At 42.3% G+C, this 118,635-nt stretch overlaps 1 protein-coding gene and 1 long non-coding RNA gene across 2 annotated transcripts; both read left to right on the forward strand.

Moving 5' to 3' along the window:
- The first annotated feature begins 21,346 nt into the window (after positions 1-21,346).
- LOC134643109 (polymeric immunoglobulin receptor-like) lies at positions 21,347-67,298 on the forward strand. The gene is made up of 11 exons (XM_063495337.1): positions 21,347-21,558; positions 21,639-21,755; positions 22,632-22,973; positions 50,507-50,848; positions 50,975-51,307; positions 51,480-51,806; positions 52,073-52,405; positions 53,660-53,983; positions 54,064-54,405; positions 63,368-63,440; positions 67,065-67,298. The coding sequence occupies exons 1-11, from the start codon at positions 21,354-21,356 to the stop codon at positions 67,072-67,074; spliced, it is 2,748 nt and encodes a 915-aa protein (XP_063351407.1). The 5' UTR covers positions 21,347-21,353; the 3' UTR covers positions 67,075-67,298.
- A 25,909-nt stretch (positions 67,299-93,207) lies between these two features.
- Positions 93,208-95,126, forward strand: LOC134643115 (uncharacterized). Its single transcript, XR_010096346.1, has 3 exons — positions 93,208-93,298; positions 93,637-93,713; positions 94,981-95,126. It is a non-coding gene; the product is annotated as an uncharacterized LOC134643115 (long non-coding RNA).
- The last annotated feature ends 23,509 nt before the right edge of the window (positions 95,127-118,635 follow it).

The raw sequence follows: 118,635 nt of genomic DNA on the forward strand, positions 1-118,635 counted from the left end.
ATGTCAGTGTTCTGACCTCTGACCCTCAGAGAGCTCTCAGGAGACTTTGCACCCTGATCAGTAGAACACGAGTAGAGACCTTCATCAGACTGCTGGACCTTAGTGATGATGTGCTCTGGTTTAGTTTCTTTAGGTCGAGGCCCTTTAATGAAGAAATAAGCTGCTGTGGCACCATTCCTCTGCCTGCAGCGCAGAATGACATCACTTCCTGTCCTCACAGGAAGTGCAGGGATCTCCAGGATGACACCTTTATCTGACCAGCAGAGACAAACAGAGTTAATGAGAGCAGAGTCACACAGAGACAGAGACACCGCTGGAACATCTCACCTGTAGTGTCTGATTGGACACTGAAGGAGACGTTGTCACTCTGCTGTCCAGAGGAGTCCTCACACCAGAAAGTTTCACTGGGAGCAGAAAGATCCACAACACAGTAGGAACCAAGAAGCCTCCCAAAGCCTGGAGCTGCTCCACAGTCCTCAGTGAGTCCTCCTCTGGTCCTCTTCACTGTCCATCCATCAGCTGTCTGTCCATCATCAACACAACTCAGATACACTGAAGATCCACTGAAGACCTGCTGAAGGTTTGGACTGACAGACAAAGACACTGGAGGACACACACACACACACACACACACACACACACACACACACACACACACACACACACACACACACACACAGAGTCAATGTATTTGAGTTCTTGTTGTCCCACTGATTGTTTTCACTTCATCGACTCACCTGCAGAAACAGTCGGTGCAAACAGCAGCAGCACACACACACCTGCAACAGGAGGACAGACGTCACTAAAGGTCACAGGTCACAAACAGGCAGACCACAGTCCAGACCCAGACCCTGTCACATCCAAACCAAAAACCAAATCAGATTTTCAAACCTGCAATCAGCTGATGTGACTAACGTGGTCCTTAAAGAGCAGTTTGTAAGAAGTGACCTTCCACTTTTCCACTGAGACGAGTTTCTCAGCTATGACTCTGAGCTTCATCACCATGTTTGGCTCCACACACTAAAGTCAGGCACTTTTCTCCACAGTCAACATCATCACAACTAAATATGGTTCCCAGCTGATCAGTGAGCTCCTCCACATGTGTGTGAGGATGGCTCTGACTCCACTCAGCCCAGGGTTAAAGTTCCCTCGCTTGTTTTTCTTCCTTTCAGCTGATTGGTCAATGTCATTTGGGTATCTATCTATCTATCTATCTATCTATCTATCTATCTATCTATCTATCTATCTATCTATCTATCTATCTATCTATCTATCTATCTATCTATCTGAGCCATAGATAGATAGCCAGCTACCAACACTAGGTGAAGTACCCTCAGAAGATCTACGAGATATGATAGACAGACGAGACGATACCTACTGCAACCATTACAAAGACTAACCAGCTCATCTACACCACGGCAGGAGAGATTTGTGAGATGCTTGGCTACAGGGAGCAGTGCCCTCCATGGCTAAGGAGACTACAGGCCAAGGTCAAAGTGTCATGGAGGGAGGTTGAAGTGGTCTTTAGCAGCAGTTCTCCAGGGTTTATGATCAGCATTTAAGTTTTTTCTTTCAACATATTTGGTTGTTTTCTCACTGTTTTTCAGTTGAGTGGAAGTCAGCAGGAAGTCACATATAGTTAGTAGGATTAACATCATACTCAGAATAGGGTGTTTTCTATGGCCTGTGCTGTGCTCTTTAAGGTGGATGGAAGGGCCAGCACTGAAAATCCACCCACACACAGACCTGTAACTACCCCCATCACTCTCAAGACAAATGGGTTGAAAGGGGAGTGAAAAGAGGCAGCAGTAATACTTTTTCACATATTTGCCTTAATATTCCTATTTTCCCTTAAATGAAATCCCCTCCAGGAAGGCTGTAGTCTTATCTGTGAAATGGTGACATTTGTTCTAAAGACCAATCACATACATAACAGTGGCACAGTCAGGCTACCACGCTTAATTTAGTCAAAGGGATGTTTTATGGTTTGATCACCAGGCGTTGTGATTTACATACACCTTTTCATGTACACAAAGACCTAGACCACCGAAATCAGTATTTTAAAATGCTTTTCCAGCTTGTTTAATCATAATTATTAGCTTGTAGTCACTCTGGTGTACTGGGAAATTATTAATGTGTATAAAAGTCCTATGTTTTTATTTAAATTCGTGACCTGGGGCCCGTTCTTCGTACCTCGCTTACTACATCCAAGATCAAATGACTCATCCAAGATCAAATCATCGCGCTAACTTTGAGCTCGCTAATCCGGTTCTCCGAACACACCTGTTGTTGACGATTAGTATAGCTGGATGAAGTAATCTGAGATCACTGGGTGGCCTAAAAGGGGCTACGCATCGATAGTAGAAACATTGATCGGCAACCCTGTGATTGGTCGGCGAAGATGTCGAAGGAGCGCGCTCAGTATTTCACGGCAGCAGACCAAGAACTCTTTATTGAGGGATATCAGGAGTTTCAGAGTTTAATTAAAACGCAGGGGAACACTGCAAAGGCTGCAAAAGCAAGGAGAGAGGGCTGGCAGAAAGTTGCTGACAAATTAAACTCGTAAGTGATCCATGATATTACATTATATCATGTGATATTATATTATACCACATTATATTATATTACATCATATCCTCTTTCACATTAGAGCCACAACAGGACCCACTAGAACATGGGAAAAAGTAAAAGTGAAATATAAGAATATTCCACAGAATGGTAATATTTATCACTTATATTGCTTTTAGTCTATGACAAGAGACCCTGGAATAATCTGTTTGTTTGTTTATAACAGCAACCAAGAAAAGGGCAGAGCACATAAAGACAGGTGGTGGTCCTGCACCCCCTCGTCACACCCCTTTTTGTACTGTGACATTTATTGACATTGTGGGTTTTTTTGTGTGTAGTTTGACACTCCATCACTTTTACCTGTTCCCATGCAAGGGGTGACTGAAGCATGCACAGCAAGTCGGGAGTAAGTATATACAGTACAGTAAGTATATATATATATATATATATATATATATATATATATATATATATATATATATATATATATATATGTATAGAGGGAGAGAGAGAGAGAGAGAAAGGGGGAGGAAGAAAATAAATAATACCCTCACGGGAGAATCGATATCTCTCTATGAGCACACCGTCGCGCTGAGCTAAAGGATCCCGTCTATCCCGCAATATACGCTAAATTCTGTAAACTCTCCTTATCACTCTTGCACCTTCCTTGCTCGCGTACAAACGGACAGGACATGGCTGCAACAGACTTCCCAAATCCACCTTCGCTTTTATAGTCGTGGTCTGTCATCTTGATTGCACGTAGTAATTTACTATTACTACTCTAAAATATGAATTACATCTGACATGATCTACTACATGTAATAGAATGATTAATAGTACATTTCCCTTTTTTTCGGAAATGACCTGTATGTATCTGTATGAAATCAATAAAAGAATCAAATACTGCATTATCTTTAGTTACATTGATAATATTTATTTATGGTAAAACAGTGACGAAATATCGCTGTTGCTTTCATATAACTGCAGCGGACATACCTGAGTGGCCGCGATCTAATCCTGTTTACATAAAGTAAACTTGCTCCCGAGCAGGTTTACGCTTACGGGTCTGTTGCTATGACAGCAAGTCCCAGATGAGCTTCGGAGAACCGAACGATCCAAGATCACGCGAAATCGTCAACATTCAAATCCGGCTAACTTACTTAGCGAGGTACGAAGAACGGACCCCTGATGGTATTATTTTTGTAAACTGTCCTTAAACCATGTTAAATGGTAAATTCTGGAAATGAACGCCAATTAAGTGAATATAATAACTAATAACCTAAAACACTTACAGCAATTTAAGTGACAGTTACAGAGTTTTTCAAGCTACCTCTATAAAAAGTGAACAAAGAAAGCATCATGGCCTTTTCATCAAACATATTAATTCTATATCAGCCAACACAGTAAAATACTGAGCATGCTGAACTGCCAGCTGTAAAGCTTTTCTGTATTTATAAAACAAACTGTAACTTCACAGCTCACACAGCACTCCATTTATTATTCTAAACACTGAGGCCAGGTTAACTAACTAACAATGTGTCAGGGTTCCTGCACTGTAAAATCTCATATTGTGTTTAATTAAAAATATTAAGTAGACTGAACTCACTTTTTATTAGAACTCATGGTGTTCTCATAAGTAAATATAATAATTTCTTATTTTGTAAAAAGTTTTCTGATTGTCATTTTATTTTGAAGATTTTATTTTGGAGCTAATAGGTGACTTCACTTCCTGTTCCGAAGGGTGCAAAGCACGAACTGCTAAAGAATGTATGCCCCCCCCCCTCTGGTGTTGCTGTTAATAAAAAAAAAAGGGAAAAGTAAGCAGCAAACCAAGTGTGTGCATCATTGAAAGAACATGGGCGAAGACATGGTAAATTGTAAATGGCCTGTATCTATATTTCCGATTACAAGGCGAACTCCCAACTCTTGAGCCACGATCGCCCCCAGAAGAAAGAAGAAGAAAACTCTTCGAGCTCAACATACCAGTACTTTTTATTCTGTCTTAAATTAGAAAAACTAAGTCTGGCACACTTTGCTCCCCCTCCCTCCTCTTGTGTTTAGATGTTGTGCTGTCACGTGACGTAACTTAGACGCTTTGGGGGTTGTTAAGTTGTTTACATATTCACATATTTTCACCAGTTGTTTTTGTTGTTGAGAATTGTGTGAGATTATTATATTATCTTATGCCATGTTATACCCCTAATTAAAGATTGTGAAATCATTATGTAGTTTTAGTTTGCATTATTCTCCTGAATTAGAAGGTGATAACTATTACATTTATTTGCATAGTAAAAGCGCTATACAAAACTGTCACGGCTGGGGCAGCAGTCGTGTTGAGGAAAGGAGGACCCAAAATGCAGGCAGCCGACTGATGATATGAGTGAGTTTATTTACACAGTGGCAGGGTGACAAAACGGGCAATAAAGTATGAGCAGCTACTGAAGCAGACCTAAACTGGGATAAACTAAGAGCAAACCTGAAGTAATACGAAACGGAGAATGCAGATGAACGCAGAGGTACACAGATGAACGCAGAGGAACGCAGACAAATGCAGAGGAACGCAGACAAATGCAGACGAGCCGACAACAGGCACAGACTGACACCCACTATATATACACACACACACACACACAAACAAGGAGACCAGGTAATGACATACAGGTGGGAGCACAGCTGATTCTAATACACAAGACGACCTGAGGAGACAAGCTGAACACGATGACAACAGACACCGACCTTCAGAATAAGACAGGAAATCCAGAACACGAACAGGGCACAAGGGGAGGATACAGAATACCAAAATAGAATAACTAGAACAGAGGAAGGTAATCACAATAAACACAAAACGCTGGGTCAACGACCCAGGACCATGACAAAAACAGGCCATTTACCATTTACCATTTGTTAAACTGATTTGTATTACATTAGACTGCCGATTTATTGTGAATGAATGATATTGTTTTATGATGCATTATACTGCGGAATTATAATAAATACTTTTTTCAGAGAGTCATGATCTTATTCGTCTGATTAGAAGAGAACAGAGCATACCAGAGAGGTTTTCTGCCCCATCTCATCAGGAGGAAACAAAACAGGAAGCCAAGGCCGTCACTTAGGCGCCGTAAGAGAGAAAGAATGTGAATGTTTAGGTTTTTACGACTAGGTGGGGGCCAACAGAGGCTATAAGAGTTTGAGTAACCCTCCACCAGTTTGAGATTTGCTGTGACCCTCTGCATGCATGTCTCCCCATCAGGATGGGGAGTAATTGTTGATTGAGCATTTATACATTGTGTATTGTCCTTCCTTCAGCCGAAAGATCGAAAGAATTGGGAGGATTTAACAATTGTAATTTTTGTATTATAGTTTCTCAACAGTACTTGTTTTATTTTGTTTACTGGTTTGCGTGCATTATTTTACATTAAAAAAAAAAAAAAAAAAAAATACATAACTATACCACCATGGCAGACCCGATGGCATTTTCATGCTTCACAGCGATACTGGCCCGTATTTACTTGGTATCAGTTTGATACCAAAATAAGAAGTATCGCACACCACTAGCAGCTACTAGATGAGAGCCCAGTGTTAGGGGGCGGGGCTTGTTTTCAACCAGCTTTTATAACATATGAACTGCATATTTGTAACCTCAGTATTGATTTTAATTCTTTGTGGCAGCTTTTCACATTATATCAAACTAACTATATTAGTAATTGTCAGTGACATTTATATTAATCAGGCTGAACTTTAATCATACTTTAGATCAACCCGTTTTACTTATTGTTTCCCTTGTGCTTTGGTTTCCTGTCTTCTGTTATTAGACTTGAGATGTGACTGCACTATGCTGTTGCTGTGACTCCAGTTAATTCTACAAGACATGCTGTGTAAGTAAACAAACAACAACAGTTAGGTCTGCATTTCTTCAAAGATTATATCCCACAGACTTAGTTTAGAGGGTATACACTGTCTACACTGTATATAGTGAAGTCTGCAAGTTTTGAACAGTGGAATTTGTTTTGTTTTGAACAAATTATTCTGCAGATCATCAGAATGAAAGTTGTTGTATCATAGGAATGAAAAGTTATTGGCCATGTTTGCATAGCCCTTTTTTAAAATATGCATTTGTGTTGTTAATTATTCTTTTTGAATCATATTTGCAAAACAGTGTTATATTAATATAATTTACTAAAAGTTGTTTTTTTTTAATTTAGCAGAACTTGGCATGTTTGTTAGTGGATGAATAAACAGTATGCACAGTCAGAAACATCAAGTTATTGTTAGAACTGTATACTTGAAAGAATAATTTGTCTTAATATAGTCATCTTAAGTAAGCTTTACTTTGTTTTTTTGAGGCAACAAGTTTTATTAGTTTTTTTTAGTTCTGGGAACTAATTAGATTTTATAGTGTGGATTTAGTCTCTGTGTCTCCCTCTGTCCTGCATCACAATTTCCCACATTTCCCGCTGTGTGTAGTAAAATGGTTCCATTCAGTTTAATGATGATTAATAAATAAGCGTAGCAGCTCTGAGCTTGACTCACCGAGGGGCAGAGAGACACACAGAGTCTTCATCGTGTCTGGATGATGACTGAACATCAGTCTGAGCAGCAGGGAGACAGCTTCAGCTTCATCACTTCCTCTTTAACACATGAAGTGTTTCACTGGCTGAACTCCATGTGGCCACACTGTGTGGTTGGTGAGGGTGGGGCTTACTTTACTGCGCCACAGCCAGTAGTTATCATGTACCAAGCTAAAATTCATCATACTACGATATCATCTGTCACATCTGCTGCTACAGGTGCTAATGGCATTTCTATCTACATGTCCATGCATTTTCTTAACCATTTATCCATTTCAGGACTGCACAAGCAGCTGCAGCCTGTACAAGCAGGACAAGAGGTGTGGTGCACCTGTAGAGGTTGGCGGTCCACCTTCACAAGCTTCACTTTCTGTGCAGAAAGTTGCCTCCACATTTCCAGTGATGTGATTGGCTCAGGTTGAAGAAGACTTTAACACTATTAACTTGCTAACAGTGAAAATTTTTTTAGCAGCAGTGAACTCTGTCTCGTTTCTGTTTGTGATCAGCAGCATGAGCTCCATCCTAAGGTTCTGCTCATATTTCACAGATAGATAAATATTTGTTTACATCATCTATGAAACACATCCATATTTGTCTTCATCCATAAATGCTAAAAGAAAAGAGCAGCTGATGAAAAGCTGTAACATTGCAAGCTCACCTATTTTAATGTCATTTTGTTTTTTTAAATGTTTCATATCAAAAGCCATAGAAATACATCTGAAACATCTAACAAGTGACCCTGCTCTGTAAAGAAAAAAGGAGGAAGCTCCACAACATAAATAGACACAGGTTACTGAGAAAGGAAACAATCATTTTTTTCACTTCTACATTCTCATACATCATTACTGTTTCTGTTCTGTGATGAGCTCTGAAAACTGACTGAAACTCTTCAAATAAGCCATTCCTCTGTTTGACAACTACTCTTTCAAGGATGTTTGATATGAAAGGAAGGTTGGAGATTGGCCTATAGTTAGCTAAGACTGCTGGGTCTAGAAATGGCTTTTTGAGTAAAGGTTGATCATATTTAAGATTGAAGCATTAAGTAATGGCAGGTCTTCTTTGAGCAGTTTTGTAGGAATGGGCTCTAAAAGACCGGAGGGCTTTCTTATAAAGCAGCAAACTATTTCTCCAGGCTAAATGATGATCCTCTAAATTTGTGACACGCCATTTCCTCTCCAGCTTACGAGTTATCTGCTTTAGGCTACGTGTTTGAGAATTATACCACGGAGTCAGGTACTTCGGATTTGAGGCCTTAGTTTCCACAGGAGCTACAGTATCCAGAGTCGTACGTAGTGAGGAGGTAAAATTATTAACAAGATAATCGACCTCTGTTGGAGTAGTGTTCAGATAGCTGCTCTGCTCTATGTTGGTACAGGGCATTAAAGATGATAACAGTGGGTGGATTATATTCTTAAACTTAGTTACAGCACTGTCAGAAAAACAGAGAGGACAGATGGTTTGAAAGAGGAGTGAAAGAAGCCACCTATGTCCACTGTGAACGACCATCTTTGAACAGAGACGGTGGTTTAGGAGACCAACTGTCTGCCATCTATAACCCAGTTCTGCGATCCCTTCTGTCACAGTCTGGCGGAGGCAGACTGTATGGAGTTACAAAGAGGACCCAAAATGCAGACACTAAAGGAACTTGGAACCAAAACTCAGGTATTAACAAAAGGAGAGCTGTTTAATGAGGCTGGTAAAAAGGGGACAAACAAAGGGCAAGGCAAACTGAAGCAAAACTAACATTAACCTAAACTGGGTGAACTAAACAAACGACAAGAAAAACCTGGACATGAAACTTGGAAACATGGCGTGGAGACCATGACGTGAACAACAGACAACCTGAAAAAGAATGAACAGAAACACACAGACTAAATAGGGCTTTGGAGCATGATGTCACGGGAGGCCATGCCCCCTCCCGCCATGACAGTAGGCCAGACAAAGCACTCGGAAGCGTCAGCTATGGTTCGTACGTGCTGTGTTGTCGGTTGCAACAGTAGATCACACGATAGGGAAGGCAAGAAGCTGGAAAATGGGCTCTCTTTTCATCGTTTCCCCTCCTGGATGCAACGGGAGGGATCTCATGTGTCTGATAATACTAAACGAAGATGTCAGGCTTGGATTGCAGCAGACAGATGAGCGGATATCGAGTTCTCTGCCATCCCCAAACGAGAGCTGAACCACCTGAGAATTCATGTTGAGCGAGTAATAGGTTTGCATAACAAATTCAAAGTGCTACACACTACAGTGTCAATCCTGTGAGGGTCCAATCATGTGAGGATGAAGACACAACACTGCTTGATAAGATTGTTAAGGTGTGCTGTGTTTTGGTGAACATGTGCCCCAGTGTGTTTGTCAAACCAGGGCCAAATGAAACTTGCTCTTGTTGAATATTCATAAAACTGCTGTGTTGCATGTACAGTTCATTGTAAATAATTGTACTTTCTCTAAAGTGGTTTCAATAAAACAGAAAAAAGTATGTGTATTTGTTTTTTTATTCAAGATCTGTTCACATGTACTTAGCAAGTACATACACATGAAAAGCAAACTATTTAAATGGCAACGCACAGCTGGCATCAATCGTGAATCGTTCATCTAGAGCAATTTTTGGGGCAGGTGCTGAGGAGAAGTCAATGTTATGTGCAACCTCTGGCTGTATCTTGGTCATATGGTCAACGTACTCACAACGTGGAGGCTTAAAAACGGCCAAATATTGTACCCAACTGTTTGTGAATCAGATGTGCGCCTCCAGGAATTTATAATTGTGAAAATGATTTCCACTATGCGCTGACTCCACAGACAAGGTACGCGAAGATATCGGGATAGGACAACGGCGGTAGGCTGTCTGGGTTTCCACTCCACTGCGTTATTTCATACGGGTCCACATTACCGCTGCACGCTATTTTTTCCAAGTACCATCTCTTCACTTCTGGGTGCAATCGGTCGCGATACAGCCCTTTGTCTTTTGCGCTGATTTTAAGCATGGTTCTGGCAGTCCTGCTTCCAACACAGTGTGTTTGTTTTGATTTGTTGCCTTCTGACATGGCGCCGCGATCCCACAATGCACTGCGGCGTGACGTCAACTCCAAAGCCCTATACACACAAGGGTGATTAGGGGAAATGGAAACACATGGGGAAACAGCTGACACTAGTCTGACATAATGAGACAAAGGAAGCAAAGCTGACTAAACTGACATAGGACACAGACCTTCAAAATAAAACAGTAAAACAAAGACGCAGACAAGACAATATAAACTTGACAACATAAGACATGCAGGATGAAACACAAAGGTTGAAGGAAACTTAAATACAGGGGAAGAAAACATAAGGAGCCTAATAACCAAATGAACTTTGCAAATCTAATGAACTTAAAGATAAACAACATCCAAATAAAGTAAAACTTAAAACGCTGGGTCAGCAGACCCAGGAACATGACACCTTCCCAGACGCCCTAACGCCCACTCACATCCTGGGCCATCTGACCTCAGGAAATCACATGGTAGGGTGGGGTTAGGTTTCACAATGAGCTCACTCGAAACCTTGGTTGGTTGTGACCTACACCCGTTTTCGCACCTCAGCTCGTGTGATTAGGTAGATCAGGGGTGTCAAACTCACTTTAGCTCAGGAGCCACATGGAGGAAAATCTATTCCCAAGTGGACCGGACCGGTAGAATGATCACATATATAGCTTAAAAACAACAATTTTAGATTGTTTTCTTTGTTTTAATACGATCCACATAAAAATAAAGCCGGAGCCTGAGGACAGTGAGTTTGAAATAGTACAAGCACATCATCGCTATTAATAATGAAACGTCTCAAGTTTATTTTAACATTCTGAGGACAAAGAACACACAGAGATTCACAGAACTATATCAGGGTGTCTCATGCATAGTTTATTTGACTCCTGATACTGGCCATCTTTTAGCGTTCATCATCAATATCAGGCATCACATCCTGAGCAGCAGCCAACTTCAGGATGTGATTCAGGTTCTTGTGCGTGAGCCTTGAGCGCAGCTTTGCTTTATTTATGCTCATTACAGAGAAAACTTGCTCACAAAGATATGTTTCCGAACATGCACAACAGTTTTGCAGCGAGGGCTGTCAAGTTGGGGTAATCTGGCAAGAGATTCTGATAGAATGTATTCAAACCAGCTGCGGCAAATTTGCCCTTCAAATCCGAGTCACACTGCAAGTCTATTATTTCAAGTTGGATCCTGACGAGCAATTCAGAGGGATTCATGGTGAACGTCGAACAAAAAACTTTGAAGTCTTTCTCCAGTGCACCGAAAATCTGAAATCGTTGCTCGAACTCTAGTAACAGTGACGTAATTTTATCTTTGAACCGCTTCAGGCGAGAAATTTGGGTGTAGTGATGGATGCAGACCTAAACTTAGAAAAACACATTAAGACAATAACAAAATCAGCTTACTATCACCTCAAGAATATTTCAAGGATAAAAGATCTGATGTCTCAACAGGACCTGGAAAAACTAGTCCATGCATTCATCTTTAGTAGGCTTGATTACTGTAACAGCATCTTTACAGGTCTACCTAAAAAATCAGTCAGACAACTACAGCTCATTCAGAACTCTGCTGCTAGAGTCCTCACTAAGACCAAAAAAGTGGACCACATCAGTCCAGCTCTGAGGTCTTTACACTGGCTGCCTGTCCGTCAGAGGATAGACTTTAAAGTTCTGATGCTGGTCTATAAAGCTCTGAATGGTTTAGGACCAAAATACATCAGTGACCTCCTGACCCAGTATGAACCTTCCAGATCCCTCAGGTCATCTGGATCCATTTTTTTTATCAGTCCCCAGAGTCAGAACCAGACACGGAGAAGCTGCATTCAGCTTTTATGCTCCTTATATCTGGAACAAACTCCCAGAAAGCCTCAGATCAGCTGAAACACTCAGTTTATTTAAATCCAGGTTGAAGACTCACCTGTTCTCAGCTGCTTTTGAATAAATCACCAAATCCACACTTTTAAGCTTAAATTCCAAAACTTACATTTTAACTACTGATTTTATCTATTTATGACACATTTAATTAATTATGCATTAAATGTGTCAATAATTAATTAAAATGTAAAATAAATAATTAATGAATTACATGTGTCATAAATATGTGTTTAATTAATTAATTACAATTGTTATTAATTTCACGATGTATTTATTTAATTCATTTTGGCATTTCTGGCCCAGTAACTTTGTTTTGTACTTACATTACTTATATAATCAAAATAAAATGTATTTGTTGTTCTGTCACAAGTGCAGTCTCTAATTTAAACAACACATTTGTTTTTCATTCCAACACATGAGCTGGAATGTTGTATTATTATTTTAAGGATGCTTGTTTCCAGTCCAGGCATTACTGCCTGAATGACTGTCATGGATTTAGCTGATCCAAATGTAGGTGCAGAAGAAAGTCTTTAACTTCCCTTCAGTACAGTGGCAGTGGATGTGGGTTGGAGATCCAATGACCTTTGACCTGCAGGTGACCATCTTCACTGACCACACCATCTGTGACGGAGGACTCATCTCTCCTGGTGTCCTGCAAGCAAACAATCAGATTCTTTAGAACAACAACTTATTTGCTTTCTTAAAACATGTTTTTCTGCATTTGCTATTGAACAGAGCCCACTTTAGACAATCTCAGATATAATCTTTGAAGAAATGCAGACCTAACTGTTGTTGTTTGTTTACTTACACAGCATGTCTTGTAGAATTAACTGGAGTCACAGCAACAGCATAGTGCAGTCACATCTCAAGTCTAATAACAGAAGACAGGAAACCAAAGCACAAGGGAAACAATAAGTAAAACGGGTTGATCTAAAGTATGATTAAAGTTCAGCCTGATTAATATAAATGTTACTGACAATTACTAATATAGTGTGGTAAGTATACTGTAACCAAAATCGTTCCCACTCAGTTGATGTCTTTGTGTCCAACAGCTCCTTTTCAAGACTTGTAAGAGTTTGATATAATGTGTGGAGTGCTGGTCCCGAGCCTCAAAGACAGGAAGAAGCAAGCAGAGGGAGAAAAACCTTTGATCCTAATGGCTGTGCAGCCGTTATAACTTAGAACACAGAAGGTCAATGTAAACCTCATACAATCAAATTAGACTAACACATATAGTATTAAAAACACCATCTACTGCTGTGTCTGAATGTTTGGTATTGTCAGTTTAGGCCTACAGAGATATGTGTTTAAAAAAGCACCGCCTAATTTAAATATAATCATTACGCGCTTGTTAAAAGCTAACTTCCAATATATAAAGATTCTAATAAGCAAAATGACCAGATAAAACATATGGCAGGGTTTATATGTAACATAGGCAACCCCAAAATAATTCTCATGATTCAACTGTGGAATTTAACTTCATTCTTTATTAGGACAAGCTACATTACTTTATTTCCAACTATAAAGCCAACCTGGACTTCAACCATTTAATAAGCCACTAATCTGGTTTATGGCTTTAGATTTTCACAACAAAACTCGTGTCTAAACTCATCTTTTAACAAAACAAATATTATTATTATTATTATTATTATTATTATTATTATTATTGTTGTTGTTGTTGTTGTTGTTGTTGTTGTTGTTATTATCATTTAAAATGGAATAAAACAGTAATGTTTGTTAAATGCAAAAACAGCTTATGCTGCTAAAGAAAGGCCTAGATATGAGATGCCACACATGTTCAAAAGCTGCCACAAAGAATTAAAATAAATACAGAGGTTAAGAATATACAGTTCATATGTTATAAAAGCTGGTTGAACATAAGCCCCGCCCCCTAACAGCTGGGCTCTTATCTAGTATCTGCTCACTTTTCTATTTCATATTTCATATTCCAGAAAAAAATGTGGCCTCCATGAACATGAGGACTGATCTGTGAGAGGAGGAGGAAGGTAGTGACGTGGCACTTTCAAACCATATCATCAAAATTTCCAGCTTACTTAGTATTTCTAAGTTAAGATAACTCAAATAAACTGAGTTGATCAGCTTTTTGAATAAAAAGTACTGCGAACTTACTTAATAACAAATTGATAAAATTGATAAAAATTGAGTTCAGTCTTCCTAATATTTTTAATTAAACTCAATATTAGATTTTACAATGATACAGAAATATCAGACCTAATAAAATAGCTGCTTTTTGCTCCTGCCTCCTCAGGTCTTTGACTTCTGTGATGAAGCTTATGTGTAGGTTCAATGAGGAGATTTGTAATCACTGCTTCATTTTTCTTTTTTTTACATCAGACCACTTTCTGACATTGTTGACATTTTGTTGACATTTTCTGACATATTCTGACATTTCTGACTCAGTGCTGACATCATAACTCTAATCCAATCATCTTCTTACCTGCCTTTGTTGAGCCAATCACTGTCCACCCTGCATGCATTAAATTTGCTCTCCGTGACTTTCCCTTTCAGAGCTCCATTGAAGCCTCCATCTTTTCTTCACCACCAGTTTCTTGAATGTATTATTGTAGGGTCTAACTTACAATAAAGCACTTTGAGGCCACTGTTGTTGTGATTTGGCGATGTATAAATAAAATTGAATTGAAATTGAACCCAGGGATTGCTGTCCTACATCTGATCATCACTGGGATTCTGTTCTGCCATGATTCATCAGAGTGTAACAGCCCAATACATTAATACATGTTCTAGGTTCTCTTCCTCCGAAACAACTCTGTAGAACTCAGACTCCCTGCCTGCCTTCACATAAGCTCTGCTTCCCCTCTTATCACAGTTCTCATGGCTCAGTGCATCCGTTCTCCTACTGTTTGGACCTTCTGACATTTTAATGTAATTTTGACCTTATTGTCAGTCACCTGTCCTGCACCTGTCTCCTTCAGTTCACCTGTCCTTAGTGTGGTTTGTAGCTACACTGTAGGAAGAGATAAGTGCATAAAATAGATTATTTCTATCATTGTGGTAAAACGCATTATTGAGGTTAAAGTATGTATAATGTGCTTTATTAGTACACCGTGTACTTCAGACTGTTTATTACAGGGTGTGCAGTTGTATCTGTGCCACAGCAACACGTTCTCACTCCCTAACCGTAATATTTTACGCTATGTCACAAATCGTCAACATTTTACGCTTTCGGTTACCCAAGACGTTCCTAAATGAGGAGATCGGAAAAATGAGAAAACATGAGAACCGTTTGGACTCAATCGACACAAGTTTCTTCATTTTCTTAAAATCGCTCTGGAAAACACTATTTTACGTCATTTCACTGCTGGTTAAGGTTAGCAATAGGGTTATGGATACGTTATGGTTAGGGATAAGGTTAGGTTTAGGGCTGGAATACATGGCTGGAACGTCTATTACCGCGGGACCGTCACTCCACTGGAAATCATCCATAACGCGGCGAGGACCATAAGAACGCGGAAGGTCCTCAGGAACGCCGCGGGACGTGACAAATCGTCCCGGGAGTGATAACAGGCTCGCCACAGACTCCGGTGTGTGGGCTCAGTTCACAGGAGGAGGAGGAGGAGGAGCAGCAGACGTGTTTCACTCCTTTCTCTTTTTAATGATATTCTTTTATTGGAGCATCTTTAACCTTCACGCAGTCTGTGAGTGTTACAGCTGACCTGCACATCACTCTTTATTTCTCCCATCTTTTCCTTTTATCTTGTTTTCGACACTATAAGGAGCTTTAAGTGTAAAGTTTATCGGGGAGGAGACTTCCGGGGGAATCGAAACTTTTCTTTTTGCGGGTCTGTGTCTGAGAACGGTCGGTGGTTCCAGCTGTCGGTGGTTCGGTGAGGGTCAGCTGTAACGGGACTGTTACCGAGGATGAAGATGATGATCGTGCTCCTCTTACTCAGTAAGAAAAGCACACACACACACACACACACACACACAGAGAGAGAGGTGGGTGTGGCTTCATACGTAGCGTGTAGCGGGTCCGCTGCTGTTATAATCGCTCACGTTCCTTATTCTGTCATCGAGCTCGTTCATGTGAGCTCGTCTCCGCGTCCTCCATGCAGAGCGGATCCCGAACTTTCAGCTGGTTTTGTCACACACACCTATCACGTGTGTGTGTTTGAACATGTGTATAGTACAGACAGGGCACGGCCTGTGACCGTGAGCTTGCTGCTCCACCCGCAGACCCCCTCTCGTTTCTCCCGGGACGTTCTAAAAACAACCCGCGATAGGGGAACTCCCCGAAGGAGCCAGCTTTAGGTTTTACAGTTATTATAGATGTTTGAAGGCTGTAAAAGCCCTCACTACACAGTTTATACACTTTTCTCAGAAAGGTTTGAACATTTTCACACTTTTCTCTCTTGTTTAAACACAAAGTTCAAATAAGTCCAGTACTATAGAATGAAACCAAAGACACCCACGGGCAGGAACGGCCGGACTGACATAATGAATTAATTAAATACACCATTACATAAATAATTAAATGTGGCAATAATTAATTAAAATTGGGAATAATTAATTAAATAAATATTTATGACTATGATTTATTTATTTATTTTACATTTTAATTAATTATTTCCACATTTAATGAATTATTTAATGGTGTATTTAATTAATTAATTCAGCCCTCACCATTAAATAATTTTATCTATCAACCTCACCAATCAAACTAAGGGGGTGGGGTTAACGCTGATCAGTCTAAACCAGGGGTCCCCAATCCCAGTCCACAAGGGCCGGTGTCCCTGCAGGTTTTAGCTGTGTCCTTGATCCATCACAGCTGATTTAAATGGATAAATTACCTCCTCAACATGTCTTGAAGTTCTCCAGAGGCCTGGTAATGAACTAATCATGTGATTCAGGTGTGTGGACCCAGGGTGAGATCTAAAACCTGTAGGGACACCGGCCCTCGTGGACTGGGATTGGGGACCCCTGGTCTAAACCATTGCTTTGGTGGCCATTGTTTTTAGAAGGCGTTTCTGCATGTGGAAAAGCTTGTTCGACACTATGAAACACATACAGAGTTCATGATGTTCGGCTAATATTTTTGTTGTGAATATTAATCATGAGGGTAAACGGCCCTGTACACCACGGAGCGAGGTCAGCATGTCCACCATATCTGCAGCTCTGTGAGTTAACCAGAGTTTCCCAGCTGGGTCACATGAAAGTGTCGGCAGTAGTGATGGGATTTCTGACTCTTTTTAGAGAACTGGCTCTTTCGGCTCGACTCACTAAAAAGAGCCGGCTCTTTCGGCTCCGAAACGGCTCTTCAGGTTGTTTTGTTGCTTTAATTAATTTAGTATGAACAATAATATAAAATTATGCAGAAAAGGAATTACTAATGTAAAAAAAAGTGGTTTTATTTATATATGTTTATATATAAATATATGCGGTTGCCCCTAGAGACAAAACACGTACAAACCCTAAAACACATTTCTAGCGTTAACTGAAATTCCAAAACAGAGCTACCTAGATCACTTAAATTACACAGTTGAACGCATATGTGTATTGTTTGTGTAGTTATACACAAGCATTCATATATATTCAAATAATTTAAAAACATGTTCATTTACCTGTTACTACCACACACCAAATCCGGTCGCTGGTACTTGTTGGCTTGTGTAGCCACTAGGTAACAAAACCTCAACACTGCACCTAGCATCCTGGAGCACTTCTGTTGTCTTTTGTACGTGGTTTGAGTTTTTATGTGCTTCAGAGTTTTTACGTGTTTTGGAGTTTGTACGTGCCTTGTCTCTAGGTGTCACCATAAATATACTTTTATTTATTCACTCCACATAAAATGTAATAAATAAATCATATAATACAAAAACCAACTATTCACATTTCAATTTTTAACTATTTAAATTTTCAGCTTTTTCCTTTTAAACAAATTTAAAGTGAAACAACACAAAACACTGCAAACCACAACACAATAAAATATAAATTCAAATATGAAAACAAAAAGAAGATGCATATTCTCTGTCATATTGGCCTGCATGAATAAACTTTCTGAATACTTTATCATCCGCAACTGAAAATAGTTGTGGATGATTACTATACTTTTCTAATGTGACATTGTTGTCCCTGGCTCTCTTTCTCTGTCTCTCCCTCCCGCTCTGTTCCTGTGCTACTGCGACTGTAACTACCGCCCCTCCCCCCTCTTCCCAGGGCAAAGCACAAGGCTCGCGTGCGGAGTGAAGCAGAAAAAAAGAGCAAGAGAGAGGATGAGAGAAAGAAAAAAAAAACCCCACGGCTTGCGATAAGGAGCCGGCTCGCATCGTTCACTTCAAAGAGCCGGCTCTAAGAGCCATTTCGTTCGCGACCGACACATCACTAGTCGGCAGGATCAAACTAATCTAACGGTCATCTATGACATCTCCGAAAACATGGGAGCATTTCTGCTAACATGTTCTATCTTGACCAGCTGGCCAGACATGTGAAGATTAGGCCACTACATTCACGGCTAAAACAATACTAAAAGTGTAGTTGGTGACAGAAAAATGGGGAATTTTAAAACTTTACACCACCACCATTGCTGCCTGTGATTTGAAATGCATTCTGGGATACCTGGCTGCCCCAAGACTGCCCCAGCAATCGATTATCTAGGATCGACGTGTCTTGACTTACTTTGCACAGCAACCAATCAAATGTTAGAGAAGCTGCAGTGGCAGCGTTAACCCCCTGAGTTTGATGGGTGAAGCTGACAGATAAAATTATTTCAGGGTGAGACATGAAGGGGACAATAGTGCCATAATGAATTAAATAAATAAATCATTAAATAATTAATTAAATGTGTCATAAATATTTATTTAATTAATTACTTCCAATTTTAATTAATTATTTAATGGTGTATTTAATAATTCATTATGTCAGTCCTGGTGTTCCACCCACGGGTGTCTTTGACAGTGCAAAACGTTTTGTCAACATTGTTGTGTTTGTTGGGGAAAAAACAACACACAGTACAGCACTTCAGCGTCACACTGATAGCGATCAGAGATTTATGTCAATTAGACAAGCTGAACGCATCCTGTACTGGGCAGGAGACACGGCACCAGATTGATTGACAATGGTCTACAGCCAATCAGGACACAGAACACAATGCGCTGTAAAAAAAAACCCAAAACAACAACAAAAAGTGGCATGCAAAATTCCACAAAAAATATCCGCCAAACATCGAGGCCGCGAACAGTGAACCGCGTTATAGTGAGGGACCACTGTACACTGCATGGCTTTTTCAACACAAGCTTCAGAAAGCTTCGTTTGGCCATCAGTTTTCAGTTTCAGTTTTCAGTTTTATTTGTCATGTGCAAGTTAGCACAGGGTCAACATTGCAATGAAATGTATTTGACAAACAGAAGACAGTCAGCAGAATGGTACAGTAGAAGAAAAAAAAATAATAAAAAATAAATAGAAAAATAGTAAAGAGCAAAATATTAATAAGATGTAGTAAAAGAAAAAAAATAGATTTCCAGCTAACTGACTAAATATATATATGTATATATAAATATATGTACACACTAGTGATTAAATAAAGAAAATCTTAAATAGGAATGTGACGGGGGTGGGGGGGCAGATGGGACATTGCATAGTGGCAGGAATGAGCAGCAGTACAAACTGAACAGTACAAAAGTTTTTGTTTTTTTTGTTTTTTTTGTGGCAGTTGTTACAGTATTGCACTTTTTTTTCAATATAAATATCAATAAAGTGGAGTGACCAGTGTAGATTATACAGAGTACTTGTGAAGCTGCAGGGTAGCTTCTGAGTCCTGTGTTGTGTGTGTTTAAGTGTTGTGGTTGAGGTGTCGTATGGCTTGGTGGTAGAAACTGTGTTTAAGTCTTGTAGTCCAAGCAGACAGACTCCTGTAACGTCTGCCAGATGGTAACAGGGAGAAGAGCTGATGTGCTGGGTGGCTGTGGTCCTTGATGATGCTGTGTGCTTTACGGAGGCATCGCTGAAGATAAATGTCCTGAATAGCAGGAAGCCTCATGCCAGTGATGTGCTCTGCTGCCTTCACCACCCTCTGGTACGGAAGCTGCTTTGCCAGCAGCCGTAAATCACTACAAACTGTGATGCAGCTCGTCAGCAAGCTCTCGATTGCATACCTGTAGAAATTTGAGGTGATGTTGGCGTTCATGCCAAACTTCCTCAGCCTCCTCAGGAAGTAAAGCCGCTGGCGAGCTTTCCTGATAGCAGTGTCTGTGTGAAGGGTCCAGGAGAAGTCCTCGGTGATGTTGACTCCAAGGAATTTGAAGCTGCTGACCCTTTCGACCTTGACACCGTTGATGTGGATGGGCTGGTGTTCTCTGACTGGTCGTTTCCGGTAGTCCACTATCATTTCTCTAGTTTTGCTGATGTTGAGAGTCAGGTTATTTTCCAGACACCACTCGTACAGTTCCATCACCTCCTCTCCATCACTAGCTTTATCCCCACTGTCGGCAGAATCAGGATCTGACAAACTTCCAGAAACACCGTCTTCAGGCGGGGCGGCGATGAGATCCAAAGCTTCACGCAAGGTGAAGTGTTTGGCGTGTCTGGATTTTGGCTGCATAATAGTATGATGTGTAGAAAGTATGTTTTGAGTGTCTGTTATGTATAAACTGTATGTTTCTAAAAAAGCATGTGCAATATTACAAGCGAGAGAGAAAAAAACTTAATTTCCTGGGAAAGTGACGTCACTTCCTGTTGTTGGACGACCGGTCCACGTGATAGGTCACGGTGACAAGTGATGTGAACAGCAGCTCAGATCGACTCTGACTTGTAATTTGTTTTTATTTGTTGGCTTTTCACATGAATTATGTAAACATAATAGAGGAAGGGGACAGCACTCTGGGAAAAGCTGCATGTGTGATATGTAAACACAACTCGTCCAGTTTCACATGCAAAAAAAATTATTGAGTTAGCTTATGTGGTTGGAATTCTACCGGGATTTAAAAATAGTTACGCAAATCGGAGCTTGTCTGCTCCAACCAGGGTCAAAGTTCAACTTTTAATGTTAATCAGCAGCTGAAGAGTGTGGTGTTCATAAACCAGCAGAGACAAAACATCATATCTGTGTGTGTGTGTGTGTGTGTGTGTGTGTGTGTGTGTGTGTGAAAGGTCATGTGACTGTGAATCACAGCTTTGCTTTTGTGTTTCCCTCCTCAGTTTCCCAGCATGCATCAGGGGTGGAGGTGAAGGTGTATGAGGGGGTGGAGTCTGTCCTGCTGCCCTGTCAGGTACCAGATAATGTTTCCAGGAGCTCCACGTCAGCAGTGTGGGATCGTAATGGGTTCAGTAACCCAACAGTTCACATGCGTCTGCGGAGCAGAGATGATCATTCAAAACAAAACCCACGTTACACCAACCGAACGTCAATGAGAGACGATGCTCTGACGACTGGAGACCTCAGCCTCACTCTGAGGAACCCCACAGTCTTTGACAGTGGAACCTACAACTGCACTGCCCTGAATGCTGGACATGCTCAGAACTGGACTGAAGTACAGCTGAAGGTCAAAGGTCAGTGGACAGAAGTGAGATTAATGTGAATTCATATAAACACGTTGATGATGTTCATGTCTCGTGTGTTTGTGTTACAGAAACTCCTCCAGTCTGGCCTAAAGTCCTCTCAGCTGTGCTGGGTACTCTGATCATCCTGGCTGCTGCCTTTGGTCTGTTTGTGTACCGTGCATATAAAAGGATGAAGAACAGAGAAGGTGTGTGTGTGTGTGTGTGTGTGTGTGTGTGACTCAGTAACAGAGAGAGCACTCTGACCGATGTCTGTGACCTTTGACCTCCACACATGAATCTAGCAGCTCCTCACAGATTACTGAAACCAGCTGCTGATGTTTCCAACATGTCTGTAACATCTGGATGCAGTGTTAGCTTCAGCTCCTCCTTCCACAGGTGGAGGCTCCACCCACTGAGAAGGAGTCCTCATGAATGTAAATACCAGATCACATGATACAAACAATCTGAGGAGCGTGGAAACAAAAGCATCAGGGAGCAGAGGGGAGGGACTACCCCACATCCTCCACCCAACACCACAATCTAAAATCCATCTTCAGTCAAAAATAATAATCATTATAATTTTTGTGATATTAGGAACCATTATGAAGACACGGTGCCGTGGCAACAGGAAGTGAATTAGTGAAACGTGTCACAGCAGAGTGGGACGTGGCCCACTCTGTCTTTAGGCTGGTGTGTGAAAGTGTGCTTCCTTCTTGCTGTAAGAAGAGCTGGACAGCAGCTGTATGTGTGTAAATCCAATAGCTGTTGTGTGTTCAGTGTAGAGCAGTGCTGCTTCGTGCACAGCTTTCACTTTTACTCCATCACCTCCACCTTTGGTTGTAGATTTGCTGCTGTTTACATGATGGAGGATCTGACTCACTGACATCTGTGTAACAAACTTTATTATCACTGTCACAGTTATAGTGTCTGACTCTGAGCTAAGGACATAGGCACGACTTAGCTTTGTACAATAACATATATATACATGTGTAATAACACACGTGAGGTCGTCGTATTTTTCAGTGTTTCACATTTAAATACAAGGACACTGATGTCTGTATGTGTTCATGTTCTCCTCTCAGCTCTGCAGCCAGAGGTGGTGGAGGTGCCACAGGGGGAGGAGTCTGTCCTTCTACCCTTTAAAACCACAGCTGACCTTCCTCAGAACGTCACAGTGGAGTGGAGACTCACTGAACCCAACAACATGAAGGTCCACGTGTATGAGAGTGGAAACAATCAGCCAGTCGAAAAGGACCAGGTTTACAGAGGTCGCAGAGAGATGGATGAAGATCCACTGAGAACTAAAGACCTCAGTCTGACCCTGAAAAACCTCCGCCTCACTGACAGTGGAGTCTACACCTGCACCGTCTACAACAAGGATGGACACATGCTGCTACAGAAATCAGTGATTCTCAGTGTCAGAGGTGAGTGTAACAGATCACAGGTCACAGAGAAGCTAAACTGATGATTTAAAAAGACTAATTAATAAGTGATGAGGTGGTTGTGAGCTCGTCCTAAATATTTCAGGTGTGGATTTGTGTTTGTGTCCAACAGCTCAGTGTTTCCTTCACCTTCATTTATAAACTGACACTGAAATGAACACCAGAACAAATACTAACAGATAATAACAGTAATAGTAAAACCTGATGGAGAAGATACATTTTCATCATCGTCATCATCGTTTATTTATATAGCACTTTAAAAACACACCTGGTAGACCAAAGTGCTGTACAATACTAATATGCACATTGTAATAAAAAAAAACATTTTCACATTTCAACACATTTTCACTTATTGTATAAATGATGTCCTGTTAATGCAGAGAGGCTTCATTGTAATCAGATGTTGCTTTGTTCTGTGTGTGTGGAGTGTCCCTGCAAACAGCAGTCACGCTCTCCGAATGTATGAAACACAGAACTGTGGCTCATGTAGAGTCTCTTATTAGAGTAGCAGGGTTAGCATCCTGCTAACAGGAAGTGTTTCATTCACAGCATCATTGAGTCAGCCATGTGAAGGTCAAAGGTCAGGGGTGATGTTTCTCTCCTTTCATTTAGATTCATCTTTGAACCTGGAGTGCCTAAAGTGTCATTTAGTGGGAATTGAACTGGTCAGTATCCCAATAAATTTAGCAGCATAGTTCATGATGTAGGGGCCAAAATAGAGTTTTTTCCATGACTCACATTTTTCACCACAGTGACCTCCCAGCCCAGTGTTCATTCAGTGGGCTGGTTTCAGTCATTGTGTAAATGTACTCTTTATAAGGTTGGTGTCGTGTTTAAAACTTTTCCGAAGGAATCTCAGGACAAAGGTCTGTCATTTAAAAAGATTTAATTTACTTTGGCAGTTGAAATCACAAGTTTCCACAGCGCTGTGGACCTCTGTGTGAACCAGCAGCATGCTTCACAAAAAGGATAACCTTCAAGTGGGCTGTACAACATTATATAGTGAGACAAAAACAAAGATTATAGCAGCTATCTTGCTGCCACACAGACGTGCCAGTCTTGCTGTCTGCTGCAAATCCTCCTCGTATCTCCACGACCTCGTCTGGCTCGGTCCTCTTTAAGAGACAGAAAAGTACAACACCTCTCTATCCAGCCTTGATAATCTAATGCTATTATCCATCGTTCTTCTACTGAGTCTAAGTCTTGGTCCAGAATACCTTGTCCGGGCTCCCGGACCCAAAGAATGATAGAAAACCCATTATCTGTGTGTAAGCTTTACGTTTTACTTTATTTTTATTTATATAGTACATTTAATAACAACAAAATGTTGGCCAACAAAGATAAAACATTACACAGTAACAATTACCCCTCTGCACTCTACGTCATTCTTACAATATATCAGCCTGGATAGTCACCCTGAATGAAGCTTTTGACCTTCAAAAGACTGAGTGCCAACTCATATGAGCACATTTGCAGCGTGTATATGAAACACCTTTATTTTAGTAGAACAATCATAGATTTTCAACCCTAACATTCCCTCTTGTTCACACGTTTTAACATGTGAACAAGAGAGCATGTGTTTCGTTCAGCCTGCTGTCCCACAGGTTCTCCTCCAGTGTGATACTCAGCCTTTCAGCTTTTCCCTCTTAACTGAGGTGGGGTCCTGTGGTCGAGTCAGTGATAAATCAGCTGTTGTCCCCATTCAGACAATTTATGTCTTGGTTCAGTTATGAATCCAGCCCACCTGATTCATCACTGAGCCCAACCGACACTGGCATGTGATAGGGTAGTACTGCATGTTCTTCCCTTAGTGCTGCTGTTTTCAATCTGTTAATTAGAGTCCTCAAACATGGGATAGACAACAATCCACAAAGAGTCAATACAGCTGTGAATAGAATAGAATTTAACTTTATTGTCATTGCACATATCACAAGTACAAGGCAACGAAATGCAGTTTGCATCAATCCAGAAAGTGCTTTAGCAATGATATAGATATATTACAAAATATATATCAGCAATAATATAGATATATAGATACATTACAAAATATGGGTCTATTATAGGTATGTTACAATGTACACGGTATGAAGGGATGTTATGTACATTGTAACATACCTATACTAGACCCATATTTTGTAATATATCTATATAGTGTTGCAAAAAGCAGTTCCACCCCAGTTCGTATATTCGTCAGGCTTCCAGAAAAAACTCCGGGACTCAGCAGTCAATTAACAATATTTTATTAATACACACTTATTGATTACAGCTTCTAGAAGGGAGATGTACAGAACCCCGGACTTCCTCTGCAGATCTCAACTCCTCTGTCTGTTACATGCAGTTTTGTATAAGTGACCCCCCTTCTAACCCCTCTACGAGGTGCCATAAAACTAATCACCATGTTTACATGTTTGTGTGTGTGCGAGCACGCGAATGACTACATGTGCGCGCTCCCACGTACCTACGTGAGTGTTCGTGAGTGACTATGTGCGCATACCTGTGTGTATGTGTGTGCACGTGAGTGAGTGCGCCTGTGGGTGTGGGTGCGTAAATTAAAGCACTGTAGGTGTGTGTCTCAATGTAGTGACTTCCCGGATGTCATAAAAACCCATCTCCGTTCCAGACCACCACTATCAAGTCACAAATGTTGAAACCCCCACCTAAGTATACCCTGAGGAATTTCCACTTAACATCAACTCCTCTTTGTCTTAGTTTCACAACTCAAGTGGGGGAGGGCATCCTAAAATCTACTTCTAAGTTCATGACACAATCAGGCCTTTATTACATTGAGGGCAGTGTCAGTATCTTTACAATAATTCTACATTCTAACTTAACACATTTCTAAACTTCTGAAACAAGCTAAACATTCCTACATATGTAAACTCTAAAATAAGCTAAACATTTCTACAATTCCCCCTTTTTATCTGCCCTATGGCAGATAAACCTAAACTAAATCTTTCACCATAAGGTGTTCATAACATGACTCCCCATTTCCCAAAAGTGGCATCATGGTGTCTGCCTTTGTATCAGATTCTCCCACAGCACGATTGATAAGTCTTACAAGCAAAGCTCTGATACAAGGCACACAACAACACCCACACGTCACTATTATTGCAATAAAAACAGACAAAGAAACCATAATTGACATAATGAAACCTTTCCATTGCCCAAAGACAGAGATCATCCAGGCTTCCAGCGGGTTCTCCAAACCCGAATGCTCATGCATTGTGGTGGACAGTGTTCTCAGGCCTTCCAGCGCTCGGGTCACAGAGCCATCAGGAGCTGTATTATTTGGAATAAAGGTACAACACATATCCCCAAACATCGCGCAAACGCCCCCTCTTTCTCCCAACAACATGTCTAACGCCATCCGATTCTGTACTGCCATTAAAGATGTTGGACCCAACTGTTCAGCAAGCCCTTCAACCGCGTCCCTGGTAAGGTTCGCCAATCTCAGGACATTATAATGCACATAATTAATACGATCCACATTCTTATTTGGAGTTATTGGAAAAAATGCAGAAATTATGGGTAAATTTTCAAATCCTCCCGCAATTTGGTCAGCTAACTTAAATTCATTAGGCACACCCCTAGGCACTCCAATGGCATCTATATATGTTGGTGATCCTACTGTAAGGTCAAACGATCCTAGTGACCGTTTGGCCAACACATGACGTCTCCGCCTGGCTGTCAGTTGAGCGGTGCCGGGCTTACCCAGCCGCACCCCCTTTTCACCTACTAAAACAAGAGGTGCACCTAAACGTACCATGGCACAGAGACCAGAAGTCCCACTAGGAATTCTAACATACAATCTATACCCACCACAATAATAATACAAACCAGCACGTGCCCACAGGCCTATTTCGGTGCCGGTGTCTCTTGATAACTTTCCTCTGGCCAGGTACGTCACAGTGCACCAATCAGCGTTAATCTCCCCGGCCTCATGCTCATGTCTGTCAGGGAAAGACACAGTAAAGTTAAAACACGTGTAATTAGCTCTTCTTGGCGTGAAAGGACCAAGTACAGTATCATTACCTATTGGTGGAAACAAACTTGCTAATGTAGTACAATTACCTTCAGAAACCGCTTCTCTAGTGAGTCTGAGCATACACCCAAATCCCCACTGGTCCTCGGGATGTAAAGGAGCCGGTTCTGTGAAAAGATGAGGGCGGGCCGCTGCGCACGCCACACAATCTGAAACCTTCTGTTCCCTAGCATTTTGAATAAGCCAGTCTAACCATAAATTACTTTCCCGGTAGCCAGTAGCCATGGAAATGAGCTGTTTAGGTTTTAGTCTTGTATAATCTACCTCAATTATTTGTGGGCCCGATTCAGAAAGTGGCAATGGTGGGGGAGGCGTTAATAGCGTTACTACCGCCACATCAGATGCAAAATCTCTAAAGTTAATTTTAACCAAACCGTATGGATCCTTCCCTGAGACATCTGCCCCTATAAATAAATACACCACAGATCGGGCGGGCCACACAGTGTCATACCAACGAGTCAGTGAGAGGGTCAAAGGGTTCTGCCCGGCTGAAAAGTCCCGCTGAAACCCAAGCTTCTGCCATGTGGTGTCCTTATAGGGGCGCCACGTGCCAGAATACTCCACTATGGTAGACCAGTAGTCACACGGGCCCTTCCAATAAGTGTGATAGGGGTACCCAAGCTTCTGATTGTTACACTCTATATCTACCATTGGATTATAACCTACCCAGACATCATATCCCCGCCATGAACTGTTTAAGCCCTTACATTTAATGACAGTACATAGATCGAATGTATACGAGGTAGTGGACCCTTTAACATAGTCCAACTCTATGCCGCCGTAATAATCCAAACACTGATCTGATTTACCTGTTTGACTACGTTTGAGTCGCTTCGCCGTGGCCTGTGATGGTGGAGTCGCCTGCGTGGATTCAGATCTGTCTCTGGGCAATTCACTTGAAAGAAAAATCACAGTTATAATAACAGCAATCATCACTCCTGACACTACCATTGCTCTCCAATTTCCCCATAATCCCATCTTAGTTTTTGTGTTATTTTGTTGTTGTTTTTTTGTGTGTGTTTTTTTTTTAATCTTATCTCTTTTGATTCAATATAGTTTCACTTTCCACTTGTTTTTATGAAACCCCCTTTATCTTCTGAGTCGGGTGATTCTCTGTTGCTCTTCTTTCTTCAACTTCCGGGGTAGACTACCCTTCAGTCGTTGCATGGATCAGGGATTTATTCTGTCCCTGGGCTGGGATCCATGTGGGGGGTCTCAGCCGAGTTCCCCCTCTTTTCTTTTGCCAAAAGCCTCTCCGACCGCTTAGGCTCTTCCGCTACAGCACACTGGCTCCAGTGGTACCAGGTTTCACCTTTCCCCTTCAGCTGAACTGCGTGTGAGGTCCTGGTCCCCACCTCAAACGGACCTGTCCACCTGGGCTCGTTCCACTTCCGTTTGTAGACCTTCAGCCACACCCACTTCGCCTCTGGCACCGTCTGCTCCTGTCCTTGGCCCGCAGTCACCTGGGATGTAAAACTTAAGACAAGAGCTTTTAGTGCCTTAAACTGCTTTAAATGTTCAAATGCATGCATTTCCTGTCTTAAAGCTGGCACCCCTGCAGTGGGTCCAGGAAATTGCCTCCCGGTGAACAGCTCATAAGGAGTGAACCCGGTAGACTGATTTACTGAGCATCTAATGCTCATAAGCGCTATTGGTAACGCCTCAACCCAATCCATTTTAGTCTGTGCACAGATCTTGGCCAACTTATTTTTTAGATTTTGGTTCATTCGCTCAACCTTACCTTGCGACTGTGGATGATAAACGGTCCCAAACCTGTGTTGCAACCCTAGCATGGATTCCACTTCCTGCAGATGTTTATTCTTAAAATGTGTCCCATTATCTGATCTAATTCTCTCTGGGAATCCATGCCAGGGAATGTAATGACTTATCAAACACTTAATGACTGTGGTGCTATCCTCCCTCCGGGCTGGCCACGCCAAGGCCACCCTGTCAAACTATCCACACATACCAGCAGGTATCTGAAACCCCTCGCTGGTGTCACCATATCTGTGTAATCAATCACAATTTCCTGCCCTGGTCTCTGGACCAGGGGAAACTTACCCATCTCTGGTTTCACTGTAGGTTTAGGATTGTGTTGGCCGCAGATAAGGCAGGTTCGCACATGCTCCCTCAACATGTCCTTTAGGAATGGGTGCCACCAATGACAGAGATTCCTCTCCATCTGGGCCACACCCACATGCCCAAGGCCATGAGATTCTCTGACCTTCTTCTCTGCCAAATCTGCCGTCAACACTGGTCTTCCATCTGGGCCCCTCCAGATGTTACTTACCTTTATAGCTCCTCTCTCCTTCCATAGTGACTTTTCTTCTGGAGAGGCCTTCTCCTGTTCTTTTATGATATCTTCACATTCCAGCCCTGGATTTTCTTCCCAATCCATTCCCATACTTACCATTTGTCTGGTCCCCGTGTAGCCAACCACCTTTTTGGCTGCTTCATCCGCTGCTCGATTACCTCGAGCAACCCAGGTGGCCGAATCGTCGTGCCCCTTGCACTTTATTATTGCCACCTCCAGGGGTCCTTCCAGCGCCTCTTCCAGCGCCTTCATCTCCTTCTCATGTTTGATGGGTTGTTGATTAGTAGTAAGGAATCCAGCTCTCTTCCACTGAGCCAGCTCCACATGTGCAGCTCCAAAGGCATAGGCTGAATCAGTGTAAATGTTTATCTTCTTTCCTTGACCATATTTAAGGGCTTCAGTCAGTGCAATCACCTCTGCTCTCTGTGCTGACTGCTGCCCTTCCAACTTTGCTGCTTTGATCACCTCCAGCTGTTCCCCTTTCTTACTTACCACTGCATAGCCTGCCTTGAGCCCCTCCTTCTCATCCCTAAAGCAGCAGCCATCTGTGAAGAGATCCTCCGCTCCTTCTATGACTTCCGCTTTGAGATCTGGTCTTGTCTTCTCTTCTTTCCAGACCGCCTGAACGCAGTCGTGCGGTTCCCCTGACCCCATTTGGTCCGCCATATTTATCCCTTCATGCATAAAAGTCAAATTTGGGGCCTCCAACACTTTGCTAAGCCTCTGTTGCCTAAGTGGGGTCATGGTGAAGGCCTGTGAGTTAACATAAGCCACCACACTGTGTGTTGTTAAAACTCTCAGTGGGTGTCCTCTAACTATATGTGCTACTTTCTGGATGGCCTTTGCCACTCCAGCTACATGCTGAGTGCATGTAGGATGCCTTTTCTCCATGTTATCTAAAGATACACTGATGTACATCAAAACCTGTCTGCCTCCCCCTGTTTTCTGAAACAAAACGCCATTCACCACCCCTTTTGTTTCAGAAACATCTAAGAAGAAGTCCCTGTTGTAATCTGGCACAGCTAAATCTACTGCTCGCGAAAGGTCCTGTTTCAGAGAAATGAAGCATTGTTCAGCTTCAGTAGTCCAGTTCAACTTAGCAGTCAGGTCTCTCATTCCATGCTGCTTCACCAAGTCACGCAAAGGCCTAGTGCGGCCCACATAGTCAGGAATGTACTGCCGGCTGTAGCCTGTGAGACCTAAAAAAGAAAGCATCTCTTTGACAGTCTCTGGCCGCGGGTGAGAGAGAATGGCACTTCTGTGAGCAGCCATCATCCCCACCATATGTTGTTTCACTTCTCTCCCTAAAAAAGTCACCTGTGGCCTCACCAACTGTAATTTGTCTTTACTCACTTTAAAGCCCGCCTCCGCCAGTCTCCTGAGCACGGTCATGGTGGCCTGAAAGCAAGCGTCTGCCGTGGGAGCGGCAATCAGGAGGTCGTCAACATATTGAACCAAAGTGCAGCCAGCCGGCATCACACATGGTTCCAAAATCTGCTTTAACACCTGGTTAAAAATCCCCGGAGACAGAGCAAATCCCTGTGGCAACCGAGTATACCTCAACTGTTGACCCCTGTAAGAAAAAGAAAACACATCACGCAGAGAGTGGTGCAAAGGTAAACAAAAGAAAGCATTTGCCAAGTCAATGCATGTAAACCAGCGCTGATCTGGGGAGAGATTTGTCAATGCAGTAAATGGATTAGGAACTGGCACAGTTTTAGTCTTTAAAATAGCATTAATGGCCCGCAAATCATGAGCCATACGATATTTACCTGTGCCATGCTTCTCTACTGGCAAAATAGGTGTGTTCCATTGAGACGTGGAAGGCTCCAACACCCCCACCTTTAACAGCCCCTCAATAGTCTCTGCAATGCCGTCCTCTGCCTGTGGTGAATGTCGGTACTGCGGACGCCATATTGGAATGTCAGATTTAAGTTCAAAGGTCACAGGCGAACAGGTGGTTAAGCCAACATCCGTCGGCCCCTGTGACCACAGTGTGTGAGGCAACTGTGAGAGGCCTTTAACAGCCTCTGGATGATCTGTCAGTTCCCTACCATGTGTCCTACGTATGTGACGATGTTCCAATATAGTGTCATCTGTGTGAGATGTTGAAATTCTGTAAGTTTTAGTACTTGGAGAGAAGGAGACATCAGGAATCTGTGTGAGTTGCCAATCAATTGCTCGTGAAGCTACACGCATCATGGGACCCAAGTCCTTCGCTTGATGTCCAGAATGAACCGCTAGAGACACATGAGGCACAGATTCATCACCCATTCGGAACCAGCTCTTTTGTTCCTCCGACAAATGGACCAGGGCTGCTACACCCTGCGGTCCAACATAAATATCTCTGGTAGAGACCTGCCATGCCTTCCCCTCCAGGAACTCATGGAACAGATCTTCATACCACTCAGTATTTTCGCGATCATAAAAGAGTGTCACGTGGTATGGGTCAATGGGTGGAGCATACACATCGAGGGCCATGATCCAGGGCCGCCAGAGCTGGAAGTGTGCCAGAATGCCGTTAGAGGTCGTCAGCCGGGCCCAGTAGATTTCTGCTGTACGGTCAATGTCCTCAGACAGCAGCCACTGTCCTCTTGTACTTGTGGCCACACAAGGAAGCTGTGTGCCATCCTTAAGAGTCACTGTTAAACCATCAGGCCCACACATGATCACAGCTCCCAGTTTGATGAGCAGGTCTCGACCCATCAAGTTCACAGGCACCTGCGCTGAAATGACATATGGATGAGCCACTGCTTGCTTTCCAAGTTCAGTCTTTAAAGGAACAGTCACTGGCAATGTCATTGAAACCCCAGAGAAGCCGACCACGCTGACCTCGTCCCCAGATAATTGAGTGTTATCAGGAACTTCTTGGATGGTTGAATAAGTAGCTCCTGTATCAACAAGGAACGGCAGAGTCAGTCCATTCACCGTCAGTGAGAGTAAGGGGTCTGCCTTTCCCCCTTCTCCTCGGCCTCCCTGTGGGGTGTGTCACTGCTGCCAATCCTGGCTGCCCCAGGCGGCCTCCCAGGTCGGCATTTGAGGTCTTGGTCCGGGGATCATGTGTGGGTGTGGAGCCTGATGATATGGACCATCCTGTCCTGCTTGGGGCGGGCCCATTTGCTGCTGTATTTGTGGCTGCTGAGGACAGTCTTTCGCCCAGTGCCCAGGCTGATAACACACCCAACAGACACCTCTAGGCCCACGACCCGCTCCAGACACACCCCTTCCATACCCCGAGGCGCCTCTCACACCCACTGGGCCACCACGGCCTCTTGCCCGTCCTCTACCGGCCCACATATTACCTCCCCAGCTGGTCATGGGTGAACTCTGCAAACCACCATACTGTGTCCAGGGATTCATTGGATAAATATTTGGGTTAAATTCAGGTATATTTGGCTCAGGTGGGCAGTCTTGAGCTACCATCACCTTAGATAAATCAGTTAATTTGTTCTCTTTTTTCTTTTCACTTACCTTCCGTTTCGCTTCTCCCAAGTTAAGCTTAAGCAATTGTTCCTGAATCTCCTCTACCTCCCCTTTTTTCTTATCTTTCTCTTGCTTGTATTTATCTAAGTAATGCACCAGATGTCTCTCCCAGCGATGTGCGTCTGCTCCTTCTAAATCAGGGACATCTAAAATTTTTTCTCTTACCTGTTCTGGTAACCCCTCTAGCACTGCCTGTCTAAACCAAACCTGATGAAGGCCCGGTGCAGAAGGGTTATAACCCGTATTCTGCATCCACTTCTCTTTCACCTGCTCTACATAATCTCTGGGATTTTGATCAGGCTTCCATTCTAACTTTGTAATGGCAGCCGCATTTGGGGTGGGGTATTGTTGACGCACAGCATTCCCAATCTGCTCCTGCACTCTGAAAAAGGGTGTAGAGTCTGGTCTAGTGACGACAGCTGCCAGTACCTGGATTTCCTCCAGCGCAGTAACTGTCATACACCGGCCAGCTATGGCTCGAAAATCCCCCAGGGCGAGCTGTGTGCCTGATGTCACTTTATCAAGTTGTCTCAGCCAACCCGCCCCTCCATCAATGATGGGTGGGAGCATCTGCACTAGGGCTGTAACATCCCCCACTCCATATGGTTTATATCGTCTCTCACCCCCTGCTGTGACCACTAGGGGCATTTCTAATGCATAATTGGAATGTCCCATGACCCCCTTCTGGGGGTTCTCTGCCGCTGTCATTTGACTTCTTCTCAACATTGTATGTTCTCCACGCCTTCCACCACTTTGAAGCCACTGCTCCTCCATCTCCTCTCGTTCTTTTCGAAATCCAAACGCGTGCTGTCTTCTTGAGTCATCTTCATCGCCTCCTGCACTCTGAATGACACTACATTCATCTATATCCTCTTCCAGAGTGCCCTGTATCCATCCATCCCAGGTGTCAACACCTCTTACCTTAGGTAATTGCACCTTGAGATGCACCTTTTTTCTCACATCCGAGGGCGGGGCTGCTCTTCCTTCAGCTACTCCTTTTTGCTTCTTAAATTTTTCAATCAGTTCTTCTTCTTCAAGTCGCTTGCGAAGTATATCCACTAATCTCTCTGCCTCTCCGGCTAATAATTCCGGAGGAGACATAGCTGTTGCTCCTGCTGCACTGGACCGTTCTTCCTCTCCTTCCTCGTCCTCCTCCTCTTTATGATCCACATGGGTCTGGAGGTGAGCAGCAGGTGGCTCTGTCTTTTCAGGTTCTATTGTTATCATTTGTTGCTGCGGCCTTGGGCGGTGCTGCTCCTCATACTCACACTCAGCCTGCCCTCCAGTTAGGCGCAGCACCATGCCATCTTCATTCTCCATGCTGCCATCCTTAATGCTCAACATAGGATAATTACCAAAATATGGAGGAGGACATGCTGAAAAAAGAGGAGCCGTGGGCTGTGGGTGTGGAAGACAATCAGGTCTCAACTTACCTTCCTCTTCCACAGGTTCCCTCATCCAGTGCTCCAATCCTTGGCAGCTGATTCCCCATGCAGCCAGCCTGGCTCGTTTCTCCTCCTCCTCTTTTATTCGGTCCTTAACTCCCCTCTTCGCCAAGATATTTGCTCCATCCAGCTCTCTCCTGAGTTTCTCCTCCTTCTCCTCAGATGCCTTGGCCGCTTCCAACAAAACTTTTGCAAGAGAGCATCGCATATCACCTTTTATTCCAGCTTGATCACACACACTCATTATTTCCTTCCCCATTTCCAGTATTTTACCATTCTTACCTGTTAGGTGTCCTGTCATGGTGATCTGCAATGCTTCCCCTAATTTCTCTTTTTGCTTCTCAACAGTTTTCCATTGCATTTCTCCCTCCGTTGGACTCCTCACTCCTTCTCTAATAATATCCTCTTGTTCAGCCATGATTTTACTCACCTGAAATTCCCTTTACTTACCAACAGATGTCGCCGTAATTTTTCCTCGGACCCCTCTGAGCTCCTCACTGGTACTCCTCCTTCGTCCAAAAAGTGTGTCCGCCCCCTGGGGCTGGCTATCTCACACCTCCTATTTCTCGCAGTCACCTTTACAACTCACTGCAGGACACTTCCTCCTCTGCTAATTTCAGGAGAACGCCCTGGTCAGCACCAAGAGCGGGTGCCGTCCGCTCACACCTCACAAAAATAGGACAATTAGGCTCACAATCGTCAGATCGCACCACATTTGCCTCACGAATTATTCAAGCTGCGCCACGGACTGGGTACCGCAGTTTCTCTTCCCCATAAAAATAAAACCAAATTAGACCCCCCAATTGACTTCACAGTTTGCAACAATTCGCGACACGGCCTCCTGCCGCAATTTCTGCACACCACAAACACACACTTTTAGACCCAAATTATTTTTGTTACTTTAATTGACTCCCGTACTTCAGACGAGACGCCGACTCTAACGGCGCTTTCACACAACTACACAGTCGACACACTGCAGTCAGTGGGACGAGCCAAGCAGTCGTTCTCTCACTAACAAAGCAACTTGCCCCCACTCTCATGCAGGTTATCAACCGTGACTAGGATCCCACACCTAGGCTTTAGTTATTTAAGGCGCCCCCAGTGCCCAGGTCACCACCCCGGCTCCTGTCCCACAGGTCCCAACGCCGCGTCCGAAGATGGGTTGAGTTGCCAAACTCAAAGCACACACGGCCCTCAGCCGGCGACGAGGCCTTAAACCCCGCTTTCTAACTAATAGTAACACGTTTCCTGCTTTAACGCACGGAGGACGGATCACACACCGCCACTTTTTTCCTAATAACTAAGACGGATCACACACCGCCACGGATGAAACACCGATGCTATTAATTACTAACTAAGACGGATCACACACCGCCACTAGAACGGATCACACACCGTTTCTTTAACATACTGAGTGAATTTACACTGAGATACGCTCAACTTAGCGAACAGATAATTTAGACTTTATTCAATATGCACACTTCGATAATAAACAGGTGGTGCTTACCTTATAATGATTGAGCCGGCTCTCTGTTCGCCTCGTTTCACGACCTCAGCTCTGCCAATTCGTCCTCTCTGGGCCTCGAGCGAATCCTGGGTTTCGGCACCAAAACTGTTGCAAAAAGCAGTTCCACCCCAGTTCGTATATTCGTCAGGCTTCCAGAAAAAACTCCGGGACTCAGCAGTCAATTAACAATATTTTATTAATACACACTTATTGATTACAGCTTCTAGAAGGGAGATGTACAGAACCCCGGACTTCCTCTGCAGATCTCAACTCCTCTGTCTGTTACATGCAGTTTTGTATAAGTGACCCCCCTTCTAACCCCTCTACGAGGTGCCATAAAACTAATCACCATGTTTACATGTTTGTGTGTGTGCGAGCACGCGAATGACTACATGTGCGCGCTCCCACGTACCTACGTGAGTGTTCGTGAGTGACTATGTGCGCATACCTGTGTGTATGTGTGTGCACGTGAGTGAGTGCGCCTGTGGGTGTGGGTGCGTAAATTAAAGCACTGTAGGTGTGTGTCTCAATGTAGTGACTTCCCGGATGTCATAAAAACCCATCTCCGTTCCAGACCACCACTATCAAGTCACAAATGTTGAAACCCCCACCTAAGTATACCCTGAGGAATTTCCACTTAACATCAACTCCTCTTTGTCTTAGTTTCACAACTCAAGTGGGGGAGGGCATCCTAAAATCTACTTCTAAGTTCATGACACAATCAGGCCTTTATTACATTGAGGGCAGTGTCAGTATCTTTACAATAATTCTACATTCTAACTTAACACATTTCTAAACTTCTGAAACAAGCTAAACATTCCTACATATGTAAACTCTAAAATAAGCTAAACATTTCTACAATAGCTATATTTTTGCTAATATATATTTTGTAATATATATGTGGCCAATTATCAGTCAGTTACCAATTAACGATAAAATAATCCTCATTTGATAATGTCTGTCTTGCTTCCATGCCCTGGTAACTGGCCCATCTGGAGCTGTATCATTTTAAAATATACGTACAACATGCCAAACTACACCTTGATCACACCAGTCCTTTCTCCGCCAAGAGCATCTCCAACGCCATCCTACTCTGGACTGTCAAAGGTGACTCTAACGCCGACTGTTCTGACAGTCCTGTTTATTGCATTCCCTGGTCAGGTTAGCCAATCTCTGCACATTGGAATGAGCATAATCAACATGGTCAACATTTTATTTGGTGCTTTTTCAAAATATTATAGATTGGAACCCCCAATCCCTATGGGGTTTGGTAAGTTATATTTATCTAGAACTCCTCTCTGTCTCTAAATTCTGGAGAGTTTTGTGTAGGATTAAAGTAGTCTAATGATGACCGTCTATTTCAGCTTTCTGGACTGCTGTATTTTGCATATGACTGGCAGTCTCAAATGCCACTCCTCCTTTTTGAGTCCAAGTCAGTTCAGCTCTAGAGTGTCTGTTGGAAATGGTTAAAATATTCAGTGATGAAATTGTTGCTCCAGCATCAGCCATTAAGCACATCTTCTCACCCTCGATTGTACAGGTTTCCCTTGTCTCTGTCATGGGTGTTGTTCGAGCTGCACATACTCCAGGGTCCCATAGGTATGGATTTTGGTCCAGATCTCAGGGACCACCTCGCTGTCTAGGCTGGGGCATTTGTTGGTAGTTTGGTGCTCTCTCATTATCATAGTCTGGAATTCATTGTTGTGGTCCAGATATTGGTCTCTGGGCCCTCATCTGCTGTGGATATTGGTTTGGGCACTCACTCCTCCAATGTCCTCTTGTTCCACAGGCAATGCAAATGACTCTGTCCATTTGAGGCCCTCTTTGTTGTCTTTCATGCACTTCTGGCTGGTGTTCCCCTCTAAAGCGTCCTCTTCCAGTATTCCACCTTGGTGCAGATCTTGGGCCTGGACCTGGTTGTTGTCTTCGTAGCTGTGGTTTACGCTCAGGCTGTGTTTGTGTAGCTAATGCAGCAGCCACAGATTGTTGTATTTCTACTTTTAAGTCGACAAACACAGCCACCATTTGTTCGGCTTTAAATTTGTTGTTCTTTACCTCTGAGTCCTTTTCTTCCTTCTGATGATTAAGCGGCCTTTGGGTTCATTGTTTTGCTTTTCGCTCTGCTTTCTCTCTTTGCCTCCTGACATAATGTTGCAAGTGCTCTCCGCAATGAATCCGTTATAACACTCAATCCAACCACTCCATCAAGAGAGTCTTGCACAGAACTTGGGAGACCAATTTCACATTGTTTTCTCCACAAGTGTATGGTTACCTCACTCCTATCATGTCGCATTCCTGTGTGATGTTCCCAGAGCTTGGCTACTCGCTCCAGTTATTCAGTCAAGGACTCATTGGCTTCCAACTTCAATCCTTTAAGTGCCCTTAGATATTTCATTCCTGGTTACAGTGTTCTTATACGTCTCCAGAGGGCGTTTTTGAAGAGATCAAAGTGATAACTATCACTGGTTTTAGATCTGTGGAATTCCTTCCAAGAGTCTCTGCGCTCTGTGTATTCATGTTCAAAAAAGCAAGGCACCAATGTCTCCAATGGCAAGTGTCTCTCCTGCTGTGTTCTCTTTAAAAGTCGAAATCCATGCTGGTGCTCTAAAGGTGGTAACGTTCCCACCAGTTCTTCTATATCTTTGAGAAAAATGGTTCTTCTATTGTTGTCATGTGAACTGGCATAGCAAGTTGTTGATGTTTCTTTTTTGCCTCCAGTCTGATCCGGTGGACATGGCTGCCTAAAGTGCTTTGAGGTGACTTTTGTTGTGATTTGGCACTATATGAATAAAAGTGAATTGAATAGATGCAGGTATTTCTCTACAATGAATTTCATCCTCCGTGTTATATTCATGACAAGGGGTTAGGGTTAGGGTTTGTCAGTCTTTGTCTTTGTTATTTGCTTGGTCAGTTTTGATTTTGCCTTGGGCTGATGATATCTCTCAGTTTTCTTGGCACGTTTCTGACTGAGAGCAGCAGTCTCATCCTCATGGACATTGTCGGTGGTTTCTTTTTGATTCTCAGAATCTGAGTCAGTCATCCTCTCCTTTCTTCCAGTCTGCTGTTCTCCTCTTGGTATCTCCTGAGTTGTTATTGGAGGAATTATTGTCGAATCTCCTTGTAGCTTGTCTGGTAGAAGGAAGAGGTTTTAGAAGGGATTATGGGATGAGGAGGAGGAGGAGGAGGAGGAGGGGAGGGGGGGGGTCTCCCTCACACCAGGGCCCCAGCATCCATGTGATTTCCTTGCCTGACATCTGTGCAGTTTGAGTTTGCTTAGCTGGATCCTCTCTGGTAGTCATATCAGACCATTCTCTTGATAGCTTCTCCGTTGCACGCTGTTCACAGCATCCTGCTGTTTTCCTCTCTCTGCATCACATTGTCATTTAGGTGTGACATCCATTATCACTGAATTCAATTTCCTTGGATGACCGGTGTCCCCAGGTGTGCTGTCAGATTTAGATGAACTCAAACAGTCAGGGAGTTCAGGGTGGAGTTTAAGCACAGTAGAAGCACCAGGTACTGTAGTTGGCTGCCCAGTCCTTAGTGATGATGTTTGTAATTTTTGGTTTTCACCTTGTAACTTCAATGTTTCAATTCAATTTTATTTATATAGCGCCAAACAACAACAGCAGTCGCCTCAAGGCGCTTTATATTGTAAGGGAGACCCTACAATAATACATACAGAGAGAACCCAACAATCATATGACCCCCTATGAGCAAGCACTTTGGCGACAGTGGGAAGGAAAAACTCCCTTTTACCCGGAAGAAACCTCTGGCAGAACCAGGCTCAGGGAGGGGCAGGAAGCACAGGCACAGGGGGCGGTGTGGCAGTAATTTTTCACACCAGCCTATCAATTAACGAAAGACCCAGACAGAGTTTTAATTCATTTGAAAGCCTGAGGCTTAACCTTGTCCACCCCAGCTGTGAAACTCAGAAACCAGTCTTACTTGTTATCATCTATCGTCCACCTGGGCCTTACACAGATCTCCAAAAGTTGAATCTGTTCATCTGGACGTAGCGTTTTGTGGGAGAAACTTTTTGTCACTCATCCAAGTGACTTCTTCAGTCTCAGCTGACTGCAAGTTACCACAAACCTTATAAGCAGTACATTTGCATAACGACTGAAACCAGCCCACTGAAGGAACAATGGGCTGTGAGGTCCTTAATCATAATTATGCAAATTCCCATGACCATTGATCAACAATCACTGACCAAAACCCACTGATCAAAGAACACTGATCAATGGCCATGAGTACCATTCACAGAGAGTTGGGGAATGGCTGCAATCACAGCGTTGTAAGATGGCGAAAGATTTACCCCTACATAATTTGCATAATTATGATTAAGGAATTGACCTCACAGCCCATTGTTCCTTCAGTGGGCTGGTTTCAGTCGTTATGCAAATGTACTGTTTATAAGGTTTGGGGTAACCTGCAGTCAGCTGAGACTGAAGAAGTCACTTGGATGAGTGACGAAACGTTTCTCCCACAAAACGCTACGTCCAGATGAACAGATTCAACTTTTGGAGATTTACTTTCCTGGATGATTGAGAATGCATCAAGACGGCCTTACACAGAGTTTCTCTCTGATTTCTCAGACTTTTTATCTGATTTAGTGCTCAGCTCAGAAAAAATAATTATTGAGGGTGATTTTAACATCCATGTAGATGCTAAAAATGGCAGCCTCAACATGGCATTTAATCTGTTATTAGACTCAATTGGTTTCTCTCAAAATGTAAAAGAACCCACCCACCACTTTAATCACACTCTAGATCTTGTTTTAACATATGGCATAGAAACTGAACATTTAACAGTGTTTCCTGAAAACCCTCTGCTGTCTGATCATTTCCTGATAACATTTACATTTACAATAATTGATTACACAGCAGTGGAGAGTAGACTTTATCAAAGTAGATGTCTTTCTGAAAGTGCTGTAACTAAGTTTAAGAATATAATCCACCCACTGTTATCATCTTCAATGCCCTGTACCAACACAGAGCAGAGCAGCCATCTGAACGCTACTCCAACAGAGGTCGATTATCTTGTTAATAATTTTACCTCCTCACTCATTTATTGTAAATGTAAATGTTATCAGGAAATGATCAGACAGTAGAGGGTTTTCAGGAAACACTGTTAAATGTTCAGTTTCTATTCCATATTTTTTTTAAAAAAGATCTAGAGTGTGATTAAAGTGGTGGGTGGGTTCTTTAACATTTTGAGAGAAGCCAATTGAGTCTAATAATAGATTAAATGCCAGGTTGAGGCTGTCATTGTTAGCATCTGGCCTCTGGCCAAAATAACATCACTGATGGACAGAGTCTCCCACCCCTTGCATGTAAATGTTGCTGAAGTCCAGATTTCCTCCAGTGAGAGACTGCTGCATCCTAGATGCATGAAGGAGCGTTTCCGCAGGTCCTTCCTCCCTGCAGCTGTCAGACTGTACAATCAGAACTGCTCCCAACAAACATAGATGTTTACATTGGCGCTGTAACTGCAATAAGTTAATCATCCGATTTGCAACCTGGTTTGCCTCTTATCTGTAGTTATTTTTATTTAATTTAATAACTGTACAGTGCTCTGTTTCTAGTAACCATTGTCCTTAATGTAAATATGTAAGAAAAAATTGTGTGTTTCTGTTCTGTTTGTTTGTATATGTGTCTTTCTGGCTGCTGTTACAACCAAATTTCCCCTTGTGGGACAATTAAAGGATTATTCTATTCTGTTCTATCTACATGGATGTTAAAATCACCCACAATGATTATTTCATCTGAGCTGAGCACTAAATCAGATAAAAAGTCTGAGAAATCTGACAGAAACTCTGTGTAAGGCCCAGGTGGACGATAGATGATAACAAGTAAGACTGGTTTCTGAGTTTTACAGTTGGGGTGGACAAGGCTAAGCATCAGGCTTTCAAATGAATTAAAACTCTGTCTGGGACTTTGGTTGATTAATGGGCGTTGATTGTAGTCTGGATTTTTGAGTCTTATTTGTCTTCCTTTTGCGCTTATCTTCCAGTAGCACATTTCTATGGTTGTCATCATGTGCTCATGTTTTTGTCCATTTCCTTCCTTTTGGAGCCTTCTGATTTCCTCCCTTCTTCCATTCTGAGTGTGCTTGCTCATATTCGTCATTAGCTTGTTTCTCTATTTGGAATATGGTTGCACTAGTGGGCAGTGGCCCCCCAACACAAGATGATACATAGCCTTGCTTTTTGCACTGATCCCATCTCTTGTTCAATTTTTTTCTCCATTGTAGATCTTGCTTTCTTATCTTCTATACCATGCAACATCCATAACATATTTATCTAATTGACCCAAACTCCTAATCATGGTGAAATTGCAATGTCCGCAATTATACTTTTATTCAGATTCTCTTTTTATTGTTTAATTTATGTTAACGTTTCTGTCCCTTTTCCTTTTTAATGTTTTAAGTTTGTTTATCTGTTTTTGTTTTCTTCTAGGAATAAAGACTCCCTTTTTCCAGGTCTTAATTACTATTACATTTCCTTTTATTGTTTGGGACTGAAAATAAATTCAACTTTTCTAATTACTAAGGTTTAGACGATCAACCTCTATTTTGAAACGATGACAGCACAATGCTTTCTTGTCAAGCCTTAAGATCAAATGGAAAGATCAGAACCAAATACAATTGATTCTATAGCTGTCAGTTGATTACTGACTGATAACAAAATTAATTAAATCGACACAGACACTGTGATCTTGTTTAACTTATGGCATAGAAACTGAATTTTTAACACAGACACAAAAAAGAACCAGTACAATTTGTAACTGTTTCATGATATCAGAGATTAATTTAGGGGGGTTAGAATACAGAACCAATTAGCAGTCAACTCTATAGCTCTCAATTGATCACAACTAATGGCAAGATTGATTTATAATGATCAATGTGTAGTGACCAATATATGGAAATACCAGCTAATTCTACAGTTGTTTACTGATATCAGAAATCAGCTCAAAGGAAACTCAAAAACAACACTAATTAGCAGTTAACTCTGCAGCTGTTAACTGATCAGAACTGATATAAAAATCAATGCAATCTGAATGCAAAAATGAACACAAAACAAATACCTGATTACTATAAATTGATAACAGAAAACGACTTAAAGAAAATTCAGAATACAAGGCCAGTTAGGAGATACCTTTATAGGTATTAACTGATGACACCAACAACAAAATCAATTACAATGATCCAAATGCAGAAATTTCAAATCAATTCAATTCAATTTTATTTATACAGCGCCAAATCACAACAGCAGTTGCTTCAAGGCGCTTTATATTGTACAGTAGATCGTACAATAATAGATACAGAGAAAAACCCAACAATCATATGACCCCCTATGAGCAAGCACTTTGACGACAGTGGGAAGGAAAAACTCCCTTTTAACAGGAAGAAACCTCCAGCAGAACCAGGCTCAGGGAGGGGCGGGGCCATCTGCTGCGACCGGTTGGGGTGAAAGAAGAAAAACAGGATAAAGACATGCTGTGGAAGAGAGACAGAGATTAATAACAGATATGATTCAATGCAGAGAGGTCTATTAACACATAGTGAGTGAGAAAGGTGACTGGAAAGGAAAAACTCAATGCATCATGGGAATCACCGGCAGCCTACGTCTATTGCAGCATAACTAAGGGAGGATTCAGGGTCACCTGGTCCAGCCTAACTATATGCTTTAGCAAAAAGGAAAGTTTTAAGCCTAATCTTGAAAGTAGAGATAGTGTCTGTCTCCCGAATCCAAACTCAAAGCTGGTTCCACAGAAGAGGGGCCTGAAAACTGAAGGCTCTCCCTCCCATTCTACTTTTAAATACTCTAGGAACAACAAGTAGGCCTGCAGAGCGAGAGCGAAGTGCTCTAATAGGGTGATATGGCACTACAAGGTCATTAAGATAAGATGGGGCCTGATTATTTAAGACCTTGTATGTGAGAAGCAGGATTTTGAATTCAATTCTGGATTTAACAGGGAGCCAATGAAGGGAAGCCAAAACAGGAGAAATCTGCTCTGCCTTTCTAGTCCCTGTCTGTTGAATAGTTGTGTATTTCTGTAATCTTCCAACACAATAAAAATGTCAAGAATTTTATATATATATATATATATATATATATATATATATATATATATATATATATACATATATATATATAGAAAATCCCCGCTTGCCCCCCCTGTGGACGGTCAATCCTTCAAGCTCAAGTACTCTACCAGAGGCCTGGGAGCTTGAGGTTCCTGCGCATTATCTTAGCTGTTTCTAGGTCTGCGCTCTTCTGGACAGAGATCTCAGATGTTGTTCCTCTTCTCTGAGCCCTTGGTATTTCTCGAGCTTCTCGTGTTCCTTCTTCCTGATGTTGCTGACTTTTGGAACTGCTAGATCGATCACTACGGCCGTCTTCCCTATTTGTCTACCACCACTGTGTCCGGTTGGTTAGCCACCACCATTTTGTCTGTCTGTATCTGGAAGTCCCGCAGGATCTTAGCTCGGTCATTCTCTTTTTAATCTGGAGCCGCCAGTCTCACTCGCCTAACCCTGTGCCTGTTTAGCGCGGGATGTCCCCATAGTGGCCAATCTAAAAAAACTACAACAGAAATGACAAGCCACCCTCTGATTAATGAAATAAGTTAGTATCGGTTCATGGTATCGGTTAACCTTTACGAGGATGAGTACACACACATTTTACAGTATCAGCCCCAATACCCGATACCAGTATCGGTATCGGTGCATCCCTAATATGTATACATATATATATATATATATATATATATATATATATATATATATATATATTGTTAAGGTTCAAATGTTGAGAGAGGAATCCAAAAATAACCACAGATCCGGTCCGGTGTGCAATTAGACGGCATTTTAATGAATACACATGTGTGAGTCCGAACGCTGTGCAGATTTCAGCGTCAAACTAACTACAATCGTCACAACAAAGACTTTATAGGGTTGGCAGTCTTCCTGTTACCAGGCAGACTTAAACAAAGCATACGTCAACTCAAAACCACAATGACTTTTAACATAGTCTAAAACAGAACATCTTCTTCGGGTCGACGCCAGGTGCTTCCTCTCAGCTGTCTTCGCTGTCGCTTATCTTCTGGGACATCTGGTCCACGTTCTGCACAAAATGTCACTCATGCACAACTTTGCAGTCATAAACTCTTACCTACTAAATGAGTCTATCTGTGTGCGTACACGTGCGGGGGCGCGTGCATGCTGTGTACTGCGTACGTGTCGTGACCTCTCACTATTTGTGTCTGTATGTGTATGTCACGTCTGTCTGTGCGTGCAGAGTTTGCATCTGCTTTCTGAACCTTAGTTGACCTCAACTTAGGCAACCAGGCTAAGACCATCCTGTGTGTAATGATCTTAACTTCTATGTAAAATGTATAAAACAACTGTTTCCAACTACTTAAAGCTTAAATCAAAGATAAATGCATAATAAACACCCTACTCTTTGGCTTGCACTCACTCTGCTTTCGGTTTCACTTCTGCAAAAGCATGCCTTGCAGACGTGTTTCCTGTCCCTGCTCTTTGAGTGCTTCACCCACTGAAGACTATGTGTAAGAATATAAAAACATTCAAAAGCCTTTAAAATTATAAATTCAACTCAACAGTTTGAAGTGGTTATACTGAACCTGTAATAAAGACTAATATGATACCAATATATTTGAACATCTGAATGCATCTAAATACAACATCACTATTAACATGAAATGGTAATGATGATTATAAAAATAGCAGCAAATAATATCTTTCTCTTCCTGACAATATATATATATATATATATATATATATATATATATATAAACACCCAGCACGCCCCTATGGGCGGTTTATCCTTCAAGCTCGGGTCCTCTACCAGAGGCCTGGGAGCTTGAGGGTCCTGCACAGTATCTTAGCTGTTCCCAGGACTGCGCTCTTCTGGACAGAGATCTCCGATGTTGTTCCCGGGATCTGCTGGAGCCACTCGCCTAGCTTGGGAGTCACCGCACCTAGTGCTCCGATTACCACGGGGACCACTGTTACCTACACCCTCCACATCCTCTCGAGCTGTTCTCTGAGCCCTTGGTATTTCTCCAGCTTCTCGTGTTCCTTCTTCCTGATATTGCTGTCATTCGGAACCGCTACATCGATCACTACGGCCGTCTTCTTCTGTTTGTCTACCACCACTATGTCCGGTTGGTTAGCCACCACCATTTTGTCCGTCTGTATCTGGAAGTCCCACAGGATCTTAGCTCGGTCATTCTCCATCACCCTTGGGGGCATCTCCCATTTTGACCTCGGGACTTCCAGGTTATACTCGGCACAGATGTTCCTGTACACTATGCCGGCCATAGTGGTTATGGCGTTCCATGTATGCCTTGCCTGCTAGCATCTTGCACCCTGCTGTTATGTGCTGGATTGTCTCTGGGGCATCTTTACACTGCCTGCACCTGGGGTCTTGCCTGGTGTGATAGACCCCAGCCTCTATGGATCTTGTACTCAGAGCTTGTTCTTGTGCTGCCATGATTAGTGCCTCTGTGCTGTCTTTCAGTCCAGCTTTGTCCAGCCACTGGTAGGATTTCTGGATATCAGCCACCTCTCCTATCTGCCGGTGGTACATACCGTGCAGGGGCCTGTCCTTCCATGATGGTTCCTCACCTTCCTCCTCTTTCTTGGGTTTCTGCTGCCTGAGGTATTCACTGAGCACGCTGTCAGTTGGGGCCATCTTCGTGATGTATTCGTGGATGTTTCTTGTCTCATCCTGGACTGTGGTGCTGACACTCACCAGTCCCCGGCTCCCTTCCTTCCGCTTAGCGTACAGCCTCAGGGTGCTGGACTTGGGGTGAAACCCTCCATGCATGGTCAGGAGCTTTCTTGTCTTTATGTCAGTGGCTTCTATCTCCTCCTTTGGCCAGCCTATTACCCCAGCAGGGTACCTGATCACAGGCAGGGCGTAGGTGTTGATAGCCCGGCTCTTGTTCTTACCGTTCAGCTGACTCCTCAGGACTTGCCTGACCCTCTGCAGGTACTTGGTGGTTGCAGCTTTCTTAGCGGCCTCTTCATGGTTCCCATTTACTTGCGGGATCCCCAGGTACTTGTAACTGTCCTCTATGTCTGCAATGTTGCCTTCTGGTAGTTCAATCCCCTCAGTTCTGACGACCTTCCCTCTCTTTTTGTTACCATCCGACTACACTTCTCCAGTCCGAACGACATTCCAATGTCATTGCTGTATATCCTGGTAGTGTGGATCAGTGAATCGATGTCTCGTTCACTCTTGGCATACAGCTTGATGTCATCCATGTACAGGAGGTGGCTGACAACCACTCCGTTTCGTAGTCGGTATCCGTAGCCAGTCTTGTTAATGATCTCACTGAGGGGGTTCAGGCCTATGCAGAACAGCAGTGGGGACAGAGCATCCCCTTGGTAGATCCCACACTTGATGGTGACTTGTGCTATGGGCTTGGAGTTGGCCTCTAGTGTTGTACGCCACATCCCCATTGAGTTCCTGATGAAGGCTCTTAGGGTCCTGTTGATCTTGTACAATTCTAGGCATTCCAGTATCCAGCTGTGGGGCACTGAGTCATAGGCCTTCTTGTAATCAATCCAGGCTGTGCACAGGTTGGTCAGTCTGGTCTTGCAGTCTCGGCTGACTGTCCTGTCTACCAGTAGCTGGTGTTTTGCACCTCTGGTATTCTTGCCAATCCCTTTCTGTGCCCCGCTCATGTATTGACCCATGTGCCTGTTCATCTTAGCCGATATGATGCCTGACAGGAGCTTCCATGTAGTACTGAGGCAGGTTATTGGTCGGTAGTTGGATGGGACCGGTCCCTTCTTGGGGTCCTTGGGGATCAGGACCGTCCAACCTTCGGTTAGCCATTCCGGGTGACTCTCGTTAACTAGCAGCTGGTTCATTTGTGCTGCCAGACGCTCGTGGAGTGCAGTCAGCTTCTTATATATATATGTATATATATATACATATATTGTGCGATCTATTGTACAATATAAAGCGCCTTGAGGCAACTTTTGTTGTGATTTGGCGCTATATAAATAAAATTGAATTGAATTGAATTGAATATATATATATATATATATATATATATATATATATATATATATATATATATACATATATATACATATATACATACATACATACTGTATCACATAACCTTTCTTCTATAACAGAAGATAAAAAAGGAGAGACCTGGAATTATTTACTCTCTACATGTATGTACATCAAATTGAAACCTTAAAATAATTACATTACACTACACAACTTGATATCCTGAGTAACCATCATAATATCCCCGAGTCCACACTTGTTCATAACACAATTATTGTATGTCACGGATGACATCCTCTCTTAAGTTAACTAGAGCAGCACATATTCTCAGTATCTTGTCTACTTTAGGAGCCATGCTTATAGAAACAATTTGTGAAAGTATTTTGTAGACTTTCAAGCGTCTGATTGCTCTTTCAACATCGATTCTTACATTTGCAATCTGACGTGTGTATGTTACCTGTTCCTCAGTTAGCTGTCCATGTTTTTTTTTTGTGAAAGAGGGTATTATTACTCAAACTTTTCTCTCAAAGAGCAAGTCTGTTATTGTAAAACCTCTATCAGCAGTGACTTCATCACCAGGTTTTAGGTATGTTAATATTCCAGAGTCCATTGTGATAAATTTGTCACTACATCGGCCGCCATATGCCGCAGACACAAACATGATTAGTCCACATGGTGCAACAGCAACCAAATATTTGACTGTGTTTTCTGAATAATAATGGATGTATGATTCCCCTCTTGTGCCCAGATTTCTGTGTAAAAGGGTCTCACTGCAGTCTATAATGCATGTAGCATTTGAAAAGTTCTTCTTGAAGGCTTCAGGCATAGTTGCTTGAATAGTTTCTTTTGGCAGCCATGGAATAAATGGTCGGAGAACTTCCTCCAGTTTGTCTAACAAGTGTGAGATGATCTTGTTGGCCATGCTTTGCGATATATGAAACTGGCGGCTTAGGTCACCTGTTACACAGTTGATCTTTAATTTCATAAGTGTCATGAGGACTTGATCTCATACAGGCACTGTAAATTCATTGTTGTCATATCCTCCCAGTGTCGACACAAGCGTGTTAAATGTTTCTAAGGCTATCCCAGTGTACAACAATGCGTCTGCATCATTTTGAAGAAGTGTCACTTAGCCTATTATATTTTTGAGGGAAATTTCTCATTCTAGATTCTTTCACACAAATGCAAAATCATAAATGTCAACATAAAATGTTCCTAAATCTCCTAAAAATTTGTCACATTTTTTTTCAATTATTGTGATTAGATTTTATTTGTCATTCTAGAAAAAGTCACAAATGTTGGTACTTTTGCAAAGGTTGCATTTAATGTTTTTACTTGAGTTTTCATAAAGTTGCAGTCGCTTTAAATGAATGATAAAATAACTGCCTCTAATAACTCTGTTAGCATGTTCTTTATAAACACAAACCTGAGACTTTTACAGCCCTTGGAGCTAATCTCTCTTCGACAATTAAATGAAGCCATATATAGCTTTGGCAGCATCGGCTGGCGTTAATTACTAACCACGAGCTTAAGCTTTCTCTAAAATTGAGACTTTGCTGCTAATACCCAGCTAGTGCTAATACTAATGCCATTCACCACAGGCTATTTAGTAAAAGTAAAGAATTGCATGATTAATATGTAAAACGGTGGCAAACCACATTTACACTTTCACTTACCGTGTACAAATTCTGTGTTTTTGTTCGTGTTACTGGAAGCTCTCACACTCAAAGTGGTCTGATTGAGCTTTCTTCTTTTCTTTGGTGGGGGTCGGTCATAGCCCAGATAAAGCTCCGGGTCGGGGTGTAGCTCTGTGGGCTTTTTATCAATAAAATGAAAGGAGCAAACATAAACTCTCTTTGGAGGGTGTTGGAGTCTTAAAGCTGCCAGCCACGCTAGTTTCCGATCCTCCTTCCGCGGCAGAGTGCAGTGCATAGGGCGGTGGGCACGGACAGGTCTTTCTAAGTTGTTGATGCTCAAGGCAAAAGGTTTGCTTGAATTATTGTGGCAGCCGACAACAGCACACGTTGAACCCAAGCTCATTCTCAAACAGGTAAAGCCGCTAATTACAAAACGCATGACGCCTTCTATGGCCTGGCCTGCTTTAACAATGTGCTGACCTTATTTACAATTAATGTTGTATGGATGTAATAACAAAGTAACTGATTTTGTTGGTAGCAGCGACTGAACGTTGGCTCTCGCTTTGAGTAATCGGACGTATAAAACCGGACAGTAGTGGTCTGTCATGGCAGCCTACATACGCTCTTACAGAAATCTGTGGACAATTAAACAGAATATTTGTGTTTTACCTGGACCTATGATGAAGGTTATGTGTGGTGCTGTGTCCTGGAGCAGACTGATATCATCACCTGCTTCTCTCTCACATCATCTGAGGCTGGATAAATGTCAGCAACTCACATTGAGTCTGTTCGGTCCACCTCAGACAGCAGTGTGTGTGTGTGTGTGGGGGGGTGCACGTGATCAGGTCACTGCTGTCCAAAGCAGTGATCTTTGATTCATTATTTTGAAGTCCAAAATAGCCTCTAAATAAAACAGGAAACACTGAAAACAGGATGAAGATCTACTGGTTACACAACAGAGGACGTGATGGAGAATCACACTCACTGATGTCTGTCTGTCTGTACACTTTATGTTGTGCCTGTCAGTTCCTCAGCCAGAGGTGGTGGAGGTGCCAAAGTGGCAGAAGTCTGTCCTGCTGCCCTTTAAAACCACAGCTGTCCTTCCTCAGGACGTCACAGTGGAGTGGAGACTCACTGAACCCAAGCACATGAAGGTCCACGTGTATGAGAGTGGAAACAATCAGCCAGATAAACAGGACCAGGATTACAGAGGTCGCACAGAGATGGATGAAGATCCACTGAGAACTAAAGACCTCAGTCTGACCCTGAAACACCTCCACCCTACTGACAGTGGAGTCTACACCTGCAACATCTACAACACATACAGAGCCATCCTGCTACAGAAATCAGTGATTCTCAGTGTCAGAGGTGAGTGTAACAGCTGTTTGTCCACAGTGACTGAAAACAAGATGAAGAGCTGCTGGTTATGATGGAGGATGAACCTCACTCATGTCTGTCTGTCTGTGTTCATGCTGTACTCTGGTTTCTTCTCAGTCAACAAAGTGGAGGCAGTGGAGGTGACAAATGGGGAGGAGTCTGTCCTGCTTCCTTTTAAATTCCCAGCTGACCTTCCTCAGGACGTCACAGTGGAGTGGACACACAACAACATGAAGGTCCACGTGTATGAGACTGGAAACAATCAGCCAGATAAACAGGACCAGGGTTACAGAGGTCGCACAGAGATGAATGAAGATCCACGGAGAACTAAAGACTTCAGTCTGACCTTGAAACACCTCCACCTCACTGACAGTGGAGTCTACACCTGCACCGTCTACAACAAGGATGGAAACAAGCTGCTACAGAAATCAGTGATTCTCAGTGTCAGAGGTGACTGTAACAGCTGTTTGTCCAAAGTCTGAATCAGACTTGTATAATCTTGTGTGTCCAGCTGTTTTCAGCTGTGTGAGAATAAATGTGTGAGAGTAATAAAGCAGCTGTTTGTGCAGCCTCATACTTGAACACACTGATATCTGATTGACATCTCATGTTCTCCTCTCAGAGTATGAGAAGGCGATGGTGACGGAGGGGACAGAGTCTGTCCAGCTGCCCTTTAGGATCACAGCTGACCTTCGTCGGGACGTCAAAGTGGAGTGGAATTACGAAAAAATGAAGGTCCACGTTTATAAGAGCGGAAAAAATCAGCTAGGTAAACAGCATCAGGGTTACATCGGACGCACAGAGATGAATGAAGATGCACTGAGAACTAAAGACCTCAGTCTGACCCTGAAATATCCCCACCTCACTGACAGTGGAGTCTACACCTGCACCGTCTATGGCAAGGATGGACACACTCTGCTAAAGAAATCAGTGGCTCTCTGTGTCACAGGTGAGTGTAAAAGCTATTTGTCCACAGTGTGAATCCCAGATGTGTAAACCTGTGAGAGTGTCCAGCTCTTTCCAGCTGTGTGAGAATAAAAGCAGCACAGCTGTTTGTGCAGCCTCACACATCAACACACAACAGTTCAGCTCCAAGTCAGACAAACACTGAGAACAGGAGCTGCTGGTTACACAGCAGAGGACAGGATGAAGGATCAACCTCACTGATGTCTGTAAATCTCATGTTCTCCTGTGTTCTCCTCTCTGATTACCCAGTGGAGAAGCACATTGTGACACAGGGGGAGGAGTCTGTCCTGCTGCCCTTTAAAACCACAGCTGACCTTCCTCAGGATGTCACAGTGGAGTGGAGACTCCCTGAACCCAAGCACATGGAGGTCCACGTGTATGAGACTGGAAACAATCAGCCAGATAAACAGGACCAGGTTTACAGAGGTCGCACAGAGATGAATGAAGATCCACTGAGAACTAAAGACCTCAGTCTGACCCTGAAACACCTCCACCTCACTGACAGTGGAGTCTACACCTGCACCGTCTACAACAAGGATGGACACACTCTGCTCCAGAAATCAGTGATTCTCAGTGTCAGAGGTGAGTGTAATAGCTGTTTGTCCACGATGTCAGTAAGAATTCAGTCAAACAGCTGCTAATGCACCATGGAAATGTGATGTATTTTGATTTGATATACCTTTATTAGTCCCACAAGGAGAAATTTCATAAGGCTGCCGACCTATTGCACACAATGGCGGCGCCATCTTACCCTCCGACCATACATACATTATACAAAAACATCACATGGGGAAGACAGGTCAGAGAGGTATAACAATGGAAAATGCACCACATGAGGAAAGATAAGGAGAAAAAAATAACTCCCCCCAGACTGAGCTCCAACAGGGAGATCAGTTTGAGAACAGAAAAAAACACCTCTGCACATAGCACATGAAAAAACTCTTAATACACCAAAGAAACACATGACAAGCAACAGGGATGGGTAAAGGGTGAGAGACAGCCGATGTAGACAGTACATCCGGGCCTGCAGCCTATGCGCTGGTCTCCATGATCCACCGTCAGCATCGGAGGGGAATAAGCGTCGAAGGCGTTTGGAGGGGAAGGGGGGATGAGTGTACATCTGCATGTGTATATATGTCTGTGTGTGTGTGTGTCCAGAGTTCAGCTGAGACAGTGACCTTCGCCCTGCCAGGCTAAGTAAACAGTCTTCCAGCCAACCCAGGTGGCCTTGCATGGAATGGGAAGAACAGACAAAACACAGTCGTTATCAGGGTGTTGTTGTTCAGCTCCAGCCTTGAGCCCACAGGTGGCGCCGAAGAGGTATCCGCATGAAGTGATGGTGGTTTTTACTTTAGTGCGAACAACTCATATGATTTCAAAGCTGTTCTAACAGTCCAACACTGGTCTCTCAATCTCCCGTTGGAGAGCCGTGAGCTTTCTACAATGTTATCCAAACTTACGTTCCGTGATGTTGTCATTCTTGTGGTCAAAGAGCAGGTTCTGAGAACTCACGACCGCAGTGAGCTTCTCCAAGATGTAATCCAATTTGCACTCAGAGGTGTTATTCCGAGCGAGCCCCTCCAGATGTAATCCAGTTTGTACTCAGAGGTCTTGTTCTGAGTATTCACGGCAGCCGTGCAGTTCTCCAAGATCTTATCCGTGCTGCACTCAATGCTGCACAGCTGTTTGTGCAGACTCACACATCAACACACAACAGTTCAGCTCCACGTCAGACAAACACTGACAACAGGAGCTGCTGGTTACATGGCCGAGTACATTTTTTTGGATCAACCTCACACATGTCTGTCTGTCTGTACTCTGAAATTCTGCTTTCAGATGTTGGGATGGAGATGGTTGTTACACAAGGGCTAAAGTTTGTAATGCTGCCCTTTATAATACCACATGACCTTCCTCGGGGTACCACAGTGAAGTGGAGACACAACAATGTGACAGTCTACAGGTGCATACATGTAAATGTTAACTCACAGTACCAGGATTACAGAGGTCGCACAGAGATGAATAATGGCGCCCTGACAACTGGAGACCTCAGTCTGACACTGAAAGACCTCCACCTCACTGACAGTGGAGTCTACACCTGCACCGTCTACAACAAGGATGGACACATGCTGCTACAAAAATCAGTGAGACTCAGTGTCAGAGGTGAGTGTAACAGCTGTTTGTACACAGTAAGTAAAAGAAAAGTGAATGACGTGATATGTTCTGCTCTGGTCTCTTGTCAGATAATGAAGTGAACATGGTGGAGGTGACCCAGGCGAAGGAGACAGTCCTTCTGCCCTTTAAAACAACAGCTGACCTTCCCCAGGACGTCACAGTGGAGTGGACACGCTCAGGCTCCAAACACGCCAAAGTCTTCGTGTTTCAGAAAAGCCAAAGCCAGGTAGAAGAACAGGACCAGGTTTACAGAGGTCGCACAGAGATGAAGGAAGATCCACTGAGAACTAAAGACCTCAGTCTGACCCTGAAAGACCTCCGCCTCACTGACAGTGGAGTCTACACCTGTAACATCTACAACAAGGATGGACACATGCTGCTACAGAAATCAGTGACTCTCACAGTCACAGGTGAGTGACTAGATCAGACTAATAAATCATTTCATGTATGAAGAGATATGCCCGAATCCAAACTGGAAGCTGGTTCCACAGAAGAGGGGCCTGAAAACTGAAGGCTCTCCCTCCCATTCTACTTTTAAATACTCTAGGAACAACAAGTAGGCCTGCAGAGCGAGAGCGAAGTGCTCTAATAGGGTGATATGGTACTACAAGGTCATTAAGATAAGATGGGGCCTGATTATTTAAGACCTTGTATGTGAGGAGCAGGATTTTGAATTCAATTCTGGATTTAACAGGAAGCCAATGAAGGGAAGCCTAAACAGGAGAAATATGCTCTCTCTTTCTAGTCCCTGTCAGGGCTCTTGCTGCAGCATTTTGGATTAACTGAAGGCTTTTCAGAGAGTTTTAGGACATCCTGATAATAATGAATTACAGTAGTCCAGCCTGGAAGTAATGAATGCATGAACTAGTTTTTCAGCATCACTCTGAGACAGGATATTTCTAATTTTAGAGATGTTGCGCAAATGGAAGAAAGCAGTCTTACATATTTGTTTAATATGTGCACTGAAGGATATATCCTGGTCAAAAATGACTCCAAGGTTCCTCACAGTGTTACTGGAGGCCAAGGTAATGCCATCCAGAGTAAGAATCTGGTTAGATACCATATTTCTAAGATTTTCAGGGCCGAGTACAATAACCTCAGTTTTATCTGAATTAAGAAGCAGAAAGTTAGCGGCCATCCAGGTCTTTATGGCTTTAAGACATTCCTGCAGTTTAACTAATTGGTGTATGTTACCTGGCTTCATGGATAGATAGAGCTGCGTGTCATCTGCATAGCAGTGAAAATTTATGCTATGTCTTCTAATGATGCTGCCTAGGGGAAGCATGTATAATGTAAACAGAATTGGTCCTAGCACTGAACCCTGTGGAACACCATAATTGACCTTAGTGTTGTTGGGCCTGTGTTTCCACAAGCCCTGCTAGTTCTAGAGACTTATTCATCATGAAAGAAAACAAGACAGCCAGCGATCGTTCGATTACTTGCAAGGGAGGCCTTGTCTTTGTTCACCACGAAAATGACCCCAAATCCGGCCTCCTCTCGCTGCCTTTTATTGAGAAACAGTTCACACAAAACACATCAAAGCAAAGCAACGCCCACATGGTTCTAAGACAAGGCATTGTATGTATATGTGTGAACTTCTGTATGTAAGTAAGAATGTGTGTGTGCGCGCGTGTGTGTGTGTGTGTGTGTGCGCGTGTGTGTGTGTGTGTGCGCATGTGTGTGTGTGTTTGTGTGTGTTTGTGTGTGTTTGTGTGTGTGTGTGTGACCTCCTGCTGGGCAGGAAGCTTACATCAAAAAGACCTTTACAAGGATGTGTCTGTAATAAAAACACTACCGCCCCCCACCCAGAACCTCGAGAATCTGGGGAAGTTAGGACAGAAAGAATTCCTTTCCTCACACAGTTAAACAATGTACCGATGGTAAACATAAAATGATAAACATTTAACAATTTACTCTAACACAGGTTGACTTCAGAAGGTTTGCCAGTTATCGGCGAAAAAAAAACACGGCTCAAAGTCGACTAACTCATGAAAAATGATCTTTAATTTTACATTTTTCGGAAAATGGAGACTTAGCACAGAAACACCAGCTCAAGTCAAGTCTGAAGCATCAGGAGCCCGTCTCGTTATATATTTTGCAACACGTCACACAGTTTCTATACAAACACTAGCTTCCTCTTTTCTGTCTACCTTCCTGTTTCCTTTACTTCTCCTTTCTAATGTCTGTTGCCAGGGCAACTCATCACCCTTTAACCTAGTTCCGTCTTGTCTGAGCTCAGTTTCCAAAGGCCTCTCTCATTAAGATACATATACAATATAATCAATATAATATAATATATAATCAATACAATATAATCAACAAATAAGCATTAAGAATATATATATTTATTTCTTAACTCCTGGTCTGATTGGGGAGGGGACTAGAGAAAATTATAGAGTCCGACATTGTTTGGCAAAGTTACACACCGATTAAATATTGATTTTGGTGACCTCCGATTGGCGTAACCGGGTGTCATTACTGTTGACATGAATTATGATCTTACTGTATTTACGTTTACCCTTAGCCAGCAGTTTTAAATTTCCTTCAATGTCGCCTGCTTTGGCCCCTGGAAGACAATTGACTATGGTTGCTGGTGTCTCTAGCTTCACATGTCTGAGAACAGAATCACCAATTACCAGAGTTTGACCCCCGGCGGGTGTGTCGCCGAGTGGGGAAAAACGGTTAGACAAATGAACAGGTTTGTGGTGTACCTGGGGCAATGTTCCCTCTAATTTTTCATGTGTCTGAGCGAACACACAAACTCCCTGAGCGATCCCTTGGACCACTGTGAGCGACATCAGACGTGTGCACTGTGGTCACGTCAGCATCTAATCCATCCAATTACATGTTTATTAAAATAATCAAATTACAGCATTTATGTTAGACTACTTTTAATTAACTGCTTTAGCCCACTTACAATGGAAATGTAAAAAAAAATCTAGCCATTGACCTGTGTAGTACTGTGTCAACTGGTGTTGGCCAGAGGGGCCGATGGTGCGATATGGCAGCCTCGCCTCTGTCAGTCTGCCCCAGGGCAGCTGTGGCTACAGCTGTAGCTTGCCTCCACCAGTGTATGAATGTGAGCATGAATGAATAATGGCATTGTAAAGTGCTTTGGGTGCCTTGAAAAGCGCTGTATAAATCCAATCCATTATTATTATTATTATTAACACTATTGGAAGTAAAAATAACTTGAACTCCAATTTTGAAAACACAACTTTCTTTCTTTCTTTTTTAAAAAAGCTCTGACTTGTATTATGAGTCTGTGGTCTGGGAAAGAGTCCTGTAACTCTCTGTCTGCAAAATACAGTAAATAATGACCAATGTTGGGCAATTAATTATATATACTTCTTTAAAAAAGTAACTCAGTTTGGCAAACAACAAAGTTTTTTGCAGCTCTTTACCTAAAAATGCAGCCAAGGCATTTTAAATAAACATTTCAAACTATTTACAGAACAATCAGCTGTTCTGCATCAAATCTGATGCCACACAAACTATTTGTGCCACTCCAAAAAATAATTTCTGTCCACTATGAGATAAAGGAGAACAACAGCCTGATACCTGCAGGCCTGACAACAGGAGATGTATCACTGCTGTAACACCTGTAACATTCAGCAGTCGCCTCATTGTTCTGACACACACAACAAAACTATTGACTACACTACACACTAACTACACAAGATTTGCGTTAAACGTCTCAAATCTCTCACACCTCAAAGCACCACCGTCACTTTTGATTGGTCGACATGGTACTTTTTTGGACGAATAGGAAAGGGAGAGGGGGGTGGGGTTTGTTTTTGCTCGCAGGCTTTCGAGTCTTTTTTCTTATGAAACACCATTTTACCGTTTATTCCCGCAGTAAATATAAACAACGACAGTATTCAGGAAGAAAACCAAACATTGCATATATTTTTATCATAACTCCGGTTTTACGTGACCTATCAACACAATTTATAAACTGGTATAAAGTCCACACTTTTTCCGTTAATTGTTCCGTCTGTCCTGCTCACATCTCCAATGGTTGTACACGTTGTCATTAATGTGGCTTTACTCCACATCAGCCACGCCGCTTTGCTAGCTAAAACACCGTGTCGGCACATAAGGATGCTGTCATAGCCTGTCGACGACGTTGATTAGCTGCATACGAATGTAAATCGCATCATTGGCTGGACTATGGGATAAGGTGGCATCGTTCTAATCCCATATGGGAGCAGCCTGTCACTTACTGACTAACACTGCAAAACAGAATTGTTAACGTATTTATTTTAATTTCAATTCAGGTTAGATTTTTTTTGTGCACAACGCAGATTTTCTGTGCGCAGAGACCGTGCCAGCAGTGCGCAATTGCGCACGTGCGCACGTGCGCAGCTTAGAGGGAACATTGACCTGGGGCTTCTGTTTCAGACTATGCTTCCTCCTCACCGTCACCCAGCCGCCCTCTTTCCCCAGCTGCTTGGGGTCTGCCGGGGAACAGCTAGTGGGGCCTATGCTATCTTCGGCTGCACCAGCTACAGGGGCCTGGCTAGCTACGGGTGAATGAAACCGAGTCTGTAATTCAGTAATCCTGGCCTCCAGAGCTGCAAATGTGCTACATTTGTTACAAGTATCATTACTGCTAAAGGAGGCCGAGGAGTAGCTAAACATCTGACACAATGAGCAGGGAAGTGCAGGAGGGACAGGTGAAGAGGCCCTGGTGCTAGCGAGTCGGCTACGAGCTAAGCTAAGCTAGCGAAACAGTAAAGACACAGTGAGTGAATACTTTGGCTATGAATTAGGGAGTGAGTACACAGAGAGTGTCCTTTGGGTGAAGCACGAGAAGATTACACTATCAAAAAAAGAAGTTATCTAAAAATATTTAATTAAATTGCTAAGCAGATAAGCTATTCCACCACCCCCACTTATACACCTTCCTTCTTTTCACAGGGTGGTTTAAACCTTTGACATTCCAACTTACAAAGTTTAAGCAACTACCAATAGTCCTGCACTAAAAATGTAAGAAAACAAGTGCAGGTAAAAACAAAGTGCAAAAAAAGACAATAAGAGACTACAACAGAGAGTGGAATGTTTCCGGAATCCCCCAACGTGACAATACAACATACAACTACCCCAGCTCTGAAGGATGTCTCCCCCCACTCCACATCCATCCACTCCACAAGACAGCTGCTAAAGAAAAAAACACAGCAAGCCTACACACATTGTGTACCCTCCAGAAAAATAAACTATTCCTGTCTAACACTAAGAACTGACTTTAGCTCCCATAACTTCAGTAAACATAACACTCCTAGAAAAGCGGGTCCCGGTCTACCCCAACCGTAAACCCTGGATGACAAGCAAAGTTCGGACATTGTTAAAGGCACGCAACTCTGCATACAAATCAGGGGAGCAGGACATGTACAGCAGAGCAAAAGCAGATCTTAAAAAAGGCATCACAGCAAAACTGGACTATTCAAACAAGCTATTAGATCAGCTCTCTGATAACAACTCCAGAAAGGTATGGGAGGGCCTGAAACACATCACCAATTACAAAGGCAATGGGACAAATATAGATAATATGGACATCTCGTTAGCAGAGGAACTTAACCACTTCTTTGTAGTGATGGTAAATTCGATTCTTTTTACTGAATCGAGTTTTAATGAGTCACTCACCAAAGTGAATCGGGTTTCTTGAGTCATTTGAGTCACTGAGTCAGTTGACCAGAGAGTGCAAAAATGTATATTTTCACTCAAACTTAATTTGTTTATCTTTTAATGTAAATCCTACTGCTAAGATGAATGATTGTAAAAGAAAACAACTATTTTCTTTAGAGCAAAAAAGAACAAAAAAATTCTAAAGGGAACATTTATTAATTTTTATTTTATTTGTATTTTCCTTAAATGTGTCAAATATATATTTTCTCATCTAAATGTCCACTGAGCTGTGAGCCAGGGGGCGGTAAAGTGCCTTAACATTGGTTGCCAACCAAGAAGAAGAAGAAGAAGAAGCTGTGAGCCAGGAGGGAGGGGGTGAATCAGTGAGTGATTCGTAACAGGAAGGGAGGGGGTGAGTCAGTGAGTCAGTGATTCGTTCAACTCGTTTGAGCTGTGAGCCAGAAGGGAGGGGGTGAGTGATTCGCCTTACGCTATGATTCAGCACAGCGAGGGGGTGAGTTATTCAGTGATTCGTTCAACTCGTTTGAGCTGTGAGCCAGGAAGAAGGGGGTTAGTCAGTCCTGAGTGATTCGCTTATGCTATGATTCATCACTACTTCTTTGCCCGCATCGAGAAAACCGCAGTTACCCCCACCATGCACACCGCCCTGCCCACAGCCTCCTCTGAGCACAGCCCCCACACAGCCCTCCGAGAACATCAGGTCCGCAATGTGTTCAGAGCAGTAAATCAGAGGAAAGCTGCTGGCCCTGATGGAATACCTGGTGCTCAAAGCCTGTGCCGACCAGCTGGCTCCTGTGTTCACCAGACTATTCAACCTCTCCCTGACACACGCCTCTGTCCCTCACTGCCTAAAATCATCAACAATAGTCCCAGTCCCCAAGTCCACCACCATCAGTAGCCTCAGTGACTGCAGACCCATGCCACTGACTGGAGTGGTTGCAAAGTGCTTCGAGAAGCTGGTCCTAAAGCACATAAAGGACTGCCTCTCACCCAGCTTCGACCCCACCAGTTTGCCTATAAGGCAAATAGGTCCACAGAGGATGCAATTTCCACCACTCTCCCCTCTGCTCTGCATCACCTCGAGAATCCTGGGACATCAATAAGGATGCTCTTCATTGATTTCAGCTCGGCCTTCAATACCATCATTCCAGACATTCTTACAGACAAGCTGGTAAACTTGGACCCCCCCCCACCACACACACACATCTGCATGGATCAAAAACTTCCTCACAGACCGTTCACAATCAGTCAAGGTTGGCAACTAGAGATCATCCACCCTGTCACTCACCACTGGCTCACCACAGGGATCTTTGCTAAGTCCATGGTTATAGACCATCTACACCAGCGACTGCACCCCCATGCACCCCTGCAACATCATCATCAAATTTGCAGACGACACCACTCTTGTGGGGCTCATCACCAACGATGATGACACCGCCTTACAGGGATGAGGTCCAGCGACTGTCAGAATGGTGTAACTACAATAACCTCACCCTAAACACCAAGAAAACAAAGGAAGTGGTCATGGACTTCTGCAAAACAAGAACTGATCCTCCTCCCCTCTCCATAAAAGGTGACTATGTGGCAAGTTCCTCGGCACCCACATATCCGAGGACCTATCCTGGTCCACAAACACATCAGCCCTAGTAAAGAAAGCCCAGCAGCGCCTCCATTTCTTGAGGGTTCTCAGATGGAACAGGCTGCAGACTGAACTCCTAGTGTCCTTCTACCATCCCACAATCGAGAGTGTGCTGGTGCACACCATTCCTGTGTGGTACGCTGGTTGCACAACAGCTGACAAGAAGAGACTACAGAGGGTCATCAGAACTGCAGAGAAGGGGATCGGCTGTCCACTCTCCTCCCTGGACTTAATTGCCAGCTCAAGATGTCTCTTCAGAGCTAGAGCAATTATAAAAAAACATCTCCATCCTAACAACCACCTCTTCAACATCCTGCCCTCTGGAAAAAGCTTCAGATCCATCAGGTGCAAAACAAACAGCCTAAAGAACAGCTTCTTCCTGTGGGCTGTCAGAACCATAAATGAAAACTAAGAGTGTAAACAGACTTCTCCAATACAAACACTCTGACGCTGCTATTGATCAACTATGTGCAATATCTCAGTCTTTCCATGCTCTGTGCAATATTTTTGGCTCATGTGGAATATTTTGGTCGCTGTAGAACTACCATCTCCACCCTAAATGACCATAGTCCCTCCACACTTATTTATTTATTACATTATATAAGTGCCCTTGTATACAGACCCACAATGTTTCTGTTTCAATGTGTGTTACGCATACAGCATGTATATAGTTTCACTCACATATATGTATACATATATATTGCTTTTTATTTTATTTTATGTAGTTATTTATTTTCTTTATTCATACTTCAACGTCTTTTTCAAGTCCCAGAATACGCAGGTTTTGGCGCCTGCTTCGGCTGTCTAGGTCCAGTTTCCCATCCCAGTGCTGAATGAATGATCTGTATTCGTCACTTTAACCCTTTAAAGCCGGTCGGAGCGGGCACGCTCCGTTTTGCGTAACTATTTTTAAATCCCTGTAGAACCGGAACCGAGTAAGCTAGCACAATAATTTTTTTTTCATATGAAACCGGAGGAGTTGTACTTACATCTTATGCCATCAGCTTGTCCTCGGTCACGGTTTCCTTCCACATATAGCTTTGCAAAAATTGCATAAAAACCGCTTGCAGGAACAAAACCAAAATATTCCAGAAACACGCTTTGCCGATCCGATCAGCTGTTCGTAACACTTCCCACATTGAAACAGATGTCAGCACGAACGATCGCATGTCCCCCATTTCCTGCTCTAAACCGGAAGTGACGTCATTTTCGCGGAAAATGTTTTTTTACTTGTAGGCTTCAAAAGCCTATACTGGTGTTTTTATAAGTCATGTTTGACTTTATGCTTTTCTGAATAGTTCATGGGATGCTTAGAACTCGAATTGCACTGCTGGAAATAGTTTATTTGGATGCACATGCTGTTTTCTTTGCAAATTTGCATCATAGGATTGTTTTTCGTTTTTCCTGCAGTATATAAAAATTGGTGTATCTCAAAAATAAAACTATGAAGACACTCAAAATAAATTTCCTGTTGTTGTAAACTATTTTTTGCAACTTTTTTGTATTTAAAGTTTTGAGGGACAAGCCTCTTAAATTTCTCCAAGTAGAAATATATGTAAAAAAACTAAAAAGTTTATTGCACTTTTTTGCAATGAAGGTAGTTACTATGGACTTAATGCATACATATTATTAAAATATGGGCTAAATCAGTTGTATTGATGTATAGCAACTTGAAATGCTATTCCTGCTTGGGGCAGGGGTAGCTCAGTAGATAAAGCAGTTGCCTACCTATGGTAGGTCTTAAAGGGTTAAAGAAGAGGCTGGGAACCCAAATTTCCATCCACATATTCAGTCACAGAAATCAGATTCACTCGATCATCCTCATTACAATTGACTTGTATGGCTTCATAAATCTAACAGCCTGAATTTGGAGACCTGAACAGAGTCGGTGCTCAGCTCTGCGGGTTCATGGAGGCATGGAGGGTCACTCATAAGTTGATCTACTCAGGATTCTGTTATTTCCACTATTCAAACTAAACCACACCTGAGAGGAAAGCGTGTTGCACATGGTCACTTGGTTTGTGTGTCTGATGTAGAAATAGGTTGATGAGCTCTGAGACTCACTCCATGATTCTCCTCTGCAGAAACCTTGATGGGAGCCATGGCAGACATGCTTCCACGTCTCAGGAGGAGGAGGAGGGCACCAGAGGAGCTGAGGTATGTTTGCAGGGTCACAGAGGAATGTGTGTTTACCCATGAGGTTACCATGGTAACTGCAGCTGGTCCAGTTTAAATGAGCTCAATAGCTGTGTCCCAAAACGTTGACTGCATGCTTTGGAGGCTGCATTTGAAGACCGATTACATCACAGCCAGGCAACGAAGGCTGTCCCAATTCGTCGACTACTTCAAATGCGGCTTTCATTTCCCCGAATTTGAAGGATGGGTCGGGTGTGTCCTTTGTGGCTCACCATATCGCAGAATTCATAGCGCGGCCCAGCCAATTTTAGTTTCCAACAATGGCGGCCACTACTAAGTTTTAAAATTACTCTTAATAATCTTTCTGGGTCACAAAATGAACTTTTAACATATTTTCAGGCAAGAAACTAGCTGATTAATGATGAGTCTGTCTAGCACAACCCCTCGCTGGAACGAGACAATTTACTACAACAGCAAATAGCAAGACGCAAGACATTTATTTTCATACACTCTTTCAATTTCAATTCCATTAACCCTGATTTTAGATACATTTTTCATTTGTCTAGTGCCAAAAATAATCAATTTTGTTTTCTTTATATTTAATGATAACTTATTTACATCAAACCAGTTTTTTAATATATTTAACTCCTTTTCCGCTGTAGTCAGAAGCTGTTCTAGGTCTTTACCTGAGCAATACAGAGTGGTATCATCAGCAAACAATGCACATTTTAACAGTTTGGAAACACTACATATGTCATTTATATATAATATGAATAATTTAGGGCCCAGCACAGAGCCCTGAGGAACACCACAAGTTACTTCAACTGATTAGATTTTACATTATTGATTTCGACATATTGACATCTGTCATCCAGGTAACTTTTCATCCACTTGTATGCTATCCCTCTTATGCCATATCTAGTTTATTCATTAATATAGAATGATCAATTGTATCAAACGCCTTTTGTAAGTCTATAAAAACACCAACAGTATATTCCTTATTATCTATTGCATTAGATATCCCTTCTACAAGTTCCATCACTGCCATCGAAGTGGACCTTTTCACTCTAAAGCCATATTGGTTATCACTTAGGAGATTATGCTTCTCTATATATTTATCAAGTCTATTAACAAATAACTTTTCAAAAATTTTTGAGAACTGTGGGAGTAGTGATATTGGCCTGTAATTGGTAAACTGACATCTCTCCGTTTTTATGGATTGGAATAACTTTTGCTATTTTCATTTGTGAGGGAAACACACCAGTTCGAAAGGACAGATTACAAATGTATGCGAAAGGTTGCACTATATATTCTATAATACTCTTAACTAATTTCATGTCAATACCAAAACAGTCGGTGGACTTTTTATTTTTGAATGTCTTCACAATGTTAATTATTTCTCTATGAGTTACAGCACCAATAAACATGGAGGACACATTCTGAGTAATATGTTTATTTAGGTCGTTATTATTTCTTGACTCTGGAATTTCTTTTGCTAAATTAAAGCCAACATTTACAAAGAAATTCATTTGCAATGTCTCTAGTTTTATCAAGCACAATATCTTTATCTTTTTTAAAATAGTCTGGATAATTCTTATTTTTTGAGCCCTTTTTGATTATGCTATTTAATATCCTCCATGTTTCTTGTGTGTTACTTCTATTTTGCTCCAATAATGTGTGGTAATATTCTTTCTTACTTGTTCTTATAATATTTACTAATCTATTTTTATATAACTTGTACTTTATTTCAGCATCTTTCGTCCTCTGTTTTATGAATCTCTTATATAGATTATTTTTCTTTTTACATGCATCTTCTATCCCCTTTGTGATCCATGGCTTATTTGATCTGTGATGCTTTCTAGTGATTAAGGATAATGTTTTTCATATAGTGAAATTACAGTTGATAGAAATGCATCATATGCACTACTTGAATCTTCATTTGCAAAAACCTCATTCCAATTGTGTTCCTTTAAGTCCACCTGGAGGGCAGCAATGGCTCTTGTTGTTCTATGTCGTATCATATCAAATGTTTGATTCTTTTGTTTAATTTTAATCCCAAAATAATTTTGAAAAATTGCAAAAACAGGAAGATGATCACTTATATCAGTTATAAAAAGTCCACCTACTATTTCATGGTCAATTTTATTTGTGAATATATTATCTATCAATGTAGCTGTATCAATTGTTATTCTACTTGGTTTTATAATTACAGGGAAAAGGGAGTTACTATACATTGTACTGATGAAATCTGTTGTTTTATAAAGTCCATTTGGGTTTAGCAAATCTATATTAAAATCACCACAAATTATTTGCACTTTTTTATCATTTAGGTTGCTAAACATAGCAGCAAGTTGTTCATTGAATGTCTCAAGGCATGATCCTGGTGTCCTATAGATGCAACTTATAATTATATTGCTAGCTTTTTCAACATGGATTTCAATAGTAACACATTCCATTACGTCATCTATGGTGCTTGACATACATTAAATCAGACTACATTTCCATATATTCCATGATCACAGGAACTCACCTGCCCGTGCAGCTATGAATGTATGAACCTGGTTTTATTCTTGGCTCTGATCCTTGTTCTTGTTTCAGCTGATCGGTCACAGATCAGAGAACTGAACAGTCTGTTTGTAGGATATTGATTAGCTGTCAAAGCTGGGATAGACTCCAGCATCAAACCCACGGACCCATGTGAGTGTCCTCAGAAACAGGAACAATGAAGATGTTCCTCTGATGGAGGTTCATTGAGCTTGATGGGTCTCAGAGGAGGAGGAGCTGGTGATGAAGAGCAGCCTGTGTGTATATACAGGATAAAGTATTTAGTGTGTATTCAGATGAAGATGCAGCTTTGCTTTGGCCTTCCTCTGCTAACAGCAAACTAACCTCAGCTAGAAGTTCTGCAGCTGTTTGTCTAACATTAGAAGTTTATAATGATGATGATGATCCAGAGCGTGTTTCTGCTGTTCTGATGGATCTCCATGGAGCATCCTGACTCTGTGTCACATGTTAGCTTCATGTGTGTCAAAGGTCAAAGCCGCTGACTGTCAGGAAGCTTCAGACAAACATGATGAAACACCCCCTCTGACCTCAAAGATGCAGTCAGAGCAGGATGGAGGCCCTGAGGCCACACCCACACTTCCTGTCAGTCCCTGTGATTGGCAGCTGCCTCCATCAGTATCATATATATCCAAATAAATCACCCTGAGGTCACTGATGCTGGTGCTGTATGAACCACATTAAATGTTTTTACCAAGATGCCTCCGTGTCTCTCTGTCACATATATATTTAATAATTAATCACATATATATTTAATAATTTCCTTACACAGTTCTTCTCTTTCAGATTTGTTGTTACAGGTTACACAGCAGCTTGTGTTGTTGTTAAAATCATCTGAACACTTCTGTAAAAATCACTTCATTTTCACGCAATACTAAACATCCCTACTTCGCTCTGACGTTTGTTAGTTTTATTATTTCTGCAAACTGATGGAGGGAAAACAGTCACGTGACCTGCTGGGAGCCAATGGGTGACGTTTGTTTTGTCAGTCACTGATCACTCTGAGCAGCCTTCACTGTGACAGAGTACACATGTGTGCAGTCATTACTAAGTACTTCTTTTTGTTGGTTTTCCCACTGACAGGAAAATGTAAAGACAGGCTGACGGAGAACAGCTGCCTCAGAGTGCATCTCATACACCCGGACTTCAGTGGAGAAACACCATCCTCCAATAAAGTGGAGTCACCACTCTTCAGTCTCTGCAGACTACGTCACAATCGAAAAGCCTAATAGAAAAGAATGTCATTGTAATCAGTACAAGGACAGTAAAGTTGTCAGTCACGCTGGTTAGAAAACCATAAACATGTCAGTAATAAAACAGAGAAACACACTCTGCTGTTGTGTTGCATCCACCTGCACAAACACACTCCCGTTGGTACTTTGTGTTCACTGCTGTTAGGTCAAAGCTGTGTTTGGATCAGGTTGTCCTGGTCTGATGGATCTGCCTGTTCAAACAGTGAATGGAATAAAATTGAGGCACAATTCTTCCCGCTCCACCACACCCACCCACACAGGTAGGGCCTTGGGGTGCGGATATGTCACCAGGGTGCAGGGGAGGCATTCCCCCCCTCTGTCCCCTTCTGGCCACCTGTGCCTCAATTTTATTCCACAACTTAGACATCCACATTACTCACACTCTCAGTCTGAGAGGTAAACCACAAACACTCAGTGAGTTCATATTAACAGGAGTAACTGAGTTACAGTCACTGACCTCTGACCTGTCATGTAACCTAGAAACCAGGTCAACATGTCTGTAGGTTCTCAGTCATCCAGGTCATGTGATCTAAGGAGCTTGGAGAGAAAATAGAGACTTCTTTAAGTTTCTTGAAGACGTTTCATCTGAGAAGCTTCTTCAGCTCTAAAACCAAACAGTGGAGAGTCCCACATATTTAAACCTGAGAGAGAAAGAAATCATGTCACTGACCCACTATTGATCCTGTTATTTCAAGGAGGAAACTGAGAGTCTTTTCACCAGGAGCACAAACATCAGCTCCAGCAATGATCCACTGATGTGTTTTTATTCCATGTATGAATGTTGTTATTGACAGAGATGAAGTTTGTGTGTCAGTGATGCAGTGACTGTTGTTGTTACCTGTACAGGCTGGTTAGACTCTATGAAACAGATCATAGAAGAGACTATTAAAGGTCATGAATGAGACAAAGGCAGGGAGGCGTCCTTTACAGCTAAACAGCAGAGTGAGAGAACAGCCAGCACCTCTACATTTATCACATTATACAGCACATGTATGATACTGACAGGGATGATAAGAATTTAGTGATTCTGATTCCATCACTGATATTACTTATTGATTCTCAGTAGCTCTGCTTTTACAGTCACCACCATCACTGAGCAGCATATCAAAGACATTTGTGCACATTAACTGCAAGTTAAACAAACACTTTAATTAAAAGTAATGGAGTACGTTACTTCATTACTCCTCATAACATTACTTTCATGTTACTGTGTAAAATGAGCTGAAACACTGTCTCATAATCACCATAATCTGAAGCTGAGGTACAGCCACACACACCAACACAGATCCTGATGAGGTCACACGTGATGTTTCTCTGAGTGTTTATGAACACAAATCAAAGATGAGCTTAACGTTAACATGCTGTGGCCGTTTCTCAATTCTCAAGTACGCGAGTACGTACTCGCGTTCTCGGTGAGTACGTACTGGCCGAGAACGCGAGCACGGACTCGCAATTTGTACAATTGGAACACCTGCGTACGTGATGATGTCATAGGTCCGGAGTTTTTACTGCCGTCCCCTCTTAATTTAACTGTGAGTAACATGTTATGAAGCTTAACTTTAATCACAGCCAAACCGGTTTACTCAGGAACAAATAAAACACTGAAATAAACCAAACATTAACATTTAGAAGTGATCTTGATGCATTCTCAGTCATCAAGGAAAGTAAATCTCCAAAAGTTGAATCTGTTCATCTGGACGTAGCGTTTTGTGGGAGAAACGTTTCGTCACTCATCCAAGTGACTTCTTCAGTCTCAGCTGACTGCAGGTTTCCCCAAACCTTATAACCAGTACATTTGCATAATGACTGAAACCAGCCCACTGAAGGAACAATGGGCTGTGAGATCAGTTCCTTAATCATAATTATGCAAATTCCCATGACCATTGATCAACAATCACTGACCAAAACCCACTGATCAAAGAACACTGATCAATGGCCATGAGTACCATTCACAGAGAGTTGGGGAATGGCTGCAATCACAGCGTTGTAAGATGGTGACAGATGTACCCTTAGGCCCAGGACGCTACAACACAGAGCGAACACCGTCCCCACTGACACAGCGGCCAGGGAGGCAGAAGAACATCACATCAAGAAGGCCCTGAGTAAATGTGGTTATCCCAGCTGGACTTTTGTCAAAGCTGGGAAGGCACCTAAAGAAAGCTCCAGCCGATCCAGGAGAGAAGGACAACCACCGCCCAGGCGAAAACCTGTAGTGATCCCATATGTGTCAGGAGTATCGGAACACTTGAGAAGCATTTTTTCTAAACACCGGGTCTCTGTGGCTTTTAAACCCCAAAATACGCTGCGCCAAAAACTGGTCCACCCCAAGGATCGGGTCCCCCGACACAAACAGAGTAACATAGTGTACGCTGTTAAGTGCCAGGAGGATTGCCAGGATTTATACATCGGGGAAACCAAACAACCTCTAGCGAAGCGGATGGCACAACACAGAAGAGCAACCTCATCAGGCCAGGACTCTGCAGTCTATTTACACCTACAGGCCAGTGGACACTCTTTCAAGGATGAGGATGTACACATCCCGGACAGGGAAGAACGCTGGTTTGAGCGCGGAGTCAAGGAGGCCATTTACGTGAAGAGGGAAAGACCATCTCTGAATCGAGGAGGGGGCCTAAGGGTACATCATTAATACTTCACACACAGCAGCTTTGTCTCAAATGTCCAACATAATAAATCCCTGTGTGATGTGTGATAAGCTTTAACATCACTGTCACTGCTGTGGGCGGAGCTGAACTCTCAGAAGGAGACAAACGAGCGTAAAACTGCGAGTAGAAGAGAAACTGACTGAGACTGAATGAGATCCAAACATCTGGAGCTGATTTTACCTTCATCTGTTTAAACTGTAACACACCTGGATCACTGTGATTTTATTATTACAGAGCCTCACGTGTGATATGTGAGGAGTCCAGCACACACCTGCTTCCTGCTCTCTGCTGACATCGTGACCCTGAGCAGTCGTGTAACTGTGCAGAAGGTCGAGCAGCTGCTTCCTGCTGCGTCTGAGATTTATTCAGGAGGAAGAGAAGATGTGTTTGTCTCTTCTTCTCTGGAGCCAACCACAGTCCAGCTGCAGCCCTGATACGCTGCCTGCAGATACTGAGTGAGTGTGAAGCTGCTGTGTGACTGTGTTTGTTGAGCCTGTAGTTTCACACTGTTGTTAGTGTAACTGTGCTGCTGCCTTAACTCGGCTACATTACAGGACGTGGCCACGATCCTATAGGTCCAATGAAAACTCTGCAACACTAAATGTTTTTAACGTGTCAGCGTCCTCTAGAGCAGAGCTGTCAAACATAAGGCCCGGGGACCAGAATCGGCCAAAGACTTCAGCCCATTGGACAGCTTTGGAAAATATGAAGCAGGGCATCAGTTTCTGTAACTTTAAATATATGAAATAAGTCTTACAGCGCCTGCGACAGACTGAAGTCCAGGGGAAGCCCACCTCTCCCCCCGTGGTGACTGGGAGAGGCCGTCCTGTCCTGTAGAAACACTGAGACGTGCTGCTGAAGCTGCTCCTTTATATTAACATGTCTCAGGAATCAACAGTCACTTAAACATCTTTGCACTGACACAAAGAGGAGATTCACTCGTCCACTGACCATCAACATGTGTGTAAAATCAGTGTGACGCTGCGCTCTACAGGAAGAGGACGAGACACCACACACAGAATCCAGAAACTAGAAAAGCTGAGGACAGAAACCCGAGAGGGCGCGAGCAGAACCAAGGCGTCAGCGACAAAGACGAGAGCACGATCAGATATCTGCTGCACCGAGACACCGAGCCAACAGCTGGATGTGAAGAACATGTGAGAAGATAGCGCGTCCCAGAGGCCGACGAGGGAACAAGATGTTCCCACAGGAAACAAACACGTCTTAAACTTTATATCCTGTATATTTAACTTCAGCTGTGCTCTCAGACCGACCGTGGACCTAGCAGAACTGGGCTCAGATCTCTGGGCCACTTACATCACCTTCATGTCCCGGGTCCATGAGAGCTCTTCAACACCACCTGGTAAAGAACTCTATAGGACCAGTGACTGTAGTACAGAACCATCACTGTGTGAGGACACAAACCAGTATGTTTGATGGACAGGACCCAGTAAACTATCTAAATACTGCAGATTTAATGAGGCTGTGCTAAATGATGAGGTCACTAAACAGGAAGTACACATGATGATGTCACAGTCTGGCTGTCTACCCTGTGGGAGGGGCCTAAAGTAGGCATGAGGGGGGCATTACAGCCATTTCCTCCAGACTGAGAAAACAAAGCTGAAGCAGAGAAACTAGAGACAGAGCAGCAGCAGCCACACAGACAGGAGGCGTCTGCATCAGTGAAGGACTCTGTGACATCCACATCAAAGCAAACACACACTGGGACAACACACAGGAAGATGATGGACGAGGTGGGAGGCGGAGCAAGTCTCCAGTTTCACCAATCACAATCCATCAGGACTGTTTATCAAATGAAACGCTCGCGTCGTAACGAGACGTCGACACGACCAAACGCCATCACAGACACGTCTCTGCTCGCTGTCAGAAGACGAGGACGATGAAACAGGAAGGATTTAACTCTTCTGTGACATCAACGCCTGCAGAGGCTGAAACACGTCCTGACCTTGAACATCACAGATCCCCACGGGCACCTCCCATCTGACACATCCCATCCTGTAACAGGAGGAGAGCGCCGGGGTCGTGCTCAGGAGACATGAAGTTCAGTTACAGCAAAGACCATAAAGCAGCAGGTAAACAAAGTGCACAGGGTTCATTCATGTTTGCAGGGCGCCATCACTGCGCCTCCACAGCTGGAAATGTGTGCGAGTGTTCAGTCACCCTGCAGGGATCTGTGATCACTCTCAGAGAAAACCAATCATAATACAGACACTTTTCTTTTTCCCTGCTGGAGGTTGGCTGGAGTTCTTTACTGTCCAACAGCTGCACAGAAACAATCACAGGTTTCCCTGACTGAAGGTCACCATGCTCACCTGTGATCAGCGTGGGAGGAGTTTCAGGCCTTCAGACAGACGGCTGCAGTGCTGCACCGACGTTGTTGGATCCTGAGTCATGGGGACAGCAAACGACTTGTCAAAGCATCTGCAGGAGAAGAAAGCTGAACTTTATTAAGCAGCAAAAGGACATAAAAGCACTGGATGTCAGTAAAGAGCTGCTCCTCGGCCCCATCATCGTGTGTGAGGTCTGAGGTCTGGTCCTTCTAATAAAGATGCATTTCCTCCAGTATATCCATGAACTCGTGGGGCTGAATGATGTTATCACAGTGATCATGAGGCTCAATGTGAAAAGTTCAAATAGACTGAAACACACGTTGATGCCTTCATGTTTGACCACAGAACGGTCAGTCTGTGTAACAGACTCTGTGATCAGTGATCAGTGCTGTGGGTCCAGATCAGAGGACATGTTGGATCTCTTCTTCTTTCACGTCCATATTAAACAGCTGCTGCGATGAACTGTGACTGTTAGCAGTAACTCATTAAATATGTCTGCACACTGTGAGAGAGCCGTCCTCTATCAGTGAGGCTGACAAACGCTCACACTGGGAACAGGAAGCAGATTTCTGTCTGACTGTCCTGATGGACAAAGGATGAAATCCTCTGTAACACAGTCAGCCTGTTACAGCCCATAATAACAATGAAGACTTATTAAAATATGAAAGGATCACGTTAGATAAAACTGTTTTTAATAAAATATGTAAACAGATCCAACAACATTCACACAATAAGATCCAAATCATTAGTTCCAGCTGACATGGACTGGAGTGAGCACACCAGTGACTGAAAGAACCAGTGTTCCCATCACAGACTCATCATCATGTGTTATGTTAGTGTCTCATTCAGCACAGACACATTATTTCTGTTAGGTCCTGTCAGCTGTCAGCACTCTGTACAAGCACGACTGTGAACGACACACTTCTTTTAAATGTGTCACATAAACATTCAGTGTGGATTTGATCCGGATGTTTCTCTGTATGGAAGTTACTCAGGCATCAAATAGTCTTTATGATCCTGAGCTGACTTCAAACAAGGAGCTTCTCAGACTAACAGCACGAGCACAAAACTGAAAGGATGAGAAACAAAAGTTTGATTTTAATGCTTCACAGAAAATCTATTTAAATTCGCTGGAGACTCATTTAGGTCACTGCTGTTATCTTTCACTCAGTGCAGCGTGTCTGAAATGCCTTTGTATTATAGTGAAGTTTGAGCTTTGCAGGATAAAAAGAAGAAGAAATCAAAGATGTGCACACAGCAGGTAGTTGTACAGAGGACGTCAGCTGATGGAGCAGAGGGAGGCAGACTGTGGATGAATGAGGAGGTGAAGGCCTGCAGGCGGGTGGAGACAGAGGAGGTGATGGTCACTAATGACTTCAGACCAGCTTTCACCTTATTAACATAGTTGTTTGGTCACGTTGTGTTTAATGAGACACGTACAGTTTGTGGAGTGGACCCGGGGCTTTGTGTGTTCGTGATCAGTCTTGGTGTTGAGGATTTCTCATGTTCAGCTCCGAACCAACAAAGTTGGAGCTAAAATTCTTCCTGTAGCCACGTGTGCTTTGCATTCCTCAGATGTTTCTACAGATGTTCAAAGATCTGGGCGAGCAATGAGCTGTGACATCAACATGAACTTTCTGTTTCCTCCAAAAGTCCACAGCACTTCCTGTTGTTGCTCAGACGTGACTGATAACTAGAATTGAAATGACTTAGCTTTAGCTGTATGCTAGCTACACTCTACAGTGACTTTCAGCTGCTTTTGCCACCAGGATGTTTCCCTCAAAGATGCTTGTAGGTGGATCTGACTGTGACCAATCAACACCTGCGCCTTGCCGCCCTGATCAGATACCCAGCTGGGATAATGAGCTCGCCAAAGGAGAAGACAGAAAGCACTGACACGAGGAAGGAACGAGGCAGAGGACCAGTGAGTGTCAGCAGAACCACTGTTCAGGACGAGACCACAGACATCACCCACGACTGACCGTGTACTTAGTGAAAACCTCAGACAGCAGAAAGCAGAGAAAGAGGAGGAGCAAGGAGAGCAGCCATGATGGAAGGACAGGTATGTACCACCAGCAGATAGAGGAAGTGGCTCTGTAGATATTTGTAGTCAGTCCTCATGCAGATGCTGTGCATATAGTAAGTGACTGTCATGAAGGTGTCATGTATGCATATCTGTGGTCAGCTGATTGTGATTAATAGCTACACTACAGAGTGCCCACAGAGTTGTTGCAGTGCTTGTTAGCCTTGTTTAGGGAGGGCTGGGGTTTCTTTGGAGCTCCAATTCATTAAAGTTAGTTCAGCACCAAGTGAAAAGAATCCCTGAAGACTCAGCACATAAAGTGTGGGACAGAAGTTTGCTTTGGAGACATGGACTGAGTTAGAAAACTAGCCAACATGATTTATAACGGACAGTCATCATTAATGATGGAGAACTGAAAGTACATGAAGGCTGCGCTGTTACACTTTTTGATAGCTGGAAACTTTAACTGTCATCAGAAAACATCAAATATTCTGGATCCTCTCTGCAGTGTCTCTTCTTTCCTCTGTGACTTCCATGGATTTTAGCTCAAAAAGCTTTTTTAAATGGTTTGTCAGCAAACTGACCTCTGACCTCTACAGTACTGACCTGTACAAAGAGCTGTCAGTCTCAGCTCTTCTCTCCCAGCACTGGTGGAGCAGGTGTAGTTGCTGCTGACAGCCATTGTTGGTTTTCTCAGAGACAGGCGGAGGTCTGAAGTGTTGAGAGCATCAGCTCTCATTGATGTGCGCCGCTGTAACGCTGCTTTTGTCCTCTGAGATCAGCAGGTATGAAATCCGAGTACTGACAGGGCAGCAGGACAGATCCTTCCCCCTCATTCACTTCCATGAGCACAGCCAAGGCATGCTGGGAAACTGAGGACACACCAACAGATGTAGAAATGACCTGCATGCTGTGGGTTTGTCTCAGAGTCCTCACAGGTGACACATTAGCTGCAGAAACCGAAGCCAGGTGTCTGAATACTGACACATGGACTCTTCCCATCCAGAGGGAGGATTTAGTCGCACTTTATAATAACTACACAATAGTGAGCATTAGTATGTAGTTTATTAATGGAACCAGACCCAAACTGGTCCCTTTATACTTTCAGGACCTCCAAGTCTGCACTTATGTTTATTATCAGAATCAGAAAGGGTTTTATTGCCAAATGTTGAGCAGGTTTACAACATTAGGAAATTGCTGCGGTACTTAGTGCAAACATACTGTTATACAACTCTTAAATAGACATAAAATAAGAATTAAAAGTGCTAAGAGGATAGATATGTACATGAGTGCAGGTGGTGATCAGTGCCGAACATGGAATGATGCAGTGAACACAGTGTAGGGTCATGTGTTAGTGGTGGGAACAGTCATATGGTTATTGTTCATGAGTCCAACAGCAGAGGGGAAGAAACTGTTCTTATGGCGAGAGGTTCTGGTGCGAATGGACCGGAGCCTCCTGCCTGAGGGGAGCAGGTCAAACAGACTGTGACCAGGGTGAGAAGGGTCAGCTCTGATCCGAGCTGCACGCCCCAGTGTCCTGGAGGTGTACAGGTCCTGCAGAGATGGGAGTTTGCAGCCAATTAAATTCTCAGCAGAGCGCACAACACGCTGCAGTCTCTGTTTGTCCCTGGTAGTGGCTCCAGCGTACCACACGGTGATGGAGGAGGTGAGGATGGACTCGATGATTGCAGTGTAGAATTGCTTCATCGTCTGTGTTGGCAGGTTGAATTTCTTCAGCTGCCTCAGGAAGTACATCCTCTGCTGGGCTTTCTTTATGACGGAGGTGATGGTGGGCTCCCACTTCAGGTCCTGGGTGATGGTGGTACCCAGGAAGCGGAATGAGTCCACAGAGGTGATGAGGGTGTCAGTCAGGATGATGGGGGGAGTGGGGCTGTGTGCTTCCTGAAGTCCACAATAATCTCCACTGTCTTCTGGGCATTCAGCACCAGGTTGTTGTGGCTGCACCAGGACACCAGACGTTCAACCTCCCTTCTGTAGGCAGACTCATCCCCGTCCGAGATGAGTCCAATAACGGTGGTGTCATCTGCAAACTCGATTAGCTTGACAGACTGGTGGGTGGAGGTGCAGCAGTTGGTGTACAGGGAGAAGAGCAGAGGAGAAAGAACACAGCCCTGAGGGGAGCCGGTGCTGATGGTCCGGGAGTCCGAGACATTCTTTCCCAGCCTCACATGCTGCTTCCTGTCCGTCAGGAAGTCAGTGATCCACCGGCAGATGGGATCAGGCACATTCATCTGGGAAAGCTTGCCTTGGAGATGGTCTGGAAGGATGGTGTTGAAGGCAGAGCTGAAATCCACAAACAGGATCCTGGCGTAGGTTCCTGGGGAGTCCAGATGCTGCAGGATGAAGTGTAGAGCCACGTTGATCGCGTCGTCTACAGACCTGTTGGCTCTGTATGCAAACTGCAGGGGGTCCAGGAGGGGGGCCGTGAGGGTCTTGAGGTAGGAGAGAACCAGGCGCTCAAATGACTTCATGACCACAGATGTCAGAGCCACAGGTCTGTAGTCATTTAGTCGAGTGATCCTTGGTTTCTTGGGGACAGGGATTATGGTGGAGGACTTGAAGCAGACAGGCACATGACATGCCTGCAGTGAGGAGTTGAAAATGCCAGAAAACACTGGGGCCAGCTCGTTTGCACAGTGTCTGAGGGTGGCAGGAGACACACCGTCTGGGCCAGGAGCTTTTCGAGCATTTAGACTCTTAAACTGCTTCCTCACATCTGCTTCATGAATATGAAGAGTAGTGGTGGGAGAAGGTGGTGTGAAATCTTCCTTGGTGTGGGGTGTGGAGGGAGGTGTTGTAGATGAAGTGTTTGATGGTGGTGATGGCTCTGTGAAGGGGGGAGAGGTGGGGGAATGAGTGTCCAAAGTGTCTCTATTATTGGGGCCGTTGGAGGTGTGAAGGCTGCTCGATGGCTCGTCAAAACGGCAGTAAAAGTCGTTAAGGGTGTTGGCCAAGAGCAAGTCATCAGTGGAGTGGGGGGTTTTAGGCTTGTAGTTGGTGATATTCCTAAAACTTTTCCACACAGAGGCCGAGTCATTCTCTGAGATCTGTTGCTGCATCTTCTCAGAGTGCTGATGTTTAGCAATGTCCACTTCTTTAGTGAACCTGTACTTGGCCTCTCTGTAGCTGTCCCTGTCTCCGCTTCTGAACGCCTTTCTCTTTTCCAGCCACAGCTTTTTGAGTTTAGGAGTAAACCAGGGTTTGTCATTGTTATAACTCACCCTGGTGCGTGATGGCACAATGCTGTCCTCACAGAAGTGGCTATAGGAGGTGACAGTGTCCGTAAACTCGTCCAAGCTGTTAGAAGCAGCCTTCATTGTGTCCCAGTCTGTGGACTCCAAACACATGCGAAGCTCCTCCACAGCCTCGTTGCTCCACACTTTTTTAGTCCTCACGACAGGTTTGGAGAGCTTCAGCCTCTGTCTGTACGCGGGGATCAGGTGGACCATGACGTGATCAGAAAGTCCGAGTGAAGCACGGGGCACCGCGTGATAGGCCCCGCTGATCGTGCTGTAGCAGTGATCCAATGTCCTCTCCTCTCTGGTCGGGCATTTAATATATTGCTTATATTTGGGAAGCTCTTGGCTCAGATTGGCTTTGTTAAAGTCCCCAAGAGCAATAATGAGAGAGTCCGGGAATGTCTGCTCCATGTGCAGTATCTGCTCCGCGAGGGCGCACTGAGCTGTCTGCACATCCGCATCTGGCGGGATGTAAACAGCGGCCAAGATGAATGAAGCAAACTCCCGCGGAGAATAAAACGGTTTGCAGTGAATAAAAAGATATTCCAGAGAGGAAGAGCAGTGCTGAGCAATCACTGTTACATCTGTGCACCAGCCACTATTTATGTAGAAGCAGACACCTCCACCTGTGGTCTTACCAGAGAGAGAGGCCTGCCGGTCCGCGCGCAGCAGATGAAAACCCTCCAACTTGAGTGCGCAGTCCGGGATGTCCTCGCAGAGCCACGACTCCGTAAAACATAAGACACAGGAGGAGGCAAAATCTCTGTTCATGCTTCTCATCAGGGCAGCTCGTCCATCTTATTCCTGAGTGAGTGTACGTTGGAAAGGAAGATCCCAGGAAGAGCAGTTCGCAGTCCGCGTCTCCTCAGGCGCACGAGTGCGCCGGCTCGCTTTCCTGATCAAGGTCTGTAGTAAATCTGCCGCAGATGCGACAAAAATTGGAAGTAACTCCACAGGTGTTGTAGTCCTGTAGTTAAGAAGCTCTTCTCTGGTGTAAGAATATCCAGAGGAGTGCCCAGACACACAAGTTATGCACAAAAACAAAACAGAAGTAACGCACTGAAGTACCAGGGCATCCATACGCGGCGCCATCTTGGTTTTGGTTCAATGAAGGATCAGAGCTGCTGAGCCTGTTTGCAGACCGAGGAGGAGCTCCTGGTGATCCGTGTGGGACTAAAAAGCTCTGATAACGTCCATCCAGCAGCTGATAACAGGGACATTTGGTGCCATGTCAGAGCTGCACAGTCAATCATCAGTTTGGCTCTTTAGTTTGAAGAGTTCAAAGCAGCAGCAGAGAATCTAAAGTGTGTCACACAGCACCAAGTTTCCTTTGGTCACATATGAAATGTGAGTCAGAGCTTCAGCTACACAACAACAACACACACAGCAGCTGATTGTAACATGAGCTCATCTGAAAGCCACCAAGAAGAATCCAGTGATTTGAAAGTTGCTGCTTTGGATTGTTAGTTTGATCTGAATCAGAATCCAGAGTTTGATGGAAATCTCCTCCTGAAACCATGAATCAGGTTAAAATACTTTAAATCAGTGCAGATGTATAATGTAATGTAACATGTTGATAATGGTTGTAGTGGCTTGTAATGTAAATGTGATTAAATGTGACATTAATGGTGACGCTGCATAAACCTGATCAAACAGTTCTATTAGTGGGTCTGTGTGATCAGCATCAGTGGGTTAAGGTGAGGCCTTGACTAGTAGAACGTCATGTTGGTGTCTGACAACACATGAGCCAACATCAGACTCCGAGCGCTACGATGCTAAAGATCAGAAGATCCAGTGTGACATCATCGTTACCTGGCAACAGCAGCCCTCATCTGACTTTATTGGAGGATATTTACACCAGCAACACTGTTTAGTTTGATATGACGGATTAACAACATGCTGTGATATCCAGTTCATCTGTAATAGATACTGGATCTAATCAGTCAGCACATATTTGATCAGCTTATTTATAACTATACTAGAAACAAACACAACTGTGTTGGTGATTCATGCAAACTTGCATATCAGCCTTTGAAGGTTTTGTAGCATTGAGAACAAAGAGGTTGTGTTAGGGCTGAAAAGCCCGACTTGTTCTCCTCTGCAGGTCATCAAATGCACCACAGAAGTTTGTATTTGCACAGCCTGTATATGTTTGATGGCTTTATTATTCTCTGTTCAAAGACATGTGGAAAATGTCTCATGTAGTATCAGCTTTGTTACGGCCCTAGCAGGGCCTCCTCCTGAAGGTGCCTGTGTGGGCGTGTCCTACAATCTCCTATCTGCCTGAGGTGCCACCTCCTTTCTTTTACACAGCTGACTCTTGTCAGTAATTAAAAGTATTTAAGCTCAGGGCAAGGTGAGCTGTGGGCCAGAGTCCCATGTGAGTGGTTACAGTTAGTGAGCTGGGTGTTTTTTTTGCTGTGTTTGCAACTAGTGAGCTGTGTGTGTTTTTGCTGTGTTTGCAGCTAGTGAGCTGCTCTTTCTTTTTGACTTTGTGCTTTATTGACCAACGCTTGAGTTTTGTTTGTTTCTTTAAATGGTGATAGCGGCTTGTCCGTCTCTTTTAGTTAGTTTTAATACAAACCTTCATAAAGCTATTTACTTTAACCATTTTGCCTTCTTGTCTCCTTTTTCTGACCCGGAAACTTTTTGTTACTTCACCTCACCGCCTAGACCCCTCAGGGGACCGTAACAGCTTGATTTAAAATGACTGCAAACATTTAGAGAACATGTGCTGCTGTTTGTCCTACATTTCAACACTGAATGAACCCTGAAAATGTGATGGCAGGTGGCATATTGGAGTTCACATGAAATATCGGCTGTATGAAGACTGGAAAATATAGATGATACAAATATGCAGCCAAACATTTGTGGACATGGATAAACTCTCTGATCCAAAAAGCAGGAAGTGACACAGCTAGAAAATGAAAGTGTGTAACAGCTGAAGTCAAATGTAATGCAGAGTTGAATCTGCACTTGGATCCATGTGTGAAAGGTCCACATGTAGGGATCACATGAGTCCTGATGTTTGTCAGTGCAGCTTGATAACTCCATCTACTGTGGCTACATATACTGGGCTGGTAGCTCCATAGTGTTGCAAAGAAACTATTCAATGTGCAAATTTAAAATCAGAGGCTCTTCTAACACAGGAGCCATGTTGAGTTTAGATCACAGCGACCACCGGCAGTCTGAAATGGAATGAAGCCCATTGACAGCCAGCAGGTCTAAACAGGAACGCAGCCATTTGTATGTGTGGCAATGATGTGGCTGCAGCTGACACAGGATTGGTTCAAACTAAACATCATTTCACAGAGTTCACAAATAAACTCACGTTTTTATCTTTGAAGATCATCATAAAGTAGAATTGATGGTCCAGCAGACAACAGCAGGAGGTTTGAGCCCTTCTGATGCAGCAGAAACAGGATTTGGAGGAAGATGTTAATAGATTAGAAAGAATTGTACACTGTGAATCAATGCAAGTCTTTCTAGATAGACAGATCTTTAATAATCCCTCAGGTAGGTTCCTCTGGGACAGTCACAGATAGAGACACCAATTCTGATGTCCTTTGAAAGTTTTCATCACTCGTCATGTACACAGATGTTAATTCTACATATTCCTAGTACTGAACTCTAAATCAATATGAAGAAAATGCTCCTACTAATCTGCATATATGTTGATATCAAATCCTTTTCCAGCACATGGATAAATCTCTATAAATCTTTCAGTCTGATCAGAATGGGCACAGTGTTGTTATTGCAGCACTCCCTGATGTTTGAAAAGCTAAATGTCCATTTTAAAGTGGTCGTGTGTAGGATTGTGTTTCCTTCCTTTGTGCAGTTCTTACAGTAAACATTCAACAGTCACTCAGTGTGTTTGTAACCAGTCGGGTTACAATCTACCAGTTCATCCGGCTCTTTGGGCTGGGCTCGCCATCCAGTACTGGAAAAGGGATCCTCGATTCTTCTCAGGTCCTCGAAACCAATCCAATCCAAATAAGCAAAGGAAAAAAACCTGACCTGGGGACCAGGCCAGAACACAGTAGTTCAACATTTAAGCTATGATATCTGTAACTTTTTACTACCAGTAGTTGCTTGTAGTGTTTCTAATTTTCTTTCAAAATATGTTGTACAACAAGTTATTCTAATTTCAAAAGGGAAAAAGTGCATAGGAAACACACATTTAAAATAATACAAAATAGCTCAGCAGTGCATTACAAATACACATTGACTTGAGACTTATCAAGTTTCAGCTAAGTAAAGTGCAGGTGAAGGCACTTAATTTCACGTTGCTAATACTCAGTGTGCAGAACTACAATTAGCACCATGAGAACAGTGAACATGTGCTAACATAACTTCGCACAAAACCATACATTATACATCAATACCACAGTAATGTGACATGAACCTTTAAAGAACATTTCGTATAAAGTGCAGCAGACTCAGTGCTAATTGCTTTAGCCTCCGAAAGGGCACTTTCATTGCAAAATGGCTAGCGGAAGTTAGCATCGGAGCTAGCGGCAAGTAGCATGCTATGCTAGCGCACGTGCACTGCCTGGGACTTACCATGTGAAGCAACAAATGCTACACGGGGCTTCACAGTGCTCACGCTGGCTCACGGCCTCTGGAGTACAGTATCACTCTTATTATTCTCACTGAAAACAGGACTTTTACTATCCAGCTAGCTTCTTCACCGCACGGGTAACCGGACCGTTCACCGTCTGTGTCTCTGGCGCTTTCTGGCTGGCACACGCAGGCACGCACAGGTGTCTGAGCAGCGCACACAGACTGGGGGAGGGGTCAGACCGGCCAATGATTGGTCGCTCAGTGGATCTAACAAACACACTCCACAGGACTAAGTCCTGCCCCCACACCATTTATATATTACATATACATACGTACATATTAATTAAACTTATGTTTACACGCTTTTTATCAGTATTTATTATATTTAAGTTCTTTTTATCAATATTTATTACCATTATGAAATTAGCATTTTAATCAAAAGAGTATTCATATTTATGCTTTTAATCCCGTTTTTAACACTGGGTTAAAAACACAAATATGAAGAGTTTCATTGACAGACTCCAAAATGCCCCCGCAGTGAATCAAAGGGAAATCCTACAGTGTGCAGAGAATCTTAATGGCTCCAACATCAACACATCCACAATGTTGGATCCAGTTCTACCTCACAGAGTTACTAAGACACACCCTCTGCCAGCATTACAACAGCTCCACCTGCTTCACCTGCCTCCTCAGCCTCTGTACACCTGAAGAGAAAAGAAAGGCTCCAAAAGCTCAAATCTACAAAGGATTCATGAAGTTTCATCCAACAAGAACATGTTTGCCTTCCACAGTGTGCTGTTAGACACCACTGTACCTCTGCCATTTCAAAAAGAGCAGCTTGGGAACATTTTGGCTCCAAACACTTTGTGTTTAACTTCCTAATCTTTGTTTTCTTTGTGAACAACATCTGGAGCTTTTTGACTCATAGAAACATCATTTTGTTCTTTAGATGACAGCAGATTGGGACTGAATAATCAATCACTATCAAACCAATAAAGATGCTGATTTTACAGGAACTTTGTTGGAGAAGCTGGAAAGACATGAAACTGATCCCAAACCAGTTGATAGTGCTGATTATTCCAAATAAAGCTGTTTTCCATTTGAGATGACTTTCTGTCTTGATATATAATAAAGATGTTGTTGTTTTTGAGCCCCTGTATTAAAAGTAGATCCAGTTTAAAGTCAGCTTGAGTTTGATGTATTTATGTCAAAGCTGCTCATGATGTTGAGCTGCTGATGGAATAAAAACAGGTAAAAATCTGCCTCAATATAAAAGCATGTAGTCCAGACTTAAATGGAGCCTATTGTTAGCTGAGGTCCACACACAGTGTTTGACAGTGTAAACTGTGTGAAAGGGCTGCTGGTGGAGCTCACTAGGATGAGCAGGTGACCATGTGCCACGAGGTGGAGAGCAGCTGGCCTGGCTTTGATTCTGACCACGCCCCCTTTCTCTCTCCCTCTGCTTTGCTGTCACTTATCTTCACTGCTCTGTCCAATAAAGCTGAAAAAGGCCCCAAATCAAAGAAATCTGCTGCAGCCTCTGAAATGTCTTCTGTTTCCTTCCCGACGGCTTTTTCACCGTCAGCCCATCAGACAGTCCAGCAGCATTTATGATGATGTCATGATGTTGAAGAGACTGCTATGGTGGCCTCCCATGACCCCCAGCCTCATCTACACTGAGATGCAGACATTTGAAAACAACTGAATAATAGTCCAACACAACAGTCTGTGTACAGACACACACTGAGCTTTCATAGAGTCAAAGGAGTCAAACACAACTAGTTGAGTCATTTCTTGTGTGAGTCTAAAGTGAATCTAGTATTTGAAAGTCCACTTCCTGTATTTGTTGTTGAAGACTTCTTCAGCTTCTTCTCAAGGACATCAGCTGCTTGTTTGGCAGCAGAGGCAGTTAAGAAGCTTCCTGAAAAACACTGAACAGTGAGTTCACTGTGGCATATGACAAATTCAGCTTTCTATGTGCAAATGTGTCTGTGTCAACCTTTCAAATGCTGTTGAATCCAAAACATCAGCGGCTCCTTGGCTGCTCACTTCATGCACTTCTGTCTTTGTGACAGTCCAATGACATCACAGCTGTTTCCACCCCCAGTGTCTCAGGACTGGACACCTTTAAACATGTGGAGGATCAAACAGCCGTCCAGCTAAACATACATGAAACTATCAAAGCTGACAATCATTCCAATAACATCTAATGCTACATATATATAGACACAGGACTACAAGGAAATGGCTCTCAGCATCTGGCTGTGGGAACAAATGATCCCTGTTTGTGTTCAAATTGTGTGCATGTTTTAGACGTGTGTCACATGTAGAAACACAAAAATGACACAAAGATGTGTTTGACACAACTGTGCAGCTGTAAGTTGTTTCTAATGATTCATTGAAGCTCTTCTAACATTCTGGAGACAATCAGTCCATGAATCTGTTCAACACCACAACAATTTGACTTCAATGTGAACGTTTGCCATTAAATAACCTTCTTCATCCAGCTGACAGCATCCTTCATTCTATGATATGAACAGTTCCTCCTGTTGATGACAAACCTCTGACATGATCTGCTTGAGGAGCTTTTTCATGTGAAGCTCTCTGAGCTCAGGGCTAAGTTGCTGTGTTTCATCTTTAAGAGCTGCTGCCTCCTCGCCGTTCTTCTTCTCCTAATGACACCATTTCTGCTTCAGATCTTTCACTGGGCCTTAAACAGATGAAGAGTAGATCTACTGCTGTTCACTGTTTGTGTCAATATGGAGAAATATGAAAGACAAACACAGCACATACAGAGAAATGTAGACAGAATGTGCAGCCAGTGCAGTAAATGGTCTAAATATCAGCTCTTTAGAAAATGATCCTGATGAACATGAAACTAACATCCAATGAGAAACACAGCTTCCTTGTTTCATGTCCAATAACAATAAATGAAGAGCTAATAAAGAGCTATTCTATTGTAAAATGCTGAGATGATTATTAGACACAACCCAGCGGCTCACCAAAAGCCTGCATTGCAAATCTATATGAAAGTAATCTATGCTCATATATGGCAAAATCCTTTAAGTGTCACTGTGTTTTTCATCTGTGCTCTTGTTGGTTGGACAAGTTTGTAAATGACAAAGAGCTCAGTGGACTTTGCATCCATCAAATCCTGTTAGATGTTTGTTTTTCCTTCACAGCTTTGTGATGAAGGCTAAAGAACAGAGATATGAACTATTGCCAATATGAATCCTGATGCATGACGTGGGCACAGACCCACCAAAGCAACACTCAGCTCACCTCATTCCAGGCGCTTGTCTGCTGGAGACCATGAGCCTTGTTAGTCACACATTAGCACCGTGGTAGGAAACAGCCTCCATCATTTCATTAGATCTGAATTTGGACTGTTTCCCTCTGGATGAGAACCAAGTCTGTCAAATCTATTGATCCAACACAAACAAACACATTGGCTCACAGTCAGATTGGCTTTGTATGGATGGTGTAACAGGGGCTGGGAAAGGATGCTGAAAGCTGAATATAATACAGAACAATAACAGGACATATAATCATGTAGCAAACATGATCTTCAACAGGCACACTTCTATTATTCATGATCACAAAGAACTTGTGCAGCCCTGATATCAGCCCTAATATATGAGTGTGTTTGCCCAAAGATTGAAACAGCATCAACAGCTGTAAGAAATCTTCTCTCAGCCTTGTTTGGCAGAAGATCCCTGCAACAAAGATTGTAGCTGAAAGATGACGTGTGTAAAGTTTGTCTTTGGGAGGGTTGAGGCTGTTTTTAGACCTTTGATAGTTTCAATCCAGTTCTGAAAGACAGAAATAAAAACAACATCATTAAGATCAGATCATGGAGCTGTTTCCTGCCTTGTTTCTAGCTTCACATTACAAGACTTTACTACAATAAAGATGCTAACATGTATCTGTAGCAACAACATCATTGAATCTAGAACAACTGGAGCCAAACCAGTGGCTCTGCTGGGATCACTGGTGAGCCAACACTTCCTTGTTGATGCAGATTTCAGGGCTTCCTGTTGCTCCTCCGTTATAACTGTTCTCTCTTCTCAACACATGATGACACAAAGGAATCAGCAGTGACGAAGATGATGCTGAAGCACACATTTCACACATATAACAGAGCAGTGCAGTTACACACACCTCTGCTTGACATTAGGCCTCAAACAAAGACACAAAACACTAACTTGACTCTAAATAGAAGAAACTGGCAGCTTTTTCTGTTCTGTGCTTATATTTGACACACATGCTTCTCTTTGTGCAAACACACATCGCACTATAAGGGTAACCTAGCACACAATGATTGGACAGCACAGTGATGATGCTGGGAGATCCTATACGAAGCAACACAGAAACACTGAGAACTTTAAACATTGATTATATTGAGATAAGCAGCCGACCCAGTCTAGATAAAGGCGAGCAGCTGGGACCGCTGCTGCACCAAAAACAGGTTTCAGTGTTTCCATGTGTGTGTGTGTGATGTCTTTACTTATACTGGTCAATAGACTTTAGTCAACACATGATTGAAAGGTGTTACACATGAAATAAAAACAGTGTTTCATCTTTATTCCTCTGAAGCAGCTGCATTATAACCAATCTGCTCCTTTGTGGCCTTTAAAACAGCTTAAATAACTGTTGTTATATTTGTTTCTGCTCCTCTTGGACAGACGACTCTTGAAAAGACATTTTTGAATTTCAATGTGACTTTAACTGGATAAATATGGGATATATAAACGTCTGCAACAAACTGATTCCAGCTTCTACCTCATGATAGGAATGTTTTTGTGGCTCAAGATGACCTGATATCTTTCATGATGGAGACATTTGACACATGTTTCACATATTATAGACCAACAAGTTATTCATAGCAGTTTAAATACGGGGAGTCACTTTTGGGCCCAGCAGATAAAACAGAGCCAATATTTGCTTCTTTATTTAAGTGACGTGTGTCACAGATGTGACCTAGTAAAGTGTAGCTGAACATTAGTAACGTTATTAACACTCTCAGCTCGTCCTTGTTCCAGACCTGAAGATCCTCTTCTTTCATTCAGCAGCAGCTTCAGGTCTCTGATGGTCCAGGCTTGTTGTTGGGAAACAGCCCTGCTGGGATGATGGTGTCCTCACAGAAACAGTCAGTGATGCTGTTGATCTCCATCACAGAGCACGTCCCAGTCTGCAGGCTCAGTCCTGCAGGGCCTCGCTGGCTTCCTGACTCCACCCAGTCAACAACAGGAAGTGTTTGCAGGAACAAAGTGAGGCTGTGGTCAAACAGGAGTTTTTATCTCCTGGCTCTGACTCTCACTGCGGCCCCGCTGCTGTGTCAACATGTGTTTGTGCTAAACAATGATGGAAAGTGTTATAAATGACTTGTTGGCCTCTGATCTGTCACAAACAGCTGAAACGTGTCTCTCATGAGTCACATGAAGGTTTCTGACAGAAAGGACAAAAAGTAGCTGCAGTCAGTTTGTGTCATTTTTATATTTATTCATCTGGGAGAAAAATCTGAGGGACATTAAAATGTGTTTTTCAACAGAGACAAGAACATAAATATAACGTCACAGGTAAATGAACATATTTCAAGTAAACAGCTGGACTGATCAGGTCCAAACACAGAGTGATCAACAAACAGCTGTCATATCTTTATATATAAGCTCTTTATAAATGCTGTTCACTGCAGTCTGTTTCCTAATAATGTCAAACTGTTAGAAACACAGAAACATGGTCTTTGTTCACATAAAGCTGTCTGGGATCCTTTGTTGTTCTTTTGATGCAGAGTTACATTATAAATATAAAGAGTTATTTCAGAGTCTCATCAGTTTTCCTGCATGTCTTTATTGAACACATCAGCAGGGCTGAAGCTCTCATGTTAAACACACACTGATCTATGGACACGTTCATGTGTTTCTAACAGAACCAGGCTGTTATCAGCTGCACTAACATGATGTCACACACACTGAATGTAACAGTGACATCATCACACAATCAGCTGTGATTGTTTCACTGTCATCAAACTAGTCAACAGGAAGTAGAATCAATAGAAACCAATCATTTACTGACAGCATGTCTGATGGAAATAAGTGCAGATTATGTATGAAGTATAACTGCACACAGTAACTGTGTTACAATAAGGACTTAACAGCGCCCTCTGCTGGAGTGTTTCAGTACTGCGTTAACTAGAATACACCACCTCCTCCTCCTCCTCACACCACCTGCTACAGCTCTACTCTTCTATGACTACAGTCATCCACAGCACTGATGTGAGGTCACATGGTTCATATGTAAGGAGCACAGAGACGTCCTAGCAGCCCTTTAAGACCTACCATAGAACAAGTCCGCCAGACCCTATGTTTACATTTTTACATACTGTAGGCCCATTTTTTTGAGTATTTTAACTTACTATACATCAATAGAACCCTTATATCCCAGATTTTAATAATATGTGTGTAACAAATCCACAGTAATTATAGAAATTGCTAAAAAAGTGCAATTAACCACAAAAAAATTGAAAATCGTTTTTTGTTTTTCACATATTTTTGTTGATACAAAAATATCAAAGCTATATGGCTCAAAATTGTAAATGAAAAAAAGTTGCACAAAGTCCTTTCAAACTACACAAAATTTATTTGGAGTTTTTTCATCAATTCATTTTTGAGATACAATCATTTTTATAAACACTAGTAAAAAACGAAAATCAATAAAATGCATATGGGGCACAAGTTAACAACATGACAATAAAAATACAACATCAAAATGAACTATTTATAATAGTAAAATACAATAACAGTACTTATAAGTGTCACAGGAATTTATATACAGAAAGGCACAGTCAAATATTGCTGTTCAGTAGCCCCGGTGGAGCATAACCAATAAATAAATAAATTCATATTTTGCACAATTTGGCAACATGACAATAATTTAAAAAATAGTTTATAATAGTACAGTAAAAATTCTAAGTGTCACATTACTTTTAGAGAGAAAAACAGTCAAATCTCATTCTTCAGCAGCAGTAGTGGAGGTGTGATAGGCTTTTTTTTGACCAGATGCCCCTTCAACAATGGCAACTGGGATGTGTTGGTAGCTCTTCGTTCCTGATTGTGAGGACACCCCACAGAGTTCAGCGATCAACTGCTCCTGGAAATCCTGGTGCGTCATTGGCTGCTGCTCCAGTCTGCCACAGAGCTCCTTGCTGACCAAATAGCTGTCTGTGACAGCAATGTCTATAAAGTGGTGCAGCACTGTCAAATACCACTTCCTGCTCTTTCTCTATGAAGAATAGGAGCCAATCAGCTGGTCTGACAGATCAACTCCTCCCATAAAGCGGTTGTAGTCCTTTACAGCTGATGGCACTGGCACATCAATTGCTCTGTGTTGTCCTTCAGCCTTGCACATCCTTTTCACAGTGTCCCCTGAGAAGGCACTGTGCAGAGTTGAGCACACACTCACCTCCCTTGTGTCCATCCACTTGATAAAAATGAGAGGGCCCTCTCTGATCCACCTGATTGTCCCTCGTGGAGATTTTTTTGTCAGGGCGTTAAGTTTGGTTTTTGGGACTCCAACTCTAGTGTCCCGAAATGTCCCACATGCTCCAAACCCCAGATCATGAAGGTGGTGAAAAAGTGCTGGGCTTGTATAAAAGTTATCACAATAAATGTGATTTCCTGTTCCCAGGTAGTTTTTGTTTATAAGTGCCATCACAGCATCAAATGACAGCCCCTTCCCAGTTACCAGAGTTGACCTCCCTGTATAAATGTTAAAATCCACTGTGTAGCCTGTGTTGTCAGATAGCACAAAAAGTTTTATCCCCCACTTTGTTGGCTTGCTTTTTATATATTGCTTCAGGGTAACTCTGGCTTTAGTGGAAATCATGCGCTCATCCACAGAGAGGTTTTGCTGTGGGTGGTATGCAGCTTTGCAGGCTACACGTAAACTGTCATACAGGGGACGTAGTCTGTGCAGGCAGTCATAATCTGTAGTTCCTTTTATTCTGTCATTGAGAGTGTCTTCTGCAGGGTCACTCATATGAATATTCCAAGTGATGGTGAGGAACCGGTCTCTGGTCATGACCTCAGAGGGATATTGCACAAATGAAAAATTGAATTCACACGCCAAAAATCTCTCATTTTAGGCAGCTTTAGAACCCCCATGTAGAGTGTTATGCCAATGTAATGGTACAGTTCAGCCTCTGTGAGATCAGTCCATGTGAATTTTTTGCCTGCAGCAATATTTTTAGCTGCATTTTTGTTTGTGTTGACACACAGTGTTTTTATAGCAGCACGGTCAAAGTATATCTTGAATAGTTCAGCTGGAGATGGACGGTCCACACATTCTGAAAATGGCAGCTGCACACCTGGCTTTCTTTTTGGACGGAAATTTGGTAGAGGATGAGGCAAGCTGTCAGGGTCCTTTTCACTCATCCAGGCAGCTGCATCACCGGAGAGTGACCTGGAGCGCTTGCCTCTTTTTGCCGGAGGACAAGTCATCCGACTCCTTCCCCTCCCTCTGCTTCCCTCCGGTATAGGGGCTGCTTCAGTTGAGCAGGAGACTTCAGTTCCCTCCTCTTCAACATTATCAACACTATACACAAAAGAAATTATACAGTCTGTTCAATTTGTATTGCACGAGAGTAATATAATGGTGCGTAATTTGGGCAAAATTGTGTTGCGGTGCGAAATTTCTCTTTTGCACCGCAAATGTAATTTTTCCTACGTTTCTCTATCACAAAAAACATTATTTTATTTCAAACAATATACATACTTGTCTTGGCAAGGGTCAATCCCTTCAACGAAGTCGGCCTCATCCTCACTGTCGGCAGAATCGGGATCCGACATATGGCCAGAAGCACCGTATTCACAAGGGGCGGTAATCAGATCCAAAGCTTCGCGCAATGTGAAGTACACTGTAAAATGTAATTCTAGCTGTTTGTTATTTCAACATATTATTCTATATCAGTTTGACGATAGATGACTGAAGTTGTTGTTATAACATAGAATTACAAGTTAAAAACGTCCCAATTACACCAAAAAAAGCTAACTTGAAAACTCATGTCCAGCTAAATCAGAAACTTATGTGAACTTGACAATGCGGGTAAGTTGAGCACAGCAGGATTCAAAACTGCCTCACGTGACTGCTACCGAGGTGCATCATGGGGAATTGGCGGTTAACGACATGCTCACTTTACTTGGACGTTTTCTAATCGTCTTCTTTGGAATATGCTTTCAAGGTGAGTAACATTGGTTATAACTATAAGGAAAGAGAGCTACAAAAGTTGGAACATGTTTTAAATTTATGGCATGACGTGTGTTTTTCTCTTTTACCGAAATGTTTGCTTTAGCTAATGTAACTTTAGCCGACAAGGTCCAGCTTGTGTGTCATGACCAAACTTGACCTAATAAACTGACATATGGCCTTTTTTATGGGTTTAATGTGGCGCTGAGCAAATCACAAGTATTGTGCCGCTAGCTTTAAGGTTGTGCACTCAACCACTGTTGCGATATTAGCAAGCTAACTCAGCTAATTAATAAAGCTTATTTCATATTGTCTCTGTACTTGTAAATTTCTTTCAAGTTCACAGGCTGTTGTATTTTGGTGGAAGTTCATTTTGGCAATATTTCCAATAACTGGCTGGGTTCAAAAAGAACTTTTTGGCAGGACTCGGATGCTTGTTGTCATCTGTTTATCCCTATGTAATCACTTAAGGTGTTATTAACTGCTGCATGCTAAGCTGCAAGAGTGCACTGAGGACAGAGACAAAATATGGTCTACAAACCAGCATTATATTAGTTTTTATCAGATAGTCCTCCAGTGTGCTTATTTTTTGCTTTAATTCTATTGTGCAGTTATTTGTTATCCTGAAATGCTTTATGCTTAACAACAGTTCACTATTTTGACTTATTTTTGAACTCTTGTGATCAGTATGACTAGATTGTGTGAGTTTCCATACTAAACGAGCTGTAGTGATAAAATAATTGGCATCAGAGACACTGATTTTTGGCATGGTATACTGCAGAAGTTTTTTTTTTTTTGCATAATTTACCTTTTAATTAAACTGCATTCTCTGTATTGTAACAAAACTAACATTGTTTATATGTCAGAAAATTAGCAAACATGAATAAATGGCGAAAACAATATAATTATAACATATATTTTTATTTTACTTATTTTAGGTCTGTGAAGCCAAACTTGATGCTGGGGATTTATTTTTGTCAGTGGAGTCAAATGGTAAGTTACAATTTGTGCATTTTGTCATACTGGAAACACCTCAGATTATATTGTAATTTAATAGCTCTGTAGAACAAATGATATAAAGATTGTAGTGTCAGGGTACTTCTTAAGAAGTAATATGGCACTATTGATGATCGCATGCAGGTGGCATAAACTAAATATTCAGACGTGCTACCAACAAATGATTCATTAACAAAAGCAATGGAGCAGACTGTTTAGGTTCTTGTGGTTGTAATAACATCCATAACTGCAAGTTTGTCATTAATTTATTTTCACAGGTCTAGATGATCACATCTGACTTTGTCATTTAAATGAGGTGGACTTGCAAACTTTGCGCTCTTTGGGGTAAATTGCTGTCCACTACATATACACAGAATCTGCACAGTATTTCAGATCTAAAAATTGAGTATGTAATGGACTTGCTGGCTTTAATGTAAAAAGCCTGTTGTGTAACTTTAATGAGGCAGTTGGACTAAAACAGTATTGCTCATCAAGGTAAACATCTGAGGAATAAGGAAATTGTTACTTGTCCTTTTACTCAGTGTTCTTTTAATCGCACGTTTACTAAAGTTTTACATCACATAAGTCATTTTCACAATCATTCTACTTTAAAAGATTTCGAGACAGAGCTTATTGTTCTCTGAACTTCCTTGTTTGCTGAACGGCAGGTAAAGTGCATCTTTTTGTTTGTTTGCTTTTGTGTGTTTGTGTTTTCTCTAATGGGCCTCAGATGACTGTTTGCTTAAATTTGGGTCTCAAAGAATCTTTTTTTAATTCTGCCTGTACTCTCCACCCCTCTTCTTCTATTGCTCAGGTTGAAGCAGAATTTGCCCGTCTTACATCTGTTGACCTGAAAGGGTTCCTTTTTGCTGTGCTTGACCATTATGGAGAGGTTCGTGGAGCTGTACAAAATCAAGAGCGGCATAGAAAGGCTAACTAGGCTCATAAGATGCTTCGGAGATGATGTAAGTGTTCAACTGCGAAATCTAATCCTTTGTTTAAGTTTTAGGTTATCCAGTTCAACTGATGAACTCATCGAAAGAAAGCTGATAAGTAAAGTCTGTCATCATATTTCACAACCAGACATTTAGTGTGGTAACTTTTACAGAATCTATGTATATTGGTGGTAGGTTGGATATCATATTCTACTTGAATGTCCTGATAAGCCTGATTCAAAATCTCCAATGATAATCATATATTGATGGAATTATGCATCAAAAAGCTGTGAATTTGGAGCTGTCTACATGCTTCATAAACACTGTTTAAAAAGTGTTTTTGTTTTCTTTTTGACTTCTTTGACCAGAGCCCTACACAAAGGAAGAGGACAGAGGACCTCATTTTCTAAAGGAAGATCCCTCACACACTTTCAAGACTGTGAAGGTTAGCATTGTTTCTTTTAGTAAATTTAATAATGACAGCACCACAGTGGATTTTAAATTAAAAAGTACATGTGTACTTTTTCCTCACCAAATGTATTATTACAAGATCTTTGACACTGGATTTGGTCTGGGGTTCAGAGAAACTAACTGGCAAGCTAGCATTGATATTATTAGTGTCTTGTGTTTATTCATGTCTTCACCAGGGTCTTTGACATTTCGCTGCTGTACTGTTCACTTCAGCTTTACGTTTGATTTCTCACATTGTATATTGTAATGGCAGAGATATTAGGATATTTAAGGGGCTGCAGTGGCTGCTACAGCTGTGGGGGGCAATACTTTGGTGAAATGTCCTGGACCCTGGAAAAGAGACTGTGTAGACTGGGTAAGCAATTAAAGGTTACTGGCCGAGAGTCATTGGGCAGCTGGGTAAAGGTGGATGTTGATATTCAGTGCCAATTATGCAACCTGTTCAGCCCTGTCTATATGCTCTTTTTTCATGCTGTTAATATAGGGGGAAAAAATAAACTTTAATCAATAAACTGATTAAAGAAGCATTGTCTATGGAGCCATAATCTGATCCTGTAGTGTAGCTGCAGTTTGCACATTTCATGTATTCTCAGCCAGATTTGGTTTAGAGCACAGCCAATATTTAGCATAAGTAGATTTAAATTCACACACTGGTGATGGCAGCTACATTGTAGCCACAGCCACCCTGGGGCGCACTGACAGAGGCGAGGCTGCCGGACACTGGCACCACCGGGCCCTCTGACCACCACCAGTAGGCAACAGGTGAAGTGTCTTGCCCAAGGACACAATGACTGAAACTGTCGGAGCCGGGGCTCGAACCGGCAACCTTCCAATTATAAGACGAACTGTCAACTCTTGAGTCACGATTCAGTCATCCACCCATGTGTGTGAATGACTGAATGTGTAAAGCACTTTGGAGTCCTTAGGGGACTAGTAAAGCACTATACAAATACAGGCCATTTACCATTTAAATTGAAAATTTTGTTTGAATTCTGCAATTGAAGACATGCTCAGTTATTTATGAACATGGTCTTTGTTTAAAGCAAGAAATGGATTTGTAACATGGGGGTGCATATCTCATTCTGAAAAAACTTTAACAACTAATAAGTGTTACCCAAAGCCAATCACCATCATCCAAAGCATCAGTATGGCTCTTCTTTGGAAAGACATGAATTGTTAAGCACACGGGATATTGTGTAATTGTAATTGTGTAATTTTATTTTATTTTTTGTCTTTTATAGCCGACAGGTATTGAAGACACGTTTTCTAAGAGGATGAAAGTTGGCATTGCGATGGTGAAAGAAGAAGACATCATCGATGTGTTGGTTGTCCTTGAGGCGGCAGTAATCCTGTCTAATCTGAGGGATGTCTCAAGTGCCATTTCCATGCTGATCGGTCTTCTTTTTGCCCTCAACATACACTATCCAAAGGAACTTAAGGACATCTTTGAAGTCATTCAGAACATCCTAATGAACATTGGTGGAAGGCAGTGCATCTCACTAGTGCATGGTCTAAGAAACAGACTCTTGCAGAAAGCCATGCAGAACTGTAATTGTATGCTCACAGCATACAATTGCCTTAGTGTTAAGGACAGTTTTTATTTTACTGTTTGTTTTTTTATTCTTGCAAGTTCTCATTCTCACTTTTGTATGTCACTAAATGACTACACTTTACATTCCAGATTAGACAATTACTCATTTGTTCATGGTTTAAGAAACTTATGTGAACAACAATATAATGGTGGACTCTGCACATGCTTATCTCATGCAAGTCAGTAGTTTTTCCTTTGTTTTGCAATTGAGCAGACTCAAACTGATGTTTCTGAAATATTCATATTATCAAATGTTTCAGAAGCATGCAGTCATTTTCAGAGATATTGGTTCTGTGGAATTTGTTGCAATTGTAAACGAAGACAAATACAAGAGTTTGATGTCTTAGTTGTTATAAACTGATCTTTACTGTCACTTATCAAAGGTTTTGTACTATTTTAATACTTCAAGTTTTATGCTAACAGGTGTGACTGAGCACAATGAAGTTTAAAAATTTTGCAAATGTAAAGAATAACTTTTCTAAAATAGCAAGTGTCCCGTTGATACATTACATTAATGCAGACTTTATGTTGTTACTTCACAAGAATCACTACTGCTCCTAGAGTATTGGTCAGAATTTAATCTTCACCCAAACTGGGCTCAAGACCAAGTTCAAATTTATTGTTTCACAGGGAGCAGCCTTTGAGTTTTGATGGATTGTGAGCCTGATGAGCTACGTCACTGATTTTTCTGTTTCTCAGATGACTAAGATGGCACAATAAATGGTGAATGTTGGGTGCTCATGAGTAATTGTCTTGTCATGTTCTTAAAACAAACTTGCTGTATGAAATGATCAGATAGACTTTAATGGAATCTGTGGGTTTTTATTGTTTTTCTGTAAACAACAGAAAATTAATTTAAAGTAATGTAGATATTTAAACCTGAGCTTTAAGATAAACCTAACAGGTAGTTTTGCTGAAATGGATGTTAGAAAGCTTAAAAAAAAAAACTTAAGATGTTTAATACACATTTTTCTTTACATCCAGTCAATCAACTCTGATAATTAAAATGAAACTGATTTACAAGTTCACTCAGCTACCTTAAGGAGCTCAGTTAATTAATAAACTTAAATCAACTTAGCTAACAGATTATGTTAGTTAAGCTAAAATAGATTCCTAAGTTAAAAGAACTACTAAAGTATTTGAATTAACTAAAAAACCCAAGTCAACTGAACTAGGACAAGAGTTTAAACAATAGATTATTTTAATTTAGCTGAAAGGGTTTTCCCAAGTAAAGATGACAATTAAAGGAGTTGAACTGACTAATAAATCTCAGTCAACTAAACTAAGACAAAAGTTTAGACAACATGTGATTTTTCATTAAGATAACAATTGGTTGTGTTATAAGAACAAACTCTATTTCTTGACTTAACTTAAAATTTTAAGGCAGCCCTGTACCTGATATTTTTAAGTTGAAACAACAAGTTAGATTTTACAGTGTACATTTCAACACTGAATGAACCCTGAAAACGTGATGGCAGGTGGCAGATTGGAGTCCACATGAAATATTGGCTGTATGAAGACTGGAAAATAGAGATGATACAAACATGCAGCCAAACATTTGTGGACATGGATAAACTCTCTGATCCAAAAAGCAGGAAGTGACACAGCTAGAAAATGAAAGTGTGTAACAGCTGAAGTCAAATGTAATGCAGAGTTGAATCTGCACTTGGATCCATGTGTGAAAGGTCCACATGTAGGGATCACATGAGTCCTGATGTTTGTCAGTGCAGCTTGATAACTCCATCTACTGTGGGCTACATATACTGGGCTGGTAGCTCCATAGTGTTGCAAAGAAACTATTCAATGTGCAAATTTAAACTCAGAGGCTCTTCTAACACAGGAGCCATGTTGAGTTTAGATCACAGCGACCACCGGCAGTCTGAAATGGAATGAAGCCCATTGACAGCCAGCAGGTCTAAACAGGAACGCAGCCATTTGTATGCGTGGCAATGATGTGGCTGCAGCTGACACAGGATTGGTTCAAACTAAACATCATTTCACAGAGTTCACAAATAAACTCACGTTTTTATCTTTGAAGATCATCATAAAGTAGAATTGATGGTCCAGCAGACAACAGCAGGAGGTTTGAGCCCTTCTGATGCAGCAGAAACAGGATTTGGAGGAAGATGTTAATAGATTAGAAAGAATTGTACACTGTGAATCAATGCAAGTCTTTCTAGATAGACAGATCTTTAATAATCCCTCAGGTAGGTTCCTCTGGGACAGTCACAGATAGAGACACCAATTCTGACGTCCTTTGAAAGTTTTCATCACTCGTCATGTACACAGATGTTAATTCTACATATTCCTAGTACTGAACTCTAAATCAATATGAAGAAAATGCTCCTACTAATCTGCATATATGTTGATATCAAATCCTTTTCCAGCACATGGATAAATCTCTATAAATCTTTCAGTCTGATCAGAATGGGCACAGTGTTGTTATTGCAGCACTCCCTGATGTTTGAAAAGCTAAATGTCCATTTTAAAGTGCTCGTGTGTAGGATTGTGTTTCCTTCCTTTGTGCAGTTCTTACAGTAAACATGTTTGAATGTTTCCTGTTCCCCTGATGCTTCTTCCTGTTGGATAAAGTTGGTTTGAATAACATGTTCTTATAGGTTTCAATGAACTTCAAACTGGGATCCACTTACAAAACTGTCTCATTTTATTGGAACGATCCACATTTGCATCCATTCACGGTACATTTGACATCTGAACACGTTTGTACACATGATGAAAGGACAGATGGTGTTTGTGTGTCCTTCTTAAACTTAGTGTGAATGTTTCATCATGTAGAACTACTTAGAACAAAGTCTTTGGGAACATTTGGAGAACACGTTTAGGAAAGTAACATCCTGGTAGAACATTTTCTTAAAGCAAAGCAGAGCTGCAACATGACTGTGAGGATTCACAATAATAAAGTCACAATACTTTATTATTATGAAGACTAAAGTGCACCTTAATGCTGCCAATGAATACACATGTTCTTTGTGAAAGCATGAGCACAGCTGACATGCACCACACTGACCCCACTCGCCCCATTTCTTCATCCACTTCTTGCTCTTGTGCTTGAAATGAGACGCAGACGCAGCAAAAGTCAGAGGCTCTAAAATCCACAAAAGGGGGCTTGTTAGATCAGGATATTGATGTGATCCATAGAAAACATGGATAATACACCACTTTATTTGAAGACATCTGTAGCACTGCCTCAGGATGTTTCCACAGACTCCTCTGTGCACCTAAAGAAAAGGTCAAAGGTCAGCAGCACATGTAGTTGGGACGATTCTTCATTTACAAACAACAGTCGCACAAACTACACAATTATTTTCCTCCAATTAGGACTTTTCACTTGCAGAAATGGTCCTGTGTGATTTCTAGGCTGTGATATAAAAACTAGTTCCTAATGGCAGCGATTCACTCAGTAAACATGTGTTTCCTTCACCAACCTCACACACAGATCCAATAAGATCAGGAAGTGGGCAGTATAGTACAATATGTGTTATTTTGTACTGTGCTGCCCAAACTAAAGATCTGCTGAAGTGTTGGAAATGATTCAGATGTTTATTTTGGACGATACAGCAGAAGATCAGACATGAAAGTGGAGATAACACAGAAGACCTGCAGCAAAGGGTCAGAGGTCAGACTGGGCCACGTGATTCAACAATGAGCCAATGATCATCAAGTAGTGACTAAAGCAGAGCCCTGACGTTCTGACATTTATCACACAGTTAGAACAAATGTCTGCTGATGACTTCATCTCATGAAATGACTGATAGATGTCAATTCATTGATCAGCTGAGCTGCTGATCTTCATCGTGCACAGAAACATTCAGCTTGTTTCAATCAGTAAATAACTCCCACTACTCCCAGTTTGAACTGTTCCCACTCAAAATGCTGTCAGAACAATGATCATTGTAGAACTTCACAAACATCACGTGTTGTTTTCCACATGTAAGATCAGCAAACATACAGAAACTTCCTGTTGCCACACACGGCCTCTAAAATCTCTTCCACGCTTTCTGTCTGAAGTCCACTCTCTGTGTCGGATCCACAGGAAACAACAAGATCTTATTAACATGGTTTTCAATGTGTCTCCTTCCAAAAAGTCCAACCAATGAACAAATGTGTATATTTGTGGAGGCCGAACAAAAGCATGACACATTTGTCTGTTTCTATAAACTGGTGTCAAACACAAATATGAAGAGTTTCATTGACAGACTCCAAAATGCCCCCGCAGTGAATCAAAGGGAAATCCTACAGTGTGCAGAGAATCTTAATGGCTCCAACATCAACACATCCACAATGTTGGATCCAGTTCTACCTCACAGAGTTACTAAGACACACCCTCTGCCAGCATTACAACAGCTCCACCTGCTTCACCTGCCTCCTCAGCCTCTGTACACCTGAAGAGAAAAGAAAGGCTCCAAAAGCTCAAATCTACAAAGGATTCATGAAGTTTCATCCAACAAGAACATGTTTGCCTTCCACAGTGTGCTGTTAGACACCACTGTACCTCTGCCATTTCAAAAAGAGCAGCTTGGGAACATTTTGGCTCCAAACACTTTGTGTTTAACTTCCTAATCTTTGTTTTCTTTGTGAACAACATCTGGAGCTTTTTGACTCATAGAAACATCATTTTGTTCTTTAGATGACAGCAGATTGGGACTGAATAATCAATCACTATCAAACCAATAAAGATGCTGATTTTACAGGAACTTTGTTGGAGAAGCTGGAAAGACATGAAACTGGTGGAGATCCCAAACCAGTTGATAGTGCTGATTATTCCAAATAAAGCTGTTTTCCATTTGAGATGACTTTCTGTCCTGATATATAATAAAGATGTTGGTTGTTTTTGAGCCCCTGTATTAAAAGTAGATCCAGTTTAAAGTCAGCTTGAGTTTGATGTCTTTATGTCAAAGCTGCTCATGATGTTGAGCTGCTGATGGAATAAAAACAGGTAAAAATCTGCCTCAATATAAAAGCATGTAGTCCAGACTTAAATGGAGCCTATTGTTAGCTGAGGTCCACACACAGTGTTTGACAGTGTAAACTGTGTGAAAGGGCTGCTGGTGGAGCTCACTAGGATGAGCAGGTGACCATGTGCCACGAGGTGGAGAGCAGCTGGCCTGGCTTTGATTCTGACCACGCCCCCTTTCTCTCTCCCTCTGCTTTGCTGTCACTTATCTTCACTGCTCTGTCCAATAAAGCTGAAAAAGGCCCCAAATCAAAGAAATCTGCTGCAGCCTCTGAAATGTCTTCTGTTTCCTTCCCGACGGCTTTTTCACCGTCAGCCCATCAGACAGTCCAGCAGCATTTATGATGATGTCATGATGTTGAAGAGACTGCTATGGTGGCCTCCCATGACCCCCAGCCTCATCTACACTGAGATGCAGACATTTGAAAACAACTGAATAATAGTCCAACACAACAGTCTGTGTACAGACACACACTGAGCTTTCATAGAGTCAAAGGAGTCAATCAAACACAGCTAGTTGAGTCATTTCTTGTGTGAGTCTAAAGTGAATCTAGTATTTGAAAGTCCACTTCCTGTATTTGTTGTTGAAGACTTCTTCAGCTTCTTCTCAAGGACATCAGCTGCTTGTTTGGCAGCAGAGGCAGTTAAGAAGCTTCCTGAAAAACACTGAACAGTGAGTTCACTGTGGCATATGACAAATTCAGCTTTCTATGTGCAAATGTGTCTGTGTCAACCTTTCAAATGCTGTTGAATCCAAAACATCAGCGGCTCCTTGGCTGCTCACTTCATGCACTTCTGTCTTTGTGACAGTCCAATGACATCACAGCTGTTTCCACCCCCAGTGTCTCAGGACTGGACACCTTTAAACATGTGGAGGATCAAACAGCCGTCCAGCTAAACATACATGAAACTATCAAAGCTGACAATCATTCCAATAACATCTAATGCTACATATATATAGACACAGGACTACAAGGAAATGGCTCTCAGCATCTGGCTGTGGGAACAAATGATCCCTGTTTGTCTTCAAATTGTGTGCATGTTTTAGACGTGTGTCACATGTAGAAACACAAAAATGACACAAAGATGTGTTTGACACAACTGTGCAGCTGTAAGTTGTTTCTAATGATTCATTGAAGCTCTTCTAACATTCTGGAGACAATCAGTCCATGAATCTGTTCAACACCACAACAATTTGACTTCAATGTGAACGTTTGCCATTAAATAACCTTCTTCATCCAGCTGACAGCATCCTTCATTCTATGATATGAACAGTTCCTCCTGTTGATGACAAACCTCTGACATGATCTGCTTGAGGAGCTTTTTCATGTGAAGCTCTCTGAGCTCAGGGCTAAGTTGCTGTGTTTCATCTTTAAGAGCTGCTGCCTCCTCGCCGTTCTTCTTCTCCTAATGACACCATTTCTGCTTCAGATCTTTCACTGGGCCTAAAACAGATGAAGAGTAGATCTACTGCTGTTCACTGTTTGTGTCAATATGGAGAAATATGAAAGACAAACACAGCACATACAGAGAAATGTAGACAGAATGTGCAGCCAGTGCAGTAAATGGTCTAAATATCAGCTCTTTAGAAAATGATCCTGATGAACATGAAACTAACATCCAATGAGAAACACAGCTTCCTTGTTTCATGTCCAATAACAATAAATGAAGAGCTAATAAAGAGCTATTCTATTGTAAAATGCTGAGATGATTATTAGACACAACCCAGCGGCTCACCAAAAGCCTGCATTGCAAATCTATATGAAAGTAATCTATGCTCATATATGGCAAAATCCTTTAAGTGTCACTGTGTTTTTCATCTGTGCTCTTGTTGGTTGGACAAGTTTGTAAATGACAAAGAGCTCAGTGGACTTTGCATCCATCAAATCCTGTTAGATGTTTGTTTTTCCTTCACAGCTTTGTGATGAAGGCTAAAGAACAGAGATATGAACTATTGCCAATATGAATCCTGATGCATGACGTGGGCACAGACCCACCAAAGCAACACTCAGCTCACCTCATTCCAGGCGCTTGTCTGCTGGAGACCATGAGCCTTGTTAGTCACACATTAGCACCGTGGTAGGAAACAGCCTCCATCATTTCATTAGATCTGAATTTGGACTGTTTCCCTCTGGATGAGAACCAAGTCTGTCAAATCTATTGATCCAACACAAACTATCAAACACATTGGCTCACAGTCAGATTGGCTTTGTATGGATGGTGTAACAGGGGCTGGGAAAGGATGCTGAAAGCTGAATATAATACAGAACAATAACAGGACATATAATCATGTAGAAACATGATCTTCAACAGGCACACTTCTATTATTCATGATCACAAAGAACTTGTGCAGCCCTGATATCAGCCCTAATATATGAGTGTGTTTGCCCAAAGATTGAAACAGCATCAACATGACAGCTGTAAGAAATCTTCTCTCAGCCTTGTTTGGCAGAAGATCCCTGCAACAAAGATTGTAGCTGAAAGATGACGTGTGTAAAGTTTGTCTTTGGGAGGGTTGAGGCTGTTTTTAGACCTTTGATAGTTTCAATCCAGTTCTGAAAGACAGAAATAAAAACAACATCATTAAGATCAGATCATGGAGCTGTTTCCTGCCTTGTTTCTAGCTTCACATTACAAGACTTTACTACAATAAAGATGCTAACATGTATCTGTAGGAACAACATCATTGAATCTAGAACAACTGGAGCCAAACCAGTGGCTCTGCTGGGATCACTGGTGACCAACACTTCCTTGTTGATGCAGATTTCAGGGCTTCCTGTTGCTCCTCCGTTATAACTGTTCTCTCTTCTCAACACATGATGACACAAAGGAATCAGCAGTGACGAAGATGATGCTGAAGCACACATTTCACACATATAACAGAGCAGTCCAGTTACACACACCTCTGCTTGACATTAGGCCTCAAACAAAGACACAAAACACTAACTTGACTCTAAATAGAAGAAACTGGCAGCTTTTTCTGTTCTGTGCTTATATTTGACACACATGCTTCTCTTTGTGCAAACACACATCGCACTATAAGGGTAACCTAGCACACAATGATTGGACAGCACAGTGATGATGCTGGGAGATCCTATACGAAGCAACACAGAAACACTGAGAACTTTAAACATTGATTATATTGAGATAAGCAGCCGACCCAGTCTAGATAAAGGCGAGCAGCTGGGACCGCTGCTGCACCAAAAACAGGTTTCAGTGTTTCCATGTGTGTGTGTGTGATGTCTTTACTTATACTGGTCAATAGACTTTAGTCAACACATGATTGAAAGGTGTTACACATGAAATAAAAACAGTGTTTCATCTTTATTCCTCTGAAGCAGCTGCATTATAACCAATCTGCTCCTTTGTGGCCTTTAAAACAGCTTAAATAACTGTTGTTATATTTGTTTCTGCTCCTCTTGGACAGACGACTCTTGAAAAGACATTTTTGAATTTCAATGTGACTTTAACTGGATAAATATGGGATATATAAACGTCTGCAACAAACTGATTCCAGCTTCTACCTCATGATAGGAATGTTTTTGTGGCTCAAGATGACCTGATATCTTTCATGATGGAGACATTTGACACATGTTTCACATATTATAGACCAACAAGTTATTCATAGCAGTTTAAATACGGGGAGTCACTTTTGGGGCCAGCAGATAAAACAGAGCCAATATTTGCTTCTTTATTTAAGTGACGTGTGTCACAGATGTGACCTAGTAAAGTGTAGCTGAACATTAGTAACGTTATTAACACTCTCAGCTCGTCCTTGTTCCAGACCTGAAGATCCTCTTCTTTCATTCAGCAGCAGCTTCAGGTCTCTGATGGTCCAGGCTTGTTGTTGGGAAACAGCCCTGCTGGGATGATGGTGTCCTCACAGAAACAGTCAGTGATGCTGTTGATCTCCATCACAGAGCACGTCCCAGTCTGCAGTCTCAGTCCTGCAGGGCCTCGCTGGCTTCCTGACTCCACCCAGTCAACAACAGGAAGTGTTTGCAGGAACAAAGTGAGGCTGTGGTCAAACAGGAGTTTTTATCTCCTGGCTCTGACTCTCACTGCGGCCCCGCTGCTGTGTCAACATGTGTTTGTGCTAAACAATGATGGAAAGTGTTAGAAATGACTTGTTGGCCTCTGATCTGTCACAAACAGCTGAAACGTGTCTCTCATGAGTCACATGAAGGTTTCTGACAGAAAGGACAAAAAGTAGCTGCAGTCAGTTTGTGTCATTTTTAGATTTATTCATCTGGGAGAAAAATCTGAGGGACATTAAAATGTGTTTTTCAACAGAGACAAGAACATAAATATAACGTCACAGGTAAATGAACATATTTCAAGTAAACAGCTGGACTGATCAGGTCCAAACACAGAGTGATCAACAAACAGCTGTCATATCTTTATATATAAGCTCTTTATAAATCCTGTTCACTGCAGTCTGTTTCCTAATAATGTCAAACTGTTAGAAACACAGAAACATGGTCTTTGTTCACATAAAGCTGTCTGGGATCCTTTGTTGTTCTTTTGATGCAGAGTTACATTATAAATATAAAGAGTTATTTCAGAGTCTCATCAGTTTTCCTGCATGTCTTTATTGAACACATCAGCAGGGCTGAAGCTCTCATGTTAAACACACACTGATCTATGGACACGTTCATGTGTTTCTAACAGAACCAGGCTGTTATCAGCTGCACTAACATGATGTCACACACACTGAATGTAACAGTGACATCATCACACAATCAGCTGTGATTGTTTCACTGTCATCAAACTAGTCAACAGGAAGTAGAATCAATAGAAACAATCATTTACTGACAGCATGTCTGATGGAAATAAGTGCAGATTATGTATGAAGTATAACTGCACACAGTAACTGTGTTACAATAAGGACTTAACAGCGCCCTCTGCTGGAGTGTTTCAGTACTGCGTTAACTAGAATACACCACCTCCTCCTCCTCCTCACACCACCTGCTACAGCTCTACTCTTCTATGACTACAGTCATCCACAGCACTGATGTGAGGTCACATGGTTCATATGTAAGGAGCACAGAGACGTGCTAGCAGCTGACCTCAGGTCAGTTTAATGACTGTGAGCAGCAGCTGTGTTCTTGTCACTGTGACAGGGAGACACTCTCAGACACAGCGCTCATGTCAGCTTGTTCTCATGCAGGAGGATCAGGAGCTCCATGTTTGTCTTCATGTTTGAATCATGATGTGTTTGTGCCATCAGAGTCTGTCATGAGTACTCAGGGTTTCACAGCAGCTCTTCTGGATGCTGACGAGGACTCCAACCTCATGTTTCACCTCTCTGAGCTTCTGATGTCTGTGAACACTCGTGTTTCTTCTCTGGGCTCATCTGGACAAAAACACCTTTCTGTGTTTGGCTCCAGCCTCATTCTGACTGACAGGAAGTGTGTTATCCATGAGCTTCTTTGTTTCCTGCTGTGTTTCCTGTCTGTGGACAAACACGAGTGTTTCAGCTGAGGACTTGGTTCCTTCCACCTGTCCATACAGGACATCACGCTGTCTTTTCTCTTTAAATGCAGCTCCAGGTCCTTCCACGTGCTGTATTTGTGCAGTTTGTAGTGTGTCCTGGGAAACGTAGCACACATGGTGTTCTTCTGCTGTTTCCTCCTTTCACTGAGTGTGAAACACTGACGCTGTGCTGTTGTTCACAGAGCTGATTCTAGCTGCAGCTGGACTCTGTCATCTAACTGAATGTGTTGGTGCTGATCACGGGGCTCTGAGGGGGGAGCAGCAGGAGGACTCTGGACATTTATTACAGGTAATAACTCTGATTTTTCTGTGTATTATGAACTAAATGTATCCTGATACACACAGAGATGGATGAGCAGAGGTCACATGATGAAAGAACAAACATGGAGTCTTTGATTTATTTAGATATTTATTGATGAATGCAAACAAACCCTGACACTGAACCATCGTCGAGCAGAACAAACCTGATCACATGACCTGCTGACCCAAACAGTGAAAAGCTCCATGGCAACAACAACAAACAGCCTCACATATGTTAACAGAGGCTGTTAGAAGCACAGAGTCTTTACAGTCTTCCTCCTGTTTGTACACAGATCTCTGCACATCTTCATCACAGTTACTCACAGACGTGCAGAGTGTGTGGATATCAAAGCTAAGTTTCCACCATGTTTGTAGTCTGTACTGGGACTCATGGAGCATCTCTCTATGAGCACTCAGTGCTTTAAACAGTGAGTCCCAGTTTAACCAGCAGCCTTCACACCACACATCACACAGACATGGAAACTTCAAACCCTCAGACTGAAGTCACTGGCAGTCTCTGGCACCAGCGACTGCGCTAACAAACATACAGCAAACAGTGAAGGTTTGTAGAGAAAGCTGGTTGGGTAATACCAAGTATGCAGTGGAGGAGGGGGGGTTACATTACTAGATGATGAAACATGGAAATATTTTGCTGATAATAAATGAAACGATTAAAGAAAATCAAGATAATTCATAATTTTATAAACTGGAATGATGAAATTATATTGGCTGGATCTGATTATTGGGGGGTCATGACCCCCGTAACCCCCCTGGAAATGACGCGCCTGGTCCTGAGGTCAAATCCACCATCTTTGTTTCAGAGCTTCATATTCTCCCGTGTTTGTGTGCGTCCTCTCCGGTACTCCGGCTTCCTCCCACAGTCCAAACACATGCAGTTAGTGGGGTCAGGTTAACTGTGAGTGGTTGTGTCTCTCTGTGTTATTCCACCTTAATCAATGACTTCCTGTTAGCATTAAGTGCTTCTGTAGGACTGATGTCATTTTCATGGTTGGATCATTTAAATGAAGCTGGACTCAGATGCAGTAAATAAGTTGATTGATCATTAATGAATAAAGCTGGTCAAATCCATCACGTGGACACATGTGATTGTGTAGTATTGATCCCAATGCTGGTATTAGTCCTGGATCAATAACACTGGATGGATGCGTTCAGCATGGAGCCCCTGAGCTGTGTTACAAACATGAAACTGACAGGTCTGTGTCATTCACAGTCTGTAACACTTCTAAACAACAGAGGCTGACCCAAGTGCCTCAGAGCCAGGCACGCTCACATCACAGCTCTCTAAAGAAGTTTCAAAATAAGAGCTGAAAGCTGTGTTTGCTTGTGTTAGCTTATTATTGTGGAGACTAACATTCAGTGATCATGTGTTCAGACTCATAATGATTACTCTCAGAAATCCTGATCTTTGTATTTACTGTGTGTTGGATCAATAACTGAGATTCATCGTATCACACAGCTGTGCTGCTGCTGCTGCTGGTGATGTCAGCACATCTGGAACAATACGAGGTATCTGCTACCAGACTGAGCAGGACGTGAGACCTGTGGACTGTTTAAAGCTGTCCCTCCACAGCTCACTCAGACCTGATCCACACCTCAGTGAGATTCTCTGACTTCCTCAGTAGAGACAGAAACCATTCAGATCTGGGACCATCAGCTGACTGATGATGTCACACAGACTGTGTTTTTCAGGAACAGTGATTCTGATGTGAGCCTGCTAGCTGACAGCAGACCTGATGAAAGCACATGTTGACATCTGTGAGGACAGACTGGACTCTTTGACTGCACCTTGGTTCTCCTCAGAGGTCTGTACAGGAGCATGTCCACCCCCACTGAAGATCTCAGTCACTGTGAAACATAGAAAGCTGCTTGTGTGGCCTCTGCCTCACATGTAGATGCAGCTACAGGTTTCTCTGTCAGTCAGACTGAAACAGTGTCCTGATGCTGCATCATTCAGCTCTGTGCCCCAGTCAGCATCACTGTGTCTCCCAGTGTCAGTGTTTCTTTTCCTGTAACACTCAGCACAGGCTCAGCTGGTATCCAGTGTTGGACTTTCAGCTGCTGTCATAGATCCTCTAACATAGATCAGCTCTGCTACATGTTGTTAGATCAGTGCAGCTGCCTGTCATGTCCTGATGTTTCTCTGGGTCAGCAGCTTCTCCATCAGAGGTTCACATGGAGCTGATCCAGTATCTCCAGTAACTGTGTTCTGTGCCTCACTGGTTCATCCTTCTGTCTGTGTGACGTCAGTCAGATGTTAAACTCTGTAATCTTCACTGTGTCACAGAGTTCAGTGAGTCCCGTTATTCACAGGATCAATCAGATCATCAGAGATGATCAGCAATCAGTGGTGCCAACAGCGCCTCCTGTGGTGAGAGGATGCAATAATGCAATGTAGCATTTTTACACTGAACACTTCCAGTCATGGAAACTGTCTGTTGGATCTGTGTGACGTTGCTTTCTTGGTTAGAGTTCCTCACAAATGTCCAGATGATTCTTCTAATGAGGCGTCGACCATGTTTTCAGTTCTTTGGAAGAAAACATCGCCCTTTGCCATCCTTACTTTTCTTTGACTTCTTCAAATGCAGCTGAACTCCAGCTGGTATTTGATTGGACTCTGCAGCTGTTTCTGGTCATCAGTTCATTCCTGCAAACCTCTGAACCTGAACAACAATGATGCTGCATTGCTGGCTGATCCCAAAAGCTTGATTCTGTTCATCTGGACGTTTTCACGTTTGCTCACTGATCAGGTGACTTCTTCAGTCTCAGCTGACTGCAGCTTTACAACCTTACAAACAGCACATTTGCACAATGACTGAAACCAGCAGCAGCTGATATATATGATACTAATATAATACATATACATATATAATCCATACTAATGATGAAGGAACTGAGCTCACAGTGTTCATTCAGTGAACTACTCAGTTTATTTTGGCCTCAGAAATGCTCACTCTGTTTGTACATCACTGTCAGCAATAGACTCATTCTGCTGTGTGGACAGGAACACATGTGACATCACTTCCTGTTTGTTTGTGACTGAAGAGGAAGAAGTTTACAACGAATCATTTAGAAGAGTTTCAAACATCAACTGATTGAATCCATGAATGTGAAAACGTGTTTGTGAGTGAAAGAGACAGACATGTACAGACTGAACTGTTCAACAGTCAGAGTGTTTCTCTAACAGGAGACACTCTTTATACTCAGCACAGGGACACTGAGGAACCAGGAGACCAGAACATAAACCCAGGATAAAGAGTTTGAGTGAATGTGGTGTTGAAGGTGTGGAGGTGGATCAGAGTGTCAGAGGAGACTCTGTAGAAGGACAGAGTGCCAGCAGGACAGTCCACATACACTGCTGCTCTGTTAGAGACAGAGGAGGAGGAGGAGGAGGAGATGGGTGTTTGTGTGTTATTGTGCCAGACAGAATGAGGACCATCATCAGAGCAGATCAGACTCCAGGACTGATCATTGTATCCAAACTCACAGTCATAACTGTCTCCTTTCCTTCTGATTCTTCTGTAACTCACTGATATATAAACGTCTCCTCTCCACTCGACCTCCCAGTAACAGCGACCAGTCAGACCATTTCTACACAGCTGTTTACAAACATCAAATCTGTCTGGATGATCAGGATATGACTGAACCTCCTCCACACGTGTCACCTTCCTGTTGTTGTCAGACAGTTGGAGCTTTGTGTTCACTGTGTTTGTGCCGATTGTGAGTTGACAGGAATCTGATGGAGAGAACAAACACAATCCAGCTGCAGTTATTGATCCATCATCTGTTCATTGATTGACACTTTGATGATGACTCCTGACATGATGAAGATGGTTGAATGTGTGCTGCTTTGTTTTCATGAATCCCATTAAAAACACACTCACACTTCCTCAGACCTGGTCTCAACCATCGGACTCCAGCAGGCTCCACCCTGAAAGGAGGAGGGGTCAGAGCAGTCAGCATGCACACATGGACATTACATGGCTCTCATACACACACTGTTACACACTGAGCTCAAAGCTCGGCTCCACTGTTTTATTCAAAGAAATCTACATTTATTTATCAGCACATTTAAAAACAGCTTGAGCCAAAGTGCTGCACAGAGTAGAGATACAATAGGAAACATACACAGTAATTACTATAAAGACTCGTCAGAATTGAAAGCTACAGAGTACAAATGTGTTTCCAACCGGGTTTTAAAAATGTCGAGTGTTGGTGACGACCTGATGTGAAGGGCGACTGTTCCAGAGTTTGGCTGCAACGATCGATAAAGCTCACCTCTGTTTTTACGGCTAGTTCTGGTCAGAAGCTACTTATCTGCAGACCTGAGGGCTCGACTTGGATTGTTTTTGTTAAAGAGAGATAAGATGGAGCCGATCCACTCAGAGATTTAAAGACAAACAACAAGATCTGGAAGTGGATTCTACGACGTACTGGTAACCAGTGGAAAAAGCTGGAAAAAGCTGGTGATGGGTCGTCTAGCACAGAGCCACCGCTGGAACCAGACAATTCTACTACAACAGCAAAAAGCACCAAGCAGAGCTCTTTGAGCTCATGCACAAGATCAAACTATGATCTCGAGATCAAACTATGATGAGAGAGAACTGCTCCCTCGTAACACTGCTCTTTATTGAGGTTACATGAATATGCATAAGTTCATTAACATATGACGTCTTACACAGGTATGAAATATAGAGTACCAGTCTGTGCATAGTGTAGGTATGTGTGTGTGTGTGTCTGTGTTCCAGATGTGACCCTGTGAAGACTCCCCAAAGCTGATGCTAAGAGTCCAGCGGTCCCCCTAACAAAGGGCTCTTATACTTAACCAGACACAGAGTAGGTGTCCTCCTATACCATAAATGAGTAAGAGAAGGTACGACCTCTCTCATGACCCCAAGTTGTGTGTGCATGCCAGAGCACTCTGGAAGGCACACAGAGTCTTTACAGACTACTAAGGATCAAACCTCTATCATTATGCAATCGATTATAAAACTCTAAGCATATATGAGTAAATATTTCTAAGCATAAATGACAATCAACAATATAAAACTTATAGCTGGTTTTAATAACAGAATTCATTTGTTTCTCTTATTAACTAATGCTAATTTGATGTGAATTAGCATTATGCACTAATGTTAACACTTACTTTTTAACAATGTGAGTAGCTAATGCTAACACTATTTCCCTTAACTTTTTAACAATGTGAACGGCTAATGCTAACACTCTTTTCCCCAGCATTACAACAATCTGAGCTGCTAATGCTAAGTAATTTCTCCGGTCCCCTCCCCAATCAGACCAGGAGTGACATGTTTAGCCGCATGTTCTCCTTAAATTGCTGGCTGTCTGAGTGGTGTCCCAGAAACGATGTGGGCTTCATAGATAATTGGCAAACCTTCTGGAGGAAACCTGGTCTTGTTAGGAGAGACGGCATCCATCCCACTTTGGATGGAGCAGCTCTCATTTCTAGAAATATGGACCAATTTATTAAACCCCCCAAAATATGACTATCCAGAGTTGGGACCAGGAAGCAGAGTTGCAGTCTTACACGCCTCTCTGCAGCTTCTCTCCTCCTGCTACCCCCCAAAAACCCATCTCCATTGAGACTGTGTCAGCTCCCAAAAAGACAAAAAACAAACCAAAAACCAGCAATAAACAACTTAAACATAAAAAATCACAAAGAAAGAACAATACAGTATCCACATCTGAACCAAAGAGTAAAACAGTGAAATGTGGATTATTAAATATTAGGTCTCTCTCCTCCAAGTCTCTGTTAGTACATGACTTAATAATTGATCAACAAATCGATTTACTCTGCCTTACAGAAACCTGGTTGCAGCAGGATGATTATGTTAGTTTAAATGAATCAACACCCCCGAGTCATTCTAACTACCAGAAATCTCGAAGCACAGGCCGAGGGGGCGGTGTGGCAGCAATTTTTCACACCAGCCTATTAATTAACGAAAGACCAAGACAGACTTTTAATTCATTTGAAAGCCTGATGCTTAGCCTTGTCCACCCCAGCTGTAAAACTCAGAAACCAGTCTTACTTGTTATCATCTATTGTCCACCTGGGCCTTACACAGAGTTTCTCTCTGATTTCTCAGACTTTTTATCTGATTTAGTGCTCAGCTCAGATAAAATAATTATTGTGGGTGATTTTAACATCCATGTAGATGGTAAAAATGACAGCCTCAACACAGCATTTAATCTGTTATTAGACTCAATTGGCTTCTGTCAAAATGTAAAAGAACCCACCCACCACTTTAATCACACTCTAGATCTTGTTTTAACATATGGCATAGAAACTGAACATTTAACAGTGTTTCCTGAAAACCCTCTGCTGTCTGATCATTTCCTGATAACATTTACATTTACAATAATTGATTACACAGCAGTGGAGAGTAGACTTTATCAAAGTAGATTTCTTTCTGAAAGTGCTGTAACTAAGTTTAAGAATATAATCCACCCACTGTTATCATCTTCAATGCCCTGTACCAACATAGAGCAGAGCAGCTACCTGAACGCTACTCCAACAGAGGTCGATTATCTTGTTAATAATTTTACCTCCTCACTACGTACGACTCTGGATACTGTAGCTCCTGTGAAAACTAAGGCCTCAAATCCAAAGTCCCTGACTCCGTGGTATAATTCTCAAACACGTAGCCTAAAGCAGATAACTCGTAAGCTGGAGAGGAAATGGCGTGTCACAAATTTAGAGGATCATCATTTAGCCTGGAGAAATAGTTTGCTGCTTTATAAGAAAGCCCTCCGCAAAGCCAGAACATCTTACTATTCGTCACTGATTGAAGAAAATAAGAACAACCCCAGGTTTCTCTTCAGCACTGTAGCCAGGCTGACAAAAAGTCAGAGCTCTACTGAGCCAACAATCCCTTTAACGTTAACTAGTAATGACTTCATGAACTTCTTCACAAATAAAATTTTTATCATTAGAGAAAAAATTACCAATAATCATCCCACAGATGTAATATTATCTACAGCTACTTTTAGTACCATTGATGTTAAGTTAGACTCTTTTTCTCCAATTGATCTTTCTGAGTTAACTTCAATAATTACTTCCTCCAAACCATCAACGTGTCTTTTAGACCCCATTCCTACAAAACTGCTCAAAGAAGTCCTGCCATTAATTAATTCTTCAATCTTAAATATGATCAATCTATCTCTAATAATTGGCTATGTACCACAGGCCTTCAAGGTGGCTGTAGTTAAACCTTTACTTAAAAAGCATCTCTAGACCCAGCTGTCTTAGCTAATTATAGGCCAATCTCCAACCTTCCTTTCATATCAAAAATCCTTGAAAGAGTAGTTGTCAAACAGCTAACAGATCATCTGCAGAGGAATGGCTTATTTGAAGAGTTTCAGTCAGGTTTCAGAGCTCAGCACAGCACAGAAACAGCTTTAGTGAAGGTTACAAATGATCTTCTTATGGCCTCTGACAGTGGACTCATCTCTGTGCTTGTCCTGCTAGACCTCAGTGCAGCGTTCGATACTGTCGACCATAATATCCTATTAGAGCGATTAGAACATGCTGTAGGTATTACAGGTACTGCACTGCAGTGGTTTGTATCATATCTATCTAATAGACTCCAATTTGTACATGTAAATGGAGAGTCCTCTTCACACACTAAGGTCAATTATGGTGTTCCACAGGGTTCAGTGCTAGGACCAATTCTATTTACATTATACATGCTTCATTAGAAGACATAGCATAAATTTTCACTGCTATGCAGATGACACGCAGCTCTATCTATCCATGAAGCCAGGTATCACAGACCAATTAGTTAAACTGCAGGAATGTCTTAAAGACATAAAGACCTGGATGGCCGCTAACTTTCTGCTTCTTAATTCAGATAAAACTGAGGTTATTGTACTCGGCCCTGAAAATCTTAGAAATATGGTATCTAAGCAGATTCTTACTCTGGATGGCATTACCTTGGCCTCCAGTAACACTGTGAGAAACCTTGGAGTCATTTTTGACCAGGACATGTCCTTCAACGCACATATTAAACAAATATGTAAGACTGCTTTCTTCCATTTGCGCAACATCTCTAAAATTAGAAATATCCTGTCTCAGAGTGATGCTGAAAAACTAGTTCATGCATTTATTACTTCCAGGCTGGACTACTGTAATTCTTTATTATCAGGATGTCCTAAAAACTCGCTGAAAAGCCTTCAGCTAATCCAAAATGCTGCAGCAAGAGTACTGACAGGGACTAGAAAGAGAGAGCATATTTCTCCTGTTTTGGCTTCCCTTCATTGGCTTCCTGTTAAATCCAGAATTGAATTCAAAATCCTGCTCCTCACATACAAGGTCTTAAATAATCAGGCCCCATCTTATCTTAATGACCTTGTAGTACCATATCACCCTATTAGAGCACTTCGCTCTTGCACTGCAGGCCTACTTGTTGTTCCTAGAGTATTTAAAAGTAGAATGGGAGGCAGAGCCTTCAGTTTTCAGGCCCCTCTTCTGTGGAACCAACTTCCAGTTTGGATTCGGGAGACAGACACTATCTCTACTTTCAAGATTAGGCTTAAAACTTTCCTTTTTGCTAAAGCATATAGTTAGGGCTGGACCAGGTGACCCTGAATCCTCCCTTAGTTATGCTGCAATAGACGTAGGCTGCCGGGGATTCCCATGATGCATTGAGTTTTTCCTTTCCAGTCACCTTTCTCACTCACTATGTGTTAATAGACCTCTCTGCATCGAATCATATCTGTTATTAATCTCTGTCTCTCTTCCACAGCATGTCTTTCATCCTGTTTTCCTTCTTTCACCCCAACCGGTCGCAGCAGATGGCCGCCCCTCCCTGAGCCTGGTTCTGCCGGAGGTTTCTTCCTGTTAAAAGGGAGTTTTTCCTTCCCACTGTCGCCAAAGTGCTTGCTCATAGGGGGTCATATGATTGTTGGGTTTTTCTCTGTATTTATTATTGTGCTATCTACTGTACAATATAAAGCACCTTGAGGCGACTTTTGTTGTGATTTGGCGCTATATAAATAAAATTGAATTGAATTGAATTGAAGTAGGCCGCCATTAGCACCTACGTTTAGGGCAAATCCGCATTACAACCTAATGCTCATATCGTTTTCCTTTGCTTTATAGCAATGTGAGCAGCTACTGCTACTGCTGTTATTAGCTAATGCTAATTTAATGCGAGTTAGCATCATTTGCATTAAACCAATGTGAGGAGTTAATGCTAAGTATGCTGCTATTAGTGGCTAATTCTAATTAGGGGTGAATAATTATTACCAGCTAATGCTAATATCGTTTTCTCTTTCCTTATAACAATGTGAGCAGCTGAAGCTAATTTGAGGTGAATAAGCATTAGTAGCTAACGCTATTACCCTTTTCTCTTGTGTCATAATGATGTGAGAAGTTAATGCTAAGTAGGCTGCCATGAGTGACACTTTTCTCTTGCGTTATAACGATGTGAAGAGTTTATGCTAAGTAGGCTGCCATTAGTAGCTAATGCTAATACTGTTTTGCCTTGCTTTCTACAACTTGAGCAGCCAATACTAAGTAGGCCACTTTGCTCTACTTAGGCCACTTTGCTCTGCTAAGGATTTGTGTGACCATAATGTATTCTCACAAACTCTACATTCACAGCTGAATTCACAATAAATGTGCGCTCAAGTACATATTTTTCTGTTATTGTTGCCAAATAACAGAATGAGAATGAAATATTTCTGACTGTCTGAGGCAAAATTGAATCAAATCAAATGGATTAAAGAAATCAGTGACGATACCCAGTCCTACTGAGCAGCCTAGGCCCGACAGAAGTGGATGTAGCTGTGGGTAATAAGAAAAGATGAAAAGAAGGATTGATAACTTTTTTGTTAACGCCTGATCCGTGTGAAATTCATAGCCAGTGCTCTGACATGGAGCCATCAATCTGTGAACACTGAAAAAGCACAGTGTATCCAGAAACACATTATATGCTGCGATAAATGCACAGCCCAAGTGTCCCCTCTCCCCACTGCCTTTCAGCGGCAGGCAGCAGCAAACAGGTCGTCAGAGGAGGCCGAGATGATGATTAAGTTTAACATTTTCTACAATATTGCCAAAGAGTGCCAAAGCACTTTAAGCACAAGCACTTTTACAGTAACTTGTCTTTCTTGTAGAAATGTGCTCCAAATAATGTGCTTTGTGTTGACAAGATTGTTTGTTAATCATTTGCAAATCAATATTGTCTGTATGGACAGCAATTTCCCCCACCAAAAAGTGCACATGTAAAACTGCGGTGTTAAGCGATGCGGTTAAAAAATTTGGGTGTGCCTAGGGCCGGGCCACATTATACCATTCATGACAACACCGGTATAATGTTAGGCAACGATAAGAACATGAAATATCGCGATAGAATATGGAGAACATTTCCAAATGTTAGCTGCTCCTGTCTGCCTCTTTTTCTCACACACAGACTGAAATGATTCACAGCCTTGTTTCATCCTTCTGTCAGTGTCACTGACTGTCACTGTGACTGTGGACATACAGCATGGGAAACACACACATTGCTGACACTTATTAGGTACACAGTGGACACTATTTCAGGTACACCTGTGACCCAATAAAGTGGTCACAGGTACCAGGTGCAGGTTTGTAAAATTACAAAATGTTGTCTCTGTCCAAATATTTATGGACCTACATGTAACTGTAGGTCTACTTTTAATTAAACTCTCAACATGACTTATCAGTTATCATTAATGTTCGTGCAAACAGACTCCTTGTAGACCCCTACATAAATATCCATGTACTTTCCAGCTGGACTAGTGTGTCTGTCCCTGAAAATATTCCTGCATGTGTGATTGTTCATGTCTCATCTGCAAGAAACAAACAGGAAGTGAGTGAAGGACACAGGAAATGTTTCCAGCTCTTCCTCCTCTATCAGACATTCTCTCCATACCTGAGAGTGTCCAGTCTCCAGCCTGGATCCTTCAGTCCAGCCGACAGCAGCTTCATTCCTGAGTCACCTGGATGATTGTAGCTCAGGTCCAGCTCTCTCAGATGGGAGGGGTTGGAGATCAGAGCTGAGGCCAGAGAAGTACAGCCTTCCTCTGTGATCAGACAGCCTGACAGACTGCAGACACACACAACAACAATTCATCTGTCAAAAAGCGTTTTCTCTTTTTCACAATAACATATATCCATTTACATCCATTCAATGTAACTTTATTTATAAGTAACAATTCCCAACAGACACCAACAATCATCTCAAGCTGTTTAACAGTGTAAGGTAACAGCCTCCAATATTAGAGACAAAGCCCCAACCATCAGACAATCCACTGTGAGCAGCACTTGGTGATGGTGGGAAGAAGAATTCCCTTTGACACAAAGATCCTCCCAGTGAAAACAGGCTCCAGGAGGAGCATCTACCATGACTGGTTGCAGGGTGAGGGGAAAGAGAAGAGATGAGCTCAGAGAGACAAGAACAAAACACAAACTAAGGAGAGAGAAGACAAAAGTTAAGGACATGCAGTAGTGACATATAAAAGCATCAGGAGTGAAAAGAGGGGAGTGGAGAAGAAAGCAGAGCATCATGGGAAGTCCACCAACAGCCTGAGCCTATAACAGCACAACTAAGGGATGGTTCAGGGTCACCTGATCCAGCTCTAACTATAAGCTTTATCAAAAAGGAAAGTTTGAAGCTGATCTTCAAAGTAGAGAGGGTGTCTGTCTCCTGAACTCAAACTGGGAGCTGCTTCCACACCCAGTCCAACATATCCAGGCTTTCTTTGCTGCTTTGACAAAACCTCAAATCCCAGTCAGAGATGATGAGCATCATCACAGTGATGATCATTTCTCTGTTAACCCAGGCTTTCTGCTTCAGGATCTGTGCACGCTCACAGAACAAGGAGACCTTTAAACATCATTTCACTAAATGGATGGACTGAGCTCAGCCTACAGATGAACTGGTGCCAGAGATCATAAAGAACATCCAACAGTCAAATTCAACACTTTAGATGGAAATATGAGATTAATGCTGCAGACAATCATGAACCTGCTGAATTCATGAACATCAAGAATGCAGCAAGTGGTAAGATAAAGACTTGACCTCAGTGTTACTGTCTGTTCCTAACATATTCCTAACATGATAGCTGCACTTTAGAGCTCTAAAACTGGAACTGACACATATTTAAACTCTACATGTTACTCAGTACATTCAGTTCTGACACTCGCCCACAGTCCAACAAAGGAAACATGGAGATCACATCGTTTGTCACCAAAGTCTAATTATTAGGGCAAGTTAACCTGTTATTATCACGTCAACTCATTAATTGATTAACGTCAGCAATTATTTTAATCACAGTTTTTAAAATCATGATTATTATGAAAGTGCTCACTGGCTCTGAATATAAAGCCATGGGTCACAGGAGGGATGTTGATCAGTGCTGGCTTCAAATGGGCGTCATTATGCGTCTCAGCCAATGAGAGCATTGAGGGTGGGCCTAATACTACTGCAGAAAGGGGCGGGGACAGAAACATGGAGACAGGTACAGATCTTT

This window comes from Pelmatolapia mariae, linkage group LG15 (assembly GCF_036321145.2).
Source record: "Pelmatolapia mariae isolate MD_Pm_ZW linkage group LG15, Pm_UMD_F_2, whole genome shotgun sequence".
Taxonomy (NCBI): domain Eukaryota; kingdom Metazoa; phylum Chordata; class Actinopteri; order Cichliformes; family Cichlidae; genus Pelmatolapia; species Pelmatolapia mariae.

Bases quoted from the DNA above. Each gene is read 5' to 3' on its own strand.
- LOC134643109 (XM_063495337.1), top strand. From the start codon at position 21,354: ATGCGTCTGCGGAGCAGAGATGATCATTCAAAACAAAACCCACGTTAC. The intron at 51,807-52,072 runs GTGAGTGTAAAA...CTGATTACCCAG, and splicing joins AGTGGCTCTCTGTGTCACAG to TGGAGAAGCACATTGTGACA. The intron at 52,406-53,659 runs GTGAGTGTAATA...TTCTGCTTTCAG, and splicing joins AGTGATTCTCAGTGTCAGAG to ATGTTGGGATGGAGATGGTT.